At 36.3% G+C, this 144,179-nt stretch overlaps 1 protein-coding gene across 4 annotated transcripts; it reads right to left on the minus strand.

The window, feature by feature from the left end:
* Positions 1-11,121: 11,121 nt before the first annotated feature.
* Positions 11,122-95,196, minus strand: RASSF3 (Ras association domain family member 3). Of its 4 annotated transcripts, none has more exons than XM_031940896.1 (6): positions 94,792-95,196; positions 92,148-92,276; positions 25,217-25,324; positions 18,884-19,127; positions 16,617-16,726; positions 11,122-14,072 (listed from the first exon to the last, which is right to left on the minus strand). In XM_031940896.1, the coding sequence occupies exons 1-6, from the start codon at positions 94,915-94,917 to the stop codon at positions 13,923-13,925; spliced, it is 867 nt and encodes a 288-aa protein (XP_031796756.1). In that variant the 5' UTR covers positions 94,918-95,196; the 3' UTR covers positions 11,122-13,922. The 4 variants fall into 4 exon arrangements, with proteins under 4 accessions (XP_031796756.1, XP_031796757.1, XP_003772564.2 ...); XM_031940897.1 differs by lacking the exon at positions 94,792-95,196 and adding an exon at positions 92,400-92,894; XM_003772516.4 differs by lacking the exon at positions 92,148-92,276 and having other exon boundaries at positions 94,792-95,195.
* Between the last annotated feature and the right edge of the window lie 48,983 nt (positions 95,197-144,179).

A 144,179-nucleotide genomic window follows, 5' to 3' on the forward strand; every position in this document is an offset into this window, starting at 1 on the left:
GAAAATTGGAACAGAAATAGGTAAAACAAATCAAAAGACTATAGAAAGAATAAAGCTAAAAGCTAATTTGGGAAGTTAGGGAAAATGTTGGGAGGAGAGAATCAAGGCACATCTACACCTCAGTACTTTACTTGAGTCCCAGAAGCCTGGCAAAGGGGCAAAAATGTGTCACTTTTACAAGTAGCCTGGAGTAGCTTGGAAGGGCTGAAGTTTTATAACAGCTGATCTTTGGAAAAAAAGCAGATTAAGTAGATTACACTCTGCTCCTTTCACTAATGCATGTCCCAATAAGCAGAGGAGGAATGACCTCTGGTTTCCAGCTACTGTTACTAAAATGCTGCCTGAAATGGAAAATTCTTTGCTCCAGTGACTCCTTTTATTTTTCTTAACATACCATATGTTGGCAGATGCTATTCTAATATGTTTCTGGCCGCCAGGCTCTGGGTGTGAGCATCCTTTCTGTGTTCATCAGGCTGTTTCTTGGCAACTCGAAGAAATCAGTATGTGGGAGAACAGAAGATCTAGAAGAAATGGACAAACTCTCTTTACAGCAGCTGTTTAACAAGGGATTTAGAGCCCGCAGCCTGCTAAGATTCTGGATTCATTTCTCAGACACCTGTTGTCCAAATCAAAAGCAGTAGTCATGGTTCTTTTGCCTCCTCTCCTCTCCCTCCTCCTTGGTTATCTAGAAAGGCTTTAAAGTCAATCAACAAAAATTTATTAAGCACTTACTAAATGTTGACAAGATGCTAAACACTGGGGATACAAATAAAAACAAAAAGAAAGCCAATCCCTGCCCTCAAGGAGCTTTCTTTTGAATTAGAAGCACAACATATAAAAGAAAGTTGAATAAAGAGGGAGGGGAACGTTGGAGAAATCTAGAACAGGGATTCTTAACCTTTTTTAAAATCATGAACCCTTTGGCAGATTAGGGAAGCCTAAAGACCCATTCTCAGATTGTGAGTTTTTTGAATGCATAAAAAAAAAAAATACATGGGGCTACAAAGACATCAGGGCAATAGTCTAAAAGTCTTTTTGATTATGAACCCCTATCAGTACTTCCAATACATCTATATTTGTTATATATATTATGTTTTGTAACAGTGTATATCGTATGTTATACATAATGTTCGTATATTATAAAATAGACAAAATATAAATTTATAAGAATGGATAAGTAGGAAATAAATATTTAATTTAAGAAATTAAATAAATAATTTATTTGGATTTGTTTTTAAAATAAATGATAAATGAATAAAATTTTAACTAATTTAACATTATGTTTTGTTAATAGCACAAAAACTTTTTTGCTCTTACTAAAATTAAATATTTAATTTTTAAATTATAAGTTTTTAGTGAGAGTAATGTGCTTGAATACGTTTTATTGTTTTTTGATATGGTAATTCTAACATTCTAAGTTAGAATCTAAGTTCTAAATTCAGGAGTTTTATTTATTTATTTATTTATTTTGATACATGCCTCACAAAGATAGAAAGATCCAAATGAAAAAAGTGCATTACTGGTTGTGATTACTAAATTATGATTCTTACTTTTCAGTCCCATTCTCACCAATTTTACCATGGCTTTTGCTGAAATTCAGCTGGTAAGTTTTTATCCTCCCTGACTAGGAGAGAGAGAGAGGGATGCAGTGACTGCTCCAGGTGTGAAGGAACAGCAAGTCAGCAGGTAAGAGCCCAGGTGCCCTAGTTTGCAGTGAAGGGTACTTTCATCTGCTTCCCAGCTGTCTGGTGTGTTTGGAGTTAAGCTAGGGAGTCTTGGGAGCAGGATTGCAGATCTGAAAAGGTTTTCTGCTTTTCTTCCCGAGTCCCAAGCCATCTGGTATGGGCCTACTGTCCTAGCTGTAATTCTTCTGGGCCACTGTGGTCTTTTCTTGTTCTAAGGGGGTATCGAGGCAGAAATGCTCAAAGAGAAGAGCCCAGGGAGGCAGCCAGGGATGTGCTCTGCTGTTGCAGTGAGGGGGAAAGAAAGATTTTGGACATTTCACCGGATAAAGAATGGCTGCCTGTGGGGAAAAGAGTGCAAGTGGCTAGTCATCATCTAGCACAGCCCATGCTGACTGCAAAGGGGAAAAGAACAGCAATGTGCCAGGCAGTAAGTAGCTACAAGCACTCGGAAGGGCAGAAGAGAAGGGGAGGAGGAAGGACATGGGGTACAGGAGGGAGAAGGGTCCAACCTCCCTCTCTCCCTTCAGTTTCCTTTTCCTCACCCAGCTTTTTGTTTTCTCTCATTGAAGCTTAAAACTGTTTTCTTTAGGAATACTCATTCTTCTGATTCATTCACTTTGTACTTCCTCTGTCATATCCCAGCTCTTCATCATGAACCTCACTCTAGCCCTGGAATTCATACATTAGAAGTAACCTCAGTCGGGCACCTGAGTGGTGCAGTTGGTAGAGCCCCAGCCCTGAAGTCAGGAGGACCTGAGTTCAAATCTGGTCTCAGACACTTAACATTTCCTGGCTGTGTGACCCTCAGCAAGTCACTTAACCCTAATTGCCTCAGCAAAAAAACCAAAAACCAAAAAACCCCAAGTAACTTCAGTCCCAGCAGCCTCTTGCTCAGATGAGATGGTTCCTCCCAGAACATCTGTTTAAGGGGGTCTTGTCTTTCTCATTCTTCTCTTGGACTTCTTCTACCATGGACTTTTTTTCTCACTCCTCTTCTCTGTTTCCTTTTACATGTTATTTTCCACCATTAGAATATGATGTGATTATATATATATATATATATATATATATATATATATATATATTTTTTTTTTTTTTTACCATGTTTAACATATATTGTTTTACATGCCCTCTAGAGGAGGGAGTGGGGAGAAGGGGGGGGGGGGGGGAGGATCGGAACACAAGGTTTTTCAAGGGTCAATGTTAAAAAATTATCTTCGCATATGTTTTGAATATAAAAAAACTTCAATTAAAAAAAATATGATGTGATCTATGGTGTGGGGTTTGTCACCAAATGATGCCAGACACTAAAAGTTAGGGTTCAGTCATATGAAAAATTCACAATGGCCATTCATTCTCTTTGGCAAAAGGTAATTTATTTAAGGAACAGGTTACAGACAAAATGAAGGGGTACAATAGACACTGGGAAGGGTAAATATGAATTAGAGTTGGGAGAGCACATGAAAGAAAAGTTCCTCAATGGAACTCACAATTACCTAGCATGGGAGCACCCCATGAGGTTGGTGCATGCCCTTAGCTGGCAGGCTAAATCCTGAAGTGGACTTAGCACCCCAAAAGAGTTAAGGAGGAGAAGAGGGTTGGGAAGCAGATTGGAGCATTAGGGGAGATTCCATGTAGCATGGGAGAAAGGGAAGGGGAAAAACACCACAAGGCAGAGTGCTGAGGGGGGCTGACCCAAAGAAAAGTAGGGGCAGTCATGGGCCATAAATTGTTTTATAGGGAAAACTTAGCCTCAGGGATAAGACAGGGATTCCTGACAGGACATGGCTAAATGAGACTACTGGAGATATCCAAGGAGGGTGGGTTTCTGGAGTTTGACATATCTTGAATTTCAGAGTAGACTATCTCCCCAAAGGGTGAGACCATGGAACGAAACAGATCTCTTATCTCTTATCAGACAGAACCTTCTGCCTATTTGCCTCAAGGATCAATTCTTTAGTTTCCCTTGGTTCAAAACAATATTCAAGGAATCATCAGAATATAGACTTCTTGAGGGCAAACACTCCTTTGTACTTCTATTTGTATTCCCAGCACTTAACTCACACAGTTTATTGACTTACTTCATTTTTCCTAAAACCTGGAGTGGGAAGAGACAATCTTTTAGTTTCTTCAAATACTTCTGGAGGAAGGTCATTTTCTACTTGGAACACAAGATAGCCACCACTGCTTGTGGCAGAAATACAAAAACTACACAAATGACATCTTTTTTTTTTTTTATATACTATTTCTGTACTATCTCTAACAGTTAATATTTTTTCTTTGAACTATTTGTGAGTTTTTACACTTCAATCCTAAAAACCTGGTTAAAATTGGCATACCTGCAATGCCGAAGAAACTGAGCAAGACGAGATTAGAGACCAAATTCAATAGTTTAGCAAATGGAGAGAAATACTGGGACCAGGGGATCCACGGATTGATCCCAGGGCTGAACTGAGACTATTGTCTCAAAGAATCTAGCCCCGAGTAGCGGGACAGCAAGCTTTTTATAGAATAACAAGAACAATGACATAATGGAGGTAACTAGATGGAGATAATCTAATAGAGAGAAAGGTTACTGATATTCTAATGACATCTAAAATGGATAAACCTTTATCTTGTCAAACATTAAGGAATATCTATAAAGCCTTTATCTCAAACATTAAAGAGGGAAAGGTTATAACCTAAGGCAGAATAACTAACTAGGACAATTGGAGAAACTGGGTCATGACATTAAAAGGGAACTTCATACCCACTTAATAACTTGACATACCCATTCAAACTTTGTTCTCAAAAACTCCACTATCACACCCTATAGCTTGATGTAAAACTCCTATCTCATCCAATTTTCCCTACTTACCAGTATTCTCTCCATTTGCTTTAAATTTTTCCACTTGCCCTTTTTATTTATCTTGCCTTATTTTGTCAACTACATTCTCCTTCACCAATCTACCTTTTCAGTTTCTATTTCCTAATCCTCCTTAATTTTCTTTGGTTCTGTGACAACAATGTATTGGTGTCCCAGTTTTCCCACATCCTGTCCAACATTTATCCTATTTTTCTGTCAGCCAGTCTGAGAGGTGTGTAGTGGTATCTCATAGTTGCCTTAATTTGCATTTCTCTGATGAATAGTGATTTAGAGCACCTTCTCATATGAATAGAAATAGCTTCAATTTCTTTATCTGAAAATTGTTTATTCATATCCTTTGAACCATTTATCAATTGGAGAAGGGCTTGATTTTTTATAAATTTGAGTCAATTTTCTATATATTTTAGAAATGAGTGGACTAAGAGGTATTAACAATTTATTGGCTTTTTTCTAAGTAGCTAAGAAGAAAAACATAAGACCATAGATTCTAAATTAGACTAAGGTGGCAGCTGTGGGAGTAGTTGGAAAGGATTGGATTAAAAAGATGTTGTGAAGGTAGAAATGGCAAAGTTTGGCTCTGTGGAGTAAGTACAGGATAATGCTCAATACCAACCTGAGACTGGAAATATTGGTAGTGCTTTGGACAGAAACAGGTAAATTGGGGAGGGGGGGGGAGGATTTTGTGGGAGGGAAAACAAACTGTGTTCTGGGCATGTTGAGTCCAATTTGAAATGTCCACTAGGCAGTGATTCAGGTCTGAACCTCAGGGATGAGAACAGCTGGAGATACCTCTTAGGAAACATTCAGTCAGTCATCCAGATATGGATGATATGGCCAACAAAGGAGATTGAGGAGCCACTTAACATAGATAAGAACTAGAAGAGTAGGGACCTGAAAGCCTGCAGAGGAGAGCATTCTGGACAAGGTAGCCAAGTGTTAATTTAAGTCTAAATGTTGAAGAGGAGGAATGAAAAAAGACTACCAGATTTGACAATTAACAGACCACTGGTTAATGTAGAAATGTTTTGCATGACTTCTTATGTACAATGGGTATTGTATTCCTTGCCTTCTCAATGGACAAGGGAGTGGGTAAAGGAAGAAAGAGAATTTGCTATTGAAAATAAGTTTAAATTTTAAAAACTAATAAAGACCATTGGTAACTTTGGAGAAAGCAATTGTAGTTAAGTGATGGGGTTGGAAGCCAGATGACAAAGGGTTGAGGAATGAGAAAAGAGGAAGTGGAAGCAGTGATTGATCCCAAAGAATCTTGGTTTTGGCAAGATACTAAAGTGTGCTGCGTCTTTCTGGAAGCAAGATGAACCTCCCTGAATCTGTAAATGCACAAGACCACTAAAGGAAGGGGCCCCTCCCCACACACTCCTCTTCAAAGGAAGCAACCACAAATGGCTTAATTAGTTTCAGATGTCCTGTCTCCCTGAACTTGAAAGTTGAATCATGAAGGGCTAGTTTATTTGATGAAACTGCACGTGTATGTGTTAGGTAACACAAACCAGACCTCCCTTGTTAAAGACCAAGGTGACTTATAATTAACAAACGGACTTTCCCTGAGAAAATAAGACCCCGGCCTCATCATTAACCAAGAAAAGAAAAAGAAAATCCAAGCCAAGTCCTGGTTTCTTTTGAAGTTTGCAACAAAATCTTCATTTCTATCAGTCACAGAAAGAATGAGGTGGGGGTAGCGTGGGGAAGGGGCACAATACCTGAGTTTCTGAGAACATAAAATGGATACAGAATTTTCTTGCTACCATGTGGCCTAATTCAGTCAAATCCAGACAGGATACCCACTCAAAAGAGTTTTAAAAACAAAAGGATCTTCATTCAGCACCTTCCATTTCCACCCTCCTGGAACTTATTTTTAAAAAACTACAGATTTTACAGGCAGAAAAATTGCCTCAAACTTGAAAGGTTCCATTTTCAGTATGATCTGCCTAAAGCAGGTGATGATTTATAGTCTTGTGCTTAATTCCATCATTTAATGTTTTTTCTAGAAAATGAAAAGCATTTTGTTTTGTATTTAAGCAAGGCAGGTAGCAAAAGGTTTTTTTGGATTTGTGTGTATGTGCTTTTGTAGACTATCATTTAAATGAACCTGCCAAAGTTCACTGTTGTAGAACATTTTATCCTTCAACTTTGATGAAAGTCTTCTCTTTAGGTCAATAATCTTGCTTATTTCTATCATATAATAGAATTAAGTGAAGACATAGGTTGGTATTTTAGTGTTGCTACCTAAAAATCTTAATCAGTTAACAATCAATAAACATTTATTAAGCACCTATTAGGTGCCAAGTATTGTGCTAAGTGATGGGGATCCAAAAGGAGGAAAAAGTCAGTCATTGCCCTCAAGGAGTTTACAATCTAATGGATCCTAAGTGATTACAAATGTAAATTATGATAATACATACATACATTATAAATACGAAGTGATGAGTTGTTTTTATCAGCACTCTATGGCAGCTTCTCAAAATCAGTTTTGAAAAGAATTTTAAAATATGAACTTAATCCTCAACATATTCAAATATTTGAAACTGTGAGTGTCAGAGTTAGCAAAAATTAGTAACTGAATTGCCTACTTTGTATTTCATGCAGAACTTTTAAAATATTTTTAACATTTTTCCCATTTGTCACTTCCACGTAGACTTCTCTCCCCCTTATAACAAGTCCAATTAACAAATACATTCACTGTTTGAAAAAGCATGTCTCACTCAGCACCTCTCTTCCATTGTCTTTTGTTTCTTTATTGGTCCTTTTTAATTTTTTTGCTCAAGACAATTGGGGTTAAATGGACTTGCCCAGGATCACACAGCTAGAATGTATTAAATGTCTGAGGCTGGCTCTGAATTCAGGTCCTCCTGACTACAGTTAAGTGTTTTATCAATTGAACCATTTAGCTGCTCCTTTATTAGTCCTTTGAAGTCTCATCATTGATCATAATTGGTTCAAAACCCTGATTCAAGTTATTTTCTTTTATGGGGATCATCAGTGGAAATTGTTCTCTTGATTCTGCTTGTTCCCTTCTGAATTCAAATTTTTTCACATTTGTGATTTCTTTCATTATAATAATATGCCACTACATCCATCTTCTGTAATTTGTTCAGTCATTCCCCAATTGGACATCTACTTTCTTTAAAGTTATTTTTTATCACATGTTGCTTATTTTTGGTATAGATGAATCCATCTCTCTTGATGTTCAATATCAATTTCCATGGTAGAATTGTGGTATGACATTTTAGTTTTTTTTTTTTTATTTTGTTTTTATACTAGAGCTATTTCTTCCTTTCCTTCATTCATACTTTCCCTGTGTAGCAAGGAAAAATATTGTAACAAAATCAGATACAGCTATGTCTGATATTGTCTTATTTCACTGCACTGCAGCTCTCTACTGAAAAGTGAGGAGGTGGTAATGATGGTAGTGGGGAGTGTTCCATCATTACTTCTCCATGAAGGAGGACTGGTCAGATTACAAGTCTGCTGCCTTTTGGTGGATATTTTGGTTGTTGTTGTTTGGGGTTTTTTTTAACGACAGTGATGTCCAGTCTGTTTTATATCTTGCTTCTATCTTTTCCCTATCAGTCAAAGCAGGTCTCACCCCCTCTCCAAAAAAAAGCCCACCCCCAAGAACTTTGCCTCTTCCATTGGCAAGAAAAATGAAGTTGCATAGAAATGTTTAAGATAACAGAAGTCAAAACAGCCCAAGTTTTCATTGATTTTTTTTTTTAATGATCAAAATCCAGTTCACCAAGTCTAATCTTACCAAAGCAGACTTAGTTCACAGCACAGAACTTCAGAGAAATTTCCATTCAAAGTATGTTACCTGAAAATCTCAGAAAGCACAGCAATGTGTTTCTTCCTAAGAGTGGAATTTGAATCTTTTGGGAGTGCTCCAAAAATGGCACGCATGAAATTCTTGAGCATCTGCTTTGGGAGACGATCATAGCAAGAATATTTGTTTGAGAGAAGTTGGCAGGTAATGGAAAATTTTAGCACACCTGCTGAGCAACCCAATTTAACCTCAGAAACTGAACTAATGATTAACAACCATTAAATATTACCTGGAAGCTGTAAAGTACTTAATGTATGAGAAAGTGCTTTAATGGTATAATTGTATTTGTTCCTCTATGTACAGTCCTATACCAATGGAAAAGATGTGATTCAACTAGTTTGGGGAAAACATCTCAGAATTTTGGTGCAATGACAGCTCAACATGAATCAGCCATAGCATAATAGCTCCAAAATGTGACCTTAAGCAATACTAAAACTATTTACAATGGAAGAGATTCAAATCTAGGATACTCTCACTTTAGGAAGGACATCTACAGGCTGATAAGGTGGAAAGAAATCACTGGACAGAGAGTCAGAGACTGATGTTTAAATACTTGTTTGGCATTTATGTATGAATTTGGGCAAAGCTCAATTAACATCTCTGATTTCCAGTTTGGAAAATGGCATTTGGAGAGTGAATTTTCAGAAATGAAAGATTCTCATTTGAAAAGTCACAGAACTGAAAAACCTGGAAAGGCTTATTACATGAATTGATGCTGAATGAAGTGAGCAGAATCAGAACACTGTACAGAGCAACAGCAACATTGTGTAATGACCAATTATGAAAGACTTAGCTCTTGTCAGCAATACAATGCTCCAAAGCAGTTCCAAAAGACTCATGAAGGAAAATGCTACCATATCCACAGAAAAAACTGTAGTCTCTTGAGTGCAGATTGAAGCATGCAATTTTCACCTTTTTTCTTTTCTTTTCTTGTGGTTCTTCCCTTTTTTTCTGATTATTCTTTCACAACATCACTAATGTGGAAATAAGTATAGACTATATTGGATTGCTTGCTACCTCTTGAGGAGTGGGGAAGGAAAGAAGGGAGGAAGAAAAATTGGGAACTCAAAATCTTACAAAAATGAATACTGAAAACTATCTTTATGTGTATTGGAAAAAATAAAATACTATTAAGTGCAATCCTTCCCAAAGAGGCAAAATTTTAAAAATTCCTCAATTTAAAAAAAGACAAAAGTGACAACTACACCAAATGATTTCTAAAAGATCCTATGAACCAAAGTGCAGTGTATCCAGAAAAAAGCTACCAGGCTGGCAAGTAATCTCAAAATGTCAGAGTTGGGAGGGATAAGAGACTTTAATAGCCGCCTATTAAATCATAGCCAAAAGGAATCCCTGCTATAATATACCCACCAAAAGCAGTCATCCAGTCTATTCTTAAAAAACCTCCAATGAGGGACAATCTTCCCCAATATCAAATCATTCCACTTTTGGATAGTTTTAATTGTCAGGAAATGGTTCTTGCCATCAAGCCTAGATTTGTTCTTTCTATATCCATTCCTGGTACCTGGCTCTGTCCTTCAGAGCCAAAAAGCAAAGCAAAACAAAACAATAAGCAAAAAATAAACAAAAATTATTTACTCCCTTCTTCTCAATAGCTCTTCAAATGCTTGAAGAAAGGTATTATGCCTTTCTTTAAGAAGGCATATTGAGAGGAAACTCTCAATACTTTTTTTTTCTAGATTAGACATCAATAAGCATTTATTAGCCCTACTATATATATAAAACTACTCTCACACACACACACTCACACTCTCTCTCTCTATGTGTGTGTGTGTGTATATATATATATATATATATATATATGTCACTGAGCTAAATCCTGGGAATATAAAGAAAAAGTGAGACAGTCCCTGCCCTTTGAGATCCTACTGGGAAAATACATGTTCACAGGTGAATACCAGAGATATATGTAGGAGGACACTTATAATTAAAAGAATGAAGACCAACCCAATCTTATTGTTGATCAGCCTAGAAACTGACCTGTTGTATCCAACCTAGGCCAGTTTGCCCTTAGGCAGCTTGGTAGTCCCCATCATCTGGGCCTCATGCTATTGGGACTGGCCTTAATAAGGACATCTGATTGTCTTTGATTCGACTACAGCTCAGATTAAATTCCAAACTTGATCACACCTGAGCCATCCCAATAGCAGGGATTATATATCACTCCCAGGTCAAGTGTCTTATATAGCTGAGATTTTCTCCAGGATGACTACAAACCTTCTCCAATAGCTGTCTACTTCTTAGTACCACTAGATTAATTCCTAAGGAGATTAACAATGAATAAAGCCAGAAAAAGAACCACAGGATTTGGAGCTAGAAGGGATCTTAAAGGTTAACAAAAGAACCGCAGGACTATAGATTTGGAGCTAGAAGTGACCTTAAAGGGCACCAAAAGAACCACAGGATTAGATTTGGAGCTAGAAGTAACCTTAAAGGTCAACAAAAGAACCACAGGACTATAGATTTGGAGCTAGAAGGTCACCAAACTCATAAGGAAACTGAGGTACAGAGCAATTTTATGTATTGCTAGCTATGTCATATTACCTGCCCTCCATATAACTTTTCAGAAGACTCAAGGCTCAATTTCAGTGTTGTCTCCTTCATGTGTCTTTACTGAGCCCAGTCCCAATAGCATGAAGTCCAGATGATGGGGACCACCAAACTGCCTAAGCTGCCCAGATCATCATTCAATAAAAACACAAACACTAAACAAACAACAACTGCAACTTTAATATTAAAATGGAACCACAATTTGCCATTTCAGAAACAATTTTAAGGGGAAAGAAGTTTCCCTATAAAAATAAAATTAAACGTCAAAATTATAAATAGTATAACTTTAAAAAAAAAAAACTTTTTTTAGTTTTACAATTTAAAATGCTTCCCTGCGTTACCCACCACCTCATTTCAACCTCTTTCCTGTACCATCATACATGAATATTAACAACACTACAGCAAAACTTAGGCCATTTAATATAACAATCGATAAAAAATAAATTCAAACATTTCTTTGGCTAGACCTTTTAAAAAACATTCTCTTTCTTTTCTTTCTTTTTTCTTTTTTTTTTTTTTTTAATATTTAAAGGCTGCTGCAGTAACCAGTGTTGGGGGGAATGGGGGAGAGGGACACACACAAAAATAATCAGTCTTTCTAGATCTACAAATTTCAATACAGTAAGTTTTCCAAATCATGACTTGTAGTGCATATAAAACAACCACTGAGGTTTCTGGATAATATAAAATGAGAATGCCTATTTTACAATCTACTTCAAGTAAAAAAAAAAAAAAAAAAAAAAGGCAATTCACAGATACCCATCAGCTACCACTGTTATAGATCCTAAGAGCATTGAAACTGGAACTTTATAAAATAAAAACTTCTCCTTGCAAGGGACAGGTTAGTCAAAACTCAGGTGGTGGCTGCTAATAGAAAATTCAAACCCAGGCTGTGGTCTGAATAATAAAAAGAAAATAACAATATTCCCTGAACATTACAGTAAAGTGTCTGTTGATAATGTCACTTAAAACCTCATACATGCAACTACATAGTTTCATGCAAACTAAACAGACATGGTGTGGAAAACATATTTTATATCGTTCTATGTTTAAGGAGAAAAAAAAAACATAACAGTTTCAGAAGATATGATTGTCTTAGTCACTTGTTTAGTACTACATAACCCACAAACAGGACAGAATGATTGTTCTTCATCAAGTCAGCCTGAAAATCCAGAGATGAGAAGAGGAAGGCACAGGTTGCAGATTAAGAGGCACAGGACTGAACCACCTTGGAGTTTCGCAAAGAAGCCATTAGGTGTCACTAACGTGTTAACAATTCCTTGGGAATTTATAATAAATGTCTAGAGTAAAAATGGGCTGCATGGGCCCTCTTGAACTTAAGTAAATTTTATTTTTTCATGTTTCCACTGGAATAAACCATATATTCTAGTTACTTGCATCTGGTTCTGTTCTACGAAGGCTTCTATTGCACACCCATCCACTTTCTTTGGTTGTTGGAACAAGCATCTGTGGTTTAAATAAACGTCTCTGTAAGAATACCGGTTACATTAGCAGTCAAATACAAACTTTTCCCCTCCGTTTTCCTTCCATGCTCTGAGGCTTGGGTGGGGAGGGGAGAACTTGGTAACATAACAAACACATGCTGGTTCAGTATTGGAATATCGAGACGCCAAAGAGAGGAAAAGGAAAAACAGAGGGAGAAAAGGAGAGGAAGAAGAAAAATGATCATGGATGCTCCACAGGACTTGGAATACTTTAGTCTTAGCCTAGAAAACAAGAATCAGATGCACCTTGGTGAAATAGGTCCTTTCCTCTAGTCTTTTCTGCTAAGGACAAAGACAGACCTTCCTAAGAAACAACCTCACATAAAAGAAGCCACAGAATGGCAACACAAGTTTCTAAAATACTAAGCGAACATCATTGAGTATCATCAAAGTCTTCACAATTTCTTGGGAACTGGTCTGTGCTTCTCTTGATTTAGGTCTGTTTCCTTACAGATATTGCACCAAACAGACCCACCATTTTCCACACCTATTGGATTCATGGAGAGAAGTAGGTCACCCCAAGTTCCCTGAGCGATACTGCTCTTCTTAGACAAATATCCAGGTTTATAAGGTACCTGATATCCCCTTAATTTTCATAGCAAGCTCAGGACTAACCTGGCTTTTCTTGGTTCCCTTGCATTACCTGTTTTCCCAAATCTCCCCTCCTCTAAGAAATCAAGTCATCCTATATGTAATATCTTACACTTTAAAAACTATTAATTTAAAAGTGAGTTACAAGCAAATTCCACATCCCTCTTACCCATCATAACCAAACTATTCACAATTCCATCGCTGGCTACCAAAGAATCTCCATCTCTGCTCATACTTTCTTTCTAACTTACTTTTTTCTTTCCTTAAGTCTACACTCCATTGAAAACCTTTCAAATTTTCTCAAAAGTTCCTAGCTTCCTTATACCTTCCATTATAAATGGCTATTTTCATGCAAAATTATAAACTGTTTAACATCAGGAAAAACAGTATATGCTTAAAACTATTCAGATTGTATTTTTCTTTCAGTTTAAAAAAAATAACCAATCTGTATTCTTAGGCTAAAAGCCATTTTTAAAAGGTAAGTGGAAAAGTCACACTCATGTCCTTCATATTTCAAAGCATCCTTGAGTTCTGTTAGCAATCTACCACAGAGTCACAGCCTGCTGAGGGGCAATACTACCCACCAACAGAGGATTCTGAGGTGGTATTAAAACTTAATAAGCTTCCAGGTCCCTTAAATAGGTCATAGGTGCCGGGTGCTGAATGGAACTAAATAAAAGTTGAGGAGAGGTACCCTGTCTCATCACAAAACTGTAAACCAGCTCACTTAATAAAAGAGTACACCTGCGGCTGCCTTGTCGATTGTACTGAGCATGCTACATCTGAGTTTGTTGGTTTTTTAATTTTTGTTTTGTTTTTTTTTAAGTAGCCTGCACTATTCCTGAGTGTTTTGGGGCTGATGTTTAATCCAGCTTCCATGTTCCTTGGAGGGCTTCTTCAAGTTTGTGTCTGTAAGTTGCATAACGCCGTTTAAGGTTCTGCAGCTGTTCATCTTCTTCCTTGTTCAGGATCCGCAAGAAGTTCTGTAGCTCAGGAAGACTGAAGGCTTCCCACTGCAAGGGGAAAGCACACACACAAAACACATTCAGTGAATAACACATCATTTGGTACTTTAGGGAGAGAAAGCCAGATTTTGAATTAGAGGACCTGGGTTTGTGGGATTATTCTTCATCCTTAATTACTATTATCATATTAATATTGTGTCTAGGAATTGTTTGAACTCAGAATATAGCCCTGAGCTCAATAATTCTCCAGAAATGTAGGAGACTGACTGAGGAATAGACTTGCCAGACCCCAAATCAGGAAGATTCATTTTCATGAATTCAAACTCAGCTTCAACTGCCCTGGATACACCTAAACCCACATCCAAGTTTGGGTCTGCCTAAGATTGTATTCTGGGGTTCCCCTTGTGTTTTCCCTTTTTTTCCCTAATAAACATATTAAATGTTTATATTCACTGATAATCTATCTCAATGTGAAAGCTAGCTTTCACATAGCTCTCTAGGTAAAACTGGTTAACTAAATATGCGGGCAGGTACCCTGAGCTAAATCCTACAGAATATATGGTTCACCCTCCTCTATCAAATAACCTAATCAATTCCTTTCTAAAACTATTTCATATTTGGGAGTTCATTCTCATGACTGAAAGGTTCAAATCCCAACTACGCTATTTAATCTCTCTGGGACTCAGTATCCTCAGCTCTGTAAAATGAGTTATAATCAGATGACCTCTAAGGTCCTTTCTAGGAAAGCTCTGATCCTGAGAAATACGATGGCACTGGAATAAATAATCAAAGGCTTCCCTGAAGGTGAGTGTTATACTGTTCTTTTGGGGAAACTAAGGCCAGGCAGTGACAAAGAGGAAGGAATTCCAGGTACAAGGAATGTTTCATCTTATTACAAGACTAAAAAAAACCAAACAGGATTTTAAAGCATGTTATACTTAATATAGAAGGAAAAAATGAACAAATAAGCCAACATTAACAACTTGTCACATCTATCAAACTCTCAGTTGATCTTGAATTAAGAAGCAAGAGAAATCTCAAATACTGTATAGTTAAGAGAAGTAGTGTGATATTATAAACCAGCTATGTGACCCTAACCAAGTCACTTCTCATTACTATTATAAACTGCAGAACCAGTGCCTGTAATCTCCTTTTATCTTTCCAAAAGCTCCCTCCCCTGTCAGAAAAGAATCAAATTAGAGCAATTGGAGATATAACTGTTCACTTAAAAACTTATGGTATTTAAACATTTACTAAATTCTTCACAACGTGTGAGGTGACATTCTGAAACCAGCTAAAGCTGGATCCCTCCTTAGAAGTTTATAAATTAAGTTAACCATATGAGATCACTTAAAAGAACAATACCAATTTTAAAACTCTATAAAGAGTATGCAAGTATTTGGAGTCTGAGCTTTCAGGGGAAATGTTAATACATGGTCAAAAATCCAAATTAGAATTCCAAAATAGTACTTTTCTGAACAATGGCAGTTTATATTCATGAAGCCTCAAAAGTAACAGAAGCAGAAGTAAAAAGTAATATGAATAATTTATAAAAGCAGTTTTTCCTTCTTGGTAGCTCAAAACTGCTGAATAGATCATCTCACATTCATGTCTTTCATTCATCTTTGTCTCTCATTCATCATCATCATGCTACCCAGAATACATTATTACTCCCATTTACAGATGGGAGACTGAGATTAAGGGACAGACAGATTCGTTAACTAAGGATCTAACAACTAGTCTAAAGATCATTGGAAAGTTTTTCTACTTAGACTGCACTGCCCAAAAGGCACTGTTCCTGGAGGGAAGTGCCAAGTACACAGGTGCAAACATGATAATTTAATCATTCATGGCAATACAATATTACAGAAAGGACACTGGGTGGGCCAGAATTCAAATCTTGCTTCTCTGAGCTTGAATTTCCTTCTTTATAAAACTGGAGGGTTTAAAGTTGAGGGCTTCTCCCAATTCTAAATCTATTAACCTATGAAATTTTTAAAAAATTGTTTAACTCTGGGTCTTGCTGGGCCAAGAAGCAGGAAACACTTTTTTCCTCTGTTTACAATAAATTAGCAAGGAAATGTTTTGTTAGGAATGAACATACAGCAACTGTCAACTTTTAAAATTAAGCTAACAGTAAAAGCATGAGACTGTGAGAAATCTTTGGAGACACCAACTACAAAATTCCAACCCCCCAAATCTATTTTTTCAATTATGATTTAATTAACAAATGCAAACATTTCAATGCAAACAATATTCCTATGTAAACATAGGAAAGATGGGGGTATAAGAAAGTGTGAACTTGTTTTAAATATATATATATATGTATCTGTAGAAACATCAAATTTAATGAGAGAGCAACAAAATTACTATGCCTTCTTCTGCTTTTCAAAGATCTTTTTAAAACTTCCATCACCCATCCCAAATATTAGGCAAAGAAAAGGTTACAAAAAATTATCAAAGGAAGATTAACAATGGATTTATCCTTGCCTTCTTATCCCACTTTTTGCACTTGATTACAAAAGTAAACTACCCCTGAAATAATAAATAGCAACGGCATATCCTAAAACAATTATAAGGACTACCACTTACCTCTCCGGTTTCACGTTCCCGTAGAACAAAACTCAGAGTTTCTGTCTTTGGGCCTGCTACCAAACGCAGGTAAAGGGGGTGTTCTCGGTCTGACAGCTTGCACGTGTACACTAGAAACAATAGATCCATTTTATAGAATGCTTATTTATCCATTTTACTAGAGTCTGCTCCCAAAGAAATTTATCCCCTACATTTTTCTCCACCTTAGTACAACTGGCCAGTCTAAATAAATGAATCAACATCACAGGCAAATAAAAAGTCAGATAAAAACAAATAATGCAAAGAACAGTTAATACTGTTCTTATGATTTTCAGAAAAAATAAATCTGAATTTTTTTTTAAAAGAATGTGATCCTGTATATGAAAAAAAAAAAGCAAATTTTTCCCTATTCAAGGTCTAAGCTTTCATTTTAAAAGCACATATGCATCCACAACCATGTGTCTGAGAGAAACATCAGACCAGTTCTTCTGTCTACTTGGTTTTTAACAAGCACAAACAAAGGTACTATTTTAACTGGGTAACTAACATGCTTAGGTTGAGCAGCGGAGTTCTAAATGAGAAAAAACTGAGCCACCTGTGATCTCTTAGCACTTTCTGAGATGCCCACTATTTCTTCCTAGCACTTGGGGGAATAATGACAACTGTAGAGTTCCTGGAACAGACAGAGTTTCCTAAATGAGCAACAATCAGGTGGAAGTCAATTTCCTACAACTGTTTCCAGATAAAACCAAGAAAATTAGGGGAAGGGGAAAAAAACCTAAGAGAGAAGCTACAGACACCTCATAGTCAAACTGAATAGTGGGGATAAGCTGTGTGTGTTGGGATTCACTGATCCAGAATATCCAACAACGTGTTCCCTTTTGACTCAGAATAGCTCTGAGAAGAGAGAAGATGGACTGAAAGGGATGTGGATACAATATTCTTCTCTATTCCAGGGCATGGATGCCTTGGTGTCCTGCCAAAGGATATCTGGGGTTCAGGAGGCCTAGGCCTCAGACCTCATGACAGCAAACTGCCAGGGACACAGACTCATAATGGAGCATCTCAAATCAAAAAGGGCTCAGGACCACTTCCTAGCAACAATCAATGGCTACCAGAGAAGAAATGATGAAATAACACTTCTGTCCTGTCTACAGATACATGATATCCCATATATTCTCAAACTGGGCACTGGGTTGGTTGGTTTGCTGAGCTGTTTTATCCTATGTCACAAGGAAGAGGGTTGGGGAGCTAGGTGGATTAGTGGAAAGAGGGCTGGGTCTGGATCCAGATAAAACATTATTAATTCAAATCCTGCCTCAGATTCTGGCTGTGTGACCCAGGAAAGTCACCTAACCCTATTTGCCACAGTTTCCTTATCTGTAAAATGAGCTGGAGAAGAAAACTCCAAGAAAATCCCAAATGGGGTCATAAAGAAATCAGATAGAATGAAGTGACTGAATAACAATGGGGAGAGTGCTCCATATATGGGGTGTATTTTCTTTCTGTGCGTATGTACATATTGTGTGTTTGAGTCAATGGCTAGCTGGATGATATTCCTGCTACCACAACAACAATTTACTACTACTACTAGTTAGCTAGCATTTATATAGCACCTATGATATGTCATAATTTTATAAATATTAAAATTAAATATTTAAAGTATTAAAGTACTATAAAGTAATATTTAATTAGGTAATTAAATATTAATTATTTAAGTAATATTTATTTAATGTTAAATATTAAATATCTGTTGATCCTTACAACAACCCTGGGGAGGGTTGGGGGTTGTTATTATCCCCATTTTACAATGAAGGAAACTGAGCTAAACAGAAGTTATGCGATCTTCCCAAGAGCACCCAGCCAGCACATCTGAACTCAGTGCATTGACAACTGCAGTGAGAAGACATGGATTTTCTTCCCATCCCTGAAACTTCCTTTTTCTGTGACTGGGTAAGTGGTTTAAATTCTCCAGGCCCTCAATTGTCTCATCTGTAAAATGAAGGGGTCAAAGTGATCCCTGAGATCTCTTCTAGCTCTAATATCTTATATGTGATTTTGTCAAATGTTAAGACTGTTCCTTAAGGGCAGAAATGGTTCTTTTTCATCTATATACGCTCAGTGCATTATCTGACACATCATCGGTACTTAATATGTCCTTATTGATCAATGAAAAAAGTTGCATGCAATAAAGATGGACGAGGAGCTATTGAAGGTTCCCTAGGCACAGGAATGATGAAGATAAAAAGGGCCAGGAATAGGAAACAAGAATTTAAACGGCAGCATACCTTGATCTTCCTTGTGACAACGTTTATAAAGTGCAAACTTGGCTGGGCTTTCAGACACTAGAAACTTTTTGAGTAAGGCTTCAATAACTTCCCGGACAGTGTTGGTGCTGCTGATGTGAAGTGTATTCATGCAGCCATTATTAATAAAGGCATGTTTTTCTTCGTTCCGAGAAGTCCACACACTGAGAGGTCTGCACAATTCCATTTGAACTTTGATGAAGCCAGTGTAAATCCCATTGGAATTCTGTAGCAGGAAGACAAAGGACATGGTCCAGTCAAGCCCTGGAGTTTGGAAGTCATTAGATTATTTGCCATTTAGGGGGAGAAGAGGAGAGAGGGAGAGGAAGGGGAGGAAGGAACTTGGAACACAAGGGTCATGGGTGAAAAATTATCCTTACATATGTTTTAAAAATAAAAAGCTTCAATTAAGAAAAATTTAAAATAAATAAGTGGACAACTAAAAAATAAAATAAAATAAGATGGGAGATGGAGCCAGAATTAAGGAGAATACTTCTGCTCTTGTATTTTGGTGGTGGATGATATCTAAAGATTTTCCCCTAAAGTGAAAGGGCCTAAGCATGGGGTGGTGTTGAGAGAGTGGGCCATGGACTTAGGTAGCCTTCAGTTCATGCTAGCTGTATGACTGCCGCCAACAGGTCACTTAATCTCTCACTGCTCCTGACAATTTTATAGGATTGTGGTCTTAGATCAGTTGCTAAATGAGTTTCCATGCTGCAGGTTCCCCAAATCAATGAAATTATAGCTCAAGATTAAAAAGAGACTTCAATGGGAAGCCTTCATGTGAAGGGCACACAGTCCATCAGCCAAGTCTGTTGGGCAGATGGGGAAATTTTAGAAGATTCTCTGTTGGCTTTGATATACTTATGTCTATAAGACCTACTGATTCATGCTGCTATAGCCACATGGAAGAAGTCTGGACCCATTTTTAAGGTAATCCCTCCCTTCAAATCCCTGTTAGTCAAACCATGACATTTACTAAGGTTAATGAGAACTATCTGGGCTCAGTGCACAAAGGAGGTATCCCTATCATAAAAGATAATGAGCCCTTGGAGAAAAAAAGAAAGCTGCAATTTTAATTTTGAGATATCCTAACAAAAAGGGTAACCACCCAAGAGGCTGGAAAAGATCACTTGATGGATTATTGTTTTACTTAAGACATCATTTCTTACTTCATCAACATGAAACAGGTTATGATGAACTTTCAAGATTAACATTTTTTTTAGACTGCAAGAGTTAACCTCTGGAAATCATAATGAACATTTGTTCATAATTTACGAATGGAATTACGATTTCATTTCTCGGGTTGCTAAAAAGAAATTTAGTAAGCTGGATTAAGTTAAGGTCTTTTGAGTGTGTGGTGGGGGAGATGCACAGCACTGGTGGAAGGGTTAGGGCCTACTGGTTTAGAGAGTAGCAGCAAAGGAGAGATAATAGGAGGCTTCTCCCAATGGCAATTTCTGCCAGGCTGGTGGAAAATAAAACCTTTAGGCACTTTGGGAGGCACATGGAAGGCAGATGCTGAAAGGAAAGGTTCCTGGGAGAAGGCTTATAGGGACATATGGCCATGATCCTCAAGAGGGGAAAAAAAAATAATAAAGTAAAGAATAAATGGAATCCATGCATTTTGTTCTCAACTACTCAATGTCTCCTTTTCATGATTTTCCCCACAGCCACTTGGCGGCCTCAATACAGGAATTTCAAACCTGGATTTCATGAATTAAAAACAAAAACAAACAAACAAAAAAAAAAAAACCCACACACTTAAAAACCAACAGTATTTCAAATTGAATTGATTTCCTCAATGATTCTTGTATTTTATTTTATGCATTCAAAAACATTCCAAGAAAGGATCAGCATCTTTCATCAGACTGCCCAAGGGGGAGAGGGGGCGGTCATCATATACTAAAAAAGATTAAGAATCTCTCATTTTAAAGAATTTTTATTACCTTTCTTGTGTGGTCACTGAATAAGTGCTCCCTTGGATCAAGTAAAATAAAAGTCAACCAAGGAATCATTCAGGGTAGCCTTAAAGGCAGAAAGCTGGGACTCCATTCTCAAGGAGACAAGTGGAAGCACAGGCATCCAGAAAAACAGAAAGAATAGGACTCTGTCCCAAATGAGTAAGAAACCTGGAATACCATCGTGAGTGGTCAGGAGGGAAATCCTAAAGACACCGGTGTTGCTGTCATAAACTGAAAGGGCAAATGCTTGGCTCATTCAGTCCAACATATGTTAAAGAGAAGTACCAACAGGGTCCAAGATTCCACTATCCATAGTTCTGACAGGTAATTTCTCCCACGTTCCTTTAATAAGCTTATGATATTTATGTCTAAATCATGAACCCAATTTAATTGCTATACAAATATGAGATGTTTGTCTATTTCTAATTTTGGCCATATCATTTTTCCAGTTTTCTCAGCAGCTATTGTCCAAAGTTAGTTCTTGTCCCAATACCTGGGATCTTTAAGTTTAACAAACACTGGGTTTCCCCTATTATCTTATAAAGACATCTGAATCTCATAACTGCAATAGACTGATTTTATAAGGACTCATTTTTGTCAAGTGAATGAGTCACTTAAAGGTGAACAGAACAGAAAGATAACTAACTCCTCCTTTACAGCTCATTGTCTACAAGTCTACAGGTCCAATTCATGTGGTTTAGAGTCAGTTAATAAGCATTTGCTAAGCTCTAAAGATACACCCCAAAAGAGCAAAAGATGGTTTGCTTTCAAGGAAATTATAGCCTAACGGGGGACAACATACAAACAAACCATCTACAGGATAAATCAGAGATAAGCAACAGAGGGAAGGCACTAGAATCAATCAAGGAAGGTTTCTTGCAGAAAGTGAGATTTTTTAAAAAAGAGAAAAAGGCCTATTTGTATAGAAATATGTATAGCAGGTCTTTTTTGTTGAAGTGATTCAATTGGGAAATGGCTAAATAAGGCATGTGAATATGATGAAACATTATTGCACTATAAGAAATGCTAAATAGAATGATTAAAAAAAAAAAAAAAACAAAAAACCTGGACTTATATGAACTGATGCAGAGAAATGGGCAGAATGACAATACTATACACAATAAAAGCCACACTTGTATGATAATCAACTGTGAATGACCTTGGATAGTCACTGCAATAAAATGATCTAAGAACAATCCCAAAGGACTCATGATGAAACATGTTATCTGTCTTCAGAGAAAGAACTGATATTATCTGAATACAGACTAAAGCATGCTATTTTCCCCACTTTCTCTCTCTCACTCTTTGTTTGAGTCTACTTATACAAAATGACTAATATGGAAATGTTTTACAGGATTGCACATGTAAAATCTATTTCAGATCACTTACCATTTCAGGCAGGGAGAAAGGAGGAGAAGACAGACAGAATTTGGAACTTAGAATTTTTTTTTTAAAAGTTTAAATTGTTTTAACATGTAATTGGGAGTAAAATATTACTATTTATTAAATAAACTGAAAATTTTTAACAACGGGAGGGAGGGAGGAAGAAAAGGAAACGGAGGAAGGAGAAAAAAGGGGAGGGGAGTGAGATTTTAGTTGGATTAGAAACAAGGAGCTACAGATAATGATAATGACTAGGGCCTAGTATTTTTTCAAGAAACAGCAAAGAAGTTAGTGTCATTGAATTAGAGCACATGGTAAGGGTAGTAAGATAGGTTTAAGGAGACTGGAAAGGTGGAGGGGGTTTAGAGGGCCTGCTAGGGTCTTTCCAAGCTCTAAATTTCTGATCCTTTAGGTACTTTTAAAGCCTATAAAAATAAAGAATAAAATTGGGATTCTTTTTGCTCATGTCCTTGGGAGAGTAGCCATGGTTCCAAAGGTTCTATCAAAGAGGGCAATGAATTTGATAGCACATGCTTGAAATGGGCTAATCCAAAATTAAGCCCTAATTGTTTGTAGCTAGATAAAAGGCAGCTTCAGGGACCTATTATGCTATTAAAAGGGGGTAGGAGGGGAAAAGAAAAGGATGTTCTTCCTTTGTTCATCCTTAGGTCTAGAAGAGGATCAATGACATCTGGAGGGTGATGTCTTGACTTGCAAGTGGGAGACCAAAGCCTTTTTAAGCTAAAGTCTTTGCAAGGTCTCAGAACAGAAACAACTGCTATTTACACTCACTCAGAGCCGTTAAAACCCAATGAGCAAGTGAGACCTAAGTTGGGACCTATCATTGACCAATCAGTGACAGACAGAAAGATTAGGGTGTAAAGGCATAGTCAAGTAGCTCCATTTAGATCATGATGAGCTTTATCAAAACCTGTTTTCCAGAGGTATATTATAAATGACCACTACATAAGACAAAAAAGTTATTGTCCTAGTATTTCAAAAAATAATGAGAATACATATGGAAGAAAAAAAATCTAGCCTCCAAACACCAAGATAACTTAGCAAATTATAGGTGATCAAAATTTATATTCCTTTGGACAGAGCTCCCACATGTGAACAAAGGGAGAAAAAGATTTGGGGGAGAAGAGGAGGAAAGAGAAAGGGAAGAAGCTGGAAACTGAATGATTTTTCTTTGTTATTGCAACTTCACACAAACAAATATCCTGATCCTCCCAAATTTCCCAATCCTCCCAAATCCATTGTATTTTATTTTTTAAATTTATTACATACAAAAGCCAGTGATGCATGTGGATAGAGCAGGCATTGAAACCAGAAAGCCCCAGGAGGGCCAAGCACCAACTTTGTTTCTCCAGACCAGAGGTTCCAGTTTTGACATCTAGGAATTTAGAAAGTTGCCTAGAACAGTGGTCTCAAACTCAAACTGAAACAGAGGTCCAGGGACCTCAAGGGATCCAGATCTCCACGACCTTTTTAGAGGGGTCCATGAAGTCAAAACTATTTTCTTAATAATACTCAGATGTTCTAATTTCAACTATGGTAAATATTGATAGATGTAACTCGCATAAAACAAAAACTCTTTGGAGAAGGGGTTTTCACTAATTTTTAAGCTTCAAAGAAGGTGTTGAACTTTATAGATGAACTATATTCACTGAGAAGTTCCCTTTTCCAATGAAATCATAGTGTAAATATACATATTTATTTTATGTATATTCATATATATACTTTACAAATATCTCTCAATAAAAAAATTTATTGAGATTAGGGGATACTCTATTTTTTTTTTTTTTTTAATTATACTCTGTATCCCCTTTGCTTAGTACATAGTCGTTAAGTCATTCTCAGTCATGTCTGATTCTTTGTGACACCATTTGGTGTTTTCTTAGCAAAAACATTGAAATGGTTCCATTTTCTTCTCCAGTCCACTTGACAGATGAGAAAAGCTGAGGTAAATATGTATCCCATGCCATCAAACTTTGCCTGTGTGTGTATGTGTGTGTGTGTGAGAATGTGTATAAATATATATGTATGTATGTATGTATGTATATAAAGTCAGTGATCCTACGCTGGTCAATATAGGATCCTTGCGGGGAGGGGGAACAGAAACCATGGAAAACACTTAAATATGAAAAACAAACAGGTATATGAAGGAGTCACAGGGTCACTGATGACAAATGACAAATCACACAGCTAAAAGTCTGAGGCCAGATTTGAATTCATGAAGATCAGTCTTCCTGACTCCAGGAAGCATTGCCTCCACTGAGTCACTTAGCTGCCTCAAAGCCCATAGCAGGTGCTAAACAAATACTCTAAATATTCTCAATTTATTGTGACCCAGAGCTCTTATCCAATCTCCACCCCTTCTTCTTATAACAACTCTAAACACAATTACGAGAGAATGTTGCAGAAAGCTTTCCATTCTTAATCTGGTAAGAGATCTTTCTTCATTCTCTTCCTGTGAAAATGAATAATTAAGCAACGCACTGAAAGCTGAGCATTAAATATTACACACACACATCAAAAGCCCCATTTAGAAAATAGAGATTCCAACTTGATCACATTCCAAATTTCAGGCGTAATATCTCTTTCCCTGACACTTTCAAGTATATCTTTGCAAGATAAAATTACTGGAGGTCTTGTTACAATTACAAACTGAACAGGTTGGCACTAATTAGGGTCATTGTTAATGATTCTTTGATGATGTGCAGAATTCTTTAAAAGTCCGTGTCTTAATTCAGTGCATTGATTTTTTTAAAGAGAACCCCAAAAGAGATCTTTTCCCCAATTTTAGGGCAGGCCAACAGGCGGACCCATGAAACTGAACCAGTGTGAAGGCTCAACCTCCACGGCACATCTGCTTTGAACATTAGACCACTGCTCATTTTTATCCTGAGATCCAAAATATTCTGATTATTCACATTAACCAAAACTGTCAAAATGGGATTCTTACCAAGGTCATCTTCAGTTTGTCTGTAACAGTTAAATTGTAGTTGTGAACCTTCTCTTTGATTTCCTCTGTGCTGAGATAATTGTGGGTTTCCTTTTCTTTCTCAACATCCTATAAGAGAAACAAATCAGGGCCGCTCATTAGCAATATGAGAGAAAACACGATAAGCTGGGGTCCCTTTTGCATTCCAGGGAAGAATAACCTTGGTGTACTTAACCTTGAAACATACTCCACCCACCCCAACCCAGCTGCAGTTCTCAGAGGCTGACTGTCAACCTGCTCTGCGTATTTAAAAACAGACCCTAAAACCACACCGACACATGTGGCATTTGTTTCAAAATCCCTCCGGCCTAAAAAAAATCACTTCTTGGCAGGAGAATCAGTTCTGGAGAAGGAGGCTGCTAAATCGCTTCCTTCTCTGATCTAGACCGACAATTTCCATTCCATACAATATTTAAGGCAATATTTTAAAAGCACCCCCTCCCTCCAAGAAGAATTCATGAATCTGGACCTGCTCCTGTCTTCCCAGATGGAGGATGGGGAATAAACATCCACTTAAGATTAATCATATTATGTGCAGAGAACAATTTAATTTTTTTGAACTGCAAGTTACAAGGAAGTCATATAATCAGAAATCAAGATCATAGTAGTATAAACCTGTCTTTCACAAATAAATAAAATGAAACTCAGAGAAAGGTAAAAGTCTGATCCATGATCATACACCAAGTTAGAAGCAGAGCTGGGACTTAAACTGGAGTCTTGTGCCTTTCTCAGTAAACTGCATTTTTATGCTGAAAGCCAGATGTACTTTTGTTATTGTTTAATCATTTGAATCATGTCTGACTCTTTGTGACCTCATTTGGGGTTTTCTTGGCAAAAATACTGGAGTGATTTGCCATTTCCCCTTTTGACTCATTTGACAGATGGGGAAACTAAGGCAGAGTTAAGTGACTTGCCAGAGTCACACAGCTAAGTGTCCAAGCCTGAATTTGAACTCAAATATCCCTGACTCTAGGTTCAGTTGTTTTACAATTCTTTCTTAGAAATGAAGAAACTAATGAAAATAAGGTTAAGTGTGTTAAGTGCCTTGCCAAGGATCACACAGTCATCTTCCAGCCTCCAGACCTGGCATGCTATCCACTGTGCCCCCATACACCCACCTATGTGGCTGCCCCAATGTGACTTAAAAAACAAGCCAAAAAAATGGCAACTGTCAGTAAACTTATAATCAACTATTATGGGGAATCACTAAAATTAAAAATCTCTAAAAAAAAAAATCACTGAATTAAATCAGTAAACAGAGTAATAGCTAATACTAAACTTAATCACTAAACAGAGTAACACTAACACTTATTTAAGATTTATAAAGCATGGGGCAGTTGGATGGTGCAATGGACTTAATACTGGCTGAAGAGTTAAGAGCATCAGAATTCAAATCTAGCCTCAGACACTTAAACACTTCATAGCTGTGTGACCCTGAGAAGGTTAAAAAAAAAAAAAAAAAAAAAAAAAAGGTTATTATTATTATTCATTAGACAGATAAGGAGGGCAAAGGGTGAATAATTTGTTTTAGGATCATACACACAGTTACTCAGTATCTAAGAGAGGATTCAGGACTTCATGACTCATGGAACTCAGTTTATACCATAGTGAAAAAACAAAAGGAGTTAATATACGTAAACTATTTGTGTTGATTATAGAGATCCCCAAAGTATTAAGTAATGATTCAAATGTAATCACAATCACTCTACCCTCTCATAGACTTCCAGGGGTAAGGTTTTAAAATTCAAGAGAAAAGATTTCCCAACTTAAAAACAAAAAGAATTAGGATAAAAGAAAATGAAAGGAGATTTAAAATTGGTCAGACTTAATCTAAAAATAATCAATTTGATTATATAAAGAGCAATTAAAATTAGATTTATTAAACTGGTTTCTTCCCCACCTGCCCCATCATGAAGCTTTTGAACACTTGTTTCTTACAACCCAGACTCATCACGTTTGTACAAATTCATTCCTCACAGCTGGATATTATCCAAGCTGGCATTTGTTCTCAATCCTCTCCGTGCAGCAACTAGGGTTATAAATACACTGAGGATTTCTACTACAGTGCTATACTCACACCAACACCATATATAGTCTCAAACTGTCCTTCGGTTCTCAGGCTCGGGGTTAAGACTTGGAGAGGGGAACCAAGTGGAAGCACCAGCCCATTCCCTGCGAAGAGAAGACTGGGCGGGAACCACCTTGCTTAAGGCACGTAAGGTCAGCCCCTGGATTAACTCCGGGGAAATCAGACCAACTCCAAAGCATATGTTCATTCCATGGCTTTCATCAGGAATGCCCATAAACAATCTCTGGCAGCCATTCTCTCTCCCCCAAATTTTCTTTTCAGGAGTCTCTGGTCAGGCCCAAAGGCTGTGGGTTCAAACAGCTGGCCAGAATGCCCCAGTCAGAAAACTCATTCTCCTTATTAGTGAGGATTTCTACAACACCTTTGAGCAAAACTCATTCTCTGTCACAGAGGAAGCAGAAAGCAAGGTTTTCTCCTTCCTCCTGGGAACAGAAGGCTTTGTTTCTATTTACATCATTTCTTAAGACTTCTTGGACTATATATACTACAGGTGACTTAATCCAAGATGGGAAAACAATGACCACCCAATGGCATTGCTGCCAAAAGGACAGACCACAGGGATGAGATGCTCCTTTCAGGTTGAGTTGGGAGTAACTATTGTTCCATCCAATTTAACTTTTTTTTTTAAAGTACTTACCATATAGCAAGCAACAGTACTAAAGGAATGTGATCGAAAATGAATAAATTCTGCTCCCAAAGGAAGGGAAAGAAGGAAGGAAGGGCATATGTTTTAAAATTCTTTTGGGTTTCCCATTTATGGCTGTATTTTCAAGGTTTTTATAACTAGCACCATCAAAATAGTCTACCTTAGTGGCCTAGACCCAGGTGCGGCTTATAAAGGTGGAACTGGTTATTTCCTTTCTCATTTGATGTTTTGTTTTTCTTTTTAAAATCTAAAGTAAACTCAAATTAATATTCAATTATCTATGCTAATAATGATTCCTCTAACTTGTTTATCCCTTTGAATGATGCTTTGTTTAGATGTTAACATCAGGCTTGGGGATTCCTAAGCACAAGTCAATTGATAATTATAGGAAATAACAAAGAGAAACTTACCAGGATGGTGAGGGATCAATGAAAAATGTGTGAATAACTAAAAATAAAGAGCCCAGAGTTCTAATTCCTGCTCTGCTCCTGGAAGTTTTTCCCAGCCTCTCTTAATTCCAATGTCTCCCCCCGTTAATTATTTCCAATTGTGTATATGTATGTGTTTATATACAGTCTTTCCACCTAGACCGTAAGCTCTTTGAGGCAGGACCTGTCTTACCTCCTTTCTTATCCCCAGAGTTTAGCACAGCACCTGGCACATAATAAGTGGTTAATAAATGTTAATTGATAAATTGCTCCTAAATCACACTGTGGGACCCAGTTCTGGATCCCAATATTCTAATCTGTGAATTGAAAGAGAATTAGATAGATTCTAAAAATCTTGCAGTTCTTGACCTACACCACTAACTGATTCTTTCTTAACAAAATTGTTCTAATGGTTGACTTTTCCAATTCCAAATGATTTTGGTGATTTTTATCTTATAATTGACTTCTGAAAGTACAAATATTTCATTTCTAGTTTTTTGTTTTGTTTTGGAGGCAATTGGGGTTAAGTAACTTACTTGCCTAGGGCTACAAAACTAGTAAGTTGAGGAGGAATTTGAATTTCAGAACCTCTGGACCCAGGGCTGGTGCTCTTATTCACTATATCACTCAGCTACCTCCCATTCCTGCTGCTGCTGCTGGTGGTTTTAATATGTTATATCTGAAGAAACCATTTTTTGGATAAACCTCTCCAAAAGGTTAAATACCTCTGTTCCCCCCCTAAATCAGGAAGGGATCCTCCCCCAATACTCCAAATGCTATTGCTGACTGGATCACTTGTGCAATCTAAACAGAAGGGACAGAATTTGTGTCTGGAAGAAATAATGCCTGTGAGCATTTTCAAACTTAAAAGACACAAACAATTCTTTCATTCATGAAAAGTTATGTATGGGAAATGACAAATGACCAGTGTGAAAAATGGGTACCACAGGAAAAAGATGAGAGAGGAAAAAAGAAAGGAAGAAAATGCACATTGTTCTTTAATTGTGGAAGGGAGGGAAGCAAAGCTATTTGTGAATGCCACATGAGTGATTTGTGATGGTGTCCACCAGTTTAGGTGCCCACCTCAATGTCTGTCTGCATGTGGCCAGTTTTTACAAATCCCTTTTAAAATAATTCACTTTCCTGTATTCTCTGCTTTCGCCATTATCACAGGGGGTGCTTTCAGTGAGGGCTAGTTTAAATTTCCATGAAGCAAATCCTGGCAAAATCTGTTTTTTCAGTCAGTCTGGTCTCTAGGCTGATGGGTGGGGTTCCCTTTGGTCTCAAAGGAATTTTCTCATGAGAAACACACCCTGTGCCACAGAGATGCAATTGTCTTCACCCATTATTCTGTAGAGAAGATGAGATTAGAAACTGGACCCAGCCAGTGGCCACAAGATTGTCATAACTAGTCCATTCTATGGAAACCACGTAGAATATGATCATCCCTCTATTCCTTTATTCATTTTCAATGTTCTCTTTCACTTAGCAGAAAAACTGTTGCTTTTGAAATGGAAGGACTCTGAACCCCTCTGCAAAATAATCCTTAGAGCTCTAAAATTAATGAACCTATGACACTACTAACTTAGTTAGAATGGCTAATTGTCATTTCCCCTCAGAAATTAAAAGTTCCTCAGAAGAATATAAACAGAGCAGAATAGAATCTTAGTAGAATACAAAAGCAGAGGCTGTTTTCATCATTATACAATCAGAGCCCAACATAACATAAATGCTTGCTGAATTAAACAAAGTATTTTTCTAGATGGATGTGCACTTATCCAAAAGTAAGAAAGGCAACTGGGTGGTAGAGCACCAGGCTTGGGGTCAAAAAGACCTGGCTTCAAATTCAGCTTCAGATAGCTACTAGTTGTGGGACCCTTTTTGCCTCGGTTTCCCTATCTGTAAAATGAGCTGAGGAAGAAAATGACAAACCACTCCAGTATTTTTGCCAAGAAAATACAGATGGACATGACTGAACAATAATAACAAATAGTAATAAACTCATATTTACATATATATGTGTGTGTGTGTGTGTGTGTATTGTCTAATAATACACTGTTCTCACCTTTTTCAATACTTTCAAGTGAACTAAATTGTTTTATAAAAATGACATAGTAAGCAAAGTGCTATTCACATTATATTATTTTGCCAGATGTTTTGGCAGAGACTCAACGCAGAATAAGTCAGCAGAACCTGTAGAAAAGACCATCCTTTACTTAGAGAAACAATCCCTGGAACCTTTCCCCTTCTGTCCCAAATCAAAGGAAACTAGAAGCTAGGACATTTTTACTTTATGAGAATATCTGGTCTGTAATTCACATGGTTATGAATAAAGAAGAAAAACCTATAAGTACATTTCTTAAAATAATAAAGTATTTAAAAGAAAAAGTCCTCCAAAAACACACAAACAAACCAAATTCTGTTTAGTCTGAAGGCTTCAGAGCAGCCGTTTCTGGGGTCTACAAAACCTCTATTCCTGACCTTAAAAGCACAGTTTGCTCCTTGGTCCAGATCTTTCCCTGGTGAATTAGCTGTTGACAAGTCAGGGAGTCATACGTGCCCAGTATTAATGCTTACCTTACTACAAAAGCCTAGCAAGCAGATTCATAATAGCACTGGCAAAAGCAGCAAAAGCAAAGGATAGATTTCCACTGTCTATAAATGGATTATTTTACCATGCTTCCTCTTGTCTGATTCAGATATCTCTACAAATGTCACTTTGGAAAATGTTTTCACTATGTTATGCATTTTAATATACTAAATATCTTTTTAACTATAAATTTAGTAAGAAAAACAATATAAACATTTCAATTTTTAAAAAGTTACTGTATATACAACGAACATATGTCTTTTCTTTCTATTATATATAGTCTGGAATTTTTTTGGGGGGGAGGGATGGGGGGGGGGAAATGATCAAATTTAACACATTTTTCCACCTTTGTTTCTTTCCAAATGGCCTTCTGCACTTTTTTTATTTAAAAAAATGATTCAGCGATGTTCTTTTCTTATTATAGCATCCACTAAATAATATGTAACAATATACTAATTAGTAATTAATATATTGATAATGATATATAAAATAACTAAATATCATGACCTCCAACTATCCCAACTTTTTCCCTACCCAGCAAAATAAAAGCCCTCCTTTATAACAGATCAGTATAATTATGCAAAGCAAAGCCACATTCTAGTATCTGAAAATGTAATCTAATTCTGCACCTCTACTTCATCGCCAAGAGATGGACAGCATGATTTATTATTAGTCTTATGGAGCTGGAATTGATCACAGTGGGACAATCAAAGCCTTTTACTGCTATTTTTCATTATAGGCATTATATATGTTTTCCTCTTCATTCTACTCACTTCTCTTTTCATCAGTTCATACAAGTCTCCTGGGATTTTTGTAAATCAGTCCTTTTTATCATTTTTATGATATACTAATATCCCATTACATTAATATACTATAATTTCTTCCAGCCATTTCCCCATTAATGAACAACCACTTTGTTTCCATCTTTTATTCTATAATAAAAAGCTACTATAAATATTTTAGATACATGGTTCTTTTTCTTTTATCTTTTTTGAGATATTAAGTATACATGTGATATTGCTAGGTAAAAAGGTAGGCACTGTTTAATGATTTTGGAAATAATTCCAAATTGCTTTCAAAATGGCTGACCCACTTTACAATTCCATGATCATGAATTATTATTGCTGTCCTCCTACAAGTTATTTCTAACAACTGTCATTTTCCCTTTTTAAAAAAAATGGGGGCAGCTAGGTGGCACAGTGGATACAGCACCAGCCCTGAAGTCAGAAGGACCCGAGTTCAAGTATAACCTCAGACACTTAATATTTCTTTCCAACTTCAGAAAAGACTAAAAAAAAAAAATTGCTTATCTTTTTGATCAATTGATCAATTTTCTTTCTTCTCTTCTCATTCATTTCTAGCCAAACTTCCTAAAAATAGTAGTCTGGCTAAACAACAACAACAAATTTGGTCTTCATCTTGGTCAGCATCCTTCTTGACCTATCTTGCTGCCCCCAATACTGTGTTTCTTCCTGGAGCTGCTTCTTTATCCTTCTACTGGTTTGACCTCTCTTTCTCCATCTCCTTTGCTAGAGAGGCCACATATAAACCCATATTCTTATTATTAATTCTTTCTGTTTACTAGTATGACCTCTCTCTTTCTTTTCTTCATTCTGACCTCTGACCTCATCTTTCTTTGCTAGAGAAGACACAAATAAACAAATAAATTGTTATTCGTATTAATTCTTTCTACTGGTCTGATCTAACTCAATCTCCTTTGCTGGAAAGGCCACATATAAACCCATAATAAGTTATTATTATGATTAATTCCTTCTATTGGTCTGATCTATCTCAATTGCCCTTTGCTGGAGAACCACACACAGACCCTTAATAAATTATTATAATTATTACTACTATACTTGTGTATATTTTGTATTCTTTCAATAGAATATAAGCTCCTTAAGAGTTAGGAATGTCCTCCATTTTTTTTTTTTGGATCTCCAGCATGTAGCACAATATCTTGCATATAAATAGGCGCTTATGCTTGCCAAATTCGAGGCTCTCCAAAAATTCAATGGTGAACCTCATATCCCTAGTTACTCTATGGAACACACCAAAGGATATGGTTAACTTGACTTATTTAAGTGGGGATGTAAAGTTCACCAATGCACTTATGTGTGAAGCATTGTGCTACATGCTGGGATATAAAGAATAAAAAACAAACAGCCCTCAAGGAAATTACATTTTATTGAAGGAATACAAAATATATAAAAGCACAGTAATCCCCGATGAGCAAACATTTATTATAAATCTATATATGACTCTGGCCCCTCCAGCAATGGAAAGACAAGGAGTGTATTATCATTATGGAAATCCACACTAAGTAATATTCATCACCCCACTCTAAGTGAGTATGATGGTCATGGACAGGTACTCTCTCAGTCTACTCCAAGATGGGCTGTCTTTAACACAATAAAAGAATGTTTATTAAGCTTGGAAAGCCATTGGGAAAGAGATCCACAATGCTAACAACTGATTTAATTAACTGCAGTTGTAACAGGCATTAAAACAGAGTTTCATTTGGGTTTACAATGACCTCATAAAAAACAAAACAAAACAAAAAAACCTCTTATTGCCCATTCTGACCTACCCTATATGGCTGTCTTTTAGGCTGGGAGTGCAGACTATCATTGGTTTAGAGCCAGAAAACAAACTTGGTGGATGAACAGCTTCAGTGACGCGATCCAGGAGACAACTTGGGTTCAGAGACCTGGCTTACTCTGACAGGTTTGTTGAAGCTGTAACTGGATCTGCTATTCATTTCTGAAATGTTATATCTTTGGGTACCTGCTCTGTAAGTTTCTAAACCCAAGCTCTAACCAGCTCAGCATTTTCCCCATAATCCCATTATCCAGGGCTGACTAGTTGAAATGAAGGTGGTTAAGAGTGTGTGAGTGTGTGCATGCAGCAAGCCCCCAAGTTGTGCCTAAAGTCAATGGCCAAGGTTTAAGAAAAAAAGGTGTCTAGAGCTTTTGTGTCTAATTTACCAGCTAACTAGTTCTGGGATCCTAAACCTAAGCCTCAACTTTCAAATCTATAAAATGGGGATAATACTGTGTCACCATCACAGAGTTGTTATGAGGCTCGAGTAAAATGTTTACAAGTGTTTGGCAATTCAAGTCAACAAGCATTTATTAAGTGCCTACTGTGTACTAGGCATTTTTGCTAAGCATTGGGGATTTATTTTTAAAAAGAGGGGAAAAAAACTACCTGCTCTCAGGGAGCTCATGGTCTAACTGAAAGAGACAACGTGCAAACAATGAAGTACAAAAAAAAGACAAACAAAATAAATTGGATTTAGCTCAGATTTGAAAAGAGCCAGGGAGTCCAGAAGATGGAGAGGAGGAAGAGCTGAATTCCAGGTATGAAATGCCAGGAGTTTGGAGGCGGAGAGTCCCTGGAGGAATAGCAAAGAAGCCAATCTCACTGTCTTTGAAATACAAAGACTTTAGAAAGACAGGGAGAGTAAGATGAGGTCATGTTATAAAGGGCTTTGAATGACAGGTGGAATTTTACATTTGAACCTGGAAGTGACAGGGAGCCACTGAAGTTTATTGAATAGGGGAGTGACATGTTCAGAAGATCAGTTTGACAGCTAAATGGGAAATGGCCTGGAATGGGGAGAGACTTGAGATCGACCCTCTACTTTCTGTATTTTCTAAAAGGTCATCCTGGTATACAGTAGTCATCTGGCTCTTTGTGTAAATGGTGACTGCAAATGGGACTTTAGGAGCTTCTAACTCAGTATCACTCATTTAAAGTTAGACCTTTGCTCCATTGAGAGTTGGGGGAAATGGAGAGGGTGGGAATACATCATTTCATAAAGCATATTAAAATCAAGAAATAACATTAAAATGTTTTATGGGACTTTTAAATCCCAAAGGGTGAAGTTAGAACCAAAGGAAAGGAAAGCTACTGATTCACCTAGAGGTAAAGCCAGGTGTGGAAAAAGCTGGTATATTCTGCAGTGCCAACAAGAGGTAGATAAAACCAAGTATCCAATAATTAGCATTCACCCAACCATCTACCCAATCTCCATGTCTTGGCAGCCAATTGTGTCTTCATAGGACTATAAGGTTCTTACTCTTTCCCTATGACTGAACAGAGGTCACAATTCTCAGGACTTTATAAATCTAAAATAAAATGTAGGTACATCCAAGAACAAAGGAAAACAATTAAAAAAAAAATGGAGTGTAGGAGTTTCTGGTCAAACATGGCTTGGATGATTGATAATAAATAACTAAGATACCATCTAAACACATCTAGGAGGTAGTGATCCCAAATTAGGCCATCTAAAGGCAAGCTTTTCATAGCAAAGAAAAACATTTTGAATGTGCAGTCCATCCTCCCAACCACACCACAAATCTACCATGACTATTTTGGTCAACACAATGTCTAAGGTTTTAGAGTTCTATGTTAAAAACTGGATAACTGGAACCAAGAACATCGGACATAGAATGTCAGAGAAAAAAAGATACCTCAGAAATAGATTGCTAGCCTCACATTTTATAGGTAAGTAATTATCACAGAGTTAAAGTGACTCATCCAAAGTAACATAGCAAGTTAATGGCAGAGAGCAAACAAAATTATGTTTGAATAGCAAGTTGTACATAATGGATTTGCAATTTTATGTATTTTTCAAAAAATTATACTATATTATGGAAATGTTTGTTTTATTCCATAAATTTAAAAAAATCACAAGGGTCTTTCAACAATACCATGCTCCTTTTGTTTTCTACTCTGATAATAACTTTAAGAGCAATTCTTTTTGCTTCCACATATATGAAATCAGTCCCATGACAGATCCCACTCCACAATGATGTTGCCCTTCAAAAGCATACTCTGTTACAAAAAAGTGTCAGAGTACTTTCCTCTCCATCCCAGAACACTTAGGCAGAAATAAAGATTTTGCTTTTCAAACTATACACAATTTCATCATAAGGAGCCTGAAACTTGGATAGCCATTACACATGGAAGCAAGCCTTGGACACCTGCAAATTACAAATCTCATTTTGGCAGAATTCTTATTTTCAAGTACAACTCAAGGTGTTGACTTTACCTTAAGAGCATCACCTTTCCCTTCCCAAAAGAGATTAAACTCATTTTGAGGATAATAAAAGATAAGTAATTCAAACAGAAACTCCTGATTAGAACTTCAAAAAACCTGAAGCAAACAATTTCCAAACTTAGAGGATATCCTTTCCTTAAGAAATCTCTACTTAGTTCTTCGATTTTAAGGATTTACAATATTACAGCCTGGGTTAATCCAGGCCAAATCAAGAACATTCTGAACAAAAAGCAAAGGATTCATGATCAGGTTACTAGACACAGGTCAGAAACACAGAGATCAGGATCAGGGGTGAAACAGGGGCAGTAAACAGAAATGGAGGTCAGAAAACAAAGGGATCTCCAGTCTTCCTGGCAAGGGACTATCTAAGAACCGAAGCCATCAGAAGCAGGGCAAATTGGGAAAGTATGGAAGGTTAATCAAGTTCACAGGCTGCTACAAGGACAGGGCTAACAGACAGAAGAGAGGGGGTCACCAGGCTACTTCTGGAGAAGTGATGGATTATTGAAACCCTTCTGGAAATCAACTTGGAAGTACTTAGAAAAGTGATTAAACCACTCCTAACCTCTGATCAGTAATCCTATTTGTGTAGGCATGTGCTCCGAAATCAAAGACAAAGAGGGCTTCTTAAACTTTTCCCATTTGCAACCCCTTTTCACCTGACAAATTTTTACTTGATCCTGGGTATACATGTATTATAAAACATCAAATAAAGACCAAATATTTACTGATAATAAATCCTAATTTCACGATCCCCACATTCAATTATGAAACTCCATATGGAGTTGAGAATTATAGTTTAAGAAGCTTGCCGTACAGATTTAACAGCAATGTGTTTTATGATAGTCAAATAGAAAAGGAAACAAAGTGGAAAAATGATTGACCAAATTGCAATGTGTTCAGGTAATAGGATTATTTATTGTGCAAAAGAAAAAATGAATATGAGGAATGTGTATATATATATATATATATACACACACACACACACACACACACACACACCCCTATATTCATTCCAGTAATCTTTACCAAAACAACAAAAGAGATCACAATGAATCAAACATGACTGAAAAGATTGATTTGAAAGGGATTGACCAGTTCATCTGACAGGAAAATGTTTTCAGTAGCTCTCTAAATGTCAATTTGAATTCAATACTCTCCATAAGTATTTCCTGTACAGTTAACATCACCTAGGTGCTTTGGAAGATGGAAAATAGCTCCAAATCCATGTTCTCACATGAAGAACTTTCTATAGCCAGCAGGGAAATAAGCAGACACATGAAATAGTTAAATAACAATTCAAGATGCAATATGACTAAGTAAATTTTAATGGAAGAAATTAATAGCTTATTCTTTCTGGTACTTTTGAATCCAACTAAATTGACTTCCCTCCCCATAAGGAATCTGCTTAAGCTGTTAAAGAGGAAAAACTGAATCATTAATCTTCCTGATCTTTATTTACAATTAAAGGTCAAAACAGGAACTGCCAAAATGGTCTGCAGCTTACAAGGTTGTCAGCTTAAAGAAACCAACTTGCTTAACATAAACACAAACTCACATGCATTCTCAAAAGCTAAAAACACTTAGGGTCTTGCACATGCTAGATACTAAATAAATGCTTGTTGATTGCTTAGATATCCAAGTTAAAAAAAAAAAAAAAAGGTGGCTTTTTATAACATCATGAATAGGAGTAAGAGACTGCGGGGTTTAATTCAACAGCCTTGGAATCAGATAACCGTTCTAACTTAAACTCCTCTAATATATACATTTTAGCCATGTGACCCGGGAAAAACAGCTTAACAAATAATTCCAGCCAACTTCCTTATCCTTAAATCACAGACTGAACATCTAGATCTACCCTAAGCCTCCACAGATCTGACTGGTGAGTGCCTTTTGGGGCCCAACATTTCAGACTGGCTCCAGTCATCTTCTACCCAGATGCCCTGTTGTTGTGTTTATTGGGACTTGTCTTTCCTACTCTCTAGATCTAGGGCCATAATCTGATTAATGTACTCATTACTCCTAGAGTGTGTCAACATGTCCCCACTAACCACAAGTCCACCCATGGCCACTGATAGATAATCTCTCTCTTGTAGAATATGGTGACTTTTGTATTTGTATACTTAATGTTTATTATATTGTTTAATAAATACTTTTTAAAATTTTATTCATTCATTTCACTGAGGATTCCTTATGCTGAAGTTTGCACCAAGAAATAAAATTACTGTTGTTCAGTTGTTCTTCAGCCATGACTCCATTTTATTTTCCTAGGGATTGATAGTGGAGAAAGAAGATTCAGAAGAGATGAACTGGGTATCCAGTTTAAATTAGTCCTTTTAGTCACATCTAATTCTTTGTGATCCTATCCAAATGGGATTTTCTTGGCAAGGATATTAAAGTGGTTTGCCATTTCCTTCTATTACTCATTTTACAAACGAGGAAACAGATTTGCCCAGAAACACATAACTGGTAAGTGTCTGAGACTGGATTTGAACTCAGGAAGATGAGTGTTTCTGAGTTCAGGCCTGGCACTCTATGCAACACCTAATTGGTCCAGAAACAAATTAGATAAATGGATAGGAATGTTGGTCAGGTCAGAGTCCATTCCCATGGAAATAAAATAAGGTACTTCAGAGATCAGTAAAGAGATTTTGAATACAACTATTTTGATATAACTGCTGTTCTCTAGCTAAATAACGGTTGGTTTACTCTTGCTGCCTCAAAATGTTCTTTAGCACTTATACAAGGTACTTCAATACCCCCGAGCACACTCCACAGAAATCTTAGGACAAAAAAAACTCAATCTAAGACAATTTAAAGGATCCAATATTTTTATGATAGGCTAATATCCCCTAATGGGAAAAGGTAATAATACAGAAAACGTGCCTAATGAAAAGGGAATTTATCAGCCTCGGCTAAAACCAATAAAATAGAGAAGCAGCCGAGGACAGTGGTAGGGGAAAAAGTGGAGGCTGAGGACCTAGGGAGAACCCACTCATCTAACTAAAGTTGACAGGTAGAATCACAGTGTTTTTTGCTTTACTGTTTTCTTTTGTAGAAGAAAGGTTTCAATTCCTGTAGGGAAAGGGAGTGGTAATGGAAGAAGATAAGGTAATATGTTCAGAGAGATAGTAATCATTTTTTTAAAAGTGTCCTTAGGGTTTGAGCTGGTCTTAGAAAGGCATCAAACAAGTTGTAGTTTGCTACTCTGGGGAAGAAGGGAGGGATCTGGAAGAACTATGACTGGCAAAGAGGGGAGAACGCTAAAAAAAGAAAATGCTCTGAGAGACAAGTTAATAAGCATTTGTTAAGTGCCTACTACGTTCCATGTAAGGCAAAAACATGGTACCTGCCTGTAGAGAACTAATGGGGAGGGAGACAACAAGCAAACAACTACATATGGGATAATTTGAAGCTAATCAGGAAAGATCGGGCTTTGTATAAGTGGGTAAATTTTGGGAAGCTTGTTTTTTTCCCTTTCCACCTCTCTCTCCTCCTCCATAATGAGTAAAAGTTCTATGGCATCTATTTAGGATTGATTTCTGTGATTTTATTTTTCCTTTATACTGTTATTCCTTTATGTTTATTCTTCCTTTATATATCCTTTCCCCATACTTTGTATAAAATCTATGGCAGATTCTGAATGCTGTGTCTTGTCTGTTTATACAGTGGTGACTTTCTCCCTTCCCAGGTTGGGGGTAGAGGGAGTTAATGAGAAAACTAGTCGCTTTTTGATTAAGCAGAATTTAAACAGCTGGGAAGTCTCTTTTCTAGCCTGAAAAAAAAAAAAAAAGGCCATCTGGGAGATTAATGAGCTGTTATGATTTTATTAACATTTCCTACATTTGGATAAATCCCTCAACAGGCAGAATTTTTAGCTGAATTTGAGGGTTCCTTTTTAATGAGTCTCTTGTTATAATAGGGTGTGGCTATGTGCACCTTCCTCAGTCCAGATTCCAGATACAGAAAAGCTGTAGAGGAGAAAGGGGCCCATTAGTCCAGGACTAGGCCCAGAGGAAGGGGTGGGGGTAAGGGAAAGGGCAGGTACCAGCAGGGAAAGTCCCAAGTGACAGCCAGACACACAGGTGTGGTTTGGGAGGGTTCCATTCTTCTAGTTTTCAGATGGAAAGAAAGCTCTTTTAACTAGTGTCAGTGGTAGTAGTCTACAAGAGAAAAAGACTTGCAGATTTGTGTGCCTTTGGACAAGTCCCACCTACTTCGGATCTCAGTTTTGTCATCTAATAAATGAAAGAAGAGTTGACCTCTAACGTCTTTTTCGGCTCTACATCTATATATGCACAATATCATAGTTTTAAAAAAGATATGAGTCTCTCTTCCCTCCATTCCTAAAAATAAAAACAAAAAATTATCATTTATTATTATCATTTAAAATGTGAGAAAAAGGAAGAAAAACAAACAACTTTGAATCACCTATTCTATTGACAAATTTATAAATGTGGAAAGCTCTCCAAGAACCCTGGAAACTAAGGTCACAGAGTTTTTATTTATTTTTAAAATTAATTTTAATTTAAAAGTTGACTAGGAAAAGAGTGTTCATTTTAGAAGTGAAAGTTCAAATATTTCTTGGGTTCTTTTCAAAACAGTCCTTTTCCTCCTCTATGTACACAGGAAAGAGCCAGCCACAAGGAAGTGTTGCTAGGACTCCACCTTTCCTTAGATCAACTCCTGTTCAGAGGGCAGAGAAGCCCTGGGTACCATATGTCACAGGAAAGACTGGTATTCTCTGGCCAGGGCAGAAGGGATCACTGAACAAGGCATACATGCCCAGGAAAGGTATAATTTCCAGACTAGAAAGGGGCTAAAAGCAAAGTCTCATTTGATTCTCACAATAACCCTGCAAGGTAGATGCTATAATTACCATCATTTTACAGCTGAAGGAACTGAGGCAGATAGCAACTAAAGTAATTTGCCCACAGTCACACAGCTAATAAGTGTCTGAATCTGGATTTGAATTCAGGTCTTGGTCTTCCTGACTCCAGAATCAGTGCTCTTAATCTACTGAGTCATCTGGCTGCTCCCAAGGCAAACCCAGGCAAATAAACACAGCTAATAAGTGTCTGTGGCCATATTTCAACTCTGGTCTTCTCAACTCCACTGAGTTCAGCACTCAACTGTGTGTCACTATAAAAGCTGGTCCAAATTCCTAATTAAAAAAAATAATAAAGAAATTTGATGGCTTGTTTTTTACATTACAGTCATCTCTAATACAACCCACACTAAAATTAAACCCTTACTTATAACAAATAAAACCAATGCATCATTGAATATACAGACTCATAGGTATATCCATCCATCCATTCGTTCATCTATCTACCTATGTACCTACCTACCTACATTTACCACATAGCAGCCTACTTCTCTGCTGATGGCTTCACAAGACCATAAATTCAGGACTAAAAAAAACCTCAGAGATACACTCCACTAACTCTTCTTTGGAACAATATTCCAAGTGCCAAGTAGGTAAACTACAAGTCTCTTCCCCAGCACAAGCAAAGAATGTCTTGTACAGAGTGAGAAATTTTTAAATTAGAAAAACATTCTGACTTGCCATTACTATCATTACTATCAAGGAGTGACAAAACCCTTTATGAGGATGAGTCCAAAATCTCCAGTCATTCTTAAAGTAGCTATTTCAGGGTAAACTTAATTGAGACATGCTTTTGAGTTCTTTTTCTTGAGAGCCATCTCTCCTCAACTGTTACCCTAAATTTTGGCAATAGCTGAATCACACTCTTCTGAAGCCTTAAGATTTTTGAATTTCCAGAAATACCTGCTAATTGAAGAATTCCTTGTTGAGCAGGCAACAAAAATGTAAACAGCCCAGACTTTGTGAAAGATAAGATACAGGCCTACAGCTGGATAATAAAGAAAAAGCAGCTGCATGGATTGTGAATAAAAGACTAAGCATGAATTTAGGAGAGTGGGCCCTATTTGCAAGCCACAAGAAGACAGTCCTGGATAAGGTGTCAGCTTTATTACTGGCCATCTGGCTGACCACATGCAGGTGACTCAACCCCTCAGGGTTCTCACTTTTCTCACCTGTAAAAATGAGGGGAATTGGACAAGATGACTTGGATCATACACTTAAAGCTGGAAGGAACCTCAAAATCCATATGGCCCAAATTTTTAATTTTACAGAGAAGAAAACTAAGACTCAGGTAAATTAAGCAACTTTTACTCAAGTATTAAATTTTGAAGGTGGGACTTTAACATAGGATCTTTGACTTGAGAACAAATACTATTTCTATTTCTTTTCAAACTGTATAGGGTAGCTAGTGGCTCAGTGAATGCAGCACCAAGTACAGAGTCAGGAAGCCCTTCATTCATATTTGGTCTTAGATACTGATTGTATGAACTTGAGCAAATTACTCTACCCTGTTTGCCTCAGTTTCCTCATGTGAAAAATTAACTAGAGAAGGAAATGGCAAATCATCCTGGTATCTTTGCTAAGAAAGCCCCAAATGGGGTCACCAAGAGTTGTACATAACTGGAAATAATCGAACAACACTGTTCTCACAACAAACCCATTAATTCAATATAATCATCCTCCCCATTTTTACAGATAAAAGAAACTAAAACTGTGGGGGAGAAGGAAAGGTAAGGTGACTTGCCCAAAGTCACTTGAGTTCCTTATATATATGGTTAGGTCTTCTATGTTTAAGCAATAGCTCCATTTCAACTCTTAACTCCTATGACTATACTACATCAGGAATGCCATTATAGATAGCGGTACTCTTATCTTTAGACAAAGACTATGGAATCTGAAAAGACTCAAAATTTAACTCATCTGGAGAACCTTAACAGTGATGGCTAGACACTCAAGAAATCAAGTTGGAGCAATCATTAAAAAACCATTAAATTGTACATAATCCATGATTATTGTACATAATCAAAGAAAGAAAAAAGGATCCAGTCAAACAAAAATATTTATAGAAGCTCTTTGTTAAAGCAAAGAACTGTAAACTCAAGGGATTCTCATTAAATGAGAAATGATTGAACAAATTATTATATATGAATGTAATAGAAAAACAATTTTACTGTAAGGAATGATGGAAGGCACAGTTTCAGAGAAACCTGGAAAGATTTATATGATTTGATCCAGAGTGAATTGAGAAGAAACAGAAAAACAATTTATACAGAAAAAACAACAATGTAAAAACAAAAAACAAAAAAAAAAAAAAAAAAAAAAAAAAAACCTCCAACCTCAGTCCAGTTTTGAAAGACTTAAGGAATCTGTTCAATGAAGTAACTAACTACAATTCTGAAGGTATTTGTCATAATTGTCATTGTGTTAATATACTGGTTACAATGTGAGTAAATTTTATATCAAGGAACTTATTTTCTTAAGCAATCTTTGTCAAATGCTGTTGCGAGGGTATTTTTGGAGTGTACTTCAAGAGTTTGCTACTGTTAATCAGTCTAAATTCTTACTCAACAGCTTCTCCAAAAAGAAAAAAAAGTTTACATTCATAAAAATAAAAAGAGGTTTCTTACAGGAAAAGCAATTCTTTCAGTTTATCATATAAATAATATTTAATAAATAGTGATGTTAACTAAGAGCCAATTATTTATTTCATGATAAAATGTGGCAATCTTAGTGACTGACAAGGAAATATCCAAACATTCCTTTGGATAACTTTAGAATTGGGTGTATGCTCGAGTCAGATTCAACCAAGTAGAATTGACTATTAAAATGTTAACATGAACATTTGTGTCTAGGAAATTGGCAAACACTACAAAAATTAGGGCTTGATTTATTGTTTTGTGATTGTCTAGACTAAGAAAGTGATAGAAAAAATAGTAATAACACAGATTACACATGAGTGTATCATGCATACATTTTTGAGTCAGATGCTAAATATTTACCAGCACATCCCTGCACTGAACTCAAGATGAGACGAATAAATATAATAACCAGTCAAATAACAGAGGAGAGGTGATCACCTTCCCTGTCTATAATATATGACTCCAAAATCTGTTCCAGAAAATAATAGCTTCACAGTTAATGTCAGAGCTTGAATAAAATTCACCTTTATTCACTTATGCCCTTCCTTTTCTGCTATGGCCCTTGACTATTCGATGCAGGCAATTAAAGCATTACTAACCCCATGATATGTTTTGGAAATTGTTTGGCTTTGTGCATGTGTTTTTCTTCAAATGTAAAATAAGAAGATTGAAAAAGACAATTTCTAACACTCCTTACCCACAAAACAGGGTTGTTTTTCTTGTAACTGGCTCCTCAAAGTAAGCACAATAATATCTAGTTTTCATGAAACTATGAATCAGTCCTGCCAATATGGAAGGCAATTTGGAAGCGTGCCCCAAAGATTAAAGCATATCTTTTATCCTAGAGTTAACTTTAAGCCAATTTCCCCAAAGAGACTTAAGAAAAAAGGAAAGGTTGTATATGTATGAAAATGTTTACACCAGGTTTTGGTGGTAGCAGAATAATGGAAATACTTAAGAGTATTTCCTGGAAGAAATTATAGTACATGAATATAATGCAAAAACTATTGCTATTCAGTAATGCTGAAAGGGCCAACTTTCAGAGAAACCTGAGACGACTTGTATAAATTAATTCAGAGAATAGGGAGCAGAAACAGAATCACTTATAGAATAACAACTTTGTAAAAACAAATGACTTTGGAAAACTTAAGAAGTCTGGTTGATGCAATGATCAACTATGATGGCCTGAGGAAACATGGTACCCAGAGTCCTGACAGAATGACTCATATTTTAGAGATATACCTTGTTGATTATGGAATTTTTTTTGCTTATCTATGCATATTTGTTCAAAGATATTTCCTCTCTATTATAACCTCACATGGAAATGGGGTGGAAAGGAAAGAAAATAACTTCTGTTAACTGAAAAGGAAAAAAATTACTAGTTCTTTACATTGTAAGCTCTGTGAGAGCAGAAGTTGTCCTTTTTATTAATTATATCCCCAGAGATTAGCACAGTGCCTGGCACATAATATGCATTTATAAGTTTACTAGATTGCAATGGAACAATGAGAGAAAGCTTAAGGGGCAACTCGGTGGCACAATAGTCTCAGTAAGACTCATCCTTGTGAGTTTTCAAATGCAGTCTCAGACACTTACTCTGTGTGACCCTGGGAAAATCACTTAACCCTATTTGCCTTAGTTTCCTCATCTGTTAAATGAACTGGAGAAGAAAATGACAAACTTCTCCAATATCTCTGCCAAGAAAAACCCAAATGGAGTCATGAAAAGTTGAACGTTCCTGAAAAGGAATGTACAAGAAATGAGGGAAAATAGTTGGGCTTTAGTTTGCCAATAAGTAAACTCAATGCAATTGAGTTTACTTAAAACCAGGTAAAACTCTAATGCTGAAAGAATAACAGAGTTCTAAGTAATCACAGGATCATAAATTTTAGACAGGACTTTGGGGCCATCTCCTCAAAGTCCTTCTTTTTAAAACTGAGAAAACAGAAGTAGAATATGTGAATTAACTTGCCCAAGGTCACACAAGTAGCAAGTAGCCAACTAAGGTTAGACTGTAGGCCTTCTGAATCTAAAGGCAGGGCTGAAGTGGGACAAATCTTAACTTCCCAGAAGAATATTACCTTTAAATTGGGTTTAAAAAGGACTTGGTTCCCACCCTGGCAGGCAGGACCTATTTCCACTAACCTTCATGTGAAGCAGGAAAGCAACATCTTATTAAACAATTAACTTAAAATAGGTATGGCAATCAAGGTTCAAATATCATGGTGATCTCTGTGGTGAAGGAGCTAGAATGCTGCTGACCACTAATTTTTTAAAAAATGCACCTCAAAATTCTTTTGTAAATGTTACAGGTCCATTTATTTGATTTTCAACTAAGTCTATATGGAGTGACTGCATGAGAACATCACTACCAAAAACAAGTGAGGTGGCCCAAAGGTTAGACCAGCTAATTAAGGACTTCAGAAAATCAGCAAAGAAAATTTAAATCCACTAATTTTAGTCATGTAGATCCATTATTAACGACTGCTACTTCGAGGGTATTTTTAGAGTTGGTTTCGAGACCGTCCTGCTGTTGTTACCCTTTGAAGTCTACAGCAATCTCTAAAAAAGGAGCCTTAAAACTGTTAAGACAAAGTTTCAAAAATTTTTGAATAGGTCAAATGCTCCTCTCCTCCCTCCAGCATTTTTTCAATGTTTCTAATTTCTTTTATTTTATAAGGGCATGCAAATCATAAGGTCATGGATGCAGAATTAGAAGATAAGACATCTCTCTAATCCAATTCCCTAATTTTGTAGCCTAAAGAGATTAATTGATTTGCCAAACATCACATGAGTCCAAGAATTTGAATTCAGAGTCTCTTAACTGCAAAGCCAATGTTTCTTAACACTAATATAGTATCTTCCAAAAGAGGAAGTTATATAGGCCTGAATCCATTTTTAATAAAGTACTTAATATATGCTCAACACGATAAATATAATAGATCTTCTCAAGACCCTTTGAGGAAAGGAATACCTTTCAACTTATAATGGGCAATGTTCACAATAATAAAAATTAGGGACTGAGAGAAGGCAGAGTGTTGGGACAGATAAGCAACGGACAATTTTTTCCCAAAACAATGTTTATTCCCTTCAGGGTATCTCATTAAATATCCTGGAGTGTTCTGTTAACCCTTTGGAAAGGTCCAAAGTCTACTCAAACTCCCCTAACTGGGCAAGCCTGGGCCAGGATCAAATTCTGAATCCCTAAACAGTGAGAATATCCAAATTATTTTCAACATACCACTGTTACACCCAGTCCTTTTCAGCAAAAATATTATGATGCCTCTGAGAATTAAGCCAAAGTACATCAAGTGATGTCACTCCTTATTCAGATGTTCTAAGATGGCCTTTCTCATTTATTGACAACACTGGAGCATGAATAACCTGTCAGACAGACACACTCCCTGCCCTAAAATACCTGATGGTATCAACAAGTTTATCTCTTTGGTAAATAATCTATCTAAATGCTCTTTAAAAAAAAAAAAATTTGCTTTATTTAAGTAAGTTACATATTAACTAATTTGCACACTAGCTCAAAGTTTGGAGTGATCTGCCCCAATGGGGTGAATCTCAAACTTTATTTACTAACAAACTCCAGGTGTAGTATTCATCTCATCTCTAAGAGTTACCTATTAAAAAAAAATCATATTTTCATATGACAAGTGAACCAGAGGGACAGCCTTTCAAACAAACTAGGATTACCTTGACAACAAAAACCAATCCCATAGCAAAGAATCAGAAATTAAGGGGATGCCCATCAATTGGAGATTAAACAAATAAACTGTGGTATATAATTATGATCTCAGATGTGTGGCTAGGAGGCACAGTGGATAGAACAGTAGATCTAGAATGAAGACAACTCCTTAAATTCAAAGCCAGCTTCAGACACTTACTAACTGTGTAATCCTGTTTGCCTCAGTTCCTTATTTGTAAAATGAATAGACAATATCAAATGGGGTTAAAAAGAGTCAAAAATGACTGAAAAATTACTGAACTTACTATCTTACAGGAAATGATAAACAGGATGTTTTCAGAAAAATTTGGGAAGACTTACATGAACTGACACAAAATGAAGTGAGCAAAATCAGGAAAACTAATGCACACAGTAAAAGTAAACTAATATCACCTGAGTTCCAGGGCAGTGCATCTGAAACAAATAGTCCACAAAGCAAAACTTTGGAAAACTGAAAGGTACCCCCCCCCCCCAATGTGGTGTGAGTTTACGGCAGTTACTAATCTCCCTACAGTTTTATTAATGAAAATTAATTAATTTAAAAATTAAAATTAATTAATTAAAAGTGAACTAGATAAACCAATAATGAAAGGATTAAAATTTTGAGAGATTCTAGTCTTCTTTCTTTGTTTTTTAAAAATCATTACTTTGGGTTTTTTAAAGTATATCAGTCAAAATATAACTTTTCTCTCTGTAATGATAAAGATACTAGAACTTCAAATCATTCCCCTCATCCCTAATCCATCCTCCACTTGGCTAACATATTAATCTTTCCTAAGGATATATAAGACCATGTCATCCTCCTTTTTAATTAAAGTCAGTGGCTCCCTATTATTTCTAGGATCAAATATAAAATCTGGGTTTTAAAAGCCCTTCATAACAATACCCCTTCCTACCCTTTCTGTCTTCTTATACCTCACTCCTCCCCCATAGGTCCTCTGCAAACCAGTAACACTGACCTCTTTTCTTGCTGTTCTTTGGGGACAATGTGCTGGATCTGGGGTTAGGAAAACCTGAGTTCAAATCCAGCCTCACACTTAGTAGTTCTGGGACCCTGGGCAAGTCACTTAACTCTGTCTCTGTTTCCTCATCTGTAAAAGGGGCTGGAGAAGGAAAGGGCAAATCACTCCAGTATCTTTGCCAAGAAAATCCCAAACGGTAACCCCATTTGGAAAAGACTGGAAACCACAAGACTCATAAAAGATCCTTGCTGACTGATTGATCAGAAATCACCCGGCTACCAAGTATTAGAAGAATTATTCAACAACTCTCTTTTGATTCCAAATTCAACACATCCTTCTCTGAATGCTAGTTATCCCCAAAGAAGCTGTATTTGTAACTAGTGTCGCTATAAGGATAAAGTTAAAAAATATAAGAAATAGCTCACAGGATTGGTGAAAAAGCAGGGCAAATATTTCCAACAACCAGTACAACACACAACACACACAGACACACACAGACACACACAGCCAAGACGACTGATTAAAGCTGAATCCACAAGATTAAAAGAAAAAGGCAGAGCCCAAGATAAATCTTCTAAAATTATATGCAGCAAGTGCAATATGTGGTGTTTCCACCAGCAGCATCCCCACCCGAAACCACCCTGTATACCAGACACTTCCGATGGAAGTAGCCTCCCAGGCTTGCTCTTGGGGACTAGACATTATGATTCATTCCAGGTCCTCCCATGGCAGTTGCTCAGTTTGAAATTGCACTTTCAACCCACAAAAGCAGAATACTGAGTTTTGGCTCAGCCAGGAGAAGTTTAAAAAAAAAAAAAATGCAAGCTGGATGAAGGGAAGGAAAGAAGGTGAGCCTGAAAGTCAGTAATGCAAAGCTGACTAAAAAGAAAACCCCAGGGGCTCCCATCACCAAGGAAAAGAAGGACTAGCAATGCTGCTACAATCCTCACTGAGTTTACTCTCCAGATAGCCATAATCTTCAACAGAGAAGGCTAAAAATAGAGAAAATGGGGAAGTGGGGTGGAAAGAAAATTAGGCTAGAGAAGAGGGATACCAGGGACAGGGAAAAACAGAAAAGTTCCATAAAACCTGAGAATTACAAAATAAAATAAAATATAGGGAAATGGCTTAGATTCAATCAGCTCTAAACTGGGAGAAAGTCCATGTTTCATGTTTATATCTATCAGTGTTCCACATGTTCTCAAAAGTCAAAGCAAGTGTTCCATTAAAAAGAAACATACATTGGTGGGACCCTCACTATAAATGACTTGCTACTTGGTAAGGAGCAAAATTCCACATAAGCCTGGTCTGTCTGGGAGTTGGTCCAAAAGGGGGGAAGGAAAGGGGAGAGCAATCTATTATTAGAATCTCTTTATAAACACAATTTCCATTAGTAATGTGGTTCTGTAATGTGAACATGATATTGAGATAGCCAACGCATTCTACTTCCATAAAAATGATCACAGGATTTGAAAGCCCAGGATAAACTAATTAATGACAAAGAATATTTCCTTCAAGGATAGTCAACTGTAGGTCTTACAGGGAGAAGACTTACTTATCTTTTACTTTCTTTTTTAAGCAGCAAAATCTAAGACCACCCTGATCAAAGATCATCTTGCTGGCTGCCCAAGAAAGAAGTAGAAGATTGCCATCTATACACAAAAGCTAAGAGACAAAACAACGCACAGTTCCTAAGGCTGGGGTTCTTGGTGAGATAAGTTAGTTTACTGAGGCTGAAAATTCTCAACCTTCATAGAAAGTTATAATCAATCAACAAGCTAGCATTTATGGAGTACTTAAAAAAACCCACACACATACTTCTCTCTGTAAGACCTACAGTTAATTACCTGTAAAGGAAATACTCTTGGTCACTTCTTATATTAAAATATGTGTGTGTATGCATATATATATATATGCATATATATGTGTGTGTATGCATATATATATATATATGTATGTATGTAGGAACATAAGCACACACAAGTACTAGTGTGCATACACAGGCGTGTGATATGTATATAATCAAATAATAAAGGTATATTAAATATATAAAGCATATTATATTAAATAATATGTGAATGTTATACATAATATAAAATATTAATAGCAAAATAAATAATATAATATATAATTATGTACATTCTATGTGAAATTTTGCCTCCTTATATATTTATATAAATTCACACACATATACATCAGGCTTCCCCAAAGGCTTAGTGCCATTTTACCCATTAAAGCTTGAATATAGATGTGTAAATAGATGTGAGTGTATGTTCACACACATGATACATTTAAGTCCCTAAGTCAGTTTTCTGACTTCAGTTTCCTATTTGATCATTTCATCTCATTTGGGCAGAAGTTTCTTTATGCACAATGGGAAAAAAAAGAATTTGTTTACCAAATGATGATGTTGGTAGATCCCCAATTTCACTCACACCTGCCTTTCCACACTGTACAACTCAATGTAGACAAAATTGCCAACAAAGCCAACAAAGTTAAGAAAACTGCTTTTAGGGTACCTCCTATTTGCAAGCCAACAAAGAGATTGCCAAGAACAAATTGACATGCTGGAGGCAAATTATTTAAACTCCCATTAAAATAGGCCTGATAGTTGTTCTACAAACTATGTTGGCTTCTGGATGATCCCAGAATTTCTGGACTGAAAAGAAACTAAAGAATCACAGCCTATTAAAACTGGAAAAGACCTTGAGAACATTCGATAGAACATTTAATATATCACCCAGGTCAGGAGAGTGATGGATTTAGAATTAGAGGCCCTGGCTCCAAATCCTAACCCTGCCACTCTGATGTCACCATAGGCAGGTCAATCAACCTCTATGGCCTTTGATTTCCTCAACTGTAAAATAGAACTAGATCATCTCTGAGGGCCCTTCTAACTAAACTTAGCATCCTATGACAGTGAACTCAGTGCACAATTTCATGGGCAGAAAGGAAGGTCCAGTGGTTAAGGAACTAGCTATGGTAATTACACTATTGGTCTAACTCTCAAGTCCAGAGCTTTTGCATTTTATTCACAGTTAATTCAAGTGACTGTAGGAATTTGAAACGATTCTTGATCGACCTTCCACTCAAAATTGGCAAAGAACTGGGGTTCTTAACCTTTTCTATGACATGAACCCTTTTGGCAGGCTGGTAAAACTTGCCAACAATATAAATTATGAGAATAACATTTTTAAAATGTACAAAATTAAGTTGATTGAATTACCAAAAAAAGCAATTATGCTGAAATACAGTTGTGTGAGAGATGTGAGAGATGACCTCTCAATGATCCCATAAGGTGACTTGAGTATTCAATAAAATATCAACATTCAGGGAAAGAGAAAACCAGTTCAGAAAGAGATTTATGTAGGCAAATTAATAATCTTACACATTCTAGGGTTTATCACTTTCATTTTCCTGGCAACATCAAGAATTTCTCAAAGAAAGCAGGATACAGAGCTCAAATCCCTAGGCTATCATGGCCCATGTAGAGTATCTCTGGTTTCCACAAATAAGCTTCCTTAACTTCTCAAGAATTTTCACACTGGCCTATGGGAACCAGAAAATTTAAAATCATCCAGCTGTTGATTAAGTGAGCAGATCAACTGGTCACAAATAACTGAAATTCTGGGAAGGCAACTGACCAGAATTTCCAAAGGAAAGTTTTCTGGTATACATTTTTGGATGCAGTCAATGTGGGAATTTGTTTCACTTTACCATATGTATGTTAAACTTATCTTTCTTTTTCTTCCTTTTTTTTTTTTTTCCAATTGGGATGGATGGGAAAAAGAGGAGCAATAGGGATAGTATTCCACTCCCATTTCAAAATGTGAAAAAAGAACAAAAAGATCCTGATGTAATTACAGAAAAGCATGACATCTTTGAAAGTTATATGTTCAGCTCATTATATGCTTTTTAAAAGATTCAGTTTTATGTTCTGTCATCTGTTCTACAATGTATAGTAAAAATGCTTATTTTCTTTAATGTTTAATGTTTAAGTTCCTAATAAAAAGTTAAAACAGAAATTTCAAAAAAGAAGAAAGCTTTCAGGCTACATTGTTATTAATAGTGGTGGTGCTGGTGATTCTTCATTTTCAAAGTTGACCAATGATTAATGCATTAATTGGATTTGAGTGAGACAGTGCTACAAAAAATAATCAGCCCCGCTCCTTTCCTTCAGTCACTTAAATCCAGTGGCAATCTGGCTACAAAGCAAGTTTCTAGAAAGATTTCCCTATGCATTTCTTGATATCTTTCCACCAACAGTAAGCCATCTTTTAAAAATAAAATGACCTTCCAGATTTTTCAACATGGCTACTTGAAAAATATATTTACTCTCTCAATGAGGCAATCTGATTGAAGTTCCCTGTGAACAAACTGGATTTAATAAGATTAAGGTTGTGAAACAGCAACTATTTTTGGAACCTGAAGATCATTCTTTCAGATTTTAGGGGATAACGTCACTCTCAACCACCATGGCATCCATTAAACTCTAAACAAATATGAACTAAAGAAAAGAAAAAATATCTAAGTTTAATTCAATACCAGTGACTCACCGTATTAAGTATACTTTAAAAAAAAACTACAGGGACAGATCACAAATAGGGAGCAATAAGATTGCCATCAACAGTCACCAAATAAGGTCTCAGAGAACAGTATCCACAGTCCCTAAACCAGTAAGATACCTTAAAAAGCACTCAGAAAATTACACCTTCCACAGTACATACCTAAACATTCCCAGCTTCCTCATCTAAAGTTCAAATTGATCAGCAGTTCAAACAAGCATACCACCTATGCATATGACATGTTGTATTATCATCATGTACTCTGCTTTTTGTTACAAGTCTATTTGCTTAGAAACCTGATTCTTCTCTCAAGAATTTGTTTCCTCTAGTTGGCTATGAGATAAGAGCACAAAGAAAGCCTCTGTGTGCAATGAAATGGGTTATTGATTATATATACATATATATAAAATGCTCAAAACAAATACACATATATTAAAATACATCATATGAATGTGTACAGTTTATAATTATATATTGTACTATATTTATGTACATGTTACAATATATATTATATTTATTTATTATTTATGCGAATTATATGTGTATATATATATTTGTCTCACAGATCAAATATATGTAGTCAATACTCCTACCTAATATGTAATTAACAAAATATATGCAATTTGTTTTGACAATCAAAAATTCTCATTCTGAGGAACATACACATTTTCCTGTAGAACTGAGAGGAGTGAAAGTACAAGGAGAGAAAAAAGTTTCTAAAAAGAGAATGGGCAGGTGTATGATCCCAAGATTATGTTGGGAGTATATTTTCTCATTTTCTAATAGTCTTCTCCCAGTATTAGCTGTTGCTTCAATTTCATACCAGACAAGGCGGCAGGAATATCCCAGGCAAGCTCTGGGCTTCTAATCCACAATATTCCTTTTATCTTTCCCCCCACTCTTTGAGGGCCCCGCTAATCTTTAGCATCCTTATCACCTGCTCACTTAGCTTCCTAAATGGTTTTACTGCTCCAATTCTCACCCTACCCACTCCACTCACTTTTCTAATTCATCCTTCCAGACATAGCAGATCTAAAAAATAACCTTAAGCACAGGTATGATCATATTACTATTTATTCTCTTGCTCCAAAAGACCTTTACTAACGCTAACACACTCCAGGACAAAGTACAAACTCATCGTGTTTTAGGTAAAACACGGAGAAAATGAAATACATCCAGAGAAGGCAACTAGGTTGGCCAAAGGACTAGAAACCAGCTCATACAAGCAACAATTGACAAATAAGTTGGACGAAACTCTAAAATCCTCCTCCCTCAAAGGGCCCTTCAACTTGTAAAACCTAACACAAGTGAACACAGGACCAGGTCTGGAGTCAAGGAAGACCTGAGGTCAGACCCAGACTCCAATGTCTTAGCTGTGTAAGTCTGGACAAGTCATTGCATTTGCTTGCCTCAGTTTCTCCATCTGTAAAATGGGGATAAAAGCATTTACTATCAAATTGTGCATACCCTTTGATCCAGCAATACCAGTACTAGGTCTATATCCTAAAAAGATTATAAAAAGGAAAAGGTCCCTCATTTTAGTGTATACAGTGTGAAGGAATGCATGAGGTAGAAGAAGATTGGGCAAATGGGAAAAAGGCAGGTGTGTGTATCAAGGAGAATAATATGAGAAAACACTAAAAAGGTAAGTTATCGAGAATTAAGTATTTGTAGCAGTTATTTTTATAGAGGAACCTGAGGGGATGCCATCAATTGGATAATGGCTGAACAAGTTGTGGTAAATGAATATAATGGAATATTACTGTGCTGTAAGAAATGACAAGGAAGATTTGAGAAAAACCTGGAAAGACTTAAATAAACTGATGCAAAGTGAAATGAGCACAACCAGGAAAACACTGTCTGTACTTACAATGTTCAATGATCAACTATGATGGGAGTTTGACAGCATATTGAAATATACTATTTTCACTTTCTTTTTTTGTGGGTGTAATTGTAATTTTGTAAACTGTAATTGTTTTGCAAACTCTTCGTTCACAACATAACTGATTTGGAAATGGTTTATTTAATCACACATATATTAACCTATATCAAAATTGCTTATCTTCTTTGAAAGGGGAGAAGACTAGAACTGAAAATTTTATTTTAAAAATGTTAAAAACTTTCTTTATATATAATTAGAAAAAATAAAATACTATTAATTTTTTTGTGGCATTTACCTCCCAAAATTGTTTTGAGGATCAAATGTGATAATTGTAAAGTGCTTGGCACTATATATAGTGCCTGGCAGACAGTAAGTGACATATAAATGTTAGCTATTATTATTATTATTATTATCAAGGGATGTTTAGCTAGGAGTTAAAAGAAGATTAGGGGGAACATGACCTCTATATTCAAGTATTTGAAAAGTAATCATGCAATACTGGATTTAACATTTATTTCTACCATGTTTAACATATATTGGATTATTTGCCATCTAGGGGAAGGGGTTGGGGAAGGGGGAAGAAATTGGAACACAAGGTTTTGCAAAGATTAATGTTGAAAAATTATCCATGCTTATGTTTTGAAAATAAAAAGCTTTAAACAAACAAAAAAAAGAAAACCAATCATGTAGAAAGATTTAAGATTTGTTCTATTTGACATCTGTTTGATAGAGCTAGGTTCATTTGGTGGACAAATGTAGCTGATTAGAAGAATGATGATGTTCTCAGAGGAAATAGGAAAGTTTGGGACAGGGCTGGGTTTAAGAAGAAAGCTAGGATCTATATAATAAATGAGGAGACTGGACTAGAAAGCCTCTGAAGTCTTTTCCTGCCTTGGATCTGTGAGCTTATGAAGGTGCAAAGAGACAAATTTCAGGTCAATCTAAAACCTTTGAATCATTAGAGAGGTCCCAAACAAATACAGCCTTTCTCAAGAAGCAGAAGATATACCACCAGAAGTCCAGAGGCTGGATGACTACTGGCTGGAATTGGGAGAACCCCACTCTAAAAAAGGTAGAATTATGTGATCCCTTAAGTTCCTTCCAATTCTTTCCAACTCTAGGGTTCCAAAATTCTGACGGTTCCAAGCTCTTGACAACTTACCTCTCTTGTTTTACCTTCATGTACTTGGTACACACCTGACTTTCTTCCACCTTGTCCAAACCTCTCCCATTTCATGTATTTATATAAATACATACTAAAATGGGCAGCTGGGTGGTACAGTGGATAGAGTATCAGGCCTGGAGTTTCCTTATCTGTAATAATACCCGTTCACTCATTTTTTCTAATCATACATGTTTTATGAGATTCTTGACATCTTCCTCACAGCTCCTTATTCATTATATGTTGCTACCATCTCACATTCATCAAACACCATTCCCATTGCTTGTTGTAAAACGTTTGTTTTTAATTCTTTGGAGCCAGCAGTATCATAACTTTCCACACATCAACCATCCCATTCAAGTTAATATCTTCTCTGTCTTAAAAAGCCATCTAGGATACTGAAAGTTTAAGTGACATATGCAAAGTCACACAGCTTTAATTTTGTTTGCCTCCATTTCCTCATCTGTAAATGAGCTGGAGAAGGGGCTGTCAGAGGGAAAGTCTAGGAAAACACATCCTCTTGACTTCAGGGCCAGCTCTCTTAGCAATTATACCTCACAATGGACATTTATTTCCACATTTGCAAAACCCATTTTCTCACAAAATCTGATTTAAGTTTAAGTGATGAGGCAAAAGATGCTTTAGTTGAAGCATACCTGAAGCAAAAGAAACTGGAAATATTGGTGTTCCAATCATTCCATATCACTGCCCTTAGTATCTGATTCAGCCGTTGGGAGAGAAGACAACAAAATGCTTCTGGAATTTTAGGAAGCCAAGAAACTATTTCCTCTGTCTTCACATGCCTCTCTGAAGACCAAAGGATTCAAATACTGCCAAGAATTTTTCCAAGGTAAAAGTTAAGTCCTGATTTTTAATCAGTACCAGCAGGAGAAGGGCTCAAAAAATTAGATTAAAGGCAGTATGAGCTGTATTTATGGAATGTAAGCTTAAAGTTACTCATGATTTAAAAAAACAAAATAACAAAACCAAACCAGATTAAGACTGTCGATTTCCCTGGGTGGTTATCTCATATCAATAAGCAACAACATTCCTTAGCCTTGTATACATTCTCTGAGCAAGTGCAGAACAAGGCTTTTCCTTTTCTTTCTTTCTTTTTTTTTTTTTTTTAAAGGTGCATATTACAAATAACTCTCAAAAGTAACTTCAAGTGAAGCCAAAGCATATGGAAACAAACAGTGGTTTAATTTTTGGTTTCACTACCACCACCATTTTTTTTTTCCTCTTTAAAGAAAAAGAAAAGATCTGTTATCCTGTAAATTACAGTAAGTTAGTCAATCTTAACATTTTAATTTCCCAAAACTTCCTTTCCATGAAACCAGAAAATAAAAAAACCTAGATTTCTTTTCATTGTACAATGTCCATAAAGCCTCTGGTATTGAAGGAAGTACCAACTTTACTGTAGTTAAATCGGTTTCTTTCTTTTCTTTCTTTCTTTTTTTCTTTTAAAGTATGTAAGAGTCAAGGTCACATGGAGTTTAAATTAAAAAAGCATGAAGTCAGACGAGCAGATAATTCAACTAAAATAATCCAACTTCAAGCCTTCTTTACCTTGCTGAATTTACATAGTGAGCAAGCAAATGACCATGATTCATTTTTAGTTGTATAGTAAATAATCTAATGGGGAAAGTTTTATTTCTCCTTAAATTATTTTACAGATGCCATAGCCTTACCTACTAACTCTTTGATTCCCTATATCTAATCCCCCTTCTTCCATCCTTCTCCCCCAAAAAAGGTTTAACCAAAAAATGTTTCTGGGAATAATCAATCCCCTTTGAAGAGCATTAACAGCTGCCTGAAAATTTTCTTCTTTCAAACTCCATCTTTGCAAGCTCTCATTCATTAACCCCAACCACTTATACCAACTACACATCTTGGAACAGTCCCAAAAAGACAAAGGCTTTAAAAGAAGGATCCTCCTTCATCTATGCATTGAGTATCCAAATATGGGAGGCAGAAATAATGTACATGCTTGTTTTTTCGGTCCACGTCTATGATTTCACTGGCATGAAGAACTCTTTAAACACTCCAGTCCCCTGAGGACATTGAAAGGCTATGACTTGACTGGAATTACTAGTAAATAACTAGTAAGTGTCCCATGACTTCACTGCTAGTCTTCCTGACTCTCCAAGATCTATTGTATTCCAACTCCGTGTTGTATATTTGTCCACAAGATAGGCAGCTATTCTCAAGACCATCATATTCTGGAGAAGTAGGGGATCCCCAATGATCCCAGAGAACAAGGATTCTTAACCTAGAATTCACAGAAATCTCCTGAGGCTATGGATAGATTTCAGAAGGTCCATGAATTTGGATGAGGGAAAATATGCTACCTTTATTTTCACAAACCTTTGGTTTCCTCTGTAATTATATATATATATATATATATAAAATCATATAATAATAATCATATATATATATATATATATATATAGAGAGAGAGAGAGAGAGAGAGAGAGAGAGAGAGAGAGAGAGAGAGAGAGAGAGATTGATTTTAAAAACATGATTCTGAAAAGAGATCTGTAGATTTCAGAAGATTGCTAACAGGGTACAAGAAACAAAGTAAATTTAAGAAATCCTGGTCAGGAACAATTTATACAAAGCCCTCTGCAAAAGCCCCAATAAGAAGTCATCTATCTACTGCTTAGACCTCCAGGAAAAGAGAAGGTATTACCTTTGGAAACAACATATGTTCTACTTTAGGACAGACAGGAGTTATAGAATCACAGACTTTTAAGAGATCTCATTGGGTTATCTGGTTTAAACCCCAGTGTCTTAAACTGTGGTTCTCAATCCCATTTGAGAGTCACATAACTGAATGTGGGGGGGATCAGAAAATTATGATGTTACTAGTAAATGCTTGATTTAGGGCAAAAAGAGGTTGCAAGTGTAAAAAGTTTAAGAAACCTTAGTTGAACCAACACTGAGCATCATAAGATACCTGATATGTAGTCAAATAGCCTGTCTGAAGACCTCTAAGGAAGGAGTATCCCACACTTTTTAAGATAATCCATTCAATTCTTGGACACCTGTAATTATTAGTAAGTTTTTTCCTAACATCAAAGTTGAATATGGCTCTACCCAATTTTCTAGCCACTGCTCCTGATTTTATTCTTTGAGGCCCAACAGAACAATCTCTCTCTCCCTCTCTCTCAATCACTCACTCACATGACAGCCCTTCAAATGCTTGAGTACAGCTATCATATCACCCCCAGCTATTCTTTTCATGACACATTATAGACTATAAGCTTGTTAAGATAAACGTGCCTCTGTTTTTTTTTCCCTCTCCCAAACCAGTCATTTTTCCATGTTCAAATAACAACTGTCAATAAACCTCAACTGACATCATCCACAGAAAATTAATCATAACTAAAATCTGGTCGCTACACTAAGGTAATTCCCAATTCCACCCACACCACAAGGGGATTTTCCAATACAGTCAAATTCTAATTTTTTGTTAAAGGCTATGTCCAAAAGGGAATTCCCAAAAAGGGAATTTCAAAGATATTTGTTTACATTTTTTAGTTCTACTTTACTCACAACAATCTGAAAAGCTTCAAAAGAAACATGAAGGGAAAAGTCAGGTTTTAAAGTAGTAGAAGTAAAATCTCAAGGACTCTTTGGGAAAGTTAGCCAGATTTCACCTATATCCCTAAATGAGTATGATAATACCACTGCCACTGTCAGAGATGCAGAAAGATAAACTCAGAAGGTGTGAAAATGAGAGCCTGGTACCCACCCCCTCATAGATGCTGACATTGTCTGGAAAAATGTACTTCTAACCAGACAAGGCTCCCATGTAACAGTGTTATAACAGGCTGTAGGGCTGCCATCTTTGAACTCAATCCAGTTCCTGTGTCCATCTTTCTAGCTTAAATTTCTTTTTGGCTCTAATCAGGGGATAAACTTTCCAAGGAACAAAAAAGCAAGGTTAGCACAGAGAAAGAGACAATTCTTTACTCTTAAACAAACCCAATATTGAAATCTTCAACATGGAATAGGAAAAAAAGTGTTAAGAGTCAGGGGACATGCATTTGAATGTTACCTTTGACAATTTACTAACTGTTGAACAGAAGCAAATCGTGTCATGTTCCAAGTCTCAAGTTCATCAATCTGAAAAATGGGGATAACAACCCCCATGAGGTGGTGAGGAAAGCACTTTACCAGAATGAAAGTATTATATATGAATTATTAGTGTAATTTACATAATTAATAATATATCTATTAAGGTACTTTATTCATCAAAATCCAACTTTACTCCTCCCTAATGAAGTTACAAATCCCTCAAGTAAAGCTGCATCACTTATCTTCATTAGGCTTTCTAATTCCCATTTTAAAGATAAGAAAATACCTAGTAATTTATCTTATGGACCAACATCAGTAAAAAGAGAAATCTAAATTAAAACAACTGTAAGGTCTTGATTGAGGATGACTAAGTACAAACATGATAAATGCTGGATGGGCTGCCAGATGAAAAGCATACTAATACACTGTGAGTAGAATTGTGAATTGGTCCAAATCATTCTGGAAAACATTTGAAATTATACTAGAAAATAGAAAAGACATTTAACCATACATATCCATAAATCTTTTGATTTATTAGGCCTACATCAAAGAGGTCAAGGACAGATGAAAAAATCCTGGATACTTGTATGTGTATGCATGTATATATATGTGCACACATATATACACAGACATATACATATGTATATAACATGTATATGTAGATGCATGTACCCTGTGGATCATAATGGCCAATACAGTCCATGGAATTTTCTTGGAAAGATGCTAGAACTATTGACTATTTCCTTCTCCAATGAATTAACAACACTTTGAAATTGAAAAAACTGGAAATAAGAAGGTGTTCCTCCACAGGAGTATTTCTATAATTATATATAAATGTCATGTTATATTGCTGTATTATTGGGAAAACAAAGAATAAGAATCCAGTGGGGAAGGAACAGAAATAGTTAATCATGGAAACAGCTAAGTCCAAAAAGGGAATCTATTTGGAGGAAGAAAAAAAACTATAGAGACTGAATATGGATCAAAGCACAGTATTTGTTTTTTTTATGGTTGATTGTTTACTTTTCTTTCTTGTGGATTTTTCCCTTTTGATTTGACTTTTCTTGCACAATATAACAAATATGGAAATGAGTTTAAAAGAATTGCACATATTTAATCTATGAATAATCTAGTCATATTAATAATATATTAATATAATAAATAAATATATATTTAATCTATATCAGATTGCTTTGCTCTCTTGGAGAGGGGAGAAGTAAGGAAGGGAAGGAGAATATTTGCAACACAAAGTCTTACAAAAATGAATGCTGAATAAGATTATGTGATGATTCACTGTGATGGACTTGGCTCTTTTCAACAATGAGGTGATCCAAGACGATTCCAATAGACTTGTGATGGAGAGAGCCATTTGCATTCAGAGAAAGAGAACTATGGAGACTGAATGTGGATCAAAGCATAGTGTTTTCACCTTTTTGTTGTTGTTGTTATTTGTTTGCTTGCTCTTTTTTTCTTTTTCATGTTTTTCCCCCTTTTGATCAGATTTTTCTTATACAGCATGATGAATATGGAAATCTGTTTAGAAGAACTGCACATGTTTAACCTTTATTGGGTTGCTTGCTATTCTGGGAGAGGGAAGAGGGAAGAAAGGATGAAAAAAATTTGGAACACAAGGTTTTGCAAAGATAAATGTTGAAAACTATCTTTACATGAATGTGGGAAAAAATACTATTAAATACTTCTTGAAAAAAAGATTTTCCATTTCATGTACAATCATCTTTTTTATTATACTATGTAATGAAAATGCTTATTTTGTTCCCAAAATGTGTGTATTAATTTAAAAAATAAAGGACAACCACCAAAAAAAGATGTCTATAGTATATGCAGTTTAAAATATCCAACAAGCAGTTGGAGGCTTGATGGATAGCTTACTGGACCTGTAATCAGGAAGACCCTGGGAAAGTCATTTAACTTCTGACTGCACTAATCCACTGGAGAAGGAAATAGTCAATAGTTCTTGCATCTTTCCAAGAAAATTCCATGGACTGTATTGGCCAGTTATGGTCCACAGGGTCATGAAGACTAAGACACAACTGAACAGATACTAAAGACAAGGGCTGGATATTTTGATCTGGGAGTCTTCTGAAAAAGGATGATCATATAATGATGTCACTATGTGGGAAAAATAGAAACAGCCCTGGATATAATCCTGGAGAACATCTACAGTAAGGTACATTAGATGAATGGACTAGCAAAGAAGATTGAGAAATAATAGCAAGTTAACTAAAAGAATAAAGAAAACCAGTGTTTCAAAAACCCACGAAAGAGAGAGCATTCAGGAGATGTTCTTCTAATGAGGCAGAAAGGTCAAGGAGGATGGGTTTTTGAAAAAAAAAAACAAACAAACAATCAGATTTCATAATTAAAGAGATCCCGGGGTAAATTGTAGAGGGCACTTTCAGCTGAGAAATGAGGTCAAAAACCAGATGGCCAAGGGCTGAGGAGAGGAAGAAGAGACAAAGAAAGGGGATGATTACTTTTAAGGATGGAAAGACTCGGGTTTCTTGCCAACTAAAAGGGAAGGAAGCAGTAGATAGGGAGAGATTAAAGATAAAAGACTGATGATTAGAGAAAGGTGAAAATGACTGAGGAGACAATGTGTTAGAGAAGACAGGAGGCAATGAAGGAATTTTTTCTTTCTAATTTTTATTCTGAATTAAACCAAATCTGAAGGATATCTGCATGCAAAAAATAGAATAGCAAAAGAGGATTTCATATAAAATCTCAAGTCCTTGTATATGTACATACCACTTGTTTTTCTTTTAAGTATATAAGAACAACTAATAATTTTCAAAACTACCCTTCCTGTCTGACCTTACTTCTAGTTCTTTTCTCTCTATTCTTTTTAAGTATATAAGAACAACTAATAGCTTTCAAAAGCTGGCCTTCCTTCTGGTTCTTTTCTCTCCATTCTTTTTAAGCATATAATTAGAACAACTAATCTTCCTTTTTGTTCATTTTCTCTGTTAAAAAGAAAAAGAAAGATGCTTGAGTGACCTTTTCTTTCTTTTTTTGGAAAGGCATCCTATCACTATCTTCCTTTGCTGCCTATTTCTACTCTCAGTGCAAGGGGGAAAACATAAGACAGAGTTTCAAGGGTAGGTGCAGAGAAGGATTTGTAATAAGGGGAAAAGGAGATGCTGGAGGCAGCTCAAACCTAAATCTGTTCTAACATGAAGGTCCTCTGTTCAGAGGATAGAGGGAAGATTGGTTCCAACCCACCCCGGGATGTGCTTAATGAGCATCAGCTTAGAAATCAGGCCTGAGAAAGTACTGCAAGGTATAGGGATTGGTGGTCTGGGTGAGTACCAAAAAAAAAAAATTTTAGGAGAATTAAGGCTAGGAAAGTGATGGAAAGAAAAGAAATTATGATCAGATTGGATCTCAGAATTTTTAATCACAAAAATAAGGACTGGAAAGGTATATTTTCCATTCAGATGAAAAACCTCATTTTGCATGAAGGTGATTTTGAATCTCAAAATTAATGATAATAAAAACCACTAGACAGAGATGTAACAGTTTGTATGCATAATCTCATTGAGTCCTTGTTCAAATTCCGCTTGTTAGTGAAGTAGTGATGCATGAAGGCTAGAGAGCTAAACTCAAAGACAAAACAAAAAACAAAACAAAACAAAAAAAAAAACCTGTATTCAAGTTCCATATCAAACGATGGTTGAGTAGTTCTGGCCAAGTCTCTTGAGAATCCAGGCAAGACATTTAAGATATTAACGTTTCAGAGAAGCTATAAGTATACATAAGAAATGGAAATCTCCCATTCAGAGTTTTTTGCAAAAATGAAGTCATCTACCTCCCCACCCCAAAAAAATCCTATGTACCACTTAACTTGTCTGACTTTAGTTTTCCTTATGTGTAAAATGGAAGAGGTGAACTTTTAACACTGGAGCCCCCAGGTATACGCAGCCAATCTTTAAACTGGAGCTCTCAGTTTTTTTCAACTGATTATCTTGGGGTTGCTCCTGCCAACATTAGCCCCTGCCACTGTGGCACATTCATAATTTACAGATCTTGAGAGGGTGGTTGATGGAATATATAATCATAAAAGTAGCATATAAGCAGAGAGGAATACTGTCAAACCTTATTTACTTTGCTTATCTGTTTTTCTTTGCTACAGAAGGAAGAGAAGAAATACTGAGAAGTGACAATGTCACTTTTTTAAAAAATCCCAATAAAGCATTTGAAAAACAGAAGGACTTATTCTCAGGGTAGCAGATCAAATTAGTACTTTCTTCCCTGTCAAAACCCCAAGTAGATTTTTTAAAGAGATTTCACCATTTGCTTTGTGAGATTCATCTTTTAAACTTGGAAAAGTCTAGCTATGGCCATGTTTTCAGTTACCTTTAATTCACTTGTCCGTGTGTACAATTCATTTTTTAAAAAATTGTTTTGGAAAGGGATGGGCATTAAAACCTAGAATTCCTACTTGGCAACAGTTCACAGGCCAATGTTCCTCTCTCCCATTTCCACATGAATGACTCCCGTCATTCTCTCTTTGATTACTTTCATTAACTTCTGAGGCTGCTTCAGACAAATTATTTCTAAACCAGGAGTTGCCAACAACCAGGAACCAATTATCCTTACAGCTGAACAGGGAGAAATCATCTCCAAATTGATGTGAAATTAAGAGATTTAAATTCAAGATTCATTTCCACATGAAACTATATTTATATGGCTCTTTGAAAATAAGAGAAGTGGACACTTAAATAGAAGTATAAGACCAAAATAACTGTAGTTACCTATGGACCAATAAATTATTTAGTTTTGTATGTGTGTGTATTCATTTATTTAGTTAGTTTGGCTCAGAAGGCTTTATCTGCATGTTATTCCTCATAACGGGATGAGGACTCATTCACTAGAATGCTTTAATCATATTTTATCAGTAGTGTTGGTTAAGGGTTCACTAAGAAAATATGAAAAGGAACTTTTATGTCACCTCCTAGGAGAGACTGAGCAAAATACTAGTCATGGAATGTATTGTGTGTAATTCCTGACCGCCCTTGTTAAGGCCCTTCTGTGGCCAGTTCCCTATGCAAGGATAGCTGTGAATGACTTAGCTATTCTCAGCAATATGATTCAAGACAATCCCAAAAGTCTAATGATGAAGCATACTATCTGCTTTCAAAGAAAGAACTGCTATTGAATGAATACAGACTGAAGCATGCTTTTTTCAGTTTTTTTCTATCATTCTTTTTCTTAAATTCAAGTATTTTTGTACAAAATGACAAGCATGGAAATGTTTTATATAATGTTACAGGTATAACTTACATCAGATTGCTGACCATCTCAGAAAGGGAGGGTAGGGATAGAATTTGGAACTCAAAACTTTAAATAAAAATGTTTTTAAATTAAGGGAAAAATTTCATGTTGGCCCACAATATATCAAAAAGTAGAACTCTCTCTGTGTGTGAGAGAGAGACAGAGAGAATTGGTTGCCTGTACCCCCAATTCTCAAAGCCTATGACAGACACATCCTTCATGTCTGAAATCAAAGATAAGAGAGGTCAAAAGTCTCCCTAAATTGTAAAGTACCATACCCACTTAAGGCATTATTATTATTTCTCTGTCTTCTTCCATTCTCCAGACCTGCCCTCTTTTCCAAAAGACAGAAGTCTAGAACATAGAGAATCACAAATACTATTATTTTCTCTTTGGAATAATACCGAGTGGTCCTGAATTCATGCAATGAAAGTAGTTTATTTAAACACAAAACAATCCCTAAAAGGGGGATGGGGAAATGAGAAGGAAAAGTGACCCCCTGGTGTGCAGACCAGCTAGGCAAAAGCCAAACACCCCGTATCCTACCCTCCTATTCCACACAACCCAAGAGGGAAAATTAACTGGAATTTCATGATAAATGATAAGCGTGTATTTGTTCTCTCCACGGTGAAGGCCCTTTAGGATGATTCCAGGGGAACAATGTAAATGTGAAACTGAAAAAGGAGACATGATGAAACTAAAAATATGAGAGAGTCTTTTGCCAGAAAGGGCACAGTCCACAAGTAATACAAAAAGGAGAGGAGATGATGAAACTAAAAATATGAGAGATTCTTTTGCCAGAAAGGGCACAGTCCATAAGTAATACAAAAAGGAGAGGAGATGATGAAACTAAAAATATGAGAGATTCTTTTGCCAGAAAGGGCACAGTCCATAAGTAATACAAACAGCTCAAAATCCACAAACAATCTGGACACTAAGATCATGCTCATACTGGTCCTCCTATTCTCAACCTAATGATTTCCTTGTTGCATACCCACACCTAGTCTATAGGAATAATCACGGTACTTGAACTTTAAGCCTTTAAGGCCCACAAAATGCTTTATTGAAACATATTAACTTATTTGCCCCTCCCAAAAACCCAAGGATATATAAACTGTAGGTATCATCATTCCCATTTTATAGGAAACCTATATATAAATATGACACAAATTAGGATAAGGGGATAGAAAATGAAATCAAAGTTTTAAGGGGAGATCGGCTTTGTTTGGAAGATCAGGGATGGCTACATGGAGGAGGTGGGCATTTAATGTGGTCCTTGGAAAAACTCAGTGAGATTTTTGCCCAGTAAAAGTGTGACTTAGTAGGAAGAGAATTTGGCTGTCTTGGAGGAGAGATAATTAAATAGTATAGTAAATAGAATCTGATTTGCATTATTTTACACACAGATTTCATCTCTTAGAGATTTTAAGTTTTTTCTAAAAGAGATTTCTGTCTCATTCAATTCTGTTCATCTTCCTCAGTGCACACAGTACAAAGTGTTATAAGTAAAAGATAATTTGTTGAAGTGAATTTTTAGGAGATTTTAATATATATATTCAAACAAAAGCAGCAATGGCACAACTTGCACAAATAGACCTTAATAAGAGCAGCAGCCTTTAGTTGAACACAGTAATCTATTAAGCATGAATGCATATAAGTACCCACTCATATGAATGCATATAAATCCACTTATTTGCTACAAACAAACAGATTTTTGTTACCATTTAAGCATAATTTTTAGGTGCCTGGGTGACCAAACATAATAATAACAACAACAATAATGATAAGTAGCTAACATTTATTTAGTGCTTAAAGTTTGCAAAGCATTTCAGAAATATCTCACATTCAGAGAAAGCTTTGAAATCTTTGCATCCCTCTGCTTTTCTCAAGTTAAGTATAAGAACACTGTACATAGTAATAACAAGATTGGTGACCAAACATAAAAAACAACAATACCAATAAAGATAAGTAGTGCTTAAAGTTTGCAAAGCCCTTTCGAAATATCTCACATTTAGAGAAAACTTTGAAATCTTTCAATCCCTTTGCTTTTTTCAAAAATTAAATATAATGAGAACATTGTACACAGTACCAGCAAGATTGTGTGATGATCAACCATGATAGACTTAGCTCTTCTCACCATGTGGTGATCCAAGACAATTCCAATAAACTTGGGATAAAAAATACCATCCATATCCAAAGAGGAAACTATGGAGACTGAATATGGATTGAAGCGCAGTATTTTCACCTTTTTTTGTTTGCCTTTTCTTTCTTGTTTTTTTCCCCTTTTAATCTGATTTCTCTTGCACAATATGACAAATATGGAAATATATTTAGGAGGATTACACATGTTTAACTTATATTGGAATGCTTGCTGTCTTAGGGAGGGGGGAGGTAAAGAAGTGAGGGAGAAAAATTTGGAACACAAAATCTTACTGAATGTTGAAAATTATCTTTACATATATTTGGAAAAATAAAATCCTATTGAGGAAAAAACCCTACTTATCAAATGAGGGAGATATACATATATATCTATGTATATATACATCTATGTATATATTGGGGTATGTATGTGTGTATTCTCCCTTCCATGGACTTCTCTTTATTTTTGTTCCATGAAGAAATTCGGAGGAACAGGGAAAGCTACTTCTTCATTTCTATAAGGTTTTTGCAGCAATCCCAGAAATCCCAAACAGCTAAATGGCAGGGCACTGGGCCCGCCATTAAGAAATCCTGAGTACAAATACAGCCTTAGATACTCACTAGCTGTGTAACCCTAGCTAAGTCACATAACTATTTTTGCCTTGATTTCCCCAAATGTAAAATGAGCTGAAGAAGGAAATGGCAAACTGCTCTGGTATCTCTGCTAAGAAACCCCCCCCCCCAAAAGGGGTCACAAGAGACATGATGGAAACAACTGAATTATAATAAATATCAGATATTATTATCATATTATTTCTTCTTCTTTTTGGCTACATTTTATATTCTACACTGTCTCCTTTCCTCTCCATCCCACAACAAAGATGCATTTTATTTATTTCTGAAGTTGTATTGCTACTGAACAAGAGAGTTTTGACAGCTTTGGTTTAGGATTAAATCAGAGTAGCTAAATTCTAATACATGAGTTTGTATAAGCTCCTTGAGGACTTTTAGGTATTTATATTCTACACTGTCTCCTTTCCTCTCCATTCCACAACAAAGATGCATTTTATTTATTTCTGAAGTCATATTGCTACCAAACAAGAGAGTTTTGACAGCTTTGGCTTGGGATTAAATCAGAGTAGCTAAAATTCTAATACTTGAGGAGTTTGTATAAGCTCCTTGAGGACTTTTAGGTACCCAGTGTAGGACATGCTGCACAGTTTGGGTGTCCATAAATGTTTGCTGAATTCAACTGCTGTATCCAGAGTTTATGAGCCGGTTAATGGAATAGGAAGCTGGCTTTCACCTCTGGCCCCATCCCATCCTTTACCCGGGACAGAGACAGTACCAAAATATAAGGCTTCAGATCTTTCCTGACCTGTGACCTTTCCCCCAACATAACACCTAAACTGTAACTTTAAAAAAGAAACATCTGCATGAAAAAAGATAAATGACTAAGAATGCAATATATCCAAGACTCAGCCAATTAATAGCATAATTACTTCACCTTTCCCCCAAAAAACAAACAAAAAATGCTGGAAAGGAGGAGGTTCTAAATTATAGCATTTATATAAGCACTTTTAAAAGGTCTGCAAAGTGCTTTATAAGAAGTATCTCATTTAATAATCTTAGGAAAGGATGAGTATTACTCTCCCATTTTACAGATACCGAAGAAGGAAGTTAAGTGACCAACTCAGGGTTCACAGTAATAAGAGCCATGGGTAGAATTTGAATGTGAGTCTTCCAGAATCCAGGTCCAGTTCTATCCACTGGTCAGCTGGCTACCTGCCCAGCTATGAAGAAAACGTTTTTTAAAATAGCATGTTGAATGATTGATGCAAAAAATACAAAGTCAGATAAGACTATTATTATAACCAAATAAGGGAATAATACACACTGATAATTAAATAGTAAAATATTAAGGGCTGTGTGAGTGTAAAGCTAAAGTACATCTAATTTTAGTTAAAGTGGGGTACCAAGCCTGGGACAGAAGAGTAAGGCTTGGGAGCTAGCTTGCATGGGCGCCAGAAGTCAGGGAGAGGGAGGAGGAAATTTTGGGGAACAGGTCTCTGATTGGTTGGAGCTGAGGAGAGTAGGACAGTACCCGTCTCCCCATGCTCCCCTTCCTAGGGATCATGCCAGGGCCTCCTTGGAGACTACAGTTTTATAGGAAGCAATGAAATCTTAACTCCTGGCATTTTCCCAAACTGCTTTTGCCAATAATTTTCTACGGAAATTTAAACCATCTTCCACCTCCCCAAAAGTGTCTTACATCTGGATTCCAGCCAGTAGAAAACACAAGTCAGGGTCAGACTACTTGGGAATAGGACCACATTTGAAAAAGGCATTACACTGTTGGGGTACCCTTTTACTCGGGGTAAAGCTCAGCCCAAGCAACAGCTTCCAAACAAAGGCCTCCTCTGGGATTCCCAAATTGCTAGTTTCCTCCTTTTTCCTCCCCAACACCAACACTAATTTTTTTTATCTAATTAAATATTGTCTCCCCTTAACAGAATAAAAATAGAATTTAACCTCTCTGAGGTTTTTTTTTGTTTTTGTATCCCCAGTTTTTGAATCCAGTGTTTGGCATATAATTTTTGTTGTTGTCCAGTCATGTCCCCATTTGAGGTTTTCTTGGCAAAGATCCCAGAATGGTTGGCCAATTCCTTCTCCTGCTCATTTTACGGAGAAGGAAACTGAGGCAGTTAAGTGACTTGTCCAGGGTCACACAGCTAGCATCTGAGACTGGATTTGAACTCAGTTCTTCTGACTCTACATCTGGCACTCTATCTACTGAACCAACAAGCTGACCCTTACCTATAACAGGCACTTGCATATAAAAAAGCCTCTTGAGATTTGGATGAGGGAAGGAAAGAAATTAATATTTCCTCAAAATGGGATGTTAAACATAAATAATGATCCTTTAAAAGCCTGTTGAATTGAATTTAAAAGGCAAACTCATTTTTCACAGCCATTAATTAATTAGGATGCATAAATACTATTTCCTACCAACCCTCATTATGTACCAACTCCTCTGTTTTTATATCCCTTTACTAAGTCCTTACTATGTATGCATATGTCAAGGCTAAGTGTTAAGGATGAGAAGAGAAAGAAAAGAAAGAAAGAAAAGAAAAGAAAAGAAAAGAAAAGAAAAGAAAAGAAAAGAAAAGAAAAGAAAAGAAAAGAAAAGAAAAGAAAAGAAAAGAAAAGAAAAGAAAAGGAAAGAAAGAAAGAAAGAAAGAAAGAAAGAAAGAGAGAGAGAGAGAAAGAAAGAAGAGAGAGAGAGAGAGAGAGAGAGAGAGAGAAAGAAAGAAAGAAAGAGAGAGAGAGAAAGAAAGAGAGAGAGAGAGAGAGAGAGAAAGAAAGAAAGAAAGAAAGAGAGAGAGAGAGAGAGAGAGAAAGAGAGAAAGAAAGAGAGAGAGAAAGAAAGAAAAGAAAGAAAGAGAGAAAGTAAGAAAGAAAGAAAGAGAAAGAAAGAGAGAAAGAAAGAGAGAAAGAGAGAAAGAGAGAAAGAAAGAGAGAAAAGAGAGAGAAAGAGAAAGAAAGAGAGAAAGAGAGAGAGAAAGAGAGAAAGAGAGAGAGAAAGAGAGAAAGAAATAAAGAGAGAAAGAAAGAAGGAAAGAAAGAAGGAAAGAAAGGAAAGAAAGAAAAAAAGACAGAAAGAAAGAAAGAAACGTCCCTGACCTCAAGGACCACTGAGGAGATAAATTCATAAATATTCTAAGGGGGGAGATCAAAGAAAAATGAAAAGGACCTATATGGTGTATATGTGTATACAGAGAGAGAGAGAGAGAGAGAGAGAGAGAGAGATTGATTCTCTTGTAGGATCCAAAAACTGGAAATTAAGGAGATGCCCAACTACCAGGGAAATAACTTTTTTTAAAAAGTTAAAATACATGAATGTAATAGAAGCGCTTTAATGGGATGTAGAGTGAAATGATCAGAACTAAAAGAACATTATATACAGCAATAATAATGGTGTCAAGAAAAACAATTTGAAGACTTTAGTAGTGAATCCATACGGTTAACAATAAAAATGACCACTTACCTCCTGCCCAGAAAGGTGATTTTAAAAATGTAAAATGAGGTATACATTGGGCAGGGTTTATTTTGCTATGACTTTTGTTATGAATTTTCTTTTATTATTCAACACAGGGAAGGGGGAGTACAGGGAGAAAGAGAATAAATGGTTGTAAAATAATTTTTTTAAAACTAGTATCTGGGAATGGGGCACATATAAAGAAAAGACAAAGAGGGGGAGGGAGGAGTTTCCCTTTTGGAAGACCCAAACTTAACTGTAATGATTCACTTTAATGACATTCACATTTAATATAATGGTCTCTAAAATTTTGATGTAAGAGTAACTCCTTATTTTCTGATATAGTGAGTAGTCGGGGACAGTACTTAAGGATGGTCCCACCCAAATGGGTAGTGCCTGAAACATAAGTAATTTTGGAAGACAGGTGGACTTAGGAATAAGTTTAAGGTAGTGAAATATGTGATGGAAGAAACCCATCATGGGCTGGCCCCATCCCTTAAGGAGTGCTGACCTCCCCAGCCTGGAAGTAATCATGGGGGCAGGGCATGAAATTTCTAACTGCTTGTGTTGTAATTAGGTTATAAAAGCCCTGAAGGGCTGACATCTGTTGCAGCCATAGGATGATGGCTGGGAGAGTATTAAGCAAGAATGGTTGCAAAGAGTAGCATAGGTGGCTCTGCTGGAGACAAGCCCAGAATTTATTGTCCCCAGGAGGGTGGGATACAACCCAGTTTTTTCCCATCCTCCAAATTACTGGTCACATACCCCTCGATGTTTTGCCATAGTCCCAACTCTGGAGACAATGGGCATAACAGGGGCACCAGGAGGAAGGTCAAAATAGACAAGACAAAAATATCAAACCTCTGATATCATCAGTTTATAAAACCAGTCCAGTAGGTCTGTTGGGCAAGAAATAAACCACAAGCTAAGCCAAAACAACCTGAGCGGGATGAAATGATAAAGGCGTTGTTTCTGTCCAGGGCTGTCTTGCGCATTTCTGCTATCTGCTAGTTTGATCTTTGCAAAGGGACATTTTCCATGATGAACTATTCTTTTACCAAAATAAAAGTTAATTTAATAATGGACTTGTAGTTAATAATTAACTGTTTGAGTCCTGTGTTCCCTTCTGCTTAACCACTTAAATTATACAGAAAATTTCATTAAAATAGATTTGCAAATGAACTGCAGAAAGCATTAAGGCCATTTTTTTTTTTTAAATGTCTGATTCACATGAGTTCATTAAACTCAAAGTCATATTTGATCAAGTCTATTTCACCACTGAGATTTTTTTCTCCTATAAGTAAAATAAGATGATTCAGCTAAAATTAAATAAGGAAATTTGGACAAATTTTCTAAGGACTTTTCCTGATCTAAAGGTTTATAACTCTTTGAAAAACGGGGTTTCCAATTCCAATTGTTCCAAATAAAGAGAATCAGCTACAATCAGAGAAAGGACGATGAGAAATGAGTGTGGACCACAATATAGCATTCTCACTCTTTCTGTTATTGTTTGCTTACATTTTTGTTTTCCTTCTCAGGTTTTTTTTCTTTCTAGATCTGATTTTTCTTGTGCAGCAAGATAACTGCATAAATAGGTATATATATATATTGGATTTAACATTTAATATATTTAACATGTATGGGACTACCTGCCATCTAGGGAAGGGGGTAGGGAGAAGGAGGAGAAAATTTGGAACAGAAGGTTTTGCAAGGGTCAATGTTGAAAAATTATCCATGCATATGTTTTGTCAATAAAAAGCTATAATTAAAAAAAAAGAAAAACAGTGTTTTACTTTTCTCAGATTTGCTGATGAACAAGTAGTAGAGTTTCTAGCAAAGGGCAAACAACTTCAAATGGTTTTGCCTGAATTATAAATTATTAACAGTTTCATTCAAAAGTTAAAACCAATTAACACATAACAGATATGATCTACCCTGTCCTATATTACCTTTCTCTTGACTCACAAGTTAGTCAAGCTTCTACTAAAGCTAGAAGGCAATAAAAACTAATAAAGAAACATGATTACAGTTCAAATAAATTGAGCTTCCTTCAAAAGGTGAAAGGTATTGAATATACTAAAGGTACCTGAAGCACTTAACAAGTGTAGTTTTCAAGATACAATCATCTAATTTTAGCATAACTTAGAACAAGTATTAGAGTTTTGTTTCTATGGTAACTGATTTTCATATCAGAAAGTCCTGAGGTCATAACTGGGAAAAAACAATTTAGGTCAGTCCCTTACTGCAAAATTTCAAGCTGTCTCACTTGCTTTTATGGAACTTTTGTCCTGGATAAATGATGCTACAAAATGCAGTTGGCTTGGGCAGTTGAGATGGTCAAAGTTGGGAGGAACTGGAAATATTCAGCTGTTTCTGTTCTTTCTGGAGATGCTGCTTCCAAGTTTCCTCCCTGATGTAGTCTTTGGCAGCTGATTCTGCCCTGACTGTATTTTTATTTTCCAGGTCCTCCCTCTCAACACTTGTCTTTAATCATTGGGCTACAATTTTAAACTTTTTGATATGTGGATTTATCGTTGCTTCCTAGCATCACCATATATATCTAGTTTATATCACATATGTATAATATCATACATATTCAATTTTCCAAACTGAACTTGTACGCACTCCAGATAGATATAAAAAGATCACAGTTGGAAAGCTATGAAAGCTGGAAAGGATCTTTATAAGCGTCATCCACCCCTATAATCACAACCTCCTCATTCTACTACTGATAAGAAAACTGGAACCCCAGAGAGGTGAATTTACTTGCTCAAGGTCAAATAAATAGTATATTGTCAGAGCTGGGCCTACATATGCCTCCTGTGACTTTTATAATATCAAACTACAAGGTACAATGGTTGGCAATTAGTTGGCACTCAACAAAACTTTCTACAAATGTTCAGCAATCCCTAAGAGGCTAGTGTGGGTGTGAACGGTCTGATATTTCTTACAGGTTTTTAAGTCTCCCCCCTGATTTAAAAGGGCAAAAAATAAAAATAAATGATATGAAATAAGCTACAAGAATAGGTTCATCTGGGCTAATGTCTATCATCATAACTGCCCAAATATAAACACAAAGGCTTCTACCAATGGGTAGCTTATTTTTTAACTGAAATGAGTTTATTGATCAGTAACAATATAAAATAATAATATCTATTAGAACTTTATCTAGTACAGAGCACTATGCTAAAAAAGTTGGGGAAGGAAGGGGTGAGGAGTTTAGAGATAAGAAAGCAGATAAAACCTAATCCTTATCAAAGAACTATAGTTCATAGGAAGATAATTTAGCCCACACAAGATAGTTATTCCAGCCAGGAATTTTACAATCTAAAGGAGTGTATTAGAGAGAAGCAAAACAAATGCTAAGAACAGGTCTAAAGGGGAAGGGTCTGGCTTGGAGTCAAGGAAACTTTTATTCCAGAGTTCAAATCCAGTCTCAGACTCTTACTAGCTAGCTGTGTGACCATAGGCAAGTAAATAAGCTGGAGAAGGAAATGGCAAACCAAGAAAACCCCAAATGGAGTTATGAAGAGTCAGAAGGATTCCCCAACAACAATCTTCCAACACCTGAATTAGGCTTATCACCAGGCCACAAATGAGTGTCAATTCTGATCACTGAAATCTCCCAAGATATCTTGGGGTTTATGAGCTAGGACCTTATAAATACAATCCTCTCTGGCTCTTAAGGACGGACAACAGGTCCCAGACCAAGGCCACTTTGGTCACTGTTCCGGCTCTGATTGGCTTAGAGTGAATGTAAATAGCAATTGTTTCTGTTTGGGCCAGAAACCAGGAAGTCTTCCCCTCCCAGATTTTTTTTTTTTAAAACTAGGCAAAACAGGCCATTCTCTGTCTCATCTCTTACCTAGCCATAATCACTAAATGGGTGTTGCCTTGTCAAACTGAGACTAAAGACCTTAGCTTAAAAAGGGCAAGGTCTCCCACTGCATCCACAGCCATTTCCAGTCATTCTGATCTATGTCTTGCCCCCTACTCAGATGGCTCTGGAGGGGAAAGTGAGTCAGGTGATCTAACTTACTTAAATCCAATTTACTCGAATGTCATGTCATCATCTCCCTGATGTCATAGTTTCTCCTTCAAGAATAAAAAATTAACAATAACAACCACCACGACTGACTAATAAAAAACATTTTGTAAACATTAAGGTGCTATGCAACTTCCAGTTGTTAATATATAACTGGATCCACCCTGATGTCGAAACACAGAGCCTGAGAAACCCTAATTCTCTGGCATGAAATTAAAATTAAGGTGCAGAACACTTGATTGTTGTAGGGGAATGGGGCATTGGGGTGAGTAGAACAAACCACATCATTCACAACCTTGCCCATAACTCCAGAATATCCACCTTCCTGGAAAATCCAGACAACTAAATTAAAGAGTTGGGATCTAATTAATTCAAAGGTACCATTTAAATGACAGCAAAACTCCTTGGGAGTTACATTATCTGGAGAAGGAAAGTAACAAAACAGCGTATAATCTATAGCAAGTCTCTGTAAGTCAATATTTAGCTTAAATACCAGTTGTCACCCACCCATTTCCTCCTCAAAAGATAGATAAAAAGAGTTAAGTGACAAACATCTAAGGCTAATTATTAGATAACAATGTTGATGCCAAAGCAAAGTGGAATAAATGTATTTGTATAAAATTTGGGAGGGCTTTTTATCTTCAAAGCCTTTTATAAAAGAGCAACCAGTTAATTTTTTTTTTAAAGCCTTCTGGAGTATTTCATGAAGCAAACAATAGGATTACAGAAACTGATTTTGAACATTGACAGGAAAATGTTAACTGAGCCAAATTTAAACAGAAGCATTACTGTATCTTCATGAATATATACATTCTCCCAATGGATCCTTGCCTTCTCAATGAAAAGCTATTTTGGGAGCAAACCCCATGACCACATTGTTAAAATCACTAACTCATTTCTGGACTCATCCGTCTGATGTGCCAAAGTGAACTTTCAAATTCCTAGGAGTTTAAAAAAAAAATCACTACTAGATCATGTTAAAACAATTTAGCTTCTTAGGCAAGGAGATTAAATAACAAAGCAATCTGGCACAATCCCAGTGTTACTTTAGAGTACTTAAGCCAAAGACAAGTATAGTTAGTTCACTCTAAGATAATTTAAATTTAGAAATCTAAACCATCTGAGTAGGCTTGAAATTCATTTAAGGTGGGTGGATTCCCCAAATTAAAAACTCAACTTTAATGATTTGAAATCTGGGAATCTCAACCAGGAACTGGTGTTTAATCCAATTCAAATCAACACACAATTACTGAGCCATGTGCAAAGTAGTAACAGTAACACTGACTAAGCACCTTGCTAAAGCTAAATTTTATTTATGAAATTTCATTTCATTGTTGTTTTTATTTCACAACAATCCTATGAAGTAGATGCTGTTATTATTCCCATCTTCCAGAGGGGAAAACTGAAGTAAACCAGGGTTACACCATTACACAGCTAGCATATGTCTTAAGGCAAATTTGAATCAGGTCTTCCTGCCTCTCCTCCCAACTTCACTTAGCTGGCTATACAACCAATTCAAGTTAGAATCACTTTCAAATCCTAATTTGGTATGAGGATTAAGCAAAATAAGACACAGGAAATGCTTTGCAAACCTTAAAAGTATAAATATAAGTAATATGAATACATGACATTTAAGTGACAAATATATTTTTATTTTATAATTGATTATATTCAATTAAACATTAACATTAGGGATCACTTAGTTCACCTCTCTTTTAATTGATTACATTAAATGTTAAATTATATTATACAATATATATAAAAGCTGTTAATTTGGGTTTTATATAAATATAAATGCTATTAGTAATTTCAAAATATACCACAGCAGTACAATGATCAGATCCATGTGTCTTCTACAAATAAAAAGCACAGTAAGAAACTATCAGTAATGGACATGCCTTTTTTTCTCTTGACATTACAAGGGTATCAGTGAAATCTTCTTTACCAGTCATTCCTCATTCTTGCCATATAACCATAGCCCATCTTTTCTTTCACTAAGTGCCTTTGATGGTACCTTTCATCCCTACTCTAATAAGTTTGTCATTGATTACAGGTTGCAGCCTGCTCACATTAAACCCTGTCGACCTACATGCAATACATTTAATTTGTTCTTTGGAGAATACTGTATTCCAGGTCTTGGATCTTAGTACCATACAGCAACTCTGATAGAATGTTAATACTGGAAAGATGGACTTCTACTTCCAGGGGAAGTCTGAGATCAGTTTTGGAATTTCCTAAAGGCAACTCAAATTTAATTTATGCTATGAACAGAATATTAAGGTAGAAGGGACTTAAAACTTTCCCCTGGCCTAAGGCAAAACTATATCAAGACTATATCCAAGCCATTCCAAAGACAGACTGTAATTTTTTAAAATATCATGAGTTGACTCAGAAATTTTTAGAAAATAATTGGTAGATACTAATTGAAATTGCTTCAGCAAAGTTGTGGACTACAAAATAAACCCATGGGAATACCAATGTGTAGGAGAGACAATACAGTTAGAAATCTGGGACAAAATAATTACAAATCACATAAAATATTTGGGAGCCAATCTACCAAAGTATAGATACAAATAGAAAACTCTCCTTAAAGAAATAAAGTACAACTTAACTAGTAACAGCCTGAAGGATATTCAATATTCATGGCTGGGTCCTGCCATTTAATTAAAAAAAGAAAAAAGTAAAAATACTACTCAAGCAAATTTATAAATTTAATTCTATGCCAAACTACCAAAGAAGTACACTTTTCTGAAGCTAGATAAAATAAAATTCATTTGGAAAAACCAAAAATCCACAATACCAAGATTGGGGGGGAGGGGAGTGGTAAAAAAGTTAGCATTGGTAGGCCTTAAATTGTATTATAAAATAATGATCATTAAAGCCATTTTGTACTGTTTTTAAAAAATAGAAAAGCAGTTCAAAAAAGAACAGCTTAGACAAAGAAGAATCAAACAATTGAATGCAATAATGAAATGTACAATAACCTGGGAAAAATTCCCTGAGAAAAAACTGCAAGGAAAACTGAAAAGCACTTTGGAAGAAATTAGGCTTAGACCATCATCTTACATCATATTACACAATAAATTCAAAATGCATTAAACCTAAAAGATCATAAGAAAATTAGAAGAGAAACACAGATAGGGATCAGGGGTGAATTCTTAACCAAATAAGGGATGGAGACAATTACAAAATAAATAGCTAATTCTGATGAAATTAAATATAAAAGCTTTTGCGTAAAACTGAATTGTCTAGGATAAGAAGGAAAGTGATTGAATTACTAAGGAAAAAATAATCTTTGTATGTTTGTATTATCTACATTTTCAATGTTTGTATTATCTACATTCTCAATTACATTTTAATCTGGTATGGGCAGTACTTGGGCGTATTACAGCCACAAACATGTTTTATACCATACGGGATACAAAGGAATAATTTGATATAGTACAGTGCACTGTTCTCAAGAAACTTAAGTCTTACTTAAACTAGTTTTGCATATGTGAAACATTAGAGAATAAGAAATATATAGGTAAAAGAAGAAAAATAAAGACATAATTAAAAAAAAAAAAAAAGACCAAGAATTAACTGTTTGGACATGTATACTAATACTGTATTTAATTTATACTTCACCATATTTAACATGTATTGATCAATACATGTTACTCCCTCTGGGGGAGGGGTTGGGGGGAAGGAGAGGAAAAATTGGAACAAAAGGTTTGGCAATTGTCAATGCTGTAAAATTACCCATACATATAACTTTGTAAATAAAAAGCTATAATAAAATAAAATAAAAGAGACCAAGAAAATCCTCAAGCATGTGCTAAATCACATGAGATTGGTAATAAATAGATTTGTACAACATAAGAGATTAAGGTAAATTCTTGTGAGGAGGCCAGCCTTGATCTGAAAAGATTAATCTTCAGAAGAATTACAGCAAGAAAGATAAGAAGCAAATAAGTGAAGAAAAAGAAGTTAAATTCTTCCCCAGAAATGAGTTCTCCCTCATAGATGAATAATTAGCAAATACAAAGTCACTCTCTTAAGGAAATAATGTGACCCAGGCTGATCTTGATATCCATTTATGACAAACATTCAGAGTACTCTGTCAGAGAAATGGAGATTATCGGTTTACTAATTCTTAAATTCCTGGCATCTTATTAGTCATTACTGGCATTCTAAAGAAATATTAAAATTTCAATATTACCAGATACTGGGCTAGGAATTGGGAAGATTCAGAGGTAAATAAGCAATAATCTTCAACCCTGAGGGGCTTAGTTATGGCCCAGTTAGGGTAGCAAGATAAGAACATAAAATGGGACACAATCAAGATTAGAATATGATAGGTGAATGTTCAAAGTGATGTCAAATAAGGTCTTTCTCCCACCTTGGGAAGAGATGAGAGAGATTTTAAAAGGCTAAAGAGGAAGTATTTCAGCAAAACCTCCTAGGATGTAAGGAGCAAAGACTTTCCAAAGATTGACTAAGAAAAGAACTATGGGGAGAATTAACAGGAAGAGGAAGGGGAAGAGTAAATTTCAACAGAATATTCACTTAGTTCATCCAACAGTTAGTTGGATCCACAGTAAGAAGTTTGGTCCTGAAAGCCTTCCCTGACCTAGTTTCCTCAACCCCTCATCCCCATCCCATCTTCCTTACACCTAACTCCCCAACACCCCCCCCACAATCCAGCCTCTTGGCTGGTCCATGGCTAAGACACTCCATCTCTCAGCTTTGGGCATTTTCTCTGGCTCTCTCCCATGCCTGCCCTTACATTTTAATTTGATTCAGGCAGATTGGGGAATGTTACAGACTGTAAGCACATCTGGCACCTTTCCCATAAGGGATACAAAGGAATAATTTGTTATGATGCCCTTCACGGTCCTAAAAAAAACTTTGTCTTACTGGGGAGTTAAGTTTTGCGCTTTCTCTCTCTCTCCTATGTTCCAACTACTGACCTCCCTGGTTTCCAAATCCCACTCTCTACAGACTGTTGATGTTGTTAGTCCTTCGATCTCAAAGAGGTCCATGACATCAGGGAGGGAAGGCCATGACATGCAAGTGAATTGGATTGAAGTGAGGGAAGGTTGGGCAAGGTCACCTGTCTCACACTTTTGCCTCCAGAGCCATGTGGGTCCACTGGCCCGATATGATCAGGACGAATAAAGATGGCCTTGGATGCAATGGGACACTTTGACCTTTTTAAGTTAAGGTCTTCCTTCCCCCATCCCTCTAAATTCCAATTATCTACTTTATGTTAATTATTTCCCATATTTCTAGTAGATATCTGGCTTTGTAAATATTTGTTCGCTCAAGGTCATCCCCCTAAGATTAAACTCCTTAAGAGCAAGAATTGTCTTTTGCCTCTTTTCTCACATCCAAATCACTTAGCACAGTGCCAAGCACATAGTAAGCATTTAATAAATAAATAAAAATAGCATTACCAAATTGAATGCCAGCTAAAATAACAAGCAATGAATTCTCTTTTTGAACTACAACCTACAAATACCCCAACTGTCTACCAGGACCTCCAATTCAGGACCTGTATCAAAAACAAGCCTATAAATTTTATTAATTAATTAATTTATTTTTCCTGTTGTTATTTTTTTTTCTGTTAAAACTTCCAGTCACACCATGGTCTCCCATGTTTAAATCTTGGGCTTACTTTTCCAGAGCCATGACAGAGTAGAAAGAGAACTAAATTTAAAATAAAGAGTATTCTCCGACTCCTTTCAATTTCGACTTTGCTGCATAATCATCATTCAACTTACTTTACCTTTGTGGGTTTTCCCATCTTAAAATCCATAGGTTAGACTAAATGATCTTTCCCTTTGCCCTTTCCGAAGTCTAAATTCAATAACACTAACTCTCTTCCCTTTCTCTCATTTCTTTTAAATCCAATTTAAAAGGATTATTTGTTCTGTCAATTTGACTCCAACATCTCCAAAATCCATTCCCTCTTCCCAGAGCTATCAGTAAATCAAGACACATTTATTAAATACCTACTATGTGCCAAGTATTAGGGTAGGCATTAGGCTATATCCCCCCAGTACAGGGTTTTAGTGCCACCTTCTTAAGACTATGGCAATAAGCTATCAAGAGCAGGCTACATAGGAAACATGGAATAGTTAAGTGGTACAAAGAATTTATTGAGGGATCTGGGGTGAAGATTCATCCATAAATTCAAATCTGGCCTCAGGCACTTATTAAGTCACTTAAACCTATTTGCCTATTTCTTATCTATAAAATGAAGAGAATGGAGAATGAAATGATTCTAGTATCTTTGCCAAGAAAACTCGAAAAGATGTCATGAAGAGTTGGACAGGATGGAAAACAACTCAACAATAACAGCAAAATTATTATTGTTTTTATACTACCTCTATGGCTGTGAGCAAGCTAACTTCTTCCAGCCCCAGTATTTATTCTCACCTCTAAACTAAAGGAGCTGGACTAGATGAACCCTAAATTCTAAACTCTTGGGCTCTGACTCTTACATTATCATTAACACTAACTTTCTAGTTCTGAATGAGCAAGCCAATTCCCATAAGCCAGGCCCTCAGCAAAAAGCAACACTGGAGAGGACTCTAAGGAAAACAATAACACAACTAGAATGTCTACATGGAGCCTACAATTTCAGGAATTAATCTGAATAATTTATACTTAATACATAAAAGTATATTATGTTCTATTATAAGAGTTACATATTATAATACATTATAATATAAAATATTAATATATAATTATTATAGCACATTATAATATAAAACATTAATATATAATTAACATATAATTTAATTTTAGTAAAAGGGCCTAAGGAAAGAATAGAAAGATAGAAAGACCAAAGAGTTGTTGAGTCAAAAGGGGAAAAAAAAAAAGCAATGAAACAAAAAAATAAATTTCTATGGCACAGTATATTTCTTTTGTCTAAATAGTTGCATTTAAGTACTAGACACCTTCAGGTCAAATTCTCTTTCCCAAATCAAAAAACCCTTTTCCTTTTAAAAAGTTAGTTGAATAATTGTGATAGGTACCTGATGATAAACTCTGTAGAACCCTCGAGACAAGAAAAATGGCAGCATAGAGAGAAGCAGGACAAGTCTCCCAGGGGCTATTAATCAGTTATTTCGCTCTCCTTTGCTGACAGTCAACAGGATGTCATTTAATGATGCTGGGAAGAAGGAGAAGGATCACTAACTCCCTTCTACAAGAAAAGGCTTAGAAGAAACATCTAATTTTCAGGCATTTTTCATGCATTATGGCCAGATTAGGAGCATTGTGTCCACTTGATGAAGACTCTACTGTGTTTTTCATTTAATAAATTTCTTCAATACGTCCAATTCCCCATTTGAAATCCCAATAAACTTAAAAGAGGAACAAACAATATGGCACACAGCTGTGTGGCCCCATAAAGAAATACCCCTTTTAGGAATAAATATTAACATTCTAACTGGAATGGTAGCCAAAGGCAACAATGGCTTAGAATACAAGCTCATTTGTGAAACTTTATAGAGGAAGAGTAAGAAAAAATGAATGAGAGATTAGTTTGTGTAAAAGCAATTATGGAAAAACAAAACCACATCAGCAGTTTAAAGTGAAGGGATAGTAAACACTGCTAAAATGGAACAGATCTGCTCAAATTTTTATCCTGACCCATTTTCATCTTTAAGAACACTTCATCTATTAGTGCCTTACATACAGGAGACATCTATTAAAAAAAATTATAAATAATATGATCATAATGATGATGAGTAACATAGCTACAGTTAAGTTGCAAGTACTTAACTTAGAATGCATCAAGATAGGATGTTGAGGATAGTTATCACCATACAAATCTAATTCTCTTAAAAGCATTTTAACTTTATTTTCATTCTTCAATTATTGTTCCAAATAATTCCAAATTATTGTTACCATAAATTCTCATCTATAAATTGAAGAGGGAAAGGAACACATTAGGCACTTACTAAGTGTCAGCATTAATCAAAAGTATTTGGTTAAAAAAAAAAATAGAAAAAGTTGATCAGTGAAAAAGATCAGGTACAAAACATCATTCTCCTGGTGTTATTGGTTCTCTTTGAGAATGAAGGTTGAACAACAACAATTATTCCAAATACATTGTTTCATCTTAAATTTCAGAAGTTAAAAAAAAAAAAAACAAAAGTTAAAAAAATTTTAGAAATATATTTTGTTATTCAGTGTTTAGTTGCTTTTCAGTTATGTCTGACTCTTCATGACCCTTTTTGGGGTTTCCTTGGCAAAAACACTGGAATGGTTTATTATTTCCTTCACCAGCTCATTTAACAAATGGGGAAACTAAGGCAGAGGGTTAAATGATTTGTCACACAGCAAGTATCTGAGATCGCATTTAACCTCATGACTTCTGGAATCCAGGTTCCCATAATCTAACCACGGTACTACCTCATTGGGTCAGAAGTATGAGACTCCCTCTGCCAAGTTCCGACTTTGGATCATGAAGATGAGCCTGAGCCCTCAAAAAATATCCATCAGTGAAACCAAAAGCTTTCTTAGGCACGTTTATCATGCTTGAAAGGTTTTACAAATAGTCCCAATAACTAACTAGGGTTTCCTTTCCTAAAACCAGATTAAGACTCATACTCTCTCCTATTGCTGAAGGCAACCCATAAAACAAAGAAAAACACAAAATGGCTCTTAGTTCTGTTCCATTTCTAGACAAGTCAATCAACTGTGTTTTGTGTTTATCTTTTGATCTGATTCAGTGCAGTAGGAAATGTACCCCAGAGCCCTAGAACAATGACCCCCAACCTAGACCAATGAATAGCTCCCCATGAAAGGTTAAATACACCTGTATGAATTGTGATCATATCAAAGTACCTGTATTTGTGAAATCATAGATTTACTGAAATATTAAAACGTTGACTGATGCACACTTTACTTTCTAATCCCTAAATCAGGTGGTCTTAAACTTTTCCACTCACAAACCCTTTTTGCCCAAGAAATTTTTTATGTGTGCCCTGGGGTACATAGTTATATAAAACAAGTATGTAAATCAAGGATTTACTGATAATAAATCAATAATTTTGTAACCTCTTTCAGTTACAAGACCCCATATCCTTAAACAGTCGTTTGGGGAACATGTCACACATGCCTGAAACTATCACAAAGCTAACTTCTTAAAAAGATTTCCACAGTAAATCTGTTTGGACCCTTTAAAGCCATAGGAAGTTAAAAAAAAAAAAAAAATCTTTCCTAAAGTCATGAGAATACTTCAAATACCATTTTATTTTATTTTTTTATTTAATAGCCTTTTATTTACAGGTTATATGCATGGGTAACTTTACAGCATTGACAATTGCCAAACCTCTTGTTCCAATTTTTCACCTCTTACCCCCCCACCCCCTCCCCCAGGTGGCAGGAAGACCAGTAGATGTTAAATACATTAAAATATAAATTAGATACACAATAAATATACATGACCAAACCGTTATTACCATTTTATTTTAAATTGGGCAAGTTTTTTGAAAAAGAAAAGAAAAATTAAACCAAGTTGTGATGTCAGAATATAAATAGATTTGAAACAAGGGGCTAAGATGGAAGTACCAACTTACTTCAAATTCTGATTCTAATGGCAAATTTTCAACAAAAGACAATATTTGATCTTGTATGAAGAAAGTTGCCTTTGTAGGCATAGTTTGAGAGGCTCTGATTTCAGCGATCCCCCATTGGGATTATGAATTAATACCAGAGAATTTTAGAGGGCTAGTTAGAAAACTAACCAGAATTTCACAAAATTCATAGAAGAGGAAAAAAATTCAATTACTCGCTCCTACCGACCTACCTCATTGTTTATTAGGAATTAGAAAAGTGGTTTTTTTCATAGTAATATATTTCTAATGTGATAATTGGAAGGGTAACAACTCAAGTCTTCCCATTTCAAGTTGTGAAAAATCATCTTGCAACACATTATCCAAGAGTGGTTTCCCAAATGGGGCCATTGCCTCAGGGGGGAAGGGACACAGAATGATTTTAAAGAGTCCAGGACTGAAGTCCCCTCCGCCCCAAGGTTATGTGATCAAAGCATAGGAAAATGGGTCACAACCTCAATCCAATGCTTCTCCACTGCCAACTGGGAGCTTCTGAGTTGTATTCTCCAATATAACTAACTACCCCTTTCATCCTTCATGACCCATCTGTTGTGCCCTAACTCAAAGCTCACTTCACACATCAAGTCTTATTTGAACACAGAATTTTAGAGTCTTCTGATGCTGTTTCTCCTTTATGTTTTCATAGCCACAGGGTAAAACTCTCATCCTGACTGATTACTTTGTTCCATATTGGTCTATATAAATTTTCCCAAGGTTTTTCTGAATTATTCTTATTTGTCATTTTTATGGTGTAATAATTTCCATATACATATCAATGAATAAGCACTCATTAAATATTTCGTGTTATCTATAAAAAACATTATATACACATGTATACAAGAATATAGTTTATATAAAGGGCATCATATTTACTGTGCATGTAAATATATTTTATATTAAATGCATTACATATACATGTGTATATGATATACAAATATATACTATATGTATATACAAACATGCATATTTTATATATATTAAAAGCATTAAAATATATACATGTACATATTTTATATTAACCACCTTTAGTACATGTGTATTTATTATATGCACATATGGTGATATACAAACATGTATTATGTGTACACACAGACATAATATTTATATATTAAAAGCATTATAATATGTACATGTAAATACATTTTATATTAAATGCATTACACGTACATGTGTATTTGGTGATATAGATATGTATTATAAGATATATATATATTCATGTCTGTTTACACATTAAAACATTAAAGTGTATATGTAAATATATTTTATATTACATATACTGTATGTACTGTGAATTTATGACACATGTGATATACAAATATGTGACGTATTATGACACATGTACACAACGACATGCATGTTTTGTATATGAAAAGCATTACAATGGGTACATGTAAATCTATTTTAGATGTATGGTATAGAATATTTTAAAACATTGTATACCCATGCATGTATTATATATATGTACAATATTGTTATTATTGTTACATGTTCTTTTTCAAAGACCAATAACATCACAGGATGATGTCTTGACTTGTGAAAACTAAGATTTAGGAGATGCAGAGTTGCCCAATCATCACCCTTATTCTCTCTTCCAGTCAATGAAATCCAGTGACAAGAAAAAAGTCAGCATGGGAATGGTCCAGGGTGAAGTAGATCACCTTAGCATCTTCAATGTCTGGCCAAACTCTTTAAGTGCTCCAAATTTATTCACTGGTCCAACTTCATATTAGCTTACCTATTTTACTATGGGATCTCCAATATTTAACATTTTTATTATCTTCAATCATCTTAGTCAATCTGATAGACGAGATGTGAAAAATCAGTCATTTTAATTTGTTTCTCTTATTCTTGGTGATTTAGAATATTCTTTCAACTGCTTGTTGACAGATAACATTTCCTTTGACAATTTATATACTGGAGAATGGTTCTAGCTCGTTATCCATATTAATTCCTTGAAAATTTATGTATTGGATTGTTATTGCCGCAAAGATTCCTCCCGTACCTCCCCCCTCCCAATTAACTTTCATGGCCTTCCTTACTTGGTGAACCAGTCTCTTGAAACAGCACTTTAGCAGAGGCTTTGTTTCATCTGCCCAGGAAATAAAAAACTGAGATACATTTAGAAAATGATTTTCACAACCCTATATTTAAAAACAACTGCAAGTAATTATTTTCACTTTAACACTTCAATAACTACATTAATGGCAAACTATCATTATTATTAATCACAATTATTTCCTTAAGGCTAAATCTATTCTTCTGAATCTGTGGTTCACAAATCCACTCATTATTTCCTTTTGCATAACATCTGGAAAAAGACCAAAAGTGATGCATGAATAACTACTAAATGACCCTTAGCTGACTGCATCAGGAGGGAAAAGATCACAGTTAAGAGTCCACAAAAAACGAATTAGTTTGACAATATTCTAAGAAATAATAAGCCTTATTCTTTTCATATAGTACAGGGATTAAGAGACAGTTGGTGTGGCTCAAGGGATGCCTTCTATTGTAAGGGCTCATCTGGTAGAGGGAATTGAACAAGTAAAGAAAGAAAGCTTCCCTCCCCCCCCTTCAAGCAGCATCCCACACATTTACTGATCCCAGCTATGTCAGTCAATAAGTATTTATTAAACGCCTACTATTTGCCAGCCATTTACTAGCTATGTGATTTTTGGGGAAGCCACTTAACCCCCCCCATTTACTTGGGATTATCTATTGGGGTTATATATTGGGGATCATAATAGCATCTACTTCCCAGGATTGTTTTGAAAAGCAAATGAGATATTTGTAAAGTGCTTAGTATAGTGCCCAAGTACATAGTAAGCACTACATAAATGTTTATTCTCTCCCCTTTTCTTTCCCAGGCACTAGGCTTAGGGCAATATCTTTGTCTTTAGCACAAAAATTTTAATAATATCTTCAAGAAATTGCACTTGTTTAAAATATACTGGATTACTTACTATCTAGAGGAGGAGGTGGAGGGAAGAAGGGAAAATCTAGAACACAAGATTTTTGCAAGGGTCAATGTTGAAAAGTTATCTATGCATACTTTTTGAAAATAAAAAGCTTTAATTAAAAAAAAAAAAAAAAAAGTCTTCAAGAGCTCCTCAATTTCTCCAGGATCCACATTTCACTATTTTCTAAATAATTTTTAAAAACTGGTTACAGACTGGAAAATTCTGACTTTCCCTATTGCTAAAGGAAGATTCTCTGCAGAATCCCAGAAAAATCCATAGCTATGTGTATCTAATCAACCCCAAAAGAATATAGGAAAGATCTTGTTTTCTCCTTAGCAGTGGGGATATTTGGGTGCCAGCTTGGTGCTATCTGGGCAAACAAGGGGATATGACTTGTTTCCTGGAAGTCAACTCTGAAAGAGTTCAGAAATGCCTCGTGCTGGTACATCCCAATTGTTCTTAAATTCTTTCAATAAATCCTGCAAAGAAGGAAGAATATAGCAAAGAGTACTGGATCTGAAGGCAGAAGACCCACATTCAAATCCTGACTTTTTCAATTCTGACCTTCATTATTTGTTAAATCAATCATCAGTTCCCTTATGTGTAAAATCAGAGGGTTGGAACTAAATGACTTCAGCTCTAAATCTATTTCCCTAAGATTGGAGGAAGTGGATGTCAACGGCCGTAGATCTCAGTCCCATCTCTACTTCTTAGTATCAGCCATAAGCAAGGTCCCAGCTTCAGTTTTCCATTTGTAAAATGGGGCTAATATCTTCTCTATCTCGCAGGGCTATTATGAAAATCAGGATAAAGAATAAATGTGTAGAATATTTTGAAAACTATAATGAGAAAATGAGTGTATGCTATCATGACTGATGAAATGTAAACCTACTCCGTAGAAATCTTTATTTAGAGAAATAATTATATAAATCACCATTACTGGCATTTGATATCTCCCAATCCAAACCCAACTTTCGTCATAAAACAAAATACCAAGACTACAAAACATTCAGAGTCACAAGAGCAGCTCTAATAAGAAGTGCTAAACAATGAAGAGAAATCATAAGATAAACCCTTTGGATGCTACAGCTATACTTCTAATCTTTAAAGAGAGAGCTCTGATTTTTAAAGAGATCTCACTAGTCTCCTAGAGAAAAGGACTGAGGAGGAAGGGTTCAATCCCCAACATACTACAAGTTTGCATTCTCTAACACAAACTCCCAAGTAATGACCAGGAAATAGCATTATTTTCAGGTTCCTGTGTAACCTGATATAGAGCCAGAGATACAGCCTAATTTTAAAAACCTGGGAAAACCCCAAAGAAATCTTCCTCTCTGGACATGTAGACCCAGAGGAATAAACTTTTCTGGTTTCAATTTTTAAGTGTAGGCAAGATGTGTATACTTTTTTTTTTTTTTTGAGTTTGAGAAATGAAATTTTGAGGCAGCCTGGCTAGCATAGTATGGATAAATTGCTGAGCTTGGAGGAAGATCAAGGTTCAAAATTATTACTTCTCTGATGAAGGTCAAGATCCTTTAGCTTCTCATACACAACTCCCTAAGGATGAGGGACTTACCAAGTTGGAGTTTGAAATTTCAAACTCTTTAGGGATTAGTGATATTTTATCTCAGATTTTTCCTTTCAATATTGTGATGTGAAAAAGATCACCATATTCCTAATTAAATTTAATTCAACAGGCATATATTCAATACCTACTGTATGCTAGGCACTGGACAAAAAAAAAATCATACAAAAGAGATGAATAATTGCTACAGGTATACTACAAAAGTACTAGTTAAGTTTAAAAACCTTTAGGATACTATGTTTCAGAATGGAAATCAATAGGGAAAAAACTGCAATCTAGCTTACATAAATTCAGCTTAGACCCAGCTTTTCCAATTAAACACATCCATCATAGATGTACTTTACTTTGCACACATAAAAGAATTAGAGATAAATGAAATCCTTTAATAAATAAATGCACATGAGAACTAGCTCTTTAAAGGAAGCATATGTTGAATCTTTTTTGTGAAAAAGCAAGCTATCTTTTTGTAAGAAGTAACACCCTTATTTGTGTTTGGCAAGCAAAGATTTTTTTTTTTTTTTTTTTTTTAAGCTAGGCTACCTTAAAACAAGGGAAGCCTGCAAAGTGTATTTGCCCAAGCAATTTTCTTAGATTCATTACACATTTGCTGTTTACACCAAACTGGGCAACATACAGAGCAAAAATGGAATTAAAATATATAAGATGGGGTCCTCATCTTTTGAGAGATTTATAGTCTAAGAGTTGGAATGAAATGAGCTCCAATAGCTAATTAAGCTGACTTTTGGACCACCTTGTATATAATTTTCTCTCTCTCTCTCTCTCTCTCTCTCTCTCTCTCTCTATATATATATATATATATATATATATATATTCTATGGCAGCTAATGAAATAATGTATCAAGTGACAGATTTGGTGTAGCTGTGTGACATTGGACAAGCCACTTAATTTCTCACTGAGAATTTTCCAGTTCTCTTTTTTTCCTACAGATTTCCATTCCTTAAAATTCCATCCTTAAAATACAAAAAATACAAATCTTAAAACTGCATGAGTGATGTAGAAGTTTAGGGCTTTAAAAAGGGAAGATAGAAGATGAGCTGGATCTTAACGTAAGGTTAAGGTGTTAGACAAAAGGATAAGAATAAAAACATTGTTCCTTGCTATTATATTTTCCCCTCAATAAGATGAAAATATAAACTGAAGCTAACCCCAGTGAGTGATATGCTCCATACATGAGCAGACAGCTTTCATAGCGCTCCCATCATCCATACTGTTCTTTCATGTTCTTCTAAAGAGGAAGCATCTAATCTAACTGCCCTCTGGCCAAGTCAACAATGAAAGAGATTCTTTAAAAAAAAAAAAAAAAAAAAATCAAATGTTCCATATTTAAGGAAAAAAAAAAAGCAAGGAGATGGTTGGGGCTTGGTGCAAGAGGGTATGCTAATTTAAAAACATTTGGTTAATCTCATTTTTTTTCTCCCAGAAAACTTTATAGTATGTCATACACTGACTAAAAATGTCTAAAAAAGAAACCCAGTAACTACCAGATATTTTTAGCTCTTCTTTTTGTAAGCTCTGCATGTCACTGCTTTCCAAACAAATCTAAGTCTTACTGGATTTTAGACAGAAATGGGACCTCTGGTTTCATTGGTGTTGGGATTGCCCAGGTAAGGAGATTCCCTCTATCAGGGGGCACTTTCTTTACAATTTAAGTGTATTGAGAGTTTCCAGGCACTTAAAGGTTAAATGACTTGCCCAGGAACATCCAACCAATATTGGTCAGGGATTAAGACTTGAAACCGAGTTTTACTTCATCAAAGGTCAGCCCTCCATCACTACCCCACATCACCTCCTGGATTTAGTGATTTGCAAAGAGAAGCAGCAATATAAAAAACCATTATTCACTTATGTGATCAGTGACTGTTCTCTCCAGGAAATGTGATTAAAGGAATAAGATACCATGTGATCTCATAAGACCTAACCAACCATGTGAAAAAAGTCCAGTGGATTTTGACCCTGTCTACCATATGCTTAAAAATGACTCACCTAAGAAATAAAAGACTTTTTTTTGTGGAGAGAGATACCTCTTCTGTCCCAGATGATCTATCTATCCTGTCCACTACATCACTTAGCTACTCCTACAACAGTACAAAAGCAACACATAAGTCTTCTTGCCCCTAAATCTGAAGAAGAAGAAAAAAAAAAAACCTCAAATTTTCCCAAAGCACTTTACCCACTTCCTTATGTATCATATCTCTAAAGTTTGTAAGAGATCTTAAGAAATTAGTTAATTCAAAATCTTAATTGTATAGATAAGATAAACTGAGGCAGGGCCAGGCTACATACCCAGGTTCTCCAGATTCCAAGTCATTGCAATGATATAGGTTTATCACATCCCTCTTTCCTCAGTAAAAATTTTAATTATTACTTAGATTAACACAACCTCATTTAAATAATATTGGTATTTAATATAATTAAATTTAATATATACATATATATATTTAATTCTCAGCATCTAATACAGTACCTTGCACAGAGCAGGCAGTTGTGAGTAGATGAAATCGAGATATCCGGTCAGAGTTGAGTAATTCTCCAAGCAAAAGGGGGAAACACTATCAGGAGTCACACATGACCGAGTGAAACTTCCCCTTTTAGTCTCAATTTTGAAAGGGGAAACAAACAAAAGAGAGCTGCCAATTAGATTTCAGAACAAACATGTTTACTTCCTTAGTCTTATTGCATAGCTTTTCAGTTAGGACACTCTTCTATAGGTACCTACCAGCTGATTATGGTATATGGTTCTCATGACATGCCTTTTCAATGCTTGGAGGAGAAATGGCCATACAAGTTCACACTAAGACAATAGGCCCCTTGGGGATCTCTCCTCTCCAAGACTCAAGACTACCTTACATCAAGGTGGCACATCAGAAAGAATGTTGTTCAAATCCACTTTAGTGCACTTACTTGTAGGACCCTGTGCAAATTACTTAATCCCCAAATGCCTCAGTTTGCTCAAATGTAAAGTGAGGGTCATAATAGCACCCACCTACCACTCAGGCTTTTTGTGAGATCAAATAAGTTAACTGCAAAACACTTAGCACAAGGCCTGGCAACACAGTAGGCACTTCATAAATGCTTGCTTTTTCTTTGTTCTCTAGGGATTTCCTGACTACTGGAATTAAATCATCCTTAAATCATTACACCAAAAACCACTCTTAGCAGTGATACGCTGATATTAAAAATACTGAAAGTAAGAGAGAAGGGAAAGAAAGAATTTTACTGGAGAAAAATTGGTCAAGTGAAAAAAAAATGAGGGGAGGGGAAAGAGAAGAGAAAATCAAGATGGGAAAAAACTCAAAAATTTCTCCCCACACAAGTGTGTCCTTTGGTGGATAAAAGAGCCAAGCCAGTTTGGACCCTAAAGCTAGAGATATCATCAAGGAAAAAGTTCATGTGATCCCAGAAGAAATCAAATAGACTAATGGGATCCACCCCTGCCCTTTTTTTTCCCCTTTCTAGGTGATGAAACACTTATTGCCTGGCCCCAATCTTCATAATATTGTTATTCCATTAATACAGGTTTTACTTAAATAATGAATATCTCCAGGGAGTTTTGGAAAGTCATTGAATAAACATTAAGCACCACACTGTGTAGCAGGCACAGTATAAAGAAGAGGGAATTCAAAGACAGGTAAAAAACAGTTTGTGCTCTCCAGGAGCTTAAAATTTAGAGAGAGAAAAAGTTACTGATTTGGGCCCTAGCTTTACATTAACCAAGTCCCCTTTACCTTACATAAGTTTACATAGTGCCATTCTAAACCATAAAGGTGAGGAAGTGACCAGTGTACTTCCCAAGAAACAAGATTTAGAAAGAAGCACTGGGATGAAAACAAGAGCCGGAAACTAAAACCTGATAGTGAGATTACATGGTACTAAAAAAATGTGATTTTTATCTCATCACCCATGCCCCCTGCACTACTTTCTCCCTCTTCAAAACCTCCAGGACTAAGTCTGGTTATGTTTTGTTTTTTCCCAAGGGGACCAGCCATTTGTTCCCTTAACAACCTTCTTTAATGCGACTGCTGTAAGTGCGGTTCAGCTGGTAGGGCTTTCCCCAGCCCCTCCCAGGGTCCAAGGGCCCATGAGTTCAAGCCCCAGACTTGGAAACCTAACCCAAATTCAGTTATGGAAAAGGCACTGTCTGAAATAGTCATGGATGGTTCATCTGGCCTCGAGACCCATTCCGCCTGTCTTTCACAGAAGTGAGGAGCCCCCTGATACTCCGCCTCCAAGCAAGACCAGCAAAGTCTGGTAACACTCCCTCCCAGTTAAGTTGGTGACGCTGGGGAATCCCCGTCTCCCTCCGCATGGGGGATAAGGGGGTCACTGACACACACTTATGAGCCGGGAGGCCAGACTTTGCGGCAGAGAGAGACCTCACAGTACAGAGCCGTCACAACGGCTGCGCCCCACGGACACTTGCTTATAAGGGACAGGTGACAGGTTTCTCAGGGGGCTCCCTCTGGGCTTCGCGAACAGAACCGATGTGAATATTCCGGGGCTCAGCCGGAGCACCAAGGGACGGAACTCGGGGGGGGGGGGGGGGGGGCCCCCCCCAGCCCCCCCCCCCCCCCCCGCCCCGGGGGGACCCCCCCCCCCCCCCCCCCCAGACACACAACCAGCGCGCATTTCTAGGGGGGATTTGTTTCTGTTGTTCAGGTTCTCCAAGTGCTCCCCACAAGCCGAGGTGAAACGCTCCCGGCACGGTGGGCTTCACAAAGAGATGCGGGGAGGGGCGGGGGAAGCACGGCCCTGTTTCCCTCTGCGGACTCAGTTTCCTCAGCTGTAAAAAACGAAGAAAAGGGGGACAAGGTCGAGGATTCTTAACCTCGGGTTATATAAGCCCTTGAGCAACGTGGAGGAGCCTGCGGAGCAGGTCAGAAACGCACAGGATAAAACGCGGAGGATCACGAAGGTGCTCACGGATCCTCGGGAAGACCCCCGGGAAGACCCCCGGGAAGACCCCCAGGACGGGAGGCGGCCCACGAGGTCCCAGTCGGACGCCCCGCGAGCCCGGCGCGGAGGAGCGCAGCGCCCACGCCCCCGCTCAGGGCTGCCCCCGCTCAGGGCTGCCCCAGCGTGAGCCCCTCACTCTCCCGGGGCGCACTCACTTGCTTGCCGGCGCGGAGCTTGCCCTGAGGGGGCCGTCTGAAGAAGGAGGTCCGGGCGGTGAAGAAGTCCTCCGTGTCCTCCTCCAGGCTGCTGTACCCGCTGCTCATGCTGCTGGTCCACGTCATCTACCCGGCGGCCGGGGAGCAGGAGCGGGCCCGCCGCAGCCCCAGGGGCGCAGTGCAGGCAGACCCGCGGCCGGCGCCCACTACCCCGCGGCTCACCCCGACAGGGGGGCGGCAGCCCCGGCTCCGCCTCCCGCTGCAACTCCCCGCAGCCAGGCTCGGTCCCGCAGCCAGGCTCGGTCCCGGGCTCGCTTCCCCGCGGCCGGCCCCGGCTTCCTGCCCCTGCCAGCCTCCCGCCCTCCTTTCCCAGTCTAGCCCATCCTCCTCGCGAGCCTAGTCCGGCCGAGTCCTCCCCGCCCTCTGCTTCCTCCTGCCACTCCTCCCCCGCGCTCTTTGGAGCCCCTTGGCCCCACCCCTTTCCCCCAGTCCCCGCCCCGGCCCCCAGCGAGGCGGCCCCCCTCACTCCTTCCGTCCTCTCCCCCCACCCCCGTCTCTCTGCGGCCACTTTGGGAATTGAGGCCGGCGCTTTCCGACTTTTCGGATGGGCCGCTCCCCAGGGGAAACCTGTGCAGTCTCCAGGTGGCTTTGCGTCCTGCTCCTTCCACTCCCCGGCCACCCCGACCCTCTCCGCTCTTTTGCCGTTTTTAACTCCACAAAACCCGACCACGGGAGTAGAGACCGCTCAAGAAATAGTCCCCCTTGATTGCACGTGGGCAAGGGTCCTGCGGGCGGTTTAGACCGGACACACACGTTTTCTTAGGCTTGCACGGGCCGGGGAAAGGGCCGGAATCTGTGAGCCAATATTGGCACACCCCCTTCCCTGGCTTGATGAGCGCTGACTTATTCTGTCTATATCTTCGTTCATAATTGTTTGTAGGTAGTCTCCCTTGAAAGCAGGGACTGGCCTTTTGATGTATCCGCAACGGTTAGCATACAGAAGGCGCTTAATAAATGCTTATTCCTACTAGTGTGGGGCGTCCTTTACAAATGCAAATCTGCAGATTCTACAATTTTCCGTCTCAAACCATAGGAATTTTAAACTTGTCTTTATGTCCTGATAGATTGGTCTATGCATGAGCTGTGATTTCTCGGAATTACTACTCTAAATGCATAAAATAAAATTAGCATAGACGTTGGAGACCAGTTAGCAAAACACAGTGTAGTACCTATTCTTTGTTTTATTTGTATTTTTTGGCATAAAGCCGGTAGTAAAATAATTATAAAAATATTTTTTAAAGGCAAGCATTCCAGTTGATAACTCCTGTTACAGAGATTTGAAACGAACCTTAAGTTACTTCTCTGCAGAAGCAAGGCTATGAACACCTTTCCAGCTTTCTTATTCTGTCCCTCGACCCCTTTTCCCCATCCCCCCTCCTTTGACCAGAGTTTCCTGCTTGAATCTGTTGCAGGCTGAACTTCCTCCTCTTCCATCAGTAACTGGCTGGAAGCCAGACTTAGGGGGTGGGGGTGAGAACTACAGCACCCGTGGTCCGGAACCTAGGCAGCTGTCTCTTATTCTCGGCCAAGGGACCAACATGAAGCTAGGGATGGCAAAGGGAGTGGGGGATGTTGGAGGAATATGGGCCCCCGTCAGAGGAAGATCCCAAAAGACCTTTAATCTGAGCTTCAAGCTCCAATGGGGGGATGGGGGGATCTCAAATGTAAGCTTTAAAATAATAAACTAAAACAAATATTCCTCTTCAATTGAAAAAGGTTTTGCATGGTCTTTTTTTTTTTATATAGCAATTGTGACATCAGGAAAAGGCTAGAATTTTTCTGCACGGAAAAAAATTGGCTAAATTCACTTTTGTGTCCTTTGTTTTTTTCTGAATCTTAACATCAAATGAATAAAATAAAAAATCAAATGATAGTTATTATTTTTAATACACTGTGAGCTGGCACAGTGGAAGTTTACCTCAAACAAATACAAGCTGTGTGATTCCCAGGCAGGTAGCTTTAACAAACATTTGTCTGCCTCGGTGTACCCATCTGTAAAATGGACATAATAGCACCTGTCTCCCTGGGTGGTTGAGGATTGAGTTAAAGTACAGCCCACCACAAATGTTAGTTGTGACTATTTTCACTATTGTTATTAGTAATAGTATTACTGAGTTCTGAACTAGGAACTCAAAGCCAGCAAAAACTGGTGTCAAGAGGTTCATCTTTCACACACATTGGCCCTTAAGCCCCCCTTCTCAGTGCTCAGAACTAGCTTCAAAGAGCTACCAACCTGTCTTGGTAGATGAAGTTTTCTCATTGTGGAGTTCCCTATACCCAAGAAATCACAGATCCAGTCCCTTTCCCTATTCAGTCCCCTCTCTAAAAAGGGAGGGAAGACAATAAGCATCTACAAAAAGCCCCTACTATGTGCCAGGCAGGAGTTGTTTAGTGCTTTTTACCAATATCTCTGGGAGGTAAGTGCCATTATTATTCTCATTTTAAGGTTGAAGAAACTGGGACTAAGGTTAAGTGACTTGCCAAGAATCACATGGCTAGTGTCTGTAGTCCAATTTGAACTCCACTCTCCCCAACTCCAGGCCCAACATTCTAGCTGCCATACCACCTTCTAACCTCATCTAAGTGGTGATAGGTAGTCTGAAGAAGCTACCCAGATACAAGTGATAAGGAACAGTTATCAGGGTCAGCTTTGGCCAAATAAAAAATAGGGTATTTGTTGTGGATACATTGTACATGGGTCCAAAGATCTCTTAAATACATTTAATTTCCATGAAAATATTTTTCTAACTTTTTTTCTTTCTCCCTTTCTCTCTCCTCTCTCTGAAAAAAAAAAAAAATTGAGAAAGAGTCATAACAGATATACACAGTCAAGCAAAATAAACTTTTGCATTGCCACAGTAAGAAAAAAATATTTCTCAATCTGCACCTTAGTGTACCTCTCTTTCAGCGAGTGAGTGAGTAGCATTCATTATCATGAGCCTTTTGGAAACATGGCTGGGTCACTGTGTTGATTAAAGCTCTTAAGTCTTTCAAAGTTATTTGTCTTTGCTATGTTGTAACTAAATAAATTGTTCTGCAGTTCTTTTCACACTCTGCACGTCACTATGCATCAGCATTAGTTCACTTAAACCAATATTTCTCTACCTTTGGACAAGTAGGTAAGGCAGTGAATGGAGGCCTGTAGTCAAGCACACTTGAATCCAAAATGAGCCTCAGATGTTTACTAGCTGTGAGCCTCTTAAATGGAGGTTTGCCTCAGTTTTCTCATCTGTAAAATGGGAATAATAATACTAGCACCTATCTTCCCAGATTGTGAGGATCAAATGAGATAACAACTTTAAAGTACTTAACACATAGTAGTACTTGGCACATAGTAGGTGTTATGTAAATATTAGTTATTACTATTATAACCATTTCTTAACAGCACACAGTATTCCCCATCACATTCATATACCACAATTTACAGAGGTATCCCAGCAAAGACGGATATCTCCTTAGTTTTCAGGGTTTTTTCCACAATATAAAAAGCTGCCATTATGTTTCTGTACATAAAGATCCTTTTCCTCTTTCTTTGATCTCTTTGGTGTAAATAAAGATACTTTTTGCCTTGTGCCCTGCTCAGTTCCTGAACAAAAAAAAAATTATTATTGCAACCACTATTCTTGGCCTATAGATTTTGGCTAGAGTGGGAAAAGAGTTTTAAAACAAGGTCCAGGGTTTAATTTATTTTGAACTCTCATTAGTCAAAATAAAAGTATTTTTAAATGTCTACTCAGGATCAGCTTAAGGCCTTAGAGAAATGTTCCCTTTCCACTCTCAGAAAATCTCTCCTTATAGCCTGAAATTTTATAATTAGAAATTCATTTTTTAAGATATAAATTTCTAGCCTAACCCTGAGAGAAGACTAAAGTCATTTACACCTGAAAGATCTGAGACAATAAATTTTTCTCATCTCTATTATGACATGGTTAGACTACATGTGTATGTGTGTATATGTGGGGTACGTGTGTACTTTGTGCTTCATCAGCCTTCAACAGCCGCAGGCCTGTGCCCACTGCCTCCTGGGTTCCTCCTACTGACCACCTTCTCTAACTTATATGGGGAATTACTGGAATACTTAGGGAATAGGTGACCCCTATGCTCATGATTGGACCACCACCAGCCACCCTTAACCTGCCACCATCCACCCAGCACCTGTTTTTGTTTCAAGTAACAGATCTCTTATTTTGACTCTGTACCTTCAACCCTCAGAGGGGAGGAGAGGGGAGAGGATGGAGTAAATATACTGTTCCTCTATAGATTTGTTTTACATTCCTTCATTAATGTAATCCTTATTTAAAATTTCTTTTATGTACATTTCATTTTAAAATAGCAATTTAGAGGGCTTTTTTTGTTGTGGATGAAAAGAAGGAAATTTCTCCACCCAGAGTAAATCTGTTAAATAAACAGATCCTGAATACTTTTTTTTTTTGGGGGGGGGGGATGGAGAGGACAAGGAGAACTTGTCAAAAAAGATTAAGCAAACAAAATCATTTTAAAAGATCTCCTGATTCTATAAATAAATGGGCCTTTCCTTGAATTACATCTATCAACATAGTGAGCTTCAAATAAAAGGGAAAGGCAGAATAGATCTTTGAATTAGAGGCATCTTTCCTCTCTTTTTCTCTTTGTTTCTCTCCTCTCTCTATATATATATATTCATAGATAGATAGATAGATATACATATATAGATACATAATACACACACACACACATATATTTCTTTTTGTTGTGTTGTTCAGTTGTGTCACTTTTTGTGACCTAACAGATTCATCTATCCTCCACCATCTTTTGAAGTCTGTTCAAATTCATATTCATTTTTTATACACACATATGCACACACATATGTTTGTGTGTGTGTGTGTGTGTATATATATATATATACATATTTTAGAAGGAAAGGCAAAAAATTGGAAGATTTAAAAGTTTTATCAGGAAAATCAAAATATATCCTATTTCTGCTATTCTTTCCAAGCAAGGTTTCATAAAAACACACTTTTTAATATTGTAGAATATACTATCTAAATCTTCACAGTTTCAAGATTAAGCTTTTCATCTAATGTCATTAATGAAGTTATTATATGCATAATCATTTGAAATATAATATTACATAATCAGCAAGACCTTTTTATAATTCAAAGTACAGTAACTGGGATGGTGGAATAAATACAGTAAATTCATTACAACCATGTTCAGCTTTGAAAGGAGTAATTGTCAACCACAGGATAGGAATGATGAGTGGGACACTTCTTTCTATAAGCTCCAAGCAATAGAACAAGACAGTAGTGTTCTAGAATTTTTAATAGACGCTGCTCGCCCACCCGCTGGTATATATGAGAGAGAATGTATTAAAACTTGCATTAAAATATGCAAATGTGAATTTTAATCTTAAATGCCTTTCTAAAAACACAGATTCAATTATACTATTGGACAAATCATAGGATTTTGTACTAGAAAAGGAACTTAAGAGATCATCTAATTCTTATCTCTTTGCACCTTGCCTAAAGTGAAATACAGGAACTACAACATAGATTAAGAATTTGAATCTAGATCTGTCTTAGGAACCCACTATTCTTCCCTTGTATGACACTTTCCTTAGGTCTTTTAAATTAATCGAACCTCAATCATTTATTAAGCACCTACTATATCCCAGGCACTGTATTAGACCCTAGGAAAACAAATACCAAAAAAATGAAAATTATTCTTCTCAGAGATCTTAGTGTCTTATCAAGGGATAGCATATACAAATATAAGTAAATACAAAATAAATATAAAATGAAAAGAATTAAATGGTATAATGTAGTGGCAAAGATAACTAGGTGGCACAATAGATAGTCAAGCCTAAAATCAGGAAGATTCATTTTCTCAGGTTCTAATCTAGACTTAGATACTAGTTACGTGACTGGGCAAGTCGTTTAATCCTTGTTTGCCTCAGTTTCCTCATTAGTAAAATGAGTTAAAGAAGGAAATGGCAAACCATTTTGCCAATATCTCTGCCAAGAAAACCCCAAAAAAGGGTTCACAAAGAGTTAGACAAGATTCAAATGATTAAATAATAAAGAGTTAGGTAATGGATGAATGAGTTTTTAAAAGTTGTAAAATATCATTCTAAACATTGAAAAAAGCAAATAAGTCTTTATTATCATGGAACTCACATTCTTTGGGGAGAGCATTCAGAATATCCCAAAAGTCTTGATGCTATTTTAAGCTATTAAAACTGCAGCCTAAAAACTGCAGTAACTTTTTTGGAACAACCTATATATAGGCTGGTTCAGCTGTAAGGAAGATGGAAAGTTCCAGTGGTGCTTAGAGTACATCAGTAAGACAAATGGCTATAAATTAACAAAAATCCATCAAGTGATTATTGTGTAGCAGAAACTGTGCTAAATGCAGGAGACTAGAAGAAAAATCAAAGCCAAATCCTTCAAGGAATTTACAGCTATTGAAAAACAGCATGTAAGGAATACCAAAAGTTTTAGTACAGTTTGAAGCTATTAAAGCTTAAATTTAATTAAGAAATTAAAGTTTTAAAACTGCACCAAGGACAACCTGTGTACATAAATCAGTATATACAAGATAGCTACAGTGTAGAGAGAATGGCACCAGTAGCTGGGAGAACCCCTAAAGGTCTCCTACAGGAGATGGTATTTGAATAGTCTCAAAGGAATCAGGCAGAAGTTAGGAAAGAGAGCATTTCAGGCTCTGGGAACATACAATGCAAAAACATGGATATTGAAATCAATAAGGCTGAGGCAGAAGAGGAGGAGGAAGAGAGAAGGAGTAGATGGAGGAGGAGGAGAAGGAGGAGGAGGAGATGGAAAAGGGAAGAGGAAGAGGAGAGGAGAAGAGGGGGGAGGAGGGGGAAAAGAAAGAGGGAGAACGGAGGAAAAAGAAGGAAGGAAGGGTGAGAAGGAAAAAAGAAGGGAGGGGGAAGGAAGGAAAGAGAAAAGAAAGGAAAGGAGGAGGAAGGGGGAGGGAAGGAAAGAAAAGGAAAGAAGGAAGGAAAGGATAATAGTGGTAGTAGTAGTAGTAAGAAATAATAGTAGTAGTGGTGGTATGGTAGTTTAGTACTAGAAAAATTTAAAGCTAGAAAGCTAGGAAAGCATCAGATTGTGAAAAGCTTTAAATGACAAATAAGAGAGATTATATTTGATCCTAGATGGAGCCACTGGTCTTAATTGTGTAGGTGAAAGTTAACTCAGATCAGAGTTTTAAGGTAATCTCTTTGATTAAGTGAAAGATAGATTGAACTGGGAGAGAATTGAGGCAGAGAGACCAATTAGAGACCATTGCAATAGTCTGGGCAAGAAATGATGACGCTGAAATAGTTGTGTGAGTGGTGAAGACACATATCCAAGGGACATAGAAATAGAAATGACAAGATTTACCATCCAATTGGGTATAGGGTGAGATTGATGATTGAGGATGTCAGAGAGGTTGTGAACCTGAGCTTCTGGAAATATTGTGGTGCCCTCAAAAGCAATAGAAAAGTTCTTTAAAAAAAAAAAAAGAGGTGATTTTTGGGGAAAAAGATAAGTTCTGTTTTGGATGTGTGTGGATCCAATTCAAAATGTCTAGCAGGCAGTGGATTATAAGTGCACTTAAGGGAAAAACTGGGGTCTATTTGCAAATCTAAAAATCACCTGTGTAAAGATGATTACTAATTCTTAGGAGTTGGTAACACCACCAAAGAGAAATTATTGAGAGAATAGAGCAAGACTCCAGAATAAAGGCAACTCAACAAATGTCCTCCATTTTCTTAGTGAAGGTATGAGGTGATGTTCTCAGTTGAGAATGAAAGGTGCTATGAAGGTCTGGAGGAGATATTGTGCTGAATGAGACAAAGAATTGCTTGGGGAGGAGAATTATTGCCTTGCTGCAAGGAGGTCACAGTTAAGATTAGATAACAAAAATATATAATAGGTCCAATCACCACACATACAAAGGTGGGATATAATGGAGATAAGAGCTAAAATCTATGTGGCTCTTTAAGATTTGTAAAGCACTTTATAAATACTAACTTATTTTATTCTCGCAATAACTCTAGGAGTTGGCTTATTATTATCCCTATTTTATAGATGAGAAGCTAAAGTAAACCAAGGCTAAATCGCACAACTAAATCACACACAAGAGTTTGAGGTGAGATTTGCATTTATTATTTTGAATCTGTGTTTACCATATTACTTACTGTGCCACCTAGTTAACTTTCAATAATAATCCAGGACTGGGATGATTCCAAGGCAAGATGATACAACAACGAAACACAGGATTAGTTAATAGAGGATATTGTAATATTGAATTGATTTTCCAAAATTTTAAGACTGGTAAGGGAGGAGAACATAGCTAGAGCATGACTGATGGCCAGGGAAAGGAATGAGGGGTGATGGGATTAGAGATCATTATTAAATTAAAGAATAATGTGATTCCTAAAGCTTAAGGAGAAATAGAATGATGAAATATGATTGCATAAAAGAATTTTGGAGTTCCCAAGCATTATGATGTACAAAATGTGACTAAAACTTTCTTAACTTGATTATTAGGCATAAATCTTTCCTTTAAACAAGGAAAGTCCCATAAATATCAAAATATTCATAGGATCACTTTTTGTTTTCTGTCAACAATAACAAAAAGTGGAAGCAAAGTGGGTACTCATAGATTGGAAAGTTGGAAATTGTTGATACATGAACATAACGAAATATTATTTTACCATGAAGAATTAAAAAAAGCATGGGAAGATTTGTATAAACTGAAAAAGAGTAAATTAGGAAAGGTCAAGACAAAAACAATATAGTGAGTGTCAGCAAAAATGGAAAGAAAAAAAAAAGATATCAGAATTCAAATGAGAGCAGTAGTCAATCTTGATTCTAGTGACCAATTAGGCTTTTTTCCTTTCCTTCTTTAGAGGCTGTGGACTATAGCTATAGAATGTTGCCTATACTGTCGGACACATTTAAAGTATCTGTTTTGCCTAACTTTTTCCCTTTTTGACAAGGGAGGATTGTACTAAGGAGGGGGGTTATTGAGAAGTGACTGAAATTAAAAAACAAAACCCTAAACATCAATAAAACTTAAGCAGTAACAAAAAAAAAAAAAAAAAAAAAAAAAAGAAAGAAAGAAAGAAAGAAAGAAAGAAAAACAAAAACAGAAGGAGCAGCAGATGTCAGAACCAGGCATCCAGTTACAGTTTCAGAGTCTGGAGATATAGGGAAAGGTAATTAGGGAATAGATATGACAGATTTCTGAACCTAGGTTGCCAAGCAGGGATGGAGACAAGGGAAGTCAGGAAGCTTTCTGCCTTAATGTAGAAGATTCATTATCTTCAGAAAAGAGTGAAAGAAAAAAAGGCAGTGGCTTCAAAGGCACAATCTCTTGTGTTCTGAAAAAGAGCTGGTACCCTGAAAAGCTGGCTTTGATCAAACAAGGACCAAGGTCCAGAACTGGTTCTCTTAAGGCAAGAGGCAGCAATAAGATGCCAGTGGCTACCCTAGCACTACCAGCAGGACAGCGAGCTTAGCAAAGTACACATGGATCTTTTACAATTCCTTTTCTGGTGGAAACCTAAGAAAAAAATACAACAATGGAGCTTACAGGACAGGAATCAATTTAAGACGAGCAAAACAATACAAGAAATTTAAAATTCTATGTGTGTTGTTACATATATACACAGTAAGTAGCCTATAGTTTTGCTAAAGGAACAGGACAGATGTTTAAAAAAAAAAACTGTCATTGTATTCATATATAACAGGGTATATATGGCATCTTGCCTTCTGGTCAACCATGGGTGCTTGCTCTGTTCTTGGGCACTTTAGAGAGGATGAAGCACTAAACAGCTAGATGGATAAATGTCTGGCCCTGGAGTCAAAGAGACCTGAGTTCAAAACCTGATCTCAAATACTTACTAGCTGTGTGACCCTGGGCTATTTGACTTGTTTGCCTCAGTTTCCTCAACCGTAAAATGTTAATTTGTTTCCTCAACTGTAAAATGTTATTCAACTTCTGTTTGCCCTAGTTTCCTCAACTGTAAAATGAACTTCTGTTTGCCCCAGTTTCCTCAACTGTAAAATGTTAATTTGTTTCCCCAACTGTCAAAAGTTATTTAACTTGTTTGCCTCAGTTTCCTCAACTGTAAAATATTAATTTGTTGCCTCAGTTTCCTCAACTCTAAAATGTTATTCAACTTCTGTTTGCCTCAGTTTCCTCAACTGTAAAATGTTAATTTGTTTCATCAACTATAAAAAGTTATTTAACTTCTTTTTGCTTCAGTTTCCCCAACTGTAAAATTTTAACTTGTTTACCTCAGTTTTCCCAACTGTAAAATGTTATTTCTGTTTGCCTCAGTTTCCTCAAATGTAAAATGTTACTTAATTTCTGTTTGCCTCTGTCCTCAAATGTAAAATGTTACTTAATTTCTGTTTGCCTCAGTTTCCTCAACTACAAAATGTTATTTAACTTCAGGGCTATTGTAAGAATCAAATGAGGTAATATTTGCAAAACATTTAACGCAGTATTTTGAATAGAGTAACTATATAAATACTTAGTTTCTTACTGCCATCCCACCTTTCCCACTTCTTACTTCCATCTGCCACTGGCTGGTCACATGTAGCTGAGTGCATCTTTTAAAAAGGAATGATTTCATCCCTGCATCTCTTTTAATGTTGAATCTTCTTATGGCAAGTAGTGTTCCCTTCAGGGATAAGGTAAGTGGCCACCACCCCAGTAGAAATATCAGTTATTATTGCCATGTACTAAAAATTGTTTTTGTTCAGTCATTTTTCAGTCGTCTGACTCTTTGTGACCCCAGTTGGGGTTTTTCTTGGCAGAATTGCTGGAATGGCTTGCCATTTCTTCTCCAGCTCATTTTACAGATGAAAGAACCAAGGCAAATGGGATTAAGTGACTTGCCCAAGGTCACACTACTAGTAAGTATCTGAAGCTAGCTTTGAACTCAGGAAGATGAGTCTGGCATGGCAACCACTGTAGCACCATCTATCTATAAGTAGATGGCAGCTGAAGTGCATGATCTCTTTGGAAGAATCTGTGTTTGGGGCTGCCTCTGCTGCATTTATTGTGTTTGAGTATAGGTGACTGAACAGTGATCTTGAGATGGATAGATCTAATCAATGTTGAGTTAGAATTTCATTCCAAATCTGAGCTGAGTGGCAAGCAGATGGTACACTGGATAGATTACCACCAATAGAGGAGAAAAGTCAACTTCTGACCTGGCTTACTAGAAATGATAGAGAACTCTTTATACAGTTTAGCTTAGAGAAAATGTAAACTGCCTATTCAAAAGTCCTACAAACTCTAAAATTTAAGCGGCAACCTTCTAGGAGATTGAATAGTTATCTAATAGCACATGAGTTACATGAAGAGTTAAAGAAGGAAGAAGAAGAGAGATAAAAATCACACTTTTTTAAAGATCCATTGAGTCATCAGCTTTTCCTACTCAATGATCAATAAGAAAATTGTTTCATAATCTCCACAATACTTGAGTTCTTCAGCCCTGGCTGGCCAGAAGCAGCTGGTAGCTTCCTCATGCCCAAGTGCCAAGCTAGCCCCTAGCTAGAAGCAGGCAGGGCAGTTCTTTATATGTCCTGTTATACTAAATGTATTGTAAAAGTACAATTGTAGGCAAAAATACACATTATGCAGTTTCCACATGAAAATTTAAGCACAACTAAAATAAGGAACTATATGTTATTGATGAATCATTTAGTCTGTCCAGCTCTTTGTGACCCTGTGGAACATATTATCTATGGGGTTTCCTTGACAAAAATATTAGAGTGCTTGCCTTTCCTTCTCAAGTAGATTAAAGCAAACAGTTCCAGGATCAAATAGCCAGTAAATGTCTGAGGCCAAATTTGAATTTAGGTCTTTATGATTCTAGACTCATTCTTTTATCCACTGAGCCAATTAACAGCGATATATATATATATATATATATATATATATATATATATATACAAATAAATAGATAGAATGCATATACATCCATATGAAAATATAAACTTTATAAGCAAAAGAGATCAAAGTAGAATTCCAGATTTCCATTAAAAAAAGGGCAGAGCGTTAACATTAAGATTATACTGGCAAAGATCTAGAATTATCCAACATTTTCAAAAGCGGTACTTAGATCTAAATGCTAATTAGGTGGATTTCTCTTCAAGGAGGCTGACTTTCCTCTGTAAACAAACATTTTCCCTTCATTAAAGTACTAGTTTATTCATGTCTAATGCAAGAATTTCTACAAAGTAACATACAAGTTGAAGCAACTGCATTGTATTTTCTTATTTTGAAGATGGTATTCTACAAGCCTGATCTTAGGTGGTCTCAAGGCAAGTAAGGAAAATAGGCCTATATTGGTTGTGATCTACCAGCTTTTAGGCCATTCTCCCTCTTAATATATTGTTAAAGAGATTACTATCTCCTTGAGGGCCCTCCTCTGCACTCTAATATGTGTCTTTATATCTGGGGTTTTTTAACAAAAACACTGGTGTCCCATCAAACAAAGTTCATCAGACTTCTAAATTCCCATGACTCACATTTCTACTTCTCTTCAGTCTCTGTAGCTTGGATATTACCACCATGCACAGTTTTGTTATCACCATGATTTTTAACTCCAATATCCATCTCTTAGATCAAAATCTCCTTTCCTTCCATCTTTCCCACTGCCTCACTACCACTACCCCTTCACCTTTTGTTGTCCTTACCATAGTCTCAAGTCCATTCTGCATGTTCTCTGTAGTCATTATCCCTGCTCTACCTGACTTTCTTCCCTTCATAGTTTTCATCAGAAACTTATTCAGTTTATGTCTAGTGTGTCTTTTATCGTTGCTCCAATTTCCCTTTTACTACACATACCCTGTCAATTCTAAACACTTTGTCATCCTACTAGCTGACTTCTCTGTTCTTAATCTTGACCACTGAAAGGGGTCATACCATCAAATGGACAAAGTTCACTGGAAATTACAAATTCATGTTACTGTGGGTCCTCTGTTAAGGACAAGATATGAGCAGGATTTTAATTTGTTTTGCCTGGTTATGCTTATTTATTTTTATTAAAGCTTTTTATTTTCAAAACATGCACAGATAGGTTTTCAACACTGATCCTTGAATAGCCTTGTGTTCCAAATTTTCCTCTCCTTCCCTCCACCCCCTCTCCTAGTTGGCAGGTAATGCAATATATGTTATATATGTTTATGTATAAAAATATAATATCCATATATGGATATCCATATGTTAAATCCAGTATATGTAAACATATTTGTACAATTATCTTGATTATGCTTATTTATTATAAGAAAGTATTTGTGTTTGTTTTGGGGAAATGGAGAGTAGAAGGAAAATATCAGAGGAGAATGGAATTTATGACAAAGATGCCAAAAAAGAAGAAAGGATCATCCATGAAACATCTTTTTAAATATATTTAAAAAATAGCAAAAAGTTCAGAGGACGAGACACAGACAGGACAGCTTTGGAATAATCATGTTCAATTTCTTATATACTTTCTTTTTTCTGCTCTTAATTTAATTTAATTTTTCAAAATACATGCAAAGATAATTCTCAACATTCACCCCACAAAACCTTGTGTTCCAAATTTTTCTCCCTCTCTCCACCTTCCCTGCTCTCTAGACAGCAAGTAATCCAATATAGTAAAATACGTGCAATTCTTCTAAACATATTTTCACATTTATCATGCTACGCAAGAAAAATCAGATCAAAAGGGGTATAAATGAGAAAGAAAAAAACAAGTAAGCAAACAACAAAAAGGTGAAAATACTATTTGTGATCCAATTCAGTCCCCATAGTCTTCTCTCAGGGGGCAGGTGGCTCTCTCCATCACAAATCTATTGGAACTGGCCTGAATCATCTCATTGTTGAAAAGAACCAATTCCATCACAGTTGATCATCACATTTTATATACTTTCTTTTTAAAAATCTTAGATATTTTCAAAACTAAAATCTATGTAATAGAAATTCATAATCCTATAGATGATTTTTTCTCTCCTTTGTAAAAGGAAATGTTTGTTGATTTTTGTTAAAGCCACAATAACAAAAGAAATATTTATCATAAAAAGAAGGATATGGCTGATACCTTGGACCTCCAATAAAAGAATTGTCATTTCATCAATAGAATGAACATGCAAATTGTCAGTCTGAAAATTATTCTGTCCAAGATAGTTTGCTGTACTTGAGTCCCTGATCTTTCGGCTTGAATCAATGCTTAGTACCTGACCTTAATCCACTTCTGTTTTTGCCATCTTTCCTTCTCCACCAGGGATACAATGACCCAGTTTGAACACTTGAACCCCACTGAAGGCTGTTTTTTGGCATAGTGACCTTGACTTCCCAGTCTGAACCCTCTGCTTCCTGTTTGAAGATGATGCCCTTTAATTTAGCATTTACTCTGGCATTCCTCTCCTGCAGATGTTTCTTCCTGCCTCAGAACAAACTATTAACTATAGTTAATATATCCTGGACCTGTGTGCATACTGCTACCCTTGGGACTAAGGAAGTTACAAAAGAATCAATCCATGAACATTTATATATAGTTCCCGTGACACAGCATTCCAGACGTGGAAGCTCCTGGGAATACAAAGCAAAGAAGGAAACAATTCCTGCCTTCAAGAAGCTTACATCATAAATGGGGGGAACAACTTATGTGCTCATAAAAGAAAATGAAAAATATATGCAAAGTAAATAGAAAGTAATTATAAGAGAAATTCTAATATGTAGACAGATCAAGGAAGATTTCACATAGGAGACGGCACTTCAATCAGTCAATTAGTCAACTACTATTTATTAAGTATCTTCTATGTGCTAAGCAGGGTGGGTAGGTGGCATAGGATAGAGTGAATAGAGTTCTGGGCCTGATGTCAAGATGTCCTCACACATTTATCAAACAGCCTGTGGCCATTTTGGGGTGAAACTCCTTCTGGTTCTGTGGATGGCAAAGGATATAAAGAGAGTGCATGTGCTTGTTCAGAATACTGAGAATATTTCATTTGAGATCCTAGAACTTGATCAATCCCCATCAACACAATCAAATGAGATTCACAGTATCATACAAAATTCACATGAGCATTAGCTCATGGTTAATAGAATCTTAATTGCATAATAAAAATTACTTGCTACCGAAATAACTATAGAAAATGAGTCCTTTTTTATACAGAAAGATCCAACAACTATTGGGAGACTGTTCAGGTTTCTTACCTATCTAATTTCCTAAAAGACCAAAAAATCCTCAGATCTCATCACCTTTCCTAAAGGACTTTTAAACACATAAGATGAGTATTTATCACAGAAAATACACATTATTCCAACAGATCTGCAATTCCCCCAACTCATAGTCTTGTGCTCATCATCGAAGACAATTGCCCATGTCTTTTTCTAAGTTTTCCACAGTGGGTCTGCCCATAGTCCTTACAATCTTCATTAGTTCTCCATTCTATTCCAATACAACTGGAAACATATTAAGTCTAACTCTTTCCAAGTGGAATATATTATTTAGCATTTTATGCTTTAGTTTACGCTAGAAAGAGAAGTGTCTGTAAATATTTGCTGATAAGCAAGAGTCTGTTTGTACTTTATCAGGGTTTTTAATAATCAAATGAAGCACAATTTTCTCCTGACAATTCCTGTAGCAAATGGATTTTTCAGTTTCTTATGCTACCACACATTTTTAGATGGTGCCACAAGTTTTCTATGAAATGCATAGTCATTCTGAAGTCTCACATCCAATTTAAGGCCTCTAACAAATAACTACTTTGAAACCTTTGATCTTTAAAGCACTTTGCAAATCTTAAACATAAATCTTCACAATATCATTGAGGAGTAAGCCAGTTATTAAACACATTTCTAGATTTAAAAACTGAAGAATTCAGAGGAAATAATACCTTTATCTCTTGCCTGCTTATCTTCTAAGTTTCTCAGAGCGCTTTCTTGTACATTATTAAAGTTAACACTAATATTATTGACATTACTAGCTTACAGAGGTTAAAACTTCTTCACGAGGCTCTGATGTTTAGTAGTGTTGAATGGTTTCTTCATACTTTCCACATCCACAAGGAGATTCCACATCTAGTTTAGAAACTTTGCACAAAGGATGTGAGAAAATCAATGTGAGAATTGAAATTGTTATTCAAAACCTTTCTGCATCCTGTTCAATACTCTTATTTTAGATAGAAGAAATGTAACATGTTTCCAATTTTGTTATCAGAAAGTTCTACTGTGAATATTTTGATATGCATGGAGTTTTTCTTTTGATCTTTGGAGACAGAAAGAAAGAAAGGAAGCATTTATTAAGTACTTAACTATATGCCAGACAAAGTCCTAAGCACTTTTCAAATATTATCTCATCTGACATCCTTACAACAGGTTGATAATTACAACAACCCTGGGAGGTAGGTGCTATTACTATCCCTATTTTACAATTGGAGAAACTGAGGCAGACAAAGCCCAGGGTCACATATCTAGTTAACTTCTAAGGCTGGAGTTGTTCTCAGGTATAACTCAAAGTTCAGTACCACGAGGCTGTCTAGGTGAGTTCCATGGTGAATATATCCAATAGTAGAATCAATGGGTTAAAGGTATAAATGGTTAAATGAATTTTCCCTTTCTCCCTCAACATTTTCTAATTAGCTTCATCAGCCACTATCTTCATGCAGATGCCAGACAAATCTATATATCCAGTTCCAGTTTCTCTCCTGTTTTCTGGTTACACATGATCAGTTACCTATTGAACATTTTAAATTTGAAGTCCTCTATAAACTTTTCAAGCTCAAAATATCTAAAATAAAACTCAAGATTTCCCCCAAAACTGGACTCTTTACCAAACTTCCTTATTTCTCTTAAGATACCAAGAATCTCCCAAATCTGTAACTTTCACATTTAACCTTGAGTTTTCATTCTCCTTTAATCCATATTATCTCTCCCATCTGTTGCCTTCTTACCACACAGAAAGTTACCACTACATTAGATTAGGCCTCCTCACTTAGATTACTGAATTGCCTTCTTAACTTGTCTCTTTGATTTGAATCTCTACCTATTCTTGTCCATTCTCAATTCTGTAGCCAAAGTGATTTTTCTTAAGTCAAAGCTAATTGTGTAAATCCTCTAGTCAATTAACTCCATTGTCCATTAGTTCCCTATTGCTTCTTTCTGTTCCTCACACCTGACCATCCATCTTTTATCTCTGTGCCTTTACAGTGGAATTTCCCTACTTGGAATGTACTCCCTCCTTCTTTTTACCTCATAGAACCCCTTACTTTTTTGTTTTAATCACTCAGTTCAAGTATAGGAAGCCTTTTTGGATTGTCTGCTCTTCTGTTGCTAATGCCTTCCTTCTGTATCTTATATTTAATTATGTTTAATTTATTTTGTATTTATTTAGTATTTTGGTATATACATACATATATATGTATGCTACCTCTTCTAATATAATATAAACCTATACATATCAGAGATTGTTTCTTTTTTGCTTGGTTTTGTATCCTTAGTGACTCACATAGTGTCTGACACATAGTAGGCATTTAATAAATGCTTGCTGATTAAATGAATGAAAAAATATTAAACAATTGAATAAATGAAATGAATTAGAAAAACATCTTTTAAATGTTGAGGATGTTTCAATGTACTAGTCACACAAATACAAAAGGAAAGACAGTCCTCATCTTCAGAGAGTTTATAATCTACTAAGAGAAGACAATAATATCCTTTATTGTCCAGAATGATTTGTACTGGTCAGTCCCAGAGATGATGAGTGCACAGGGAAATTCATTGGCTTGCCTTTTCTAGGAAAAGAGGTATTTTTATAATAGATTTTCATTTTTTCATACAGGCAAAGATAGTTTTCAGCACTCACCTTTGCAAAGCTTTATGTTTCAATTTTTTCTCTCTTTCTCCTCTCTCCCTCCTCCCCTAGCTAGACAGCAAAAAAATTCAAAATAGGTTAAGCATGTGCAATTCTTCTAAACATATTTCTATATTCATCATGCTGTGCAAGAAAAGTCAGATCAAAAGGGAAAAAAACACAAGAAAGAAAGAAAAAATAAGGCAACAAACAACCACCACCACAACAAAGATGAAAATACTATGCTTTAATCCACATTCAGTCTTCATAGTTCTCTCTTTGGATGCAAATGGCTTTCTCCATCATGTCTATTGGAATTGCCTTGAATCACCTCATTGATGAAAAGAGTCAAGTTCATATCAGTTGATCATCACATAATCTTGTTGTCGTGTACATTGTCTGCTTGGTTCTACTCACTTCATTTAGCATAAGTTCACGTAAGTAGAAGAATAGTATTGATTTGATTAATATTCTTAAAGCCAGAGGTAGAAAATAGAGTTAAGTAGGGAAAGGGATGTTGGCAATATGTCAGGAAGCTAGATGGAGAACAGAATAATTTACATCTCCAAATTGGTTTCTATAATAGCTGAACAAATTCCTGACTTCCCCTAAAATGCACTGGGGTGTGTATCTTTCTATAATTACCCAACACTGACTCTTTCCATCTTTTATCATCTTTGTGACTAGTTCTTTATTATTTACTATTTATCAAGCATGCACAGTATGCTAGACATAATTACAGAGCTCATCATAGTCTTCCCTTGAAGAGCCTTTCTTCTATGGAAAAAGCATGGTTGGCTTAAAATAATATGTTTGAAAATGTCTTCTCATCTTACTCATGCTTGTTGAAGCAATACCGACCTGTGTGAAATTTCTAATTAAAGCATTGCTATCTTCATTTTTTAATTGTGGAGTGTCTTTAATAATCAGATCGCACTGACATAGACTTCAGTTTTCTCATGTGAAAAGAACAGTTGGATTTTATCTTATGTGAAACAGGATGGCATAATGGAAAGGGAATTGAGCTTGGAGGCTGGTGGTTTGGAGTCTGGTCTCGGGATAATTTACTATGTGACCTTGGGTAAGTCCCAGTTTTCAATTCCCTCATCTGTAAAATGAGGGATTATTTGGATTAACTTGATAGCTCAGGTCTCTTTCATCTCCGTGAAAGATATGGAGATTCTGTTCAATCATTCTATAATATACTCAGGATGCCCAGTATTTATCCCTTTTAAAAATTTGATTGGCTCATATGATTCACTTTGCTTATTTTATTAACTTGATGCAGTTCCAGCAACAACCTGAGTCTATTTTCTGAGGATTAATTTAAGTAAGTCCAGAAAGGCACAGTCAGCCGGTCAAAAAGCATTTATTAAATTCTCACAATATGCCTGACATTGCACTAAGCCCTGGAAATACAAAGAAACACAAAAGCACTATCCCTGCCCTCAAGAAGCTCAATTTTTTTTTTTAATGTGATAACCTACAATCACAATTATGCAGATAGATTATTCTTGAACACACTAGCTTCCAAGAAGCAGTTGGTTCTTTAAATATACATAAATATTTCTAAATGGATTTTTACCCTTATATTAAAGAGGCTTAGTTCTAAAGGGAGACTCAATATGCAAATAAGTATGTACATTTAAGACATATATGATGAAATGGTAGGTAATCTTAGAGAGAAGGTGAGAGGAGGAGGTCAGAGGAAACTGGGAAAGGCTTCCTGTAAAAATGGGATTTGAACTGACTCTTGAAGAAAGTCAGAGAAGCTGGAATGTGAAAAGAGGGAGGGAGAGAATTCCAGGCAAGAAGACAATATAAAAGCATAGAGTAAGAGCTAGAGAGTTGTGTGTACAGGATACCAAGTGGGCATATGTATCTGGATCCCCATGGAAACAATTGAAAGGTAAGATGACTAGGAAAGTAGGAAGAGGTCAGCCTATGAAGGATTTTCAGTATCAAACAGAGAGGATTTTATACTTGATCCTGGAGGTACAATAATAGGGAACCAATGGAGTTTGTTAAATGGGGATGACATGGTCATACCTGTGCTTTAAGAAGATCATATTAACAGCTCAGTGGAGGGCAAATAGCTGTGAGGAAAGGGGGACCAATTAGAAAGCTATTGCAGTAGTCCAGATGAAAGGTAATGAAGGCCTAGACCAAAGTCATCATTATGCGAGTAGACAGGAGACATGAAAAAATGTAAAGATTAAAACAACAAGATTTGGCAAAAGATTGAATAAGTAGGATGAGTGAGAGTGAGGAATTTATGATGACTCAGAGATTGCCTGTATGAGTGACTGGGAGGGTGGTGCCTTTGAAAATTATAGGGAATTTTAGAAGAGAAAGGATTTATGAGAAAAGACAATTGAATTCTATTTTGGACATACTGAGTTTGAACTGTTTATAGGACATCCATTCAAGATATTCAAAAGGTAATTGGTCATGCAGGAATGGAGTCCAGGAGAGAGATTAAGGCTAAAAAAATAAATCAGGGAACCATCTGCCTAGAGATGACAATTGAATATGGGAGCTTGATGAGATCACTGAGATAGTGTAGAAAGAAAACTCAGAACAAACCCTTGGGGGATTCCCACGTAGATGGGCATGACCTCCAGGGAAATTCTGCAGAGGAGACTGATAAAAAGGAGTAGTCTAAGAAAGGAATGTCATGAACACTTAAGATGATGAAAATATCCAGAGGATGATCAGTACAACCAAAGATTGTAGAATAGTTAAGAAAAATGAAGATTGAGAAAAGGCCATGGATCATTTTAAAGATAGCAATTTCTATAGAATCATGAGTTCAAAGTCTGATTGCAGAAGATTTGGAAGTGATTGAAAGAAAAGGAGGCATTGATTATAAATGGCTTTGTCAAGGAATCTTGCTAAGATAGGAGGATATATAATGATTGCTATTGGATCCTCAGTTATGAATTCTTTGACTGAATGGGAATGCATAAAACAAAGAAAAAATATTAAAGTGGTCCTCATTCCTACATGGTTCACTTTTTCTTCCACTATGATGGTGATTTAATGACAGAAACAATGACAGAAGGCACTAAGAACACAGGCTTTTTTGGACTACTCAATAGAATTACCTTACCAATAGACACTCTACTTGTGAGATCTTTGTACAATGACCAATGAATCTGATGCTATTGGAAGAAATGACCCATATCAATATTGTTAATGTAATTATTTCGATGAATAAAATTAGAAAACAAATGGAAATTGCAGCCAAATGGAAAGATGGCTCACAATTTTTCCTTGGAGAGGCCAACAGGATCTTGCAAAGGAGGTTTCATTGTGGTATCAAAGGCAATAAGAAACATTATTTCATAAGACACAAAGTTATCTCATTTTACAGTGCTCTCATGAACAGTATCAGTGAGGGACTACCACAAAAAAAATTATAGCATATATGTCAATATCTCTAGCAGAAGATGAGCAAGTAAAGACATTCTACAAAATACTTGACAGGATTTTCCAAATGAATTCAAGGTATTCTGTGGATAAGCAGATAGGTGACCCATTGGATATAGGACTGAGCTTGAAATCAAGAAGATTCCTCTTCTGGCCTCAGATATTAGCACTAGTCCCTAATCCCAGCACTCTGTCTACTCTGCCACCCAACTGTCCAATAGATTCTCATTGGTTCCAACATTTTTAGTTTGGATTTGGGTTTGGTTTTGGTTCTAATTTATTTCAGCACAAACTATTTTACCCATAATACTCTGGTGCTTGGTGACTTCAATGTAAAGGTAGACATAGAAGTTGATGAAAAGCAAATTAAAAAATATGGCTCAAGTGTAACAAATGAAAGTGGCCAAAGGCCAGATTGAATACCCAAAAACCTTATGACTCTATGTTTCTTGCTGAAGAGAGTTTAGAGAAACTGGAGATAATGGACACTGAACAACAAATAAAAAATTAAGTGGATTATATTTTATGAGACAGGAAATGCATAGTTATTGATATGAGAGTCATGCCAGAATCAATTATCTCTCAACAATACAGAAATCAATCAGTTAAATGAGAAAAAAAGGTTAAAGTAAGAGGATACTGAATAATTATAAGGGCTTCAATCCAAATTCAAATTCAAATCCAACCAAATTCAAATTCATTTATGACAAAAAGCTATCAATCAATAAAGATACAGATATCAACCTTGATTATTACCATCTTTTAAAAGAGTTTAGTCAGTATAAAGAGATAATCACAATAAAGACATTAAAAGCACCCAGAAAATTCCCTAGCCAGCAATTCCTTTTGACAATAATTCATTAAGCATCTACTTTGTTCCAGAAATTGTCTAGGTGCTGGGGATGTTCTTTTGTTCAGTAGTTTCAGTCTAACTTTTAGTGACCCTATTTGAAGTTTTCTTAGCAAAAATACTGGAGTGATTTACTATTTTCTTCTCCAGCTAATTTTACAGATGAAGAAATTGAGATAGCTACGGTTAAGTGACTTGCCTAGGCAAGTCACATAGCTAGCAAGAGTCTGAGGTCAGATTTGGAGTTTGAAAGATGAATCTTCCTGATTCCAGAACTAGCCTTTTATCCACTGGGCCAGCTAGCTGCCCAGTTGGGGATACAAAAATGAAACATTACTAAAGAAGCTTACATTTTATTGGAGAAAAGAACATATACACAGAAAATTAAATGTAAAATATATACAAAGTTTTTCCCCAAAAGAAAGCACAGGCATAATATAAGGGATAGTTTGTTAGTTCCAGAGTATACTATGGAAGAGTAGAATGACATAGGAACACAGGAGGGATGGGGCTAGCATGGATGATGTGAAGGATCAAGAATGATGCTTCACTTGGCAACCTATCGATCAGATCTATAGGGCTTCTGAATAGAGGCATAAGAGATCAAGTTATTAAGTCATTCATAATAACAATAAAATATTAATGACATTACCTCTAACATTCATTACCTCTGTGACTCTAGGCAAGTTGCTTGAGTTTTTTCAGCCTTGGTTTTCTCCTCTGTAGCATAATAATAACACCTATTTCACTGTGTTATTTTGATAATTCAATTAAAGAAGATGGGTGAATAGCTTTGGAAATCTTAAAGCTCAATGATCTTAGAAAAACTTGTACAAAATAATGATGAGTGAAATGAGCAAAACCAAAAGAACATCGTATACAGTAACAGTGATATTGTTTTAAAAATGAGTTTGAGCAAATAAGTTATTTGACTATTATAAAGACCCAAATCAACTACAAAGGATATATGAAGAAAGACACTATCTAAAATTCAGAGAAAGAATTGATAAATAGAAGTATGAGTAGAATAATTTTACATATACATGCCTAATTATGTCTAATGGTAGCCATCTCTGAGATTGTTGAGGGAGGTAGGGAAGAAAAAAAAGGGAAAAAAAAGAAATTTACAAGATAATTCTGTTGTGTATTTGAAAGGAATAGTAAATTATGCATAGTAGATTTGTAATTTCATGTGCATTCATCTTTTTTTAATTGTGCTGTTATGGAAATGCCTATTTTATTCCATAAGTTAAAAATAAAATAAAATTTAAAAAAACTCTTAAAGGACAACATAAATGTTAGCTAATATTAGTTATTGTTAACAAGATTAATATATACATACAATCGTAGTAAAAACTCTGTTCAGTGACTTTCAGATTATTAATATCAAATGAGGCATAAAACATATTATCTTTGCCAAAGGCTTTCACCACTGTCATGAAGGACAGCCTGTACACGATCTAAATGAAAAAGGGAGGTCCTCCAGATGCTCCTGTTCACAAATATTTCACTTAGCGCATCAAACCACAAAAAGAACATTTCAGGCACTCCTCCTTGGCAACCATGATTTCTCTAAAGAGATCATTCTAATAATTCAGATAGGAAAGTCCAAACAGACTAGAAAGTCTGCTTGTCCAAACTCTGCTATACAATTGGATGACCAGTCCATTAAATTAGTTCATTGTACATATATTTGGAACAAGCATTAAAGATGGACTTCGTTTTAGACCTAGAATGGAATAGGAAGAAGAGAGTGGGTGAGATTGAATTTGGGAAACTGAATAAGACTTTTAATAATCTCACATTGTTTTCCTGTGTACAAGCCTACCTTTTTATTTTAAGAATTGTTGTTTTATTATGTTTATTAATTTTAAACTAATATTTAGTTTTTGTTAGTCTAGATTTGAAAACCAACAACCAACATAATATTTCCATTTACAAAGAACAGACAAAGAGGACAGTATATGAAACTGTGAATTTCTATCATGTATAGCTTATTTTTATTAAAGAATATAATAAAATAGTTTCAAAGCTATACTTGTACATGTTTCTCTCTGATGTTCCTTTAATTTTCTACCATGCATTTTAAATTCATTTAAAAAATGTAGGGTGTAGGATTTGGGAGGAGAAGGAAGCTAGTGATATTGATGATCATCTTTTTTTTTTTTTGCGGGGAGCATCACTATCACTAGATTCCTTCCTCTCCCAATTTTCACACCCCTAAATTAAAAAAAAAAATACCATTCCTTTCAACAAATAAACATAGTTAAGCAAAATAAACACACACACGGGGCTGTGCCTAATAATTGATGTCTAATTCTGCCCCTCAATCTATCACCTCTCTGTCAAGGGGTAGGCAACATGCTTCATCCTTGGTTCTATGGAGTCCTAGTGGATAAATGCATTGATCTGCATTCTTAAGCCTTTCACGGATGTTTTCCTTAACTATGTTGTAGTCAACTGTTCACCTGATTCAATCAAGTTCAATCTTAATCTTCATATAAATTTTTCCAGATTTTTTTTGGATCCATCCTTTTTGCCATTTCTTAATAATAAATAATATCGTTTATTGCAGTCATATATTATAATTTAGTCTTTCCCCATTAGATAGGCATCCTCCCAGTTCTCTGCTACCACAAAAAGAAAAGTTATAAATATTTTTGTACACATGGGTCTTTTTCCTCTTCCTTTAATTTCTTTATGATATATGACCAGTGAACAGCTGGGTGTTACAGAGAAAGAAGCACAGGACTTGGAGTTAGGAAGGACCAACTTTGGATCCTGTCCTAGATACTTTCTAGCTGTCTGACTGTTGGCAAGTCTTTTAGCTTCAATCTACTCATGTGTAAAATGGAAATAATTATAGCACCCTCTTCACAGGGACATTATTAAGGAATATAATGAGATAATATCTGTAAAGTGCTTTCTAAACCATAAAGTGCTATGTAAGTACTAGTTATTATTATTATTGGTGGTTCTGGTTGTTGACCAATTCACACCTCTATCAAAAGTGCATTAGTGTAATTCTTCTTACAATTCCTGTGAAATTCTTCCCTTTTTATTTTTCTTTGGTGATCTTTGCCAATATGATATATGTGAAGTGAATTCTTAAAGTTGTTTTAATTTTATTGCTCTATTAGTGGTAATTTGGAGTATTTTTTTCATATGGCTATCAATAACTTCGATTTCTTCTTTTGAGAACTGCATATTCATATATTTGACCATTAATCTATTAAAGAATAGTTCTTGTTCTTATATTCAAATATTTTTTGAATCAGTTCCATATAAACTTTGGATATAAAACCTTTAGAGAAATTTTCTACAAATATTTTCCCCAGTTTTAACTGTTTCCCTTCTAATTTTATCTTCATTGATTTTGTTTGTGGAGAATAATTTCAAGTTTATGCATTCAAAATTATGTTTTATCTCTTGTAATCCTCTCTGTTTGTGGTTTGCCAAGAATTCTTACTTTGAAAGATATCTCCTATCTGCTAATTTGTTTATGATGTGACCTTTTAAATCTAGATCATATATCCATTTGCATTTAGTCTGATATATGGTGTGAGATTTTGATATAAACCTTTTTTCAGCCAGACAGCTTTCCAATTATCCTAGCTATTATTATCAAATAGTTAATCTTTACTAACAGGAGCTGAGATATAGATTTATGGGGACATTGTGGTACCATGTTCATTTACTTCAGAATCTTGTGTTCCACTGAATTTGCTCCATTGATCAACTTTTTTTTTTCTTTTAACTAGTGCCAGATAGTTATAATGATTAGAGCTTTTTGGTATAGCTTGAGATCTAGAACTGCTAGGCTCTGTTCTTTGTCATTATTTTTTCAGAGGTAATTTTTGTTTCTCCATATGAATTTTGTTATTTTTTTCTAGGTCTAGAAATTTGGTTGGTATTATACTGAATAAGCAAGTTAACTAAGGTAACATTAAAATTTTATTTAATTAGTGTATCTTCACTAATGTACAATGTATGTACAATTAATATCTTACCAATGATTTAGGTCTATCTTTATTTCTATAAATAAGGTTTTTTAGTTGCATTCCTGTGTATGTCTTAATAAAAGAACTCACAAAATATCTTATACATGTTGTAATGGTTTTAAATGAACACTGAACCTGCATTCAAAAAGCCCTGAATTTAAATTGGGCCTTAGACATATCCTAACTAATCCTTTACAAGTCATTTAAATACTATCTGCTTAGTTTCTTCATTTATAAATTTGTTTGGTATCTATTAGATCAGCTTTTTATTTTCTTTAAAACTGTATAAGCATGTGTTCATTATCATAATTTTTCTTTAGTAGATTTGGTCTGAAAAGTATTAAGGGAAATGAGAAAGAAAAGCCTCAGACTTATGGATCACCAATTTCTGACCTCCCATGATTATTAGGAGGACAATATGACATAATATTTATAAAATGCTTTGTAAAACTTAAAGTACATTAAATAAATGCTAGCTATCATTATTATTATTGTATCTTGCTGGGTTTTGTTGTTAATGTACAAAAAATGCTGATAATTTCTGTGGATTTCTTTTATATCCTGCTATTTATTTACTTCAATTAATTTTAGTTGACTCTCTAGTTCACTAAGCAAACTATCTTATAATATTCAAAAAGCATTAATTTTGTTTCCTCTGCTGTTTATTAGAAAGAATTCTTCTGGAAGATTCATTGAGATCCTAGTAGTAAGGAATATAAGCATACTGAAGGAATAGAGGAAAAGATAATATTAATTTTGAAATCTGAGACTGCTGTCTTAAGGAAGTTAGAACTGGCTGGGATAATGCAGTAGGTTTCTTTGCGTGGTCTGGGAAAGCCAAGGAGGTAGATGTGTGAGAATGGATTCCTCAGAAAAAGGAGGTAGATAGACCCCCAAACTTCATTGACTTTACAATTTCATTTTTTCTTGAGTTAAGTGAGCAAAAACTAAGTATACTATGACAATAACATTATAAAGGAAAACAACTTCAGAAAATGCCAGAATTCAGATCAATGCAATGGAAAAACTTGTTGAAAAACAGCCCCAAGAAAGCACAGTACTCACCTCCTGCTAGAGAAGTGAGGATCTCAAAACACAGAATGAGACCTACATCTTTGGACATGGATAATGTGGGAATTTATTTTGTGGTCTGTGCATATTTGTTATGAAAGATTGCTAGAAAAATGTTCAAAGAGGCAGGGGGGATAGGAGAGAGATTAAAAACTTTTAAATAATTCAAAAATTTAAAAAAATTTACTCCATATTTGCATTAATAAATCATCTCTTTGCTCTGCTGAACAAAAGTAAAATCTTAAAACTCAGAAATTTATGCCTGTATTACAGATGAGGAATTATTTGGTACATAAAGTGAAGAGTTTTTGATTTGGGGTTTGGGGTTTGGGCTTATTTTTTTTCTGCCTGGAGCTGCACTGTAAAAAATAAGCAGGCACCATAGCTTGTTTTTAATTGATGTAAAGTACAGATGTTTTGGATTACAAGCCAGCAACACAACTCAAGGTCAGTGTCTAAGGCTGTAATCAGCTGTCTGAATAAGTGATTTTCATTCTGACGACATCATTTATGGGAAAGATCTTTGCTGCATTTAAGCAACGGTTAGTCACTTGGGAATTAGTTGAAAGCTTGACAGAAATTTCAGTATGAGCAGGTCAGAAATTGATGGTCCCACAAGTCTGAGCCTTTTCTTTCTCATTTCCCTTAATACTTTCAGACCAAATCTGCTAAAGAAAAATTATGATAATGAACACATGATAATGGAGTTTTAAAGAAAATAAAAAGCTGACCTAATACACACTAAACAAACTCTGCTCTTCTTTTTGGAAATGAACACTTAATTCCTCCAAATCTAGTGATATAAGTAGTCATTGAAGGGGAGGGAATCTATATAGAATAAGGAAGAAAAGAAACATTCATTAAGTGCCTACTATGTGGTAGGCACTGTGCTGAACACTGTTCAAATATTATCTCATTTTATCCTTATAACAAGCCGGGGAGGTAAGTGCTGTTATTATTCCCATTTTACAGTTGAGGATACTGAGGCAAACATAGGTTAAGTGGTTTGCCTAGTACCACACACCTCAGATCTTTCTGAGGCTAAATTTTAACTCGTTTTCCTGATTCCTGGTTCAGAACTCTATTCAATATACCACCTACTTGTCCATGATGAGGAAGAGAGAGGAGTAGAATTAGTAAGTGTTGCTAATGTTTGTGAAAATCAGCTGTATGGCTGAAAATTTTGTTTTTTTAATAATACAAATATAGTAAAGGTTTGGGAGGACAATTGATTCCTCCATAGGCAGAGAGAAAATTCTCAGAGCTTAGCTATGTTTCTGAGAATTTCTGGAGCGTGTCCCAAACAAACAATCATCATATTCTCTCCCATCCTGTGAAAGATAAGTGTCTCACGAGAGACTGTATGAGCACACAGGATGGGGAGAAGATGATGAACATATAATTTAAGTGTGATGGGAAGTGGAGATTCCATCAGGTTGTTTGAATTACAAGTCTACAGAATGGGGGTTTGGATGTTAATGCAGTGTAGTTTTCATTTATTTATTTTTGATTTTCAATCGTATTTTATTTTTCCAAGTATAGGTAAAGATAGTTTTCAACATTCATTTTTGTATGCCTTTTTGTTCCTAATTTTAAAGCAGTATCGATTCTAAGAACCCTCTGGCAGAATTATAGATGTGGCTGCAAACTCCACTTTCAGTAATCAGAATGAGAGAGATGTCAGAGAAGCATCCAAGCTGCTAATTTTCCACCTGAGAGATTAGGTACAACATATTGAAATTGTCTATCCCTGCCTTTCTTGCTGCCCAAGGTGGCAGACATTTACTCTGAAGTTTTTCTGTTCTTCAAGTTTATTCATAATTTTTGGTTTAATTAGTACTTTAACATTGTTTTACTCTAGATGAAAATATGACAATCATAAATATTTTATTTTTAATAGATTTGATTATCTTTTTTTTACATCATCTGTATTTTCTCCTATGTCCTTTCTCTTCACTCAGCTAGAAAGCCATCCTTGCAATGGGAGCACATCTACATTCAAAGAGTAGAGGTCAGAAGAGGAAATAAGTATCCTTCCCTTTGTTTTCAGTTTCAAACAAACTTCTAAACCCTGTCAGTGCAAAGGTTACAGAAAAAGAATTATTTTTGAAAAGAACAAAGAAAAAAAATCAGCTAAACTAATCAACAAATTTGAGAAAAATCTAATTTTATATGTACTATATTCCATAGCCATGGACCTTCACTTTTACGAATAAGTAAGGGCTATTTCTTCTTTGGAAGAACAAGAAAATTGTACTTTATAATTTCTTTATTATTATTATTATTATTATTACTATAGCTTTTTATTGACAGAACATATGCATGAGTAATTTTTCAACATTGTCCCTTGCAATCACTTCTGTTCCAACTTTTCCCATCCTTCTCCCATCCTCTCCCCAGATGGTGGGTAGTCTCATACACGTTAAACATGTAAAATACAGAATATATAGATATTACCCAAACAGATTGTGAGATATCAAGGGGCAAGAGATAGAGAAATCTTTATTAAAAAAGAATGTGTCCATTTCATTAGATAGCTACTTATCTTGCAATGAGTAAAAGTTAAGTAGGCATTTTACGAAATGTTTTCATGGATCCTGGAATTTAATTTTATGCTACTATAGATTATTATTACTATTATTATTATGGAAGCACCTTAAAATTATTTAGGCTTCATAGAAAAAGTTATATTTTCCAGATCTGAAAAATATGAAAAAAGATATGCAAATATATCCTAGCTAGGATTTCATAGAAAAATCAGTTTTTAATATTAATATTAGAACTATTAATATTAGAACTTAACCCAATTCCCAAATCCTAGTTACTTTCTTACTATTATAATAAATGTTTAAAATAAATAATAATAAAATAAATACAAATAAAATAAATGTTTTACTGATATACTTTTTTGACATTGCTATCCCTTCCATGACTTCCCCTCTTCTCTATCCTGCCAGTAGAACCCTCTCTTGTATTGAAAATATCGTCAAGCAAAAATAAGATTAAAATTAAAAATCAACACACTAGCCATTTCATTTTATTAAGAAACCTAATATTGAGAGCAGGGAACCTGTTACCCAGTCCTAGATCCGGCTAACTAGCTCTATATATTTGGCCACTTTGGGCCTCAGTTTTCTTATCTGTAAAATGACCAGAGTTATACAAGATAATTTCTAATCTTCTGGTTCTAAACTTTTATGATCCTAAGTACAAAGGTGCTATAAGTTTTAAAATTCTTTTCTTCAGGAAAGGGATCTGTATGTGCACGAATGTTTGTGGCAGCCCTTTTTGTAGTGGCTAGAAACTGGAAACTGAATGGATGTCCATCAGTTGGAGAATGGCTGAATAAATTGTGGTATATGAATATTATGGAATATTACTGTTCTGTAAGAAATGACCAACAGGATGATTTCAGAAAGGCCTGGAGAGACTTACACGAACTGATGCTGAGTGAAATGAGCAGGACCAGGAGATCATTATATACTTCAACAATAATACTATATGATGACCAGTTCTGATGGACCTGGCCATCCTCAGCAACGAGATCAACCAAATCATTTCCAATGGAGCAGTAATGAACTGAACCAGCTACGCCCAGAGAAAGAACTCTGGGAGATGACTAAAAACCATTACATTGAATTCCCAATTCCTATATTTATGCCCACATGCATTTTTGATTTCCTTCACAAGCTAATTGTACACTATTTCAGAGTCTGATTCTTTTTGTACAGCAAAATAACGTTTGGTCATGTATACTTATTGTGCATCTAATTTATATTTTAATGTACTTAACATCTACTGGTCATCCTGCCATCTAGGGGAGGGGGTGGGGGGTAAGAGGTGAAAAATTGGAACAAGAGGTTTGGCAATTGTTAATGCTGTAAAGTTACCCATGCATATAACCTGTAAATAAAAGGCTATTAAATTTTTTAAAAAATCTTTTCTTCAGTAAATATAAAGTTTTATAATTAAAAAAAAAAACCATATGGATCTGGAATTAGCCTAAGAAATTACTTAGTTTGAGATCTATCTTTTATCAGAAGACAAGATACTTTCAGCTTACTCAGAGTCTATAGATCAGTTGGATAGACAAGGAGACCACTCTTAAATTCTCTGAGCAGAACAGAGGTATATATACATGCATGGGTGCCTCTGTGTGTGTGTGTGTGTGTGTGTGTGTGTGTGTGTGTGTGTGCTAGTCTTTATTTTTAACTTTAATATCCTGTCAATGCCATTGCAAATTCTGGCAATCTATAGAAAAGAAAGTATAGTAGTAGCTACCAGATTTGAGATCTACCAGATAAATCTTTGAGATCAATTGATAGATAAATTTATTGATAGGTCTATTGCTCTCTATTGATCCACTAGTTGGTGATTCCTAATCTAGGCTAACCTCTCAAGTAGAATCAAACACAAAACAGTCACATTTAAGTCCTATATCAAAGATTCCTCAGAGCAAAATACTTAGCAACCTTCTTCAATAATCCATTCCAATTACTTGCTGTCTAGGGAGGGGGTGGGGTAAAGAAGGGAGAAAAATTTGGAACATAAGGTTTTGCAAGGATGAATGTTGAAAACTATCTTTTGTATATATTTTGAAAATGAAAAGCTATTATTTAAAAAAAAAAAAAACTATTCCTAGATTTAATCATCCTCCCTGCTTCCTTATAACTAATTTTAAATGCTGATTTTTAATCTATATCTTTAAAACCTCCTTAGCATTGTTGATGTAATAATCAGAGTTGATAAAGTAGACAGCTACAAACAATCCAACAAGAGGTAGTGTGAGGGACCATTTTAATGCAGAGAAACCCTTTTTAAGATGGCCTCAACCAATGCCATTTCCCAATAGGATTATTAATATGCTATTACCAAATTCATAATAAAGTTGTGGGGAACTCTTATATGAGGTATAACATGGTTCTCAAGGAACTACAGATCCAGTAACATTTTTTTTTTTTACTCAACACCATTTTTTTCAAGGAAATAGTTAATAGATGGGTTAAAATGTGCTGAAGACTTAGAGTCAGGAACTCTTAGGTTTGGATTTTGCTTCTGAAACTATTTTTATGACCAAATTAAGTCACTGCATTCTCTAAGCCTCAGTTTCTTCATCTGTAGAATGACAAGGTTGTTATACCAATCAAAATAAATAATATATGCACAAATATTCAATTATGAAAAAGCCTAAAATAATTATCTTTTTATAAATGCACACATATTTTTGATGTCCCCAAATTTTATTTCTGTGACCAATAGATAATTTTTTGAGCTAGGTCAATCAAATGAAATATGGACAGTAAAGGCTTTGAAGAAATATGTTTATCTATTTTTTTAGTTAAAGCTTTTTGTTTTTAAAATAAATACATGAATAATTTTCAGTAGACACCTTTACAAAACCTTGTGTTCTAATTTTTTCCCCTCCCTTCCCCCCACCCCCTCTCCTAGATGGCAAGTAATCCAATATATGTTAAACATGTGCAATTTGAAGAATGTTTAAAACCTCCTTTTTAATTTAAAACAAAATAATAAGAAATGATATGTCTCTGACATGAAAATTTTCCTTATTCAGGCTTTCTCCCTCCCTTTTAGAAAAGTAAATTAGGTTCAAAGAACATTTTTTAATTGAAGCAACTAAGCCGGCCACCCTTTTTAGCACTTGTTGCACTTTTATTCATCCCCAACTCAAAAAACAAGGTAGGGAATTGGAATATGACTTGTTCTTCACTGCTCCTTTCAGTTTCTTCCTCTTCATAGTCAATCAGTAAATTCTTCTTTTAAATTCACTCAAGTTACATCTACCACCCACTCAGAATATTTGTTTTTTTTTTTTTAAATTATAACTTTTTATTGACAGAACACATGCCTGGGTAATTTTTTTTACAACATTATCCCTTGCACTTACTTCTGTTCCAACTTTTCTCTTCCCTCCCTCCACCCTCTCCCCTAGATGGCAAGCAGTCTTATACATGTTAAATATGTTACAGTATATCCTAGATACAATATATGTGTGCAGAGCCAAACAATTCTCTTGTTGTACAGGGAGAATTGGATTCAGAAGGTAAAAATAACCTGGGAAGAAAACAAAAATGCAAACAGTTTACATTCATTTCCCAGTGTTCTTTCTTTGAGTGTAGCTGCTTCCGTCCATCATTGATCAATTGGAACTGAGTTAGAGCTTCTCTTTGTCAAAGATATCCACTTCCATCAGAATACATCCTCATACAGTATCGTTGTTGAGGTATATAATGATCTCCTGGTTCTGCTCATTTCACTCAGCATCAGTTCATGTAAGTCTCTCCAAGCCTCTCTGTATTCATCTTGCTGGTCATTTCTTACAGAACAATAATATTCCATAACATTCATATACCATAACTTACTCAGCCATTCTCCAATTGATGGGCATCCATTCATTTTCCAGTTTCTAGCTACCACAAAAAGAGCTGCCACAAACATTTTGGCACATACAGGTTCCTTTCCCTTCTTTACTATCTCTTTGGGGTATAAGCACTGCTGGATCAAAGGTTATGCACAGTTTGATAACTTTTTGGTCATAATTCCAGATTGCTCTCCAGAATGGTTGGATTCGTTCACAACTCCACTAGCAATGCATTGTGTCCCAGTTTTCCCACATCCCCTCCAACATTCATCATTATTTTTTCCTGTCATCTTAGCCAATCTGACACGTGTGTAGTGGTATCTCAGAGTTATCTTAATTTGCATTCCTCTGATCAATAGTGATTTGGAACACTCTTTCATATGAGTGGAAATATTTTCAATTTCATCATCTGAAAATGAAGAATGGATTGATTTCTTATAAATTAGAGTCAATTCTCTATATATTTTGGAAATGAGGCCTTTATCAGTACCTTTAACTGTGAAAATGTTTTCCCAGTTTGTTGCTTCCCTTCTAATCTTGTTTGCATTAGTTTTGTTTGTACAAAGGCTTTTTGTTTTGACATAATCAAAATTTTCTATTTTGTGATCAATAATGATCTCTAGTTCATCTTTGGTCACAAATTCCTTCCTCCTCCACAAGTCTGAGAGGTAAACTATCCTATGTTCCTCTAATTTATTTTATGCCTAAATCATGGACCCATTTTGATGTTATCTTGATGTATGGTGTTAAGTGTGGGCCACTCAGAATATTTGAAGGTATTGTCAACTGATCTCCAATCTTTTCCTCACTGAATTTTTGTTTTGGCTCCTAATTTTTCTCTTCCTCTCAACTCTGGCTCTCATACCAGAGGGATCAACATACAAAATTATACTTCCTTAAACACCATAACATCTCAATTTTTCAATTTATTCATTTCCCATGACCTCTTCCTTCACTCCACCTCAGCTACAGAGATAGTAATATCCTTGAGCTTATGATTATCTACAAATATATCATTTCTAAGTTCACAAACTGAATTATCTTATTAGATCACACATAATCTGTTATCATTATAGCTTTACTTTTTCCTTAAAGTCTCAAATTTTGTTCATTGTCCCGTCTGTGATCTTCAAACCTTCACTCCCTCAATTTTTTTCCAGGCTATCTATGACCCTCAAGCTTGCTAACCTTTACTCTCTTTTCCATCTTGATTGTTTGGTTAACTAGTTCAATTATATACTATTCTGTTCTCCTTTGCCCCCTTATCCTATCTCCCATCTTGCCTTGTCAAGCCTCAGCCCTGTTTTTTGTCACCATCAGCTGCCTTCTCTCCTGTTTACACATTTCTGAATACAGTTGAAGAAAAAATGTAACTATTGATTTATGTTACATAATCTGAAGTGGGACCTCACTGCTGCAAGGAAACCCTTGTATATCTCTCTAATTGATTCACTATCTCACTGTCTCATAGTGGGTCTTACAAATTTTTTTAGACCTTCTCTTAAACTGAACACATCCAAAACTGTATTCATCTTATACATACCCTCCCCACCTAAACCTCCCTGTCTTCCAAATTTTCTTTTTACTTTTGAGGGCATCACTCTCTTCCCAGTAAGGCTCAAAACCTAAGTGTCATCTTCAACTCCTCTCTTTCTTTCATCTTTTCCCTCCCCACCCTTATCCAATCTGTTGCCAAGTCCTGAAGTATAAAGGACTGAAGCTCTGAGTTGATGCATTGAAGTTGAACAACCAAGTACTTAAGGCTAATTACTAATTGGACAATACTCTATTAGCATATGCTTGGAAAATGATCCATCCCATTATTCTGTGCTGGTTCGATCTTTTGGTGTATACAGAGAATTGTGGGAAAGATTAGGGGGTGGAATAAGACAAGCCAGAGTCACTTTGGTGGGAGAAGAGAAGAAAGGAGGTCATGGAGATCCTGCGTCCATCTTGTTCACTTCTACCCCTAAAAACCAAAAATAAAGAGCAAGGATTTTTGCTTATCCTGACTCCAGATGATTCTACAGTATCCAGGGTGCTAACTCAGTCTTTACATTTCATGCCCAATGTGTGGAATGTGTGGACCAAGGACCCTAATTTCACTGAAGAAATCCCTGGTGAGCAGGAAGTAGGGTGAGTATTTTAATAGACAAATAGGGAACTTACTTTGTTAAGGGCTAAACTAGTAACCTTTTCTAGCTGAAATGGGGCAGATATTAGGAAAAGATTCTTCCCCAGCCCCACCCCCACCCCTTCCCTGAGGGGGCGCTATAGAAAGCATACTTAAATTGATCTAGGGACAAGGCTTAATTGTAATTTGGGTGCAGATCGCTGTACTCTTGGGTACATTAGAACACACGTCCACTTGGTTCTTAAAGAAAGAAGATATAGGGCCAGATAATTGGAAACTAGTAGGAGATCAGCTATGTGAATACTATAATGATAAAGGTCCTGATTCAATTTCCAGGGAAACATTCTATATATATATATATATATATATATATATATATATATATATATATATATATAACATAATACAATTGGCCTTAAAAAATCCTGCAAGTTATAAAAAAAAGAAAAGTTTTAAGAACAGCCAGATGAGGAAGTATGAGGACAAAGAGGAAGACAAAGGGCAGATTAATAGCAATATCACCAGAGGGCATGAGGAGTTAAGTGAGATTCAAGCACATGGTGATTCTCACTCTCACAGCGCAGCTTCAACCCTGCCTAAACCAGAACTGGTTCTTGACTCACCCCCATCAACTTCACCTTCCAGGATGGAGGGAGGAGGGGTAGTGGGAGGGGCATTGATACCACCAGCACCTCCCCCCAGCAATCACCCCCTCCTATGACTAAATTGCAAAAAGCACTACTTAAAGCCACAGAAGAAGGGCAGGATTTAACTGATTTGAAAATAGGAATGTATCCTGTGATTTAACAGTTTAACTCTTCAGGTCAAGAAAGTAGAAGATACACTCCTTTTGATCTAGAAATCATCAAAGACCTGAAAAAGGCTTGCACTCTTTATGGGGTTATATCAGCTTATGTTAAGATGTTATTACAGAATTTGGCTTATGAAGTCTTAACCCCTAGGGACTGGAAATCTATAGCAAGGACATGCTTAGAACCTGGACAAAACTTCTTGTGGCTTTCTGAATATAGTGAGCTCTGTAGGATACAAGCTCAATGACATAGTCATAGTGGACTTAATCCTCCAATCACCTATGACCAACTAACAGGTGTAGGTTCTTATGCAGAAATTTTAATACAGATTAATTACTCCATAGCAACATATGAGCAAATTGCTTCTGCTGCTATCAAATCATGGGACTTTATCCCAGGTAAACAGGATAGAGGAGAAGCCTTCACAAAAATAGCACAAGGGCCAAATGAACCCTTTGCTGATTTTGTGGGACATCTGTAGATAGCTGTCATACAGACTATTGGTGAAAATGCAGTAGCAGAAATTATGATAAGGCAACTTGCTAAAGAAAATGCTAATGAGATTTGTAGAAGAATTATACTAGGACTACACAAGGATGCTCCTTTAGAGGAGATCATAAGATGCTGCACCACAGTGGGCACAAATGCCTTTTATAGCCAGGCTATGATGCAGACTTCCCAAGATCCCAACATGGGAAGACAGGGTCCCTTCTGGCAAGGGACTTCCAGAGAGACTTGTCAATGCTTTCAATGTGGTAAAGTGGGCCATCTATGAGATGGGTCATCAGACATAGTGAGAAAACAGGGTGGGAGAACAAGACCCAATATTCCATGTCCAAAATGCGACAGAGGCTTCCATTGGGCATCAGAATGTAGATTGATTCAGGGAAACGGGATGAGGGGCCCAGCCTCAGGACCCAAGGCAAAAAATACTTGGGGGATGATGGCAGCCAATGCTACACCCAGAGAGTGCCTAGAAGTTCAATACCCAGACATGACTTATCAGCCAGGAAGCCAGGAAGCCATCTGATGGGAGAAAGGGATTACAATTGGGGAGAATAGAGTTGTATGCAGCTGGGACAACTAAGATAACCCCTGGAGAGGTGAAATCTGTTCCTCTCCAGCCTATGGATCCCTTGCCTCCAGGCACAGTATGCTTGACCATTTCACCTCCTGAGAGTACTTACAAAACAGTGTCCATCCATACACTTACGTGGGAAACTGGGGAGTGTGTAGCTAATATCTCAGTCACTAATACAGGCAGACAATGTGTGACTTATCACCCAGGAGAAGCAGTAGTATCAGGTTTACTGATGCAGACTCCTAATAAGCAACTTGATGATAGTCGCCCGGATTCTGACTCCAAGCAACAAAATCCAGGAATATACTGGACAGCAGCTGTGACAGCTGATTGACCTATGCTCACTATCTATATAAATGGCCTACCATTAGAAGGATTGGTAGACACTGATGCAGATCGTACAGTCATTAAAGGTGCCAACTGGCCCAGTCACTGGCCAAAGATTAAGGCAGACACCTACATGTCTGGCATAGGAGGATCAATAGCAGCTGAAGTTAGTGCTACCCCTTTGAGATGGACTTTTGAAGGTGAAACAGGAGTTTTTACTCCTTTTATAGTTGAAAAAATCCCCATCAATCTGTGGGGAAGAGACATTTTACAACAATTAGGATTACAAATGAGTACTTTGGTTTTTTAGGCAGGGCTGCTGTTGAAGGCCTGCCAACACTTTCATCTGTTCCTATCCAATGGAAAACTGATACACCAGTATGGATAGAACAGTGGCCCTTAGGTAGCAATAAAATTCAGGCCTTATTAGATATAGTATAGGAGCAACTTGACCAAGGACACTTACAACTTTCTCTAAGTCCTTAGAATTCCCAAGTATTTGTTGTAAAAAAGAAATCTGGAAAATGGAGGATGTTGACTGATTTAAGAAAGGTAAATGAACAGATGGAAACTATGGGAACTCTTCAGCCCGGGCTTCCATCTCCTACTCACTTGCCTAGAGAATGGCCTCTTTGGGTTATAGATATTAAGGATTGTTTCTATTCTATCCCTCTAGATAAGGAGGATATGAAAAGATATGCTTTTTCAGTGCCCAGTGTTAATTTAGCTGAGCCTTATAAAAGATATGAATGGACAGTTTTGCCACAAGGAATGAAAAACATCCCTACTATGTGTCAAATATATGTTACTGCTGCTTTTACTCCAGTAAGAAAAGCATTTCCAAAAGTAATGTTATTACATTACATGGATGATATATTGGGATGTCCACCTGAAGAGCAAATGCTAGAAGTATGTCTACAAAAGACTATAGAAACACTAAGGAACTACAAATTGCACATAGCTCCAGAAAAAATTCAAAGACTTGCTCCTTTTCAATATTTAGAATATGAAGTATATCCTAAGGTGCTTACAGTACAAAAACTTTCCTTAAGAACAGAGAAGTTAAATACCTTAAATGATTTCCAAAAATTAATAGGAAATATCCAATGGATGCATCCAGTGTTAGGCTTGACTACTTATCAATTGCAACCATTATATGACATTTTAAGGGGAGACAGTGCTTCAAACTCACCACCAGCTTACAAAAGAAGCTCAAGAAACTTTGAGAGAAGTTGAACTGGCTTTATCCAATGTGGTTGAAAGAGGCACTCAAAAACCTTTGGAAATATCAGTTTTTGCTATACAAGAGGCACCTACAGCAGTCCTTCATCAAGGAGACCGTGTGATAGAGTGGTGAATCTCCCAGCACAACCAAAACAACACCTTACTCCTTATAAGTAAGTGTTTTGTAGCTAGAATTTTATTAAAAGCCATTAAGTGAGTAGTACAATTATCTGGGATAAGACCTGACAAGATATACACCTTTTATACTAATGCACAAATTAATGTATGCTGTGAAACCATCCCAGAGTGGCAAATTTTATTGGTCACAGCTCCAAATTTTACACATGGGTCTCCATTAAAGATAACCAGACTATTACATAATTGGTGATGGATTCTTGAAGAAAAAGTTTATGAAGTTCCTCTTAAAGGACCAATTATCTTTACAGATGCATCCAAACATATATTTGTGCTATATATACTCATGACAACTATAAAGAGAGTCGTCAGAACTCCTTTTCAGTCCACTCAGCAGAATGAATTATATGCAATCATTCTAGTTCTTACTTATTATCCAGGAGATATAAATATAATATCTGATTTGGCCTATTCAATAGGTGTGGCACAAGGAATTGCCACAGCCCAAATAAAATTTGTAGCCTCTAATATATATCAGCTCTTTAAGGAACTTCAAGAGCAAGTAAGAAAGCATCCAGGTAAAATTTATATCTTGCATGTCCACTCTCATAGTGGACTTCCAGGTCCTATTTTTGATGGTAATTCAAAGGTAAATAGCTTTCTAACCATGTTGGCCAATACTCCTTTATTTCAGGCAGCCCAAGAATCTTATTTTAAATATCATCAGACTACTCGAGCTTTACGTTTATAATTTGGAATAACAAGAGAGGAAGCTAGGAGCATAGTAAAAGCCTGTACAGCTTGCAGTCCTTTCCATGCTCCTACACTTCCTCCAGGGAAGAACCCTCGTGGTTTGAGACCCAATGAAATTTGGCAAATGGATGTGACCCATTATAAATCTTTGGGTCGTCTGTCTTTTATCCACGTTGTGGTAGACACCTTTTCAGAATTCACTTTTGCAATACCAGCAGCAAGAGACAGCCTGAGTGGTCACTGAATTCCTTATACAAGCATTTGCAATTATGGGTGTGCCACAAGCAATAAAAACAGACAATGGACCTGCATATACTTCTAAACATTTTGCACACTTTTGTGCACAGTATAAGATTTTACACACCACTGGCATACCTTTTAATCCTCAAGGGCAAGCAATAGTAGAGAGGAGAAACAGAGACATTAAGATGCTCCTCCAAAAACAAAAGAAAGGGGGAGCCACAGATAAGGCTAGAGAACTTCTAAATCTAGCCCTTTATATTATTAACTTCTTTATTTTTGACAAGGATGCACTGGCTCCGGCAGACAGATTTTATAACCTACCAGAAGGACAGTGTCCAGTGCGAGCGGCTCCACTATCTTTAGATAATTGCCAGGTGATGTGGAAAGACCCAGACCCAGAAAGTGGTGAATGGAAGGGACCAGATAGGTTAACTCTTGGGGGAGAGAATTTGCTTGTATTTCCACAGATGGAGAAGCAATCAGATGGGTGCCAACGAGTCGTATTCACCTTGTCCGTCAGAAAGAGACAGAGCAGACCCTTGAAACAAAGGAGAAGACCCAAGAAACAACGGGTGGTTCCATTGCTGACTGTACCCACCACTGAAAGAGCATGGCAGTTATGGCGGTTGACTCATGGACATCAAAAATTGTTGGACTTGAAAACCCTCAGGAATCATTGGATTCTCTGAGACACGATAAGATTGTTGTAGGACCTCAAAACCCTCAGGAATCATTGGATTCTCTGAGACATGATAAGATTGTTGTAGAACTTGAAAGCCCTCAGGAATCATTGGATTTTCTGAGAAATGATTAAGACTGTTGTAGGACTTCAAAATCTGCTGGAATCATTGGATTCCCTGACATGTGAAGCAATGGACAATAGATTAGTTTTGGACTATCTCTTGGCTGCTGAAGAAGGTGAATGTGTGACTGTTGTTTACATACCCTCCTTCTAGGACTTCTGGAAATCTTTTACAACATCATGGTGATTCATATTGTTTGTTATATCACTACTTGCATTTACAATTCATGTTTGTTACACCACATTGAGGCTGCACTAACTGTGGGGAGGGTCATCACTAATGGCCTGTGCGTTATTGCTATGTGCTTGTGTAATACCTCCCATGCTGATGGGTTTGTGTACACCTGTTTCTAATAAGATCTTTCAGCCCAGAAACCCGCTAGCAATCCCCACTTCTCTTTGGTGCTTTTCATTTCCCTTCCTGAGATGTCAAGGAGGATGTGATCATCTCCTTTTTAGTGCTTTCACCTCCCTTCCTGAGAAGTCGGGGGGGGGGGGGGGGGCATGATCACCTCCTTTTTGGGCTTCTCACCTCCTTGCGAAGTCAGGAATGGTGTGACCACCTGTGTTATAAAACAAATGAAAGAGGGAGATGTAAAGGGCCGAAACTCTGAATTGATGCACTGAGGTCAAACAACCAACCACTTAAGGCTAATTACTGATTGAACAACGTTTTATTAACATATGCTTGGGAAATGACCCTTCCCACTACTCTGTGCTGGTTCAACTTTTGGTGTACACAGAGAATTGTGGGAAGGATTAGAGGGTGGAGTAAGTCAAATCAGAGTCACTTTGGCAGGAGAAGAGAAGAAAGGAGGTTGTGGAGATCCTGCGTCCATCCAATTCACTTCTATCCCTAAAGACCAAGAATAAAGACTAAGGACTTTTGCTTATCCTGACTCCAGCTGATTCTAAAGTATCCAGGGTGCTAACACGGTCTTCACGCTAAAGATTTTAATTTTCTTTCTTTCTTTTTTTTTTTTTTTGGCTGAGGCAATTGGGGTTAAGTGACTTGCCCAGGATCACACAGTTAGGAAGTCTTAAGTGTCTGAAACTAAATTTGAAATCAGGTCCTCCTGACTTTAGGGCTGGTACTCTATGAAAATTTTAATTTTCTAACAGCTCTTACATATGCCCCCTATTTCTCTTCTGATATTGCCACTACTATGATTCTGGCCATCATCAACTTATGCTTAAACTATTGCAAACAGCTTTTGGTGGATTTTATTTCCCATCCAAAGTCTCTATTCCAATCTATTCTTCACTCAGTTGACAAATTGATTTTCCCAAAGCACAGATCTGAACATGTTACTTCACTACTCAATAAACTCCAGTGACTTTTCATCACTTCCCAGACCAAATATAAAATTCTATATTTTGCATTAAAAAACTCTTTATAATCTGGCCTCTCGAACCTTTCCAGTCTTCTTGCACCTTCCTTTGTAACACTGACTTCTTTGCTGTTCCTCAAAGGAGACACTCCATTTCTCAAGGGCATGCTATTTTCCCCATTCCTAGAATTCTCTCGCTCCTTATCTTCACTTCTTGGATTCAAGTCCCAACTAAATCCAATCTTTCCTCCTTAATGCTGGTACTTCCCTTCTGTTGATAATGTGAAAGAGAGAGAAAGAGAGACAGAGAGTCAGAGAGACACCGAGAGGCAAAGACAGAGACAGAGAGACACAGAGAGAGACAGAGAGACAGAGAGGGAGGGAAGGAAGGAAGAAAGAAACATTCAGACAGACAGAGAGGCTGAGAGACAGAGACAGAGAGAGACAGAGGCAGAGAGAGAGATAGCAAGATAGAAAGACAGAGTTAGGGAGAGACAGAGACAGAGAGAATGTATGTGTATGTATATAGTCTTTTGGCTATTCCTTAGCCCTCGACACAGTGTCTGGTGCATCAAAAGTGCCAAATAAATGCTTGTTGACTGACTGAAAAATGAAAAGTATCTCTTGTTTGAGTAACGATTTTGCCTTTCTTATAGCCAGCTGCAAGATCCATCCTTTCCACTCACAAAGGATATTTATATCAATCACTATGTGAAGTTTAGTCCTTGAGAGGAGAATCAAAGGAAGGAATTGATCATTGAAGATTCTGACCCCCAAACTATGATCTTTTCCTTGCCCAAGATATTTAGTAATGCTACCTCATTTTGTCTTGGAGTAGAGAGATCCAAAGGCATGAGGTGACTATTCCTATTTGGACATTCTTCTCTTTAGGTTAAGAATGTTTGGATTTAGAATAATGACAAGTAAAATAAAATTATTTCTGGCAGATATGCCTAAAATTCAGAGTAGAGCTCACAATCTTCTGGGGACATTTCTGCACAGAGGACCCAATTTTCCAACCTTGTCTCAGGTATGTATATATCTCCTTGAGGTATAAAAGTGATAAATGACATTACTTGCTAGCTTGTCATTCTGAATTATTCTAATAAAGAGTTAAGCAGTTTTACTAGTGTATGGTACAACACTGGAATTAGTTAAAGCTGTGTATGTGAGAAGAAGCAATTCCCCCCAAATCAAAGTCTGACCTGCTCCAGAAGAGCCACTATTTTGTCCAAATTAGGACATGGAAACATCTAGAAGCTTTACTCCTAATCTTAACACATTTGGGTATCAGCACACAGGTTACCATAATAGGTAAGCTTCCTAGTGATACTAGAAAAAGACAATGGCAAATAAAGTAATTTAATACTAAACTAACAAAAGAAAAATCAGAAAACCTTTGGAAAGCAATTAAGAAGCTCATGTAATTTCAGGAAATTGCTGCTAATTTTGCTCTTCCAGGCAGATATCTTATAATATTTTAATAACATTATAATAACAAATCTATTATTATAATAATAGAGGCACTTACATTTCATACTTAAGGTTTACAAAACTTTTAACAGACATTATGCCTTTTGATCCTCAGAATGTCTCTGTAAAGTAGGTATTATGAACATTTTTTGCCTCATTGGCAAAAAAAAAAAAAAAAAAAAAAGGAAACTGAAGCCCAAAGACATTATATTCCTTGCTTGTAATCACCCAACTAAAGAGTGTCATAGATGGAAGTTGTATTCAGGTCTCTCTGGAATTCAGCATCCTTTCTTCTATATTACATTGCTTTAGTGTGAATAAGGCTATTTCTACCCATAACACCTCTGCCTACACTTGTTGGTGAAGCTGGTCTTTTGATACAAAAAGAAATGATTCCTTATGGGCTGATTTCCTGATTCCCCTTCATGCAGGTATGTAAGCTCAATATTCTCTCAGCTAATTGGGTGTCCCATTTCCTTCTATATGCCGCAACATACACTTTCATAGAGGTGTCCCTCTGCAAACCCATGCCCAGTGGTTCAAAAATTAACCTTTTTTTTTTTTTTTTCTATTTCCCTGGAGCTGATTAGATAGTAGAATTTCCTATTTTCTATTCTAGTTAAGAGATTCAACAATCCAGGAAAATTAATAAAAAAATTGATCAGAACTCAATTGTGAGGTTTACTAAATTAACATGCCAGAGAAGTATAGTGCAGCAAAAGATTTGGCATCAGAAGAATAGAAGTAAATGGGTTATGCAATTCACTGTCATGTGACCTTATATACATCATTTAACTTCTCAGTGTGGTACCCTTGTTAGATTTTTGCAGGGGTATATGAAGAGATTAGGATCATTCACCTTACTAGTTATCCAGAAATCTAGATTTTCTTTGAACTTAGACAATATTACACATTTGTGTGTGTGTGTGTGTGTGTGTGCATGTGTATGTGTATACTTTAAAAACAAGTACTTTAAGCATGTTACCTTTCTTGTTTTTTTCTTCTGACATTATTTTTTCAGTTGTCTTATCTGAAATCATGAATAATCTTGTGCCATTTCAACTGATTCTCCTTGGAATGTAAACGTTTTTATAGATGAAGAAAAGCTTTCAAGTGACTGACCCAAAGTCACAACATTCTTCTTGTGAGGAACGATGGGAATATGAATCAGAATTCAGAATTAGTGTCAATGGCTCCTGCTAAGTCCTGATTTGGGGAATGGATTTAATTTAATTCTTCAAGTCAACAATAATTTATGAAGCACCAACTATGTGTTAGGGGCAGAGGTCACTAAGAAGTTCAGGTATAGGGGGCACATTCTATGACGGTATTATGAAAGTAGATGAACGTCAAGTTTAGGGAACAGTCAGGAGACTTGTTTGGTTGGAAAACTGAATATGTGAAGGGAAGTAATTTGAAATAAATCTGGAAAGGTAGGTGGTAGCCAGATTGCAAATAATTTTAAGTATTTGAGATTGTTAAAAAATATAAGTAGAAAATGAGGCACTTGCATTTAATCCTGGAAACATAAGGAACTACAAAAGACTTCTGAACAAGGGAACAATTTTGTCAGAGGTGTGCCTTGAGAAGATTTACCTTGGCAAATGTCTGTGCAGAGAGGGAATAAACTAGAATCAGGGGAACCATTTTTGAACAATTTAAGTGAAAGATAATGCAGACCTGATCTAGGGGTTGGTCTCATGAAGGGGATAGAAAGGTGAGAGATATTGTGAGGATAGTATTAGCAAGACTTGGCAATTGATTGGATATAGGGATGAGGGAAAGGGAAGAAGGAAGAGGAAGACTTGGATGGTTAGAAGCTTAGTGTTCCCAACAGCAGTTGGGATGTTTGGGAAAAAGGCAGGCTGAAGTGGAAAAATAAGTTCTGTATTGGACATGATGAATAGATGTGTCTCTGAGATGATTGCTTGGATTTTCATAAAGTTAGGGATGTTTTCTTACAAGCTTTCAGTCTGACAGATTCATGTCCTAACATGACTGGGACTGAATATCATCCCCCTTCAAAGAACAAAGACTAACCTAAAATTTAAGATCAATGATCTCTCCCTGGGGAGTCCCATGCTTACTCTACAAGTTTGTGAATGATGGGTTCTGTAGCCGAGTCAAGTCAGCATTGTTCTCTCTATGGTGGACCAGGAAGTCACTGACTTTCCCTCAGTTCTGACTCTTTCTTTCCCTTTAAATTGTTTTCAAAAAGCATATGGGTTTATGGGTCTACCCAATTAGAAGTTAGTTCTGAGCCCCCACCCACTGATGACACTCTCTCTTCCACTTGTGTATCAGTGAGCACCAGTCAAGTGACCTTGGCTTATTGGCATTGAACCCATGCTGAAGTAGACAGAAATGTGTAAATACAGTATGTGGAATTTTTTAATCTCATCTTAAAGGCAATAAGCAAATAAATGGAATAGAATTATTATACAAGGCATGAATAAAACAACAAAACAGCTGCTAAGCAACTCCTTGCCTTCTAAACTCCAAAAGTCCCTCAGACACCAGGAGTTTTAGGAAATGAACAATTTTAATTTGTTCAGCTATCCACAAATGTTCTCATTCCAGCAACAAAAGTTGATACTCCATTTACCCGATGAAGAAACAAATTCTGGGGAAGTCTGGGCTTGAAACTCTCAAGTAGGGAGTTGACTTGAGATCCAGATGGACTTTGTTGTAGATGTTGTAAATTAAAATGCCAAAGCATCGAGGCTTCCTCAAGCTGGACTCTCTGGTCACTAGCTGGGATGTTTTCCCTCTTCTGGTCTTAGCCAGGTAATAGTAGAACAAGGTGAGTGGACAAGTAGTTGTCAGCTCAACCAGGAAATGAGTTGGGACAATTGGTCCCAATACCCCTTTCTTTCTGAACTTTAATTTAACCCTCCCATCTCTGTTTATTGGTATATGTTTAATAACAAGCTTTCAAAAAAAAGTGCACATGACACACTTTTAAAAACACTCAACCTGCAATATTAACATTTTCTCCATTACTTTCTTAGCTTCACAATCCACAAAACGTTTAGTTAAGCCCTGATTTGTAATATTTCTAAGGCATAAATGCTCACACTGAAAATTTAACAATCAGCTCTAATGAGTCTGTTCAAGTTGACTCTGGCAACACCCTGTATATATTCCAGCCACTCAGATGCATTTTATCTTTCTTGCCACCTCTTCTCATGATAGTTACATCAATCTAGGCAACACAATAGCAGTGTGAGGAAAAAAAACTATAATGATAAAAAAAATATTTACCAAATTATTAAGTGTTCCCTAGTCTGTGCTTTTTTCTCAAGATGTACCCTGGAAGCAGGTTAAGAATAGGATCAGTGATTTGGGGGATATAGAGAATCACCACATGAGGGAACTCCCTCTGCCTACGTAAGTCAGCTTCTTTTCTGCAACTTATAGTCTTAGGTGATTGCCTGGGACATTGAAATATAAAGTGTCTTGGCCAGAACCACACAACTATTATGTTTAAAGCAAGATTGAGTCCAGGTTTTCTAGCTCTTTCTCCACCATACTCCTCATTACATATTGACCCAATCAAATAACACCGCTAAAGCATTTAGAACATGTAATAGGTGCTTAATACATGCTTATTTCCTTTCCTTTCATAGGAAGCAAAATCAATTAAATTAAGCCTCACAGATCATTTAGAATATTTAATGTGTGGCTATTTGTAAAGTCAAGCACACATGCTTTTACAAAAATAAATAATAACAAATAATTATATATATATATAAAATAATAATAAAAATATAAATAAAATAAAAAATAAATTATAAATGCCTTCATTCTCTGGAAAATCTGACCCTAAAGAAAATATTTAGAGATATAAACAGATGGTTTCAGAAGGGGAAAATATAGATACTTTTTTAGCCCCCTCTACTCCATAGTTATAATGTGTCATAGAATGGGTTTATACAATATCTGTAGTCTGATGAGTAACCTTAAGCTATATTGTCCCCTAGTTAAAAGCAAACACGTGAATTTTGTGGTCTTGGGCAAGTCACCTTTTCCCAAATTAGGTACTTCATTGATAAAATAAAATATGCTACATTTGAGAAAGATACCTTAACATCTTACCTGTAAAACTGTGGAAACTGAGCTGGCTGAATGATCTTTTGGGGTTCCTTTCTAGGAACAGTGTTCCAGTGCTTTGGAATCTGTGAAATAGGGCCAAGCATTATTGCCTACCGTCTCTGGGGAAGAAACCCAGATTCTGCCACCTGCTCAGATCTTTTATGTTTTATGTGGCAACCTGTCTTTATTTGTGGATATGGCCACTGAAGCCAAATGCAGTCAAAGCAGTTGGAGAGGAAGGAGGGAAGGGGCTGTTGGAAGAGAATGGATTTCCTGATTTAAATAGAAGTCTTTGAACCACACAAAGGAAGATCTACACAAATCTCTCCTCAGATTTTGTATGACAAGGACATAATTGTTGTCAATAGCTGGAATGAAGTCATGAGAATTAAATGAGAGGCCGGTTGCCAAGACTTCTGCTTTTTTCCCCTCTGGTAACAGCCAAAAAACACAGGTGTCTCAAAGAAATGAAAGGGGGCAAATCAGGGAGAATGCTGAATGATCAAGACGTATCTCTGCCAAAATGAAGCCTCAGCCCAGGCCCCCAGACCTCCCAACAAATCTCATTAAACAAGTATTCACCTTGGTTTCCATCTAGGAGAAGAGATGGGGAAGTGGGGGAGGAAGAGAATAAGCATTTATAGCGTACCTACTATGTGACAGGTACCATGTTAAACACTTTACAAATAATATTTCCTTTGATTTAAAATTAAATATCATAGTTGCTTTCTTTGGTCCAGGTCCACAGCGGTTGTCCCTATGACTTCCTGTGGGGTTGCTGGCTCCTAAGGAGCAGCAACAGTCTCATGAAGGGGAGTGTAATTTTCCCTCAGGAAACCTGATGGCTTTTCCCTACATGATCAAAAGGCCACAGGAGAAAAGCCAGCTGGGAACTCACTGGCCACTCATAATTCAAAAGTAAATGTAGTTTAACATGTATTGGACTACCTGCTATCTAGGGGAGGGGAGAGGGGGGAGGAAGGGATAATTTGGAACAGAAGGCTTTGCAAGGGTCAATGTTGAAAAATTACCCATGCATATATTTTGTAAATAAAAAGCTTAAATAAAAAAAAGAAAAAAAGAAGTAAATGTAGCCTAAATTCTCTGAGCAATGGTAATATTTAGAAATTCTAAAGTTTACATTTACTTTTGTGGGCCTTGTGTGTGAGATAGAGAGGAAGGGGCAGACTGACTAAAGATGCCTGCAGAAGGATAATTCCCTCCCTGCCTTCCTTGTTTTCTGATTGCTTATTTATAAAATAATTATGATTGAATCTGCCAATTTAACAAAACCAGTCTGCTTTAACAAGGAAAGTGGCCAATGAGAAAAGCTG

This window comes from Sarcophilus harrisii, chromosome 5, assembly GCF_902635505.1.
Source record: "Sarcophilus harrisii chromosome 5, mSarHar1.11, whole genome shotgun sequence".
NCBI lineage: Eukaryota > Metazoa > Chordata > Mammalia > Dasyuromorphia > Dasyuridae > Sarcophilus > Sarcophilus harrisii.

What these genes read in the sequence shown, in the direction of transcription:
- RASSF3 (XM_031940896.1), bottom strand. Translation starts at nt 94,917, where the DNA reads ATGACGTGGACCAGCAGCATGAGCAGCGGGTACAGCAGCCTGGAGGAG. An exon ending in AACTGCCTGCTCTGTGCAAG is followed by an intron (nt 25,325 to 92,147) that starts GTACTGTATTAG and finishes TTTCTCTTATAG; the next exon opens with GATGTTGAGAAAGAAAAGGA. An exon ending in GGGAACGTGAAACCGGAGAG is followed by an intron (nt 14,073 to 16,616) that starts GTAAGTGGTAGT and finishes TTCCCCTTGCAG; the next exon opens with TGGGAAGCCTTCAGTCTTCC.